Source organism: Monodon monoceros, unplaced genomic scaffold (genome assembly GCF_005190385.1).
Source record: "Monodon monoceros isolate NGI ecotype Baffin Bay Population unplaced genomic scaffold, NGI_Narwhal_1 Super_Scaffold_22, whole genome shotgun sequence".
Classification (NCBI taxonomy): domain Eukaryota; kingdom Metazoa; phylum Chordata; class Mammalia; order Artiodactyla; family Monodontidae; genus Monodon; species Monodon monoceros.
Genome location: NW_021703779.1, coordinates 15,633,031 through 15,777,209, shown reverse-complemented (window position 1 = coordinate 15,777,209; position 144,179 = coordinate 15,633,031). Strand labels below are relative to the sequence as shown.

The window sequence follows — 144,179 nt, the reverse complement described above, 5'->3', positions numbered from 1 at the left end:
CACGGGCTTTCCCTAGTTGCGGAGAGCGGGGGCTACTCTTCGTTGTGGTGCGCGGGCTTCTCACTGTGGTGGCTTCTCTTGTTGTGGAGCACGGGCTCTAGGCGCGCGGGCTTCAGTAGTTGTGGCACACGGGCTCAGTAGTTGTGGCTTGTGGGCTCTAGAGCGCAGGCTCAGTAGGTGTGGCGCACGGGCTTAGTTGCTCCATTGCATGCGGTATCTTCCCGGACCAGGGCTCAAACCTGTGTGCCCTGTATTGGCAGGTGGATTCTTAACCACTGCCAGGGAAGTCCCTAACCTTTGCTTTTCGTTGCTTTTGTTATTGTAATCATACATAATGGCCTGCCTCTGGGAACCCTGCCCACCTGTGAGTGGCTGCAAGAAAAAAAGAAACTAACACATCCCCTCATCAAGGCTGGTGATTCCAGGAGATGTTTTGCAAGACTGATGGACCTTTTCCTTTACTTCCTCACTGCCTCTCCCTCTCTGATTCTATAAAAGAAACTGGCATCCAGACCTAGATAAGACGGTTTTTCAGAGACACTAGTCTGTCATCTTCTCAGTCGGCCGGCTTTCCGAATAAAGTCGTATTCCTTGCCTCATCACCTCGTCTCCGATTCATTGACCTGTCGTGCGGCGAGCAGAGTGAGCTTGGACCCGGTAACACATCCAATCATTATAGTAGCAACTCCTGCTTTTCACCTTCTCCTTCACTGCATTATGCACTTTTCTCCCAGGGAAAAGTGGCCACTAGGACTTCCTCTCTCCCCACTTTAGCTACTCTGGGCTGCTCTAGGACAGCTGGAGGATCCAGGACTCTATGTCCACCTTGCCCCTTGCAGTCCCTGTAAATGAAAGCTGGTGGGGAGCCCTGGGAGTTTTAATTCTTTTCTTGCAAAAACAAACAAACAAACTTATCATTTCTGGAGAAAAAAAAATCTTCTTCATAGTATAAATTTGGATAGACAGCATAGGAAAAAAATATGGAGGCACTTGAAAACTTTCGTACTTGATCTGTAAGAAACGAGGAGCAATTAAATGCTTTTAGCGTGATGACAGTGGTGTTTTAGAAAGATAAGTCTAACAAGAATTAAAGGAGAAGAAGGTGGAATCAGGTAAGCTATCTATCTAGCAGGCTATTTTCGTAGAGACTTCGTTCATTCGTTCATTTGACCGCCACTTATCGAGTTGTTATTATTCCCCAGGCTTTGCACCAGATGCTGAGGATACAGTTGAAGCAAGACTGACTCTGCCTTAGTGAAGTTTATAGTAATTAAGTGAGAACTGACAATCCAGCATAGTAAGTGCTAAATAGAGGATACTCTGAAAACACAACAAAGACAAGTAGAAAAAGCAACATTTAAGCTGACATCTGAAGGATGAGTCAGGAGTGACTCCACCGAAGGATGAGGCGAAGTGGCGGGAAGAACCATCCAGGCAGATTGAAAAGCACATTCAAAGGCTCAGAGGTGAGGGAAGAGAGCTTCTTTGAGGAACTGGAAGAAGTTCGGTATGTCTAGAGCCTCTGAGTTGGAGGGTAGGGAAGAGGAGGGGGAAATGGGGAAACATGAGATTGGAGAGAGAGAATGAAGCCTTGAAGGGCTTTCCAAGCCTGTTAAGAGGTTCAGGATTTCTCTAGGGAGCAACAGGCAGCTACTTAAGCAGAGCAGGGACATGATTACTTTTGCACTGTAGAAATTCATTCTGGTTGTCATATGGAAAATGGATCACAGGGGAGGAAACCGGAAGTTGAGAGACCAGCTGGGAGGTTGCTGCCCTAGGCCAGGAGCAAGACAACCATGGCCTAGATTAGGGCAGTGGCAGATGGCTGTGGAATGGACCCAAAACCCTTTTCAAAGAGGGATCTTCAAGACATCCCTTTGTACAGTTTCTCTAAAAAAATAATTTTAGTTTTTCAAATTGCATACGTAGAATTGTGGGCTTTGATACATCTCTCACTTGGCCATGGTGGGATGGCCTAACCACTGGACACTATTAACAGGCACCACCATACATTCAACGGCAGCTGCTAGAATGAATGGCTTAGGGCCACAGAGAATATAACCAATTCCTATAGGTAGTCGTGCAAAATTAAATCGATTTTGTGATGCCAAATGTCTTTCTCGGTTCTCCAACTGAATTCTTAGTTTCTAGAAGGCAAGGCTTGTGGTATGAGATGACCCTGGAGAGGAAGGAAGGGGTCAGCTCCTAGGGCCTTGTAAAACCCAGTAAGCACTTTTGTCTTTATCTGAAGAACAGTGGGAAACCATGGAGGGATTCTAGGTAGGGAGTTGACAGAATCAGACATGCCTTTTTTTTTCACATTAAAAAAAACTTTTTAAACTTAAAAATTCCACTTACTCAAAGGTATAGAGAATAAGTATAAGAAACCGGCAGAAAACCATCCCTCCAGTTTTAACAGCTATTAACATTTACCACACTTGATTCATCTATCCCTTTTTTCCTTCTCTCTCTCCTTTTAGTTTTCATTTTCTTTTTGTTGCTTAGTTTTAATTTCATAATCATAAAGTGAACTTTGCAATCCAGTTAAACTTGGAGGGGGATAAGGAAAATATGGAACCGAAAGAACTGCAGTGAGAGTGTTACCGAGCCCAGGTCCGGCTGCTCGCCGCTTGAAAGCCAATTCTCAAGAGACAAGTGTTGGTAGGAAAGGAAAGGTTGCTTTATTTCGGAGTCTGGCAACCGGGGGTGGGGGGGCGGGGGGGTGCACACCTGTCCAAAGGCCGACTGCCCCCCTGACAATCAGGGGACAAGAGCTTTTATAGACAGAGAGAGGGGGCTACCTGCAGAAAAAATACAGTCAGCTCTGACAGTCATCTTGAAACTGGTCGTCAGTGGTCTGACCAGCATCATCTCGATTGTTTTAGGTACAGTGTTGTAGTTTATCTTACGACAGGGCCGAAAGTAAGCTCATCACACAAGATGAGTTGTGCCGAAGCACAGCAGTAGAGGGCTGCCGCTCGCTCAGGCAAAACAGCGCCGTCTGTCCTGCTGTGGTAGCTTTTATTAAAGCATTATCTAGGTTTACACTTTAAGACTTGTTTTCTTAACATTTCAGAAATGCCAAAGCAGCAACTATGTTTTTATTAATTATACAAGCAATAATTGGCTTTCTTGAAAACATGCCGTGCTTCGTCCTTGAGCGCAAAAGCAGCACAAAGTTCCCACCATTATTCTGATTATACTGAAGTAGCACAAGGACATTTCCTTGTGTTCCCACCATTCTGATTATACTGAGGACATCTCATGGATCAGTGCCCAAAGCACTCAATGCTTCTTTGCAGGCCCCCGGTTTGCTGGGGGGGTTGCTCAAAGCAATCAGGACTGTTTGCAGCTCTGGCTTATTCGCCAGCCCCCAGTTTGCTGGGGGGGGAGGGGCTCATGGGTCACGTCTCCTTTCCATGTCCTCAGTTATTCCACTACAGTACAGTTAATCTTCAGTTCCAGGATCGGTTTGTTTCCATTTCTTTGAGGCCAGTAAGAATTGTGGCAGCTTATGTCATGGCTACAGCCTGCTCATCATGTAGGTAACTTCTTCCACCTGGTGGGGGTCTCAGTATCTATAAGGCAGCCCACAGGATACCGCTCAGAACATGATCTATAGCCCTTAAGGAGGAACTAAAGGTCCTTGACGTTGCTTAATGACTAAACTATTATTATTTGGTCTCCTTTGACTGTTTTCCTTTGTTTCTGCATTTTCTCACTTCTCTGATGAAACTTATTCTTTGGCTAAAGTTTTTCACAGACAAAAGGCAGGCTGAGGACATGGAGGGGGGGCGGCAAGGACCATAGGGTCCTGCTCCTTTTCAAGAGCACAAAGATTATAGGATATTTTGAGCAGATGAGGTTGAAGGGGTGCTCTCCTGAGCTACAGAAGGAATGGTCTGGTGGTTAAGATAAAACACAAGTCAAATTTATTAGATTTGTCCACAGTCAGCGATGGTGATCTTCTTGCTGGTCTTGCAATTTCTGGACCCAGAGCACTCCATGGCTTCCACAATATTCATGTACTCCTTCACCTTGCCAAAGACCACATGTTTGCCATCCAAGCACTCAGTCTTGGCAGTGCAGATGAAAAACTGGGAACCATTTGTGTTGGGGCCAGCATTTGCCATGGACAAGATGCCAGGACTCGTATGCTTCAGGAGGAAATTCTCATCATCAAATTTCTCCCCATAGATGGACTTGCCACCAGTGCCATTATGGCATCTGAAGTCACCACCCTGGCACATAAATCCCGGAATTATTCTGTGAAAACAGGAACCTTTATAACCAAACCCTTTCTCCTCAGTGCTCAGAGCATGGAAGTTCTCTTCTGTCTTTGGAAATTTGTCTGCAAACAGCTCCAAGGAGATGCGGCCCAAGGGCTTGCCATCGATGGCGATGTTGAAGAACACGGTGGGGTTGACCATGACTGGGGGGGCAGGAGGCTCAGGGGCAGCAGTGTCTGCAAGGTGTCTCTCTCTCTCACTTTTTAAAATGGAAATATTTAAAAATAAATCCCATACGTTATGACATTTTACCTCTAAAAACTTCAGTGTGCATATCTAATAAATAAGAACAATTTCTCGGGACCTCCCTGGTGGCACAGTGGTTAAGACTCCACCTGCCAATGCAGGGAACATGGGTTCAAGCTCTGGTCCGGGAAGATCCCACAGGCCGCGGAGCAGCTAAGCCCGTGCGCCACAACTACTGAGCCTGCGCTCTAGAGCCTGTGAGCCACAACTACTGAAGCCCGCACACCTCGAGCCCGTGCTCCGCAACGAGAAGCCACCGCAGTGAGAAGCCCACACACCGCAACAAAGAGTAGCCCCCGTTCGCCGCAACTAGAGAAAGGCCGCACGCAGCAACGGAGACCCAACACAGCCAAAAATAAGTAAATAAATAAAAGGAAACTGTCAAACTGTTTGCCAAAGTCATACATCTCCATCATTTGTATATAAGAATTTTTCAAAAAATAAACCACAATTTCTCAAGTGACCACAATACCATTATCACATCTAATAAAATTAACAATAATTCCTTAACATCATCTAATACCTACTCTATATTCCCCAATAGTCTAAAAAAAAATGCCTTTTGTTACTGTTGGTTTTTTGGAATTAGGATCTAAATAAGGTCCACACATTGTGTTCATTAGGCCTTTTATTATTTTTTTAAATTTATCTAATTTATTATTTTATTTTATTTATTTATTTTGGCTGCGCTGGGTCTCCGTTGCTGTGCGTGGGCTTTTCTCTGGTTGCTGCGAGCGGGGGCTACTCTTCGTTGCGGTTCGTGGGCTTCTCATTGAGGTGGCTTCCCTTATTGAGGAGCACAGGCCCTAGGCACGCGGGCTTCAGTGATTGTGGCACGTGGGCTTCAGTAGTTGTGGCTCACGGGCTCTAGAGCGCAGGTTCAGTAGTTGTGGTGCATGGGCTTAGTTGCTCTACGGCATGTGGGATTTCCCGGACCAGGGCTCAAACCCGTGTCCCCTGCGCTGGCAGGTGGATTCTTAACCACTGCACCACCAGGGAAGCCCTATTAAGCCTTTTAAATCTCTTTTACTTTACAACAGTCTTCGCTCCCTCTTTTTGTTTCATGCCTTGACTTTTGGAGGAAACCAGGTGAGTTGTCTCATGGAATATTTAACCCTCTGAATTAGTCTGGTTACTTCCTCATTATGTGTTTAATTTGTTCCTCTATCCCTCATATTTCCTCTAAAGTAGAAGTTAGATCTAAAGGCTCGATTGGATTAAGGCTCAATGGTTTAGAGAACACAGCATTTCATAGGCAATTCTATGTACTTCATCTTGATCACATCAAGATGCATAAAATGTATGTCATCCCTCTTTTAGACTGAACACTGGGTTCAGGTGATGACAGTCTGATCCATCCATTGTAAAGATGCTTGTCCTTTACAGTGAGTGATCAATGACGTGATACTTTGGTCTCCTGATATCGTCTAGTTCCACGGCCGCCTTTCCTGTAATGGTTTTATCACCCCTTGATGATTATTATCTGTATCAGTTATTTCATTAGGCGTGTCAAAAGTGGAGATTTTATAATTCTGTCATGCCTCTTGTGCTTATTAGCTGTAATTCTTCTGTGGGGAACTTTTTTCCATCAATTAGGACTATTTGGCAATCCTAAAACAGGGTTATTATTCTTAATAAAGACTAATCCTTTCCCCTTCATTACCAGTTTTCAAAGCAAGGTGTTGATGACCAAGCTACTTCCAATGGCAACTAGTAAGTCTATTTGTTTGTTTTGGCTTTCTCTTTTCATATTATCAATTCGAGCTCATGGATTTTATACACTCAATGTGTTTTAATCCATTCTATCATTATGTTTTATGCCCAAATTGTCTCCTTTTAGGCCAATGGGGACCACTTAAGGTGGTTCCTGCTTCTTTTTTTTTTTTTCTTCCTGTTTCCTTCTGACAGACTTCTTAGTCTTTGATAGCTTCCTTGCTACCTGGCAGGAAAAGGGTTATCTCATGCATTTCATGCCACTGACCTGGAATCAGCCATTTCTCCATGGAGTCCTGGTTCCTTTTAATGGAGAGTGGCATTTAAAGACCAGAGTCTGAGTGGTAAGAGTAGATTTGCTTTTGAGTAGATCACTTAGACTACATTGAGAAGAACAGGAATCTAGGAGGACAGAGTGGATATATGGGGACCAGCTAGGAAGCTATTGCAGTAGCCAAGGTCAGATGGCTTGGATGAGGGAGGTAGTGCTGGAGATAGGGTGAAGTGGATGGACTTAAAAACTATTAAGGAGGTGCAATTGACAAGGCTTAGTGAAGGATTGGAAATGGTGGATGACAGAGAGGGAGACACCAAGGTTGACTCGTAGCTTTCTGGTTGATTGATTTCTGGGAATCAATTGATAGACTTGATACTCAGAGCACTGGTAGGATCAATTGATTCTTTCAACTCCAATTGAAAAAATAAAAATGGTAGATTGATATTTTCATGGAGAAAAAAGAATGTTGGAGAAGACCCGGTATGTGTGGGAAGATCATAAATTCAGTTTAAGGCCTGATGAGTTTGAAGAGCCTTTGAGTCATGCAAGAGATGTCAAGTAGAAGGTGAGTACAGGTGTCTGGCACTCACAAGAGAGGCCTGGAATGAGCATAAAAATGTGTGTGTAAGTCATCTATGCATAAGTGGTAATCTTTTTTCTTAAACTCTGGTTCTTTATATATTATGGAAATTAATTATGTGACTGTAATTTGTGTTACAAATATTTTGTACTAGTCTACAGTCTGTCTTTAAACCTTTAGTGTCTTTTAAAATGGGACAGAACGTTTAGTTATTACTTAGTCAAAATTATGAATATTTCCCTTGATGGTTTGTGAACTCTTTTCTTCCTCAGGATGAACAACTCTGCATCAGGTTTACAAACATGTTCCCATATGTATACCTTTACTATTTTCAGAGATTTTTATTTTTACAGTTACACCCTCAATCCATCTGGAATTCCTTTTTGTTTATCGTGTGGAGTAGGAGTCCTTTTTTCCCCCAATGGATAGCTAATCATTTCAACACTTCTGACCAGGCTGTCCTTTGAAATACCACCTTTATCGTATGCTAACTTTTCACATATATGAGTCTATTTCCAAACTCCTTATCCTGTTTCATTGATTTGGTTTCTTCATCAGTACCTTGTTGTAGAGAACATTTTGATATCTGGTGAAGTGTTATCTCTAGTTGGGTATTATTAAATTCTAGTTCTGAGATTTAACCCTCTTCTTTTGTTAAAGAATCCGCAAGGTCCGTTCTCTGCTTGCATTTGTCATTACAAAATCTCATTGTACACATTATAGTTCCCAGGTTTACTGGAAATTTTCCTTTATATTTTAGGTTGAGAAAGGATTATAATCTTAGCATCAGTCTTTCTTAAATCACACCACACTGGTGTATCCTGGGATACTTTCTGTCAGCCAACCCTCCGCATGGGGTCTAGATTCTGGTGAATTTCTAATAGTATTCATTTCTTTTTGATCTTGGGTCTATGTTTAGGAGTCTTTCTATGTTAATTTTGATTGCTCTCTAGCCATCCATTAAGTACCTCCTTTAGACTAGGAAACTGAGTTATCTCAGCCTTTTCGTATTTAATTGAATGCCATCAAATGTTAGCTTTGCTTTTATTCTGACAGGTGGGCAAACTCTTACCATTATTAGAATTTAAGCAGCAAAAGAGCACAGAGGAGAATGTCTAACTTTTCAGCAACTTTTAGGTTGCTTTTAGAAAAATGTTTTTCACTGCTCCCAGACCATTAAGAAAGTTTTTGTGTGAGTGAAAGTTTTGTGTGAAGCTAACTTTGTAGCTAGGAAAGGAGGGGTGGCTTGATTGCTATGGCTTGCCTAATGCATATTTTTTAACTAGAGAAATGAAATATAACATCTTTTAACTTGAAAAGAAAAAGAGCATGACATTAATCTGATCAAGATGTGACTAGTAAACGTTTTCACTGTTCATCAAAATCCTTATCATTTAAACTATTATAAGGATTTTTTTAATGTGAAAAATACAACACAAATTAGTTATACAAATAGCCTTTGTCAGAAGGCCTTCCAGCCTGGAGTCTGCCACATGTACAGAATTTTGAAACCGATTAGACTTAAGTCCTTTTACAAAAAGAGCTTAAAAAAAAAAAACACTCATCTACATCCTGATGAGACAGGTCATTTGCGTGTTCGCTGAGTGTCTCATAAAGCCCCAAACTCACCTTGCCCACCCTTACAAAACTCTATGATATATTTGTACATTTTCCCCCTCAGTCCTTTATAGGGGCTATAGCGACTTCTTTGTCTCTTGCCCGAAATTTTCTCTCCTGAAAACTCCAGTTCATCTATCAAGATCCAGTTCAAATGTCACCTCCTCTGAGAAGCCTACTTTTATTTTCCCAGGCAGAATTAGTCACTTTTCTCATAGTAGACCTTCCTTACTTCTGTAGGTATCAGTTTACTTGTTTACCGGCCTTTCAAAACTCAGAGTTCCTCAGCACCAAACAATATTCCATGGTAGTTGTGCTCAATAAATGGAATGAATGAAGGAATAGTAAAAGCTGAGGCTTTCTTATCTTTCTCTTCTTGATATTCCAGTCCTTATTCTTTTCCTTAATATGCTCTCAGAATTTTTTCAATAATAATAATAATGTCTTGTTTTTTATAGTGTTTTATATTTTCTCAAGTAGTGTCATCTGTTTCTTTTCAGCCTTTCAACTATCTTTGGATGGGTAGGTGGATCCCCCCCACCTCATTTTTATCGATGAGGAAACCGAGACCCAGAAATGCCAATGCCGTATGACTGCCCAATTAGTAAGAGAATCAGAAATGGATCCTGGGTTTTCTGATAACTAGTCTAATGTTTTTTTCCATGATATGACACTTTTTCTACAATATCTTCTATTCTCCAGAGATTTAGTTGAGTTAAACTACAAAAACATGCAAGGCAAATAGCATTTTAATGTGAAACTTTGAAAACTTTCCTTTAAATAGGGAAAAAGACAAAAATGATTATTCTTACCACTTCTAATTCATCATTCTTGAATGTCTTAAATATTGCACAATTTAAAATTTATTAAAAGAATAGTTTAAAAAGCAGAGTCTACTCTTAAATCTCTAACTTTGTATTTTCTTTAGTTCCTGCTCTGAGCAATAGTATTTGTTTTGATCTGAAAAAGAACCCACAAATCTTGATTTTTTTTTTACTGGTACTCTACATAAATAAATTACACTGGCATGCTTCATACATTTTTGGATGAACTATGTCTCTTTATAACATCCACATGAAAAGTTTTCTGAATTACATAAAGAGAGAAAGCAGTACCAAAATATGTTCTTGATTATTAGCCATTTCTTGAACTGGTGCAAGCAAATGCATGAATGTTCCAAAATTATTCAGCTATTGATTTGGAACTTGGCAAATATTGTTCCACATAATTGGTGTTCCCAGAATTTCTTCCTTTGTTCCTCTTTTCTTCTTCAAATATGTGTTCTCCTTGGATGATCCCAGCTCTTCCTATGGCTTCACCTTCGAGGTGCCAGCTTACAACTGCCAACAGTTTAACTCTATCTGTGATCAGAGCTCTTCACTAAGAATTCTCTCAAGCTACTTGATACTTCTTCCTTGATATCTCAGTTAAACTGAACATGGACTTATTATTCTCTCCACTTCTGGCATTTTGTCTCCTCCCTCCCACCCCCTCCACAAATCCTGTAGGACCCTCTTCTCTATTCCCAGGACCACTTCTGTGTCTCTGGCCTAGTCTGTCCCAAGAGTGTCTTATCTGATCCTTTGGTCCTCTGCCTTTCCCTACTCTATCCCCTTCTTCACACTGCTGTTAAATTTTCCCTCCCCAAACCAAATCTGACAGTACAATTTCTTTGCTTAAAATTCTTCCCTGAAGAAGAGATAAATCTCCCATGCAGAAAAATTGCAAATAATTTATGTAGATACTCCACCCTCAAGAAGGTGGAGCTTGACACACACACACACACACACACACACACACACACACACCCCTCTTGAGAGCAGGCTGCACTAAATTACTTCTCTCCAAAGAGTATGGTATGGAAATTGTGGGGGATCAGGGGTGAGAGGAATAACTTTATAGTGGAGAAACCTGGTAAACACTATTCAGCCAGTTGATCAAGGTCAACAACACCAGTGATAAGCCATGTTGATAGTATGTTCCCTTAATATAATGTGATAATAATGACATTTTACCTCTGTGTTCTTCTTGACAGAAATGCATAACCCTATGTAATCATGAGAAAAGCACAAGACAAATTCCAGTGGAGGGACATTCTACAAAATACCTGACCAGTCCTCCTCAAAACTGTCAAGGTCATCAAAACCACAAAAAGTCTGAGAAACTGTCATAGAGAAGAGGAGCCTAAGGAGACATGATGACTAAATGTGATATGGTCGCCTGGATGGGATTTTGGAACAGAAAAAAGACATTAAGTAAAAACTAAGGAAATCTGAATAAACCATGGGTTGTAGTTTATAATAATAATGCATCAGTATTGGTTCATTAGTTGTGACAAATGTACCTTACCAATGTAAGTTGTTAACAATAGGGAAAACTGGGTATGTGGTATATGAGAACTTTCTGTACTATCTTCACAACTTTTATGGAGATCTGAAACTATACTAAAATTAAAAATGTATTTAAATTTTTTAAAAAGGAAAAAAATGCTCTCCTGGCTACCTGTTACCTATAGGATTAATCCAAATCCAATATCATTAACATTAGAAAACCCTTCACAATCTGGCTCCATCTACCACTTCAGACAAATTTTCTGCCACTTCTTACATATCCAGTGCTTCACTCTCAATTAACTTTTCACTGTTCTTCAAATGTACCAGGTTTCAGCATATTTTGTTGGGTCAATGGTTAGGTCTGCATACAAAGTCCTATTTAACCCAAATACACATGACGTGTTGGTTGCACTCATTCTAAAAGACATTAGGTATTCTAAGCTTCTTAAAAAAGAAAAGTAAGCTGCCTTCTCTAGTACCTTGCCCATCACCCAGACAACCTCCTACACAATGTCTTCTACCTCTACCACTATAGGACATTGGTCTTTCAAAGAACTCCAATAAGATTAGGGCAAAATATTAATAAAGAGAAAAAACCAGTTTTGATCTCGATTTTGTAAGTTTTGCAGTATAATTTCAATTTTGTAAAAACACACGAAGCAAAAAAAGGGTATTTATGCCCAGGAAAAGAGAAGAACAGGAAGGAAATCCATTAAAAAATAAACTATTTGTATTCCCAAGTGGTGGATTACAGACAATGTTTCTTGCTTTTTTGTGCTTTCTCTTTTAAAATTATGAAATATAATATACATATAAAATGTATGACAAACACATGTATTTTAAACCCAAAACCAAATACGGGGTAACTGTCACCCATGTCAATAAAATAGAACCTGACAGACGTTCTCCACATGCAACCTACTTGACCATGACCCCCAACCTCCCCAGAGGTAACTCCTAGCTCCTGAAAATCATGTCCTTGTTTTTCAAGTTTCTTTGTTTTGTTTTACCCCCAGGTATGCATCCTGGATTGAGTATTGTCTGAATGGAATCATACCATTTGGGTTATCTTTCTCTCTCTCTTCTTCTTTTATTTTTTAAAAATATTTATTTATTTATTTGGCTGTGCTGGGTTTTAGTTGTGGCATGTGGGATCTTTAGTGGTGGCATGCAAACTCTTAGTTGTGACATGTGTGATCTAGTTCCCTGACCAGGGATCGAACCTGGGCCCCCTGCATTGAGAGCACGGAGTCTTAGCCACTGGACCACCAGTGAAGTCCCACTTCTTTTTTTTAACATTATGTTTTTGAGGCTTCATCCACATCCCAGTGTGTAGCTGTGTATTTTCGTTGCTATTGAGTATTTATTCCATTGAATGATTATACCACAATATATATTTCTATTTTACTATAGATGGACTTGGGTTTTCATTTTGGGGGCTATTACAAATCATGTTGCCATGAACATTCTTAACAGTTTATTTGTCTATGATGTGCATGCACAAGTTCTTCTGGGGTATATACATAGAAGTAGAACTGCTGGGCCATAGGCTATGTTTATCTTCCACTTTATTAGATAATGCCAAACTGTTCTCTAAAGCATTTGTACTAATTTATACTCCCACCAGTGGGTGTATGAGAGTTCCTATGCTCCACTTTATTCTCAAAACCTGATAAGGTCAGTCTTTTTTTTAAAAACACCTTTTTATTGATGTATAATTGACATTCTTTTAAAAGACTGCAAATTAACATTTTTGCCAACCTGGTGGGTTTGTAGTGGTATCCCACTGTGGCTTTAATTTACATTTCCCTGCTTGCCAATGAGGTTAATGGAGTTTTGTCAGGCTTTGATTGGTGGCCAAAGATTCCTACTTGCGATTTCAAGCTTATCCTGTTTCTTGTCTAACTTCCCTTATTCCCACATCTAAGTTTAGATGAATGCCAGTGTCTCAGTTACTAATTTATTGACTGTTGGCTCCAAACCCAACCTTCTTTTTCCTACTTTGTACAATAGTACCAGAGCTGGTCTCTGCAAACCCTATTTTCTCCTTTGGCAGCTGGTTCCATGTTAGGCTCTGCCAATAGGGGGCGCCAGAGGACTTTTCTGCTTCCGGTTTGCTTATTTGTTTCTTCCCACTGCTGTGAGCAAGTGGTCGCTGTGGTGTTCTCTCGGCAGGGCGCTGCTCTTACAGTTCTGCCTAGCCGCCTCCAGTGGGTTTCTTCCTCCTTCTGGTGGATTGATGTGTTCCTGCAGCCGTCGCACTATCACCTAGAGGTTTGAATCTCAGCTCTGGGGGAGTGGGAGTGGAGGGGGGTGAATATCCTCGAATTTTCTAAGTTCCTTCTTTGTTTACTTTTCCCTCAGCCCTGGAAGTGGTAGCCTCTTTCCGCAGTGTTATTTCTTTCTTTCTTTCTTTTTTAAATTTTATTTTATTTATTTATTTTTGGCTGCGTTGGGTCTTCGTTGCTGTGCGCGGGCTTTCTCTAATTGCGGCGAGCGGGGGCTACTCGTTGTTGCAGTGCGTGAGCTTCGCATTGCGGTGGCTTCTCTTGTTGCGGAGCACGGGCTCTAGGTGCGCAGTCTTCAGCAGTTGTGGCTCACAGGCTCTAGAGCTCAGGCTCAGTAGTTCTGGTGCATGGGCTTAGTTGTTCTGCAGCATGTGGGATCTTCCCGGACCAGGGCTCGAACCCCTGTCGCCTGCATTGGCAGGCAGATTCTTAACCACTGCGCCACCAGGGAATCCCCGCAGTGTTATTTCTGTTACACCTTTCAGTTCTCTATATTTCAGTAGTTAACCACCCTTTGCCAAGTTAACAATTCTTTATATTCAGTTTTCCCTGTTCAAATCGCTGGTGTGGTTCCCGTTTCCTGACTGGACCCTGATTCTGATTTTGATCCCACCTTTCTCTATATCCCATCTAGTAGCTGCAGGTTAGGGGCAGTTCCCCAGTTCTTGCATGGACCCCAGGCTAATGAAAAGATATCATACTGTAAAAGTTACTAGAACCAAAAATGAGGGGCGGAGGCCAAGGTAGAATTGAATGATAAGGTGTGGAGCCCCTAGTAGGGGACTGAGATGTTAAGCAAGTTTCCAGAACAGGACCTAGGGTGCAGTGACAAAGTGAGAACCAAATAATGCGAAAAGGCAGATGAATGCCTATGTCCAGCCTTGCAGGTGACTGGAGACTGTTAAATGCTTCCTGCCTTAGGTCACATTCATCCTGGGATCTGGATCAGTGTTGATTTTATAGCTGTGTCCAAGACTTGACACATTACCTTCTCCCTTGTAATTATTTCTGCTGTATGTGTGTCATCTCCTCCACTGGTCTGCATGTTCCTGAGGCAGGGCTTCTTTGGTTCACATTATATCTCCCATTGTACCTAATTCAGTGCATTGAATATAGTGAAAGTATATTTGTAAATATTTGTTGAGTGAAGAAAGGAATAGGCCTGGTCTCGAGTGAAGAAATAGGGACTGGGGTGTGGTTGTTGGGGATGGAGAAGGAGCTGTGCATTCAAAAAGCATAGACCAGGCTTCCCTGGTGGCGCAGTAGTTGAGAGTCCGCCTGCCGATGCAGGGGACACGGGTTCGTGCCCCGGTCCGGGAAGATCCCACGTACCGTGGAGCGGCTGGGCCCGTGAGCCATGGCCGCTGAGCCTGCGCGTCCGGAGCCTGTGCTCCGCAACGGGAGAGGCCACAACAGTGAGAGGCCCGCGTACCGCAAAAAAAAAAAAGCATAGACCTGCACAGGCAATGAGATGCGATGAGAAGCCGGGATCAGTGAAGTGTGAGAGAGATGCTAGGCTGGAGAAGGGTAAGCTGGGTTGAGGGGATGGAAACCCTATCTGTCAAAGTTGGGAGAGGAAAGTTGTGGGAGGTCCCCTGGGTAGCTATTTGTATGAAGGAGATTATATATGTAGAGGATTTATATGTATATATATATATAGAGAGAGAGAGAGACAGACAGACAGACAGACAGAGATAGAGAGGTCAGAGCGTGGCTGAAAGCGGAAACTTACTAAATATGTAAATTAGGAGATAACTATATGCACAGCAGAGTGGTTATTTACCTTACAGAAAGATTTGTTATAGGGTTGCTCATAAAAACAAAAATAGCAACAAAAGACAAGGTCCAGTAAGACATTTGGAATTTGATTCCGTTCCACTGGCAAAAAAAAATGTTGTGTACAGTTTTTCAGAAATACATGCACAGGTTCAAGTGAGTGTGTGCTTTCTTATTTTTCTATTTTCTTTAATTATGAAATATTTTATATGTGACATGTTTTTAATGGACCTTAGATACACAGATTTGCATTAATTTTTTTTTAATTTGGATTAATTTTAATCCTTGGTTCAGGACTACTCTCATCATTATTCCATTCATGACACTTTCTAACTACTATGTCTATCTGTCTATCCATCCATCTATCTAATAAAATTTACAATTAAGTAAGCAGCAGTGAACCTACCATCTAATATGAAAGCTAGGACTTGTACAACAACGTACATCCAGCTATGTGGTCTTCAGCTGTTTCATCACTCTGCTCCTCCTGAGCTGAGCTAAGCATCTGAATCCTTTGTTAGTCATTCTCTTGCTTTCCTTTCATTTTTTAAAAATTTTTATTGGACTATAGTTGATTTACAGTGTTGTGTTAGTTTCCGGTGTACAGCAAAGTGAATCAGTTATACATATACATGTATCCACTCTTTTTTTTTTTTTTTTTTAGATTCTTTTCCCATATAGGCCATTACGGAGTATTGAGTAGAGTTCCCTGTGCTATACAGCAGGTTCTTATTACTTATGTATTTAATATATGGTAGTGTGTATATGTCAATTTATCCCTGCCCCCCCTTACCCCCTGGTAACCATAAGTTTGTTTTCTACATCCATAACTCTACTTCTGTTTTGTAAATAAGTTCATTTTTACCCTTTTTTAAAAATTCCACATATAAACGATTATCATATGCTATTTGTCTTTCTGTGTCTGACTTACTTCACTCAGTATGATAATCTCTAGGTCCATCCATGTTGCTGCAAATGGCATTATTTTGTTCTTTTTTTATGGCTGAGTGATAGTCCATGGTATATATATGTGCCACATCTTCTTTATCCATTCCTCTGTCGATGGACATTTAGGTTGCTTCCATGTCCTGGCTACTGTAATTACTGCTACATTGAACACTGGGGTGCATGTATTGTTTCGGATTATGGTTTTCTCAGGGTATATGCCCACTAGTGGGATTGCTGGGTCATATGGTAGTTCTATTTTTAGTTTTTTAAGGAACCTCCATACTGTTCTCCATAGTGGCTGTACCAATTTACATTCCCACCAACAGTGTAGGAGTGTTCCCTTTTCTCCACACCCTCTCCAGCATTGATTTATTTTTTTAAATAATTTTATTTATTTGTTTATTTATTTATGGCTGCGTTGGGTCTTCATTGCTGTGTGTGGGCTTTCTCTAGTTGCGGTGAGTGGGGGCTAGTTTTCCTTGTGGTGTGCGGGCTTCTCACTGCAGTGGCTTCTCGTGTTGTGGAGCACGGGCTGTAGGCGTGCAGGCTTCAGTAGTTGTGGCGCACAGGCTTAGTTGCTCCACTGCATGTGGGATCTTCCTGGACCAGGGCTCGAACCCGTGACTCTTGCATTGGCAGGCGGATTCTTAACCACTGCACCACCAGGGAAGTCCCCAACATTTATTGTTTGTAGGTTTTTTGATGATGGCCATTCTGACCAGTGTGAGGTGATACCTCACTGTAGTTTTGATTTGCATTTCTCTAATAACTAGTGATGTTGAGCATCTTTTCATGTGCTTTTTGGCCATCTGTATATCTTCTTTGGAGAAATGTCTATTTAGATCTTCCTCTTGCTTTCCTTGATCTCATCTATATTCAGACCTAAAAGTCCATTTTTAATTTTAGTTGTTTTTAACTTTTAAAAAGGGTATCAAGTTGTATGACATATTTGCACTTACTCTTTTCACTTAACATTATGTTGCTAAGATTTGTCCTTGTTGGTATGTGTTGCTATAGCTTACTCATTTTGACTGGCTATAATATTCTATTGTATGAATATATTACAGTTGATCAATCCAGTCTTCTATTGATGCATATTTGAGTTATTTTCAGATTTTCGCTATAGTGAACAATGCTACTATGATCATATACGTCTCCAAGTATACATGTGTAAGAGTTTCTCTGGGATAAATTTAGGAATAGAATTACTGTATCATAGAGCATGTGATTGTTCAACTTCATGATATAAGGTGAAACTATCTTCTATAATGATTATATCAATATACACACCTAACAGCAACAATTCTTTTGAAATATATCATTCTCAACACTTGATATTGTTAGACTTTAAAATTTTTGCCAATTAATACGTGGAAAATAGTATCTTATTTTGGTCTTGATTTGAATTTCCCTGATCATTAATGATATTTAACAGCTTTTCACATGCTAATTGGTCATATGTGTTTTGTCTTCTGTGAAATGTATGTTCTTGCCTATCTTAGTCCTTTTGGGCTGCTATAACAGATACCATGGACCGGGTGGCTTATAAACAACAGAAATTTATTTCTCACTGATCTGGAGGCTAGGAAGTACAAGATCAAAGCACTGGCCAATTTGGTGTCTGGTGAGAACCCACTTCCACATTCATACATGATCATCTTCTTGTTGTGTCCTCGCATGGGAGCCCTCTGGGGTATCTTTTATAAAGGCACTAACCTCATTTATGAGGGCTCCACCCTCATGACCTAATCACCTCCTAAAAGCTCCACCTCCCAATACCGTCACATTGAGGGTTAGGATTTCAACATATGGATTTTGGGGGGACACAAACGTTCAGTCCATAACAATGCCTTTTGCCCATTTTTCTATTTGATTGCTTGTGCTTTTCTTATTTATTTGTAGGAGTTCTTTATATATTCTAGTTGTGTGGATTGAAAATATCTTCTCCTAGTTTGTAATTTGGAAGGAGGACTATATCTGGGTTTGATGGTCTATTCTAGGACCATATAGTTGTCCTAATTACTATAGCTTCATAATTAGTTCTGAGATCTGGGGGACCAGGCCTGTTCTACTGTAGAAGTATTCTGGCTATTTTTGGTCCTTTCCCTTTAAAGCTATAAAGCTGTCGTTCTCTTCTGGAAGAGATTTTATCACCCCCGCCCCCACCCCTGCCACCGCATTGGCAATGTCTGTAGTCTTTTTTTTTTTTTTTTTGCGGTACGCGGGCCCCTCACTGTTGTGGCCTCTCCCATTGCGGAGCACAGGCTCCGGACGCGCAGGCTCAGCGGCCATGGCTCACGGGCCTAGCTGCTCCATGGCATGTGGGATCTTCCCGGACCGGGGCACGAACCCGTGTCCCCTGCATCGGCAGGTGGACTCTCAACCACTGCGCCACCAGGGAAGCCCGTGTAGTCATTTTTGATTGTCACAACTTGCAATGGGGTAGCGGGTAGGTTTCTACTAGTATATAGTAAGTAGAGGCCAGGGATACTACAAAACATCCTACAATGCACACAGGACAACTTCCCAGGACAAAAGTTATTCAGCCCCAAATGTCAACACTGTCAAGGGTGAGAAAGCTTGATAGAAAGTTTATAATCAGCTTATTGGAATTCTTGAAAAAAACCCATTGGAATTTTGACTGGAATTGCACTGAATCTACAGATTAATCTGGAGAAAACTGATTGACTATATGAATCATTTCTAATGTTGTTGTTGTTGTTTTAAGAACCAAGTTTCAGCTTTGCTAGTCTCTATTCTTTGTTTTTCATTTCATTGATATTCTCACTTGTTTTTTTCTTTCCTTCTACTTTCCTTGGGTTTATTCTTTCTTTTTTTTTTAACTTCTTAAGTTGGACAGTTAACTAATTAATTTTAAGTCTTTCTTATTTTCTACTCTAGGCATCTAGGGCTATAAAAGTTAAGTTATAAAGCATAATAATAAAATTAATATCTTAGAAACAACAAACTTTTGTTTTCTGACTCTGGACACTTCCCTATCATGTTTTGACACTTCTCTTTTTGTTACCCACTCATATCTTTAGGACTGTTAGTTCTTCATGGGTGGGTAGTCTTTTTTCTGGGACTTTCTTATCTGCTGCTGTTGCTATTAAAATACTGTGGCTTTGTTTTATCTGGGTCTCATTATCGGTTAATATGAGTCAACAAGTGTATATTTTGTGGTAGGAGTCATAGGCTCCAAAAATTAGAAAATCTTATTTTTATCCTCGAGCTAGTCATTTTATTTAGAAAGCCAAGACATAAAAAAATAGATAAAACATAACAAAACCAAAAAAGTACCATATAGAATTCTGATTATATAACATAGAAATTGGCAAAGTAGCCAAAACTTTATATCAGTGCTTCCTGTTTTAGCTCGTGGAATACACAACAAGCTCTTTAGCTGTGTTTCTAAACTGCATAGACTGTTAAATTTACTTTTTTAAAATTAATTAATTGATTAGTTTTTTTGGGGCTGTGTTAGGTCTTCGTTGCTGCACGTGGTCTTTCTCTAGTTGTGGCTAGCAGGGGCTTCTCATTACAGTAGCTTCTCTTGTTGCAGAGCAAGGGCTCTAGAGCACATGGGCTTGAGTAGTTGTGGCACATGGGCTTAGTTGCTCCGCGGTATGTGGGATCTTCCTGGACCAGGGCTCGAACCCGTGTCCCCTGTATTGGCAGGTGGATTCTTAACCACTGCACCACCAGGGAAGTCCCTAGATTTACTTTTAATGTCATTTCATTTTTCATCTATTTAAAAATCTAATACCCAATTTTAAGACCGGAAGTAGTTTTGAGATCTAATAATTTATAGCGGTGGTTCTTAACCTGGGCTGCCCATCAGAATCCTGGGGAGTTCTGAAGAAATATCAGTGCCCAATTCCAGAGTAATAAGAATTACTTAGAGTGCTTATTAAACATACAGATTCCCAAGCACCTGTTCTGAAGAGTCAAATTTAGTAGATCTAGAGCAAGGCCCTGGACCCTGAGTGATTCATGAGTGCACTAGGTGATTCTCATGACCAAGCCAGGTCTGGGAAACACTGATTTAGATCAATGCTCCTCAAACTATGTACACAAATCGCCTGGGCGACTTGTTAAAAATGAAGATTCTTGGGACTTCCCTGGTGGTCCAGTGGTTGACTCTGCACTCCCAGGACTTCCCTGGTGGCGCAGTGGTTAAGAATCCACCTGCCAATGCAGGGGACAAGGGTTCGATCCCTGGTCCAGGAAGATCCCACATGCTGCGGAGCAACTAAGCCAGTGTGCCACAACTACGGAGCCTGAGCTCTAGAGCCCTCGAGCCACAACTACTGAGCCCACGTGCCGCAACTACTGAAGCCTGCGCGCCTAGAGCCCGTGCTCGGCAACAAAAGAAGCCACCACAATGAGAAGCCCACGCAGCGCAACGAAGAGTAGCCCCCGCTCACCACAACTAGAGAAAGCCTGTGCGCAGCAATGAAGACCCAACGCAACCAAAAATAAATAAATAAAATTAATTAATTAAAAAAATGGAGATTCTGATTCAGTGCATTTGGTGTGGGGCATGGATTCTGTCTTTTCAACAAGTTCTCAGAATTCCCTGGCTGTCCAGTGGTTAAGACTCCACGCTTCCATTGCAGGGGGCGCTGGTTTGATCCCTGGTTGAGGAACTAAGATCCCACATGCTGCTCGGTGCAGCCAAAAAATTAAAAAAAAGAAAAAGACAAACAAGCTCTCACATGCTGAAGCTGCTGGCCCACCTTTTGAGTAATAAGGATTTAGAACAACTCAGTTCAATAGATTTTCTTTGAGATGGAAATGTTCTGCACTATCCAGTATGACATCCGCTAGCCACATGTAGTTATACAGCACTTGAAAGGAGGCTAGTGTGACTGAGGGACTGAATTTTTAATTTTATTTCATTTTAATTAGTTTAATTCAAAATAGCTACACGTGATTTGAAAAAGGATACATGTATATGTATAACTGAATCACTTTGCAGTACACCTGAAACTAACACAACATTGTTAATCGACTATGTTCCAATATAAATTAAAAATTTTTTAAAATAGCTACATGTGGCTAGTGACTACCATATTGGAAACCAGATTTAGAACAAACGTCCTTCAGGATAACTTGCAGAAAGAACTCTAGAATCATTTCAGTTTAGTAAGTTATACTGGTGTGTCAAACCTTTGATTTAGAAATCAGCGTTCTCATGTGGTCAAAACTGCGGGTGTATATTATTTTTGGAAGCCTCAATAGAATCATGTTCTCTTTAAGTATGCTTTCTAGGAAATTATTATTTATGTCATCCTCTGCAATTTGGCTACTAAAGTTTGTTTCTCATTTACAAAGTTTTCCAAAGTCACTAATATTTGAGAAAGGGAATTAGGATAACTCATTTATTGAAATATTTGTTGTTGAAAAATATCCCCTTAAAATAATCCTGAATGTCCAATTCAGAAATAGTAAAACATATTTGGGACTGTTGGCAACTCTATTTACCAAGGATTTAAAATACTTAAGGTTGTTCACACCAAAAAACATTTGCAGTCATTTCCTTAGAGAGACGGCCAAAAAGCTGGCCCATCCTGCACTGCCAAAACGTTTTATGAAAGTTTTGAGCTTGCCTGTTATTTGTGGAAACTTGCTAGCAAATGGGTAGACGACAAGGACCTGATTGTTCATGATACTAAACCTTTAACGTGTTGTGTCGTGCTTTGGAAGTTCGTGGACTTAGGCCTGGTATTTTTTTCCCCCTTTCCTAGCCGACACTATATAATAAAAAAGGTTTGCACACTGTGGGTTTACACAAAGCAACCCACAAAACCACAACTTTCCATCTTCTTTTCTCAAGCACCTGGGTTGAGGTCCCCAGCACTAGAGGGGAGAAGAGAGGCCATTGAGAGTGCTATGCTGTTAGAGGTCTGCAGGACCCTGGGCTTTAAACCATGTGGTTGACTGGCTCCCTCCCTCCAGATGCCTAGAGGCATGGTTTGGAAAGACAACTTGCTGGGAATGTGTGAAGGAGAGTTTGGTGGAAATTTCCAAAAGCTAGGAGCTAAGGAACTTCTTTAAGAAAAGGAGGAAAATATTCTCTGAGTGAATTTCATGTTGGCTTGTCTGATTTCACTGTGTCCTATATTCAAAGTTTACAGGATTTTGTATGAAGGGTTATTTTTATTCATTTACATAAACACAGGTAAGAGTCCATTTGCTTAACAAGTGAATAAATACCTGTTGGTGCCTATAATTGGTGTGTTAACTTCACTGATAGCTCTTAACATTAAGATCCTTCTTTACTTGTCTGCAGATTGTATGCATCTAGCACATGATCTGCATGTAGTAGGCTCAGTAAATACTTCCTTCCTGAATGAGGACTGAATGTCCCCAGGGTATCCTGCAGATGGATTACAATGCCAGATACTGGCTTTAGACCAGCCTGAGAGGGGCTTATGGCCGGCTGGTGGGGTTGTTTTCCATTCACTTTAGAGTCTGGTGCACTTTAAATCAGTCCCAGTCCCAGAAAGGAGCAGAGCCAAATTTAACCCACGTCCCCTGACTCCCCATGCTTTCTCTAATACCCTCATGATAGACCCTGTTTGGAAATCATGTACCTTTGGAATAGAGATACTGCTATAAAACCTGTCTAGAATGTTTGAATTGTGGTTATGTCTTTCTGAATTCAAGCCTTTGAATGCCCAAGTGTCCATAGTATTGCTTTTTATTCTTTCCATCAGTTTGCTCATTAACTCAACATTGCTGTTGCTATTGTTCTCCATTTTTAAAAATCCTTCCTAAATCTTGATGAGAGATTGTGTGGATTCCAAAACATTCTTTTTTTTTTTTTTTTTTTTTTTTTTTTTTGCGGTATGCGGGCCTCTCACTGTTGTGGCCTCTCCCGTTGCGGAGCACAGGCTCCGGACGCGCAGGCTCAGCGGCCATGGCTCCCGGGCCCAGCCGCTCCGTGGCATGTGGGATCTTCCCGGACCAGGGCACGAACCCGTGTCCCCTGCATTGGCAGGCGGACTCTCAACCACTGCGCCACCAGGAAAGCCCCCCAAAGCATTCTTAACTTACCCTGTTATTTCAAAGGAATAAATTTATATATTCTTAAAGGGTAAGCCTTTGTTTTTGAGTTTCTGTAATGTGTTTTGGGGAGCTAGGATTTTTCTTTCTTTTTTTTTTAGTAAGTTTATTTATTTATTTATTTTTGGCTGCATTGGGTCTTCATTGCTGCGTGCAGGCTTTCCCTAGTTGTGGCGAGCAGGGGCCACTCTTCGTTGCAGTGCGTGGGCCTCTCATTGCGGTGGCTTCTCTTGTTGCGGAACACGGGCTCTAGGAGCACTGGCTTCAGTAGTTGTGGCGCGCGGGCTTAGTTGCTCCGCGGCATGTGGAATCCTCCCGGACCAGGGCTCGAACCCGTGTCCCCTGCATTGGCAGGCGGATTCTCAACCACTGCGCTATCAGGGAGGTACCCAGAATTTTTCAACTATCAAATTGCAAGGGGAAAAAAAATAGAGAGATGGAGAAGCGACCTATAGATGAAAAGGGACTCCAAAGTCTTACCATCCAAACTTGTGGATCTTACTTGCATCCTTTTTTTTTTTTTTTCTAAAGCTGTGGAAGAAGTATGATACTTTATGGGATAGTTGGAAATTTGAACAGGGAGTGGATATTTGATGATATTAAGAAACTATTTCTAATTGCTTAGCTCATTGCGTTATTGTGGTAGACAGGATAATGCCTTTCTCCAAAGATGTCCACATCCTAATCCCTGGAGCCTGTGAATGTGTGGCAAAAGGGACTTTGCAGATGTGGTTAAGTTAATGATCTTGTATGGGGAAATTATTTTGGATTATCCGGTGTGCCCAGTGTAATCACAGGGTCCTTATGAAGGAAAGAGGCAGGGCAGGAGAGTCAGAGTCAGAGGAGATGTGACAATGGAAGCAAAGGTCAGAGTGAGAGAGATTTGAAGATGTTGTACTGCTGGCTTTGAAGATGGAGGAAGCAGCTGTAAACCGAAGAATGCAGGTGGTGTCTAGAAGCTGGAAAAGGCAAGGAAACTGATAGTCCTATAGGGCTTCCAAAAGAAACACAGCCCTGCTTACTCATTTTGGACTTAGACCTCCGGAACTGTAAGATAACAAACTTCTGTTGTTTTAAGTTGCTAAGTTTGTGGTAATTTGTTATAGCTGCAATAGAATACTGATGCAGTTATGTTATACAAAGAGTCATCTTTTAGAGATATATAATGAAATGTTTACAAAATAAATATGATGTCTAGAATTTGTTTCAAAATAATAGAGGATGGGGGAGATCGGAGAGGGGTGTGGATGAGGTAGGATTGGCCATAATCATTGGGGCTGAGTGATGGGTGCATAGGGTCCATTACACTATTCTACTTTTGTGTATTTTAAAAATTAAACACATTCACATACACAAGAAAAAAAGTAGTTAAGTGTAAGTGTTATGACCTAAAAGACTTCCAAAGACCTAGGCTGGTGTAATCCAAGCTGGACTTACCTAGGGATGGTAACATAGCCAGAGTAAAAGTATTATCAGGATGGGAAGTGAAAGGGGCCATTCAAGCTGGTGCTGGGACAGGAGGCTGGCCCAGAAAAACAGGGGCTGGAAGGGAAAGAATGGTGGGAGGCCCCAGGGAAGTGGAAGAGTTAAATCCCCAGACATCCATATGCACAAAGGAACAGAAATGCAATTAATTGAACCAGTCAAGGAACAAAGAACATTCCATGCTTCACAGGGCAAAAAATGATACGTGCTATCTCTTAGGCTTCCAGTCACCTTGGCCTTTGAAGGTAGGCAGGTGACCACTTCTATTCACCACGTTCCTGCTTCTCTTGAACCCAGACTCTCCTAATTATACTCTTCCTTTTGTCAGATGCCATTGCCTGCTTTTCCACTATTGCTTATGTTAGTTTGCCTTTCTACTTTTTCAATCAAACTCTCTTGGTAGTTGGCTTTATTTTTTGCTTGTTTGTTTTTGGCCAGGAAGAAGTAAATAGCAAACGAAACCCAGCTGCCCAAATCTATGGACTACATGGAATCCAAAGGGCCTCTAAGTGTTTGTCTTCCCAACCACTGTGTTGGTTTACAAATCTGTATTTAGACCAGAGGACCCAAAATGGAAGAAGGGTCAATAGTTTACCTACAGAGTACCCATTGCAGGTATGAAGTGAAATCTGCCCTTGACTTTGAATAAAGCAAAGCTTTCACTATCAAGATAACTAAAGTTTAACATAATTGGAGGCCAAACTACTGCCTTAAGTAAAGAGAATTCATCATAAGAAGGAGAAGGAGAAAATAATTGGAAGACAAATTACAATAGCTTTAATAAAAAAGAACAGCTTGTGGGAAAGAGGGGGACAGCGAAGTTGTCTGCAACACTTGCTAAGAATGAGGGTGATGTTTCAACAATACAGATGAATCTTGGGGACAAAACGTTAAGTCAAGAAACTGATCTATAATGATAGTGTAGTGTAACTGAGCAGGCCTTCCTGGGACAGGCCTTCCCCCATGTCCTCTGCTTTAGCTCCTCTCTGAAGTACCTAGATAATAGTAGTTGATGCAAATTTCCTGAGTTGTTTCGCAGATGTGAAGACCTCCCCCGCCCCCATCAAATGGAAGAACTACTTGTTGACCATGGGCACAGAGCCCCAGGCCTCCTAGAGCCTAAGGACTGATAATGTGAACCCCTGTGACAAGACCCTGCTGCCTCACCATCAGCCAATCAGGGAATTGTGCACAAGCTGATCACGTACCCTGTGACCCCCGCCCCACCCTCTTCTGGCCTTGAAAAATGCTTTGCCGAAACCCTACGGGGAGCTCGAGGCTTTTCAGGGCATGAGCCACCGTGTCTCCTTGCATTGCCTGGCAATAAACCTTTCTGTTTCTCTGCTCCAAACTCTGACGTTTCAGTTTGTTTGCCCTCACTGTGCGTCGGGCACACGAACTTGCCTTAACAATGGAAGTCAGAATAATGGTTACTTGGAGGCAAGGAAGGGGATATTCTTTTTTTTTTTTTGGAAGGGGATATTCTTGACTGGAAGGAGTCATAAGATTTTATGGCATGCTGGAAATCCCTATACCTTGATGTCAGTGTGAGTACATCGGTGCATACACATGTAAAAATTAATCAAGTTGTACATTTATGATATGTGTACTTTATTGAATGTAGCTTAAAGCTCAATTGAAAAAAAGCCAAGAAGGAGAGCACACTTGTTGAAGTGGCCTTGTAAGGTGGTCAGTCTGGCTTGCTGGCCGCCTGCTCTGTTGCTCTGGTCCTCATCCTCCTCCCTGTGACCATAAAAGCCTAATTGCTCTGACAGTTCCCAGCCTCTGCCCACTCCAGCGCATGCTCTCCGGGGCTGCTGCTGGATGGCCAGTGACGTCCTGCCAGCGCATGCCCATCTCGGCTGCTCTCACAGAGGTCAGGCTTCCATTAGGAGAGGGGAGCAGAGCCCTCAGCACTGTGGCAACAGCTAGAGGGGTTGCAGGGATCTGCAACTCTCTTTCGACAACTACCCTGCTTAATAACCTTCAATAGCTCCCCATCCACCCACTGCATAAGGTTCAAACACCTTAGCATGGCACTCAAAGTCATCTCTAAATTGACCCCTTCTTATTTTGTTCAGCCCAATGAACCTTTTGAACCTTTCCCTCTTCAAAGACGATGCAGTGACTTTTCATTACTTTGCACATATGTTGTTCCCTATGATCTTGTTTGCCTGTTTGGCAAACTCTGTATTCTTCCCCTCTAAGTTCAAATGTCATCTCTTTTACCCTCTTAAGAAATAGGGGGAACACATGGAGTACTATTTGGCAATAAAAAGGAATGAAGTATTGATGTGCAGTAGATGAAACTCAAAATAATTTTACTCAGCGAAAGAAGTTAGAATCATATAGTATGTGCTTTTTTTGTCTATGCAAAATTGTTGAAAATTAACTTATAATGATAGAAAGCAGATAAATGGCTACAGGAACAACTTGTTAGTGGTAAAGGGAGGGAATGGCAATGGTGGATGGTAAGAGAGGCAGAAGAAAGGGATTACCAAAAGAAGGGAGGGGTGACAGATGTGTTATCTTGATTGTGGCAATGTTTTCATAGTAGCAAACATACCAAAACTTATCAAATTGTATCCTTTATATATGTGCAGTTTGTATGTTAATTGTACCTCAACAAAACTTGAAACAATAACAATAACTCTGCTTAACTATTAAAAAAAAAAAAAGAAATAGGGGGGACTTTCCTGGTGGTTCAGTGGTAAAGAATCTGCCTTCCAATGCAGGGGAAGCGGGTTCGATCCTTGGTCGGAGAACTAAGATCCCACATGTTGCGGGGCAACTAAGCCCGCGCACCACAACTGGAGAGAAGCTTGTGCGTCACAACTATAGAAGCCCGCATGCCGCAACAAAAGATCCTGCATGCCGCAATTAAGACCTGACGCAGCCAAAAAAAAAAAAAAAAAAAGAAATAGGCATATGGGGAACTAGTAATTGTGGAATGTTTATTATCAATAAACAGACAGCATTTAGGTGCTTTCCACACATTATCTTCTTTAACCTTCACTCTAAGACAATATCTCCAAGTTGTTTTATCCACAGTATTATAGTGACTTGTTTACAATATAACAGGCTGTAAAATCCTTAGGTGCTATAGACACAGTGCCTCGGGTTCATAAGTTCTCAAAAGGCTTACAGAAATATCTGAAACCCCTACCCTATCCTCTCAATTGCTCTGCTCGAAATATGAGAATAAAACCATTTCAATAATGGTCCAAGCGGGAACAGAAGGTACAGTCATATATGATTTTGAAGAGCATTGAATGAATTATTTAAAGAAGTGTGGGTAGGTTTAGGGGAACTAACAAGGGATGCTGAGGTTGCCCAGGGATTAGTAAAAACTGGAAGCTGGAAGCTGTACCTGCTCCTCCCCTTCCTGAGGACCCAGTGAGAACCAGCGCAGAAAGGGGAGCCACTGCCACTGCCAGACGGCGGTCCCAGGCAGGAAGGGAGTGGGGAAGAACTCCTCCCCGCCTCCGCCACCCGCTTCAGTCACACTTGCCATTGGCCAGACCAGCTGACAAGAGCTAGCACTACTGAAGTAACTCCCCAGGGACAAAGAAGGGTGAAAATGCATGGGGGGGTGATGGCTCAAATGGAGAATAACCAGCACAAAAAGTGTAAAATCAGAACGAATAAATGTTTTAATTAAATGTCCAAAGGACATTATGTCAGTTGGTCAGCTGCAATTCCATTCATCTAGTTATACAGGATTATATGGTACATCAAAAAATGTTCTTTTGAAGACGTTGAAACAACCCCCCCCCCCCCCCCCCCCCGCCACTTTTTCTGGACTCTGGGTGTAAACTGGAGTGTTCAGTTTGTCATATTCATTTTGGTATCCCCACCTCCATAAAACAAGCACTCAATAAATGTTTGGTTTTTGAATGAAGGACAGAGTGAATGTAATAATGGCCAAGTGTAGTGTATAATGTTTATTGAGGTTATGCCACTTTTCACAACATATAAAATATTTGACATGGCCAAAGTCAGCTTAGATCTCATACGTTTTGTTGGTAAAAGATGAATTTATGTTTTTTTAAAAAGTGTGCAGATCCATTAAGGGAAGACCATGTGGTTTTCTGATAGATTTGAGTAGCACTTTCTCATCTGTGGAGTGTGGCAGATAAGTGAGGCATGGAAAGATTCTAAAGAAATCTAGTTAGTGGATGATAGACTAGGAACTCAAGACAAGGGCTCAGACCTCCTGATGCAATTCTGTCCTTTGACAAGACATAGCCTTTCTGTTAGACTGGCTTCTCTCTCTTCATGTCACAGACTTCACCTCTTGATATTTTTCCAAGGAAGTTACTATTTTGAAGTTAGAAAAAGAGGTTTATTTTAACCACCAATAACAATTCTAAAAACAATTTATATCTTACTGATATGTGCTCTTAAATTTATTTATTTATTCATTTATTTATTTATGGCTGTGTTGGGTCTTCGTTGCTGCACGTGGGCTTTCTCTAGTTGCAGCAAGCAGGGGCTACTCTTTGTTGTGGTGCGCGGGCTTCTCATTGTGGTGGCTTCTGGTTTTCTTTTTTGAATTTTTGAATTTTTATTTCTTATACAGCAGGTTCTTATTAGTTATCCATTTTATACATATTAGTGTATATATGTCAATCCCAATCTCACAGTTCATCGCACCACCCCCCTCCCCCCGATGCCGGGCCACTTTCTCCCCTTGGTGTCCATACGTTTGTTCTCTACATCTGTGTCTCTATTTCTGCCCTACAATCTGGTTCATTTGTACCATTTTTCTAGGTTCCACATATATGCGTTAATATACGATACTTGTTTTTCTCTTTCTGACTTACTTCACTCTGTATGACAGTCTCTAGATCCATCCACGTCTCTACAAATGGCCCAATTTCGTTCCTTTTTATGGCTGAGTAATATTCCATTGTATATATGTACCACATCTTCTTATCCATTTGTCTGTTGATGGGCATTTAGGTTGCTTCCGTGACCTGGCTATTGTAAATAGTGCTGTAATGAACATTGGGGTGCATGTGTCTTTTTGAATTACGGTTTTCTCTGCGTATATGCCCAGTAGTGGGATTGCTGGGTCATATGGTAATTCTATTTTTAGTTTTTTAAGGAACCTCCATACTGTTCTCCATAGTGGCTATATCAATTTACATTCTAACCAACAGTGCAATAGGGTTCCCTATTCTCTACACCCTCTCCAGCATTTGTTGTTTGTAGATTTTCTGATGATGCCCATTCTAACTGGTGTGAGGTGCGGTGGCTTCTCTTGTTACAGGGCACGGCCTCTAGGTGCACGGGCTTCAGTAGTTGCAGCACGCAGGCTCAGTAGTTGTGGCACGCAGGGTCAGTAGTTGCGGCATGTAAGCTCTAGATCACAGGCTCAGTAGTTGTGGCTCACAGGCTTAGTTGCTCCACAGCATGTGGGATCTTCCCGGACCAGGGCTTGAACCCGTGTCCCCTGCATTGGCAGGCAGATTCCCAACCACTGTGCCACCAGGGAAGCCCAGTCTCCTCATTTTCATGTTATCTAGGCAAAGTTAATTAAACATCATAATAGTAGGAATTCATTCATCCATTCATCTATTCACTCATTCAACTTGGTATTTACCAGGTTCCTACTGTGTGCAAGATGCTTCCATGTAATGTAAAAGAAACAGTGATGTTTCAAACTATGCTAACATCATTAAAAAGCAGTCTTGAGTTTATTTTGGCAAAGGGGGAAAAAGCAAGGTATAAGTAAATAAAAGAATTTTTATTGAATGTTTATATACATAATCTACGATGAAAGCATATGATTGATGACAAAGATGGAAGGGATAGTTAGGAGAGTTTCAAGTATATGTTCAGAAGCTGATTCTGCCACTTATTTGCTGTGTAATATTCAATTTCCTCGTCTGTAAAATGGGAATAAGGGTACCTACCTCATAAGAACTCTGTGAAAGAACATTATGAATATTGAAAATTATGTAACTAAAGAGGCTAGCATGATTCTCAGCACATGGTAGGTGCTCAATAGATGGTAGCTCTTATCATTATCAATAACTCATATTTAATATAACAAGGAGACACTTCTATAAATGCTTAGGTGAACAGAGTCATTGAGAAGATGTTCTAATATAGATAATGTGAATTACATTTTTAGAATAAGGGCTTCAGTAATTTCATGGGAAATATGGGAAAGAAATATGGGAAGTAGACAAGGCATCCCTGAGACAGGCAATTTACAATCAGAGTAGTATTTCTACAACTTAAGAAAAGGTCCGTACATGTAAAAGAGGCATAAATGATAACTCATATCTTTCATAGAATGTAGAGATGACTTTCAAATATTTCCATTGCAACCAGATTAGAAAGACAATGGCCAGTAATTAAAAATTTGACCCCCCCCCACTGTAGCCCATACTAAGGGTTTGCTAAGATTAAACTTAAACCTGTTTAATTTCTTTCTGTTAAAGGTACCTTTCTGGCTCTTAAAAACATTTTCGAACCTTCATCTTAGACCATTTCAACATTCCCTCCTATGTGATATATGTTATACAGAGATGGACCAAATCTCTCTTTAATATTTGCACATCAATGGGCTAGTTTTTCTATTGTTGCCTTCAAGTTTTCTTGAATTTTGCATTAACATTTACTTATTCATTTTTTTTAACATCTTTATTGGGGTATAATTGCTTTACAATGGTGTGTTAGTTTCTGCTTTATAACAAAGTGAATCAGTTATACATATACATATGTTCCCATATCTCTTCCCTCTTGCGTCTCCCTCCCTCCCACCCTCCCTATCCCACCCCTCCAGGCGGTCACAAAGCACCGAGCTGATCTCCCTGTGCCATGCGGCTGCTTCCCACTAGCTATCTACCTTACGTTTGTTAGTGTGTATATGTCCATGACTCTCTTTCGCCCTGTCACAGCTCACCCTTCCCCCTCCCCATATCCTCAAGTCCATTCTCCAGTAGGTCTGTGTCTTTATTCCTGTCTTACCCCTGGGTTCTTCATGACATTTTTTTTCTTCTTAAATTCCATATATATGTGTTAGCATACGGTATTTGTCTTTTTCTTTCTGACTTACTTCACTCTGTATGACAGACTCTAGGTCTATCCACCTCATTACAAATAGCTCAATTTCGTTTCTTTTTATGGCTGAGTAATATTCCATTGTATATATGTGCCACATCTTCTTTATCCATTCATCCGATGATGGGCACTTAGGTTGTTTCCATCTCCGGGCTATTGTAAATAGAGCTGCAATGAACATTTTGGTACATGACTCTTCTTGGATTTTGGTTTTCTCAGGGTATATGCCCAGTAGTGGGATTGCTGGGTCATATGGTAGTTCTATTTGTAGTTTTTTAAGGAACCTCCATACTGTTCTCCATAGTGGCTGAACCAATTCACATTCCCACCAGCAGTGCAAGAGTGTTCCCTTTTCTCCACACCCTCTCCAGCATTTATTGTTTCTAGATTTTTTGTTGATGGCCATTCTGACTGGTGTGAGATGATATCTCATTGTAGTTTTGATTTGCATTTCTCTAATGATTAATGATGTTGAGCATTCTTTCATGTGTTTGTTGGCAGTCTGTATATCTTCTTTGGAGAAATGTCTATTTAGGTCTTCCGCCCATTTTTGGATTGGGTTGTTTGTTTTTTTGATATTGAGCTGCATGAGCTGCTTGTAAAATCTGGAGATTAATCCTTTGTCAGTTGCTTCATTTGCAAATATTTTCTCCCATTATGAGGGTTGTCTTTTGGTCTTGTTTATGGTTTCCTTTGCTGTGCAAAAGCTTTGAAGTTTCATTAGGTCCCATTTGTTTATTTTTGTTTTTATTTCCATCTCTCTAGGAGGTGGGTCAGAAAGGATCTTGCTGTGATTTATGTCATAGAGTGTTCTGCCTATGTTTTCCTCTAAGAGTTTGATAGTTTCTGGCCTTACATTTAGGTCTTTAATCCATTTTGAGCTTATTTTTGTGTATGGTGTTAGGGAGTGATCTAATCTCATACTTTTACATGTATCTGTCCAGTTTTCCCAGCACCACTTATTGAAGAGGCTGTCCTTTCTTCACTGTACATTCCTGCCACCTTTATCAAAGATAAGGTGATCATATGTGCGTGGGTTTATCTCTGGGCTTTCTATCCCGTTCCATTGATCTATCTTTCTGTTTTTGTGCCAGTACCATACTGTCTTGATTACTGTAGCTTTGTAGTATAGTCTGAAGTCAGGGAGCCTGATTCCTCCAGCTCCTTTTTTCGTTCTCAAGATTGCTTTGGGGCTTCCCTGGTGGCGCAGTGGTTGAGAATCTGCCTGCTGATGCAGGGGACACGGGTTCGAGCCCTGGTCTGGGAGGATCCCACATGCCGCGGAGCAACTGGGCCCGTGGGCCACAACTGCTGAGCCTGCGCATCTGGAGCCTGTGCTCCTCAACAGGAGAGGTCGCGACAGTGAGAGGCCTGCGCACCGCGATGAAGAGTGGCCCCCGCTCACCGCAATTGGAGAAAGCCCTCGCACAGAAACGAAGACCCAACACAGCCAAAAATAAATAAATAAATTTATATATATAAAAAAAAAAGATTGCTTTGGCTATTCTGGGTCTTTTGTGTTTCCATACAAATTGTGAAATTTTTTGTTCTAGTTCTGTGAAAAATGCCAGTGGTAGTTTGATAGGGATTGCATTGAATCTATAGATTGCTTTGGGTAGTATAGCCATTTTCACAATGTTGATTCTTCCAATCCAAGAACATGGTATATCTCTCCATCTATTTGTATCATCTTTAATTTCTTTCATCAGTGTCTTATAATTTTCTGCATACAGGTCTTTTGTCTCCTTAGGTAAGTTTATTCCTAGATATTTTATTCTTTTTGTTGCAATGGTAAATGGGAGTGTTTTCTTGATTTCCTACTTATTTATTTTTAAAGGATGCAAGAACAACTAGAGCAATTTGATCTTGTGCCATTCGCCAGTGTTCAGATACAATAGAAAATACTTTAATTTGGCCCTTGTTTAGCATTGCAAAAGTTGTGCCGTATGAAAATAATTTTATTCTGCATTGTAGAAAATGGCTATATTCCGCGGTTTTTTTTTAAATTTTAGGTTCTGATTTCCGAGTTATGATTTAAAAAATACTCATGTCCTATATACTAAGTTAAGCAGATCACGGATGCAAAACCTCCATCCGACTTTTGAAAAGAGTTGTAGAGAGAGAGAAGGCCTGCCAATGGTTTACTTTTGGCTAACACAGCATGTTGTATTATTTTTCAAACAAAAGTTTTAAATCTGCCTATACCCAACCTAACAATGAAGAATGGGATGTTTTTCTCTGGATTTCTGTTTGCCACATTTTGTGCGGAGAGATTTCTTTTGGAGCTATTTTTACGCCCTCCCCCTCCCCCCTGGTGCGACCTCCACCTGCGCAACCGCTCGGTCCGGGGCGAGGGGAATAGGGCAGAGGAGACCCCAAAATGCACTCTCGAAGACGCTCCCGAGCACGCTCCCGAGCACCCTGAAACCTGTGAGCAAATTATTTTACTCTCCAGGTTAATCTAGTTCCCGTTATCTCAAACCAGGGTTTAGAGGAACAACTAAATCCGGAATGTGGAGCTGGAGGGGAATGCGTGGCAAAAACCCACGGGAAAAAGAGAAAAGCTGTTTCAAGAACTATGCTGCAACCCGCGAAGGAATGGCTTTTCTCAAGCTGCTCTAACGAGTTGCTTTTTCCTTGCTCATCGAACTTGCTTGAGTTCTTAGGGAAGCGCCTGCCTTTTCGGTGCGTGGCGAGGGTGGGCGGTGGCCGAGAGTTGAAGTCGATGGCCAAGGGGAGCGAGTTCCCCTTGGATGAAACTTGACGCGGACCCTGGGTTCCCAACTGGGGGCCCACCACGGTCTTGGGTGCATGGGCTGCGACTGGCTTTTTTTTTTTTTTTTTTGGCGGGAGGGCAGATTGGGGCGGGGGGAGGATGAGGGAGAACTGCCTAGGGCTTTCCCCGAGCCGCAGAGTCTCATCGCTTGCCACCGCCCGCGCGGGCTTCCGGCTGAGCCCCGGGCTCGAGCTCCGCACGCGGCCGAGGTCAGAGGGCAAGCTTGCGGCAACCCCGGGGCACGCGGGCAGCGGGGCGGGGGGCGGGGCAGCGGTGGCGGTTGCGGGGCATGCGCGGCTCCGCGCGCGGCTTCTCAAACATGGCGGCGGCGGTGTGAAGACCTGTACCGGCTCGCTGGACCAGTGTGACAGAATTTCCCTCTTTTCGCCGACGAGACTGGAGGTGCGTGGCGACTCCAGGCCCCGTGAGTACCGGAGAGGCGCAGCTGTGGCGTCTGGGCTCTGGCCGTTGCCCGCGGGCGGGTGGGAGTCCTCGGCGGCGCGTCTCCCTCGCGGAACGCCCCCTCACCGCCCCGCGGGGTCCGGCCCGAGCTCGGCCCCGCACTTCGGTCACCCACTCTCGGTGGCCTCACCCTCGAGGCCAGAGCTCCCGTGCCCCTCGGCGGCCTTACCCCCAAGGCCGGGGCTCCCCTGCCCCATGTAGCGCTCTCCGCGACGCCCCTCACTCACCCGGGGCCCGGTCGCCGGACACCGGCCCATCCCGCCCGCGGCGTTCGGGTGCCGGGCCTCTCTTCCCCAGTCGTCCCCTTACCCGAATCTCGGACAGCACTCTCCAGAGCATCCTCCGGCCGTGGATGGGGCCGGGCTGGGGTCCCGGGACAGCGCGGGTAGGCGGCGGGGCTGAGGAGTAGGAATGACTTTGCGTGGTCTGGGCTGAAACTCGCCCGGGAACCTTCCGGGGACTTGTGAGATAACTTTTGGAGTTTGGAGGTAAAACGTCAGTGCGGAAGGATGCGCCTGTGTCCAAGCGCGGGCTCGGGTCCCGGTGCCAGGTGTCCGTTGGACCCGCGGCCCGGGGCTCCAGGCGGTTGGGTGGGGGGCAGCGCCGGTGGCTCGCCCTCGGGGGAGAAGCGGGGCGGGAAGGCGTGGCCCGCCCTGGGGGTGGGGTGCGGGTGGCAGTGGGGGCCGGAGAGCCGGGCTCCAGCTCTCCCCAGGAGCGGAGAGGCGGCCGCCGTGCACTCGCGGCATGAGTGGGCCAAAGGACCACTGTTGCCTTTACTTTGAGATACCGTTCTCGCTTTTTCCATCTGGATATTGGTTGTGCTACACCCTAGTGTGAATCGCCAGGGGAAGAGCGAGTAGACGAATTTAATAGATTTTGCGTCTTGAGGTTATACGTTGCTTTGAGGGCTGAGCTGAAAATTCGCGCCGCCTTCCCCTCGCCCCCCCCCCCCCAAATGTTAGGGCAGCACAGGTACTTAGTTACAGGTTCCCGTTTAAGGTCTTGATTTTTTTAAAAAAAGGTTTTAATACGTTTGTCGTTCATTATAAAGTGTGATTACAATTTGGTGTTAGCCTCTTTGAAGAATTAGAAGATTAACATTTATGACGTACCTATAAGGTGATTTTAGGACAGACATCTCTAAAAGTGAATGGGTCGGTTTGGAGGGGAAAACTGAGGCAGGGAAAGTGAATACTTCTTTCTGATCATATGATTTGCGAAATTATTGGAGATGGTTTTCTTCCCGAAAACAACTGCAGATGCTGCTGCATTTTTAATGCTCCCAGAGCTATTCATATTTCTAGTTTGGGGAAAGAGTATTATAAGATGTATAACATTTATGGAGTACAACTTCCTATGACAAGCAGTTGTATTATAATAATAGTTAATAGACTCATATTTAATTTTTCTCAGTAACACTGCTTGGAAATGTTCTTCAGTAATGACAGTTCTGCCTTTCTTGCCATTCTTTTTTTAAATTACGCGTTAAATAATGTATTTCCAAGGATGAACGTTCTTTCATTATGTTTGTGGTTTTGTATATTTAATGGCAGGAATGTGAAAATAGCTTTTGGAATTGAGTCCAGTTGGGATTTTGAGAAAAGTTTGAGTGCTCACCTGATGCCTTGTATTTGTTTGGCTATGTCTTTATCCATATTCTTCAAAACAGTCGGATAGAATTTTTTATTTTTAATTTATTTTATTTATATATTTTTGGCCGCGTTGGGTCTTCGTTGCTGCGCACAGGCTTTCTCTATTTGCAGCGAGTGGGGGCTACTCTTCGTTGAGGTGCGCGGGCTTCTCATTGCGGTGGCTTCTCGTTGCGGAGCACGGGCTCTAGGCGCGCTGGCTTCAGGAGTTGTGGCTCGCGGGCTTCAGTAGTTGTGGCTCGCCGGCTCTAGAGCGCAGGCTCAGTAGTTGAGGCACACGGGCTTAGTTGCTCCACGGCATGCGGGATCTTCCCGGCCTAGGGCTCGAACCCGTGTCCCCTGCATTGGCAGGCGGATTCTTAACCACTGCACCACCAGGGAAGCCCCTGGAGTCAGTCTTCAAGAGGTGGTGTTTCTCATGAGGCAGTTGGTCAGTCTTTTTGATTTATGCTTCAGTCAACACATTTTTATTAACTGTCTGTGCTGCCTGTAGTATGGGGTTCAGTTCAACCTACTGCTATGTGTGCTGGTTTCTGGGGTGTTTAAGGCTTCCCATTAGTAGTTTATTCCTGAAAATTTCAAGGTTATAGTTAAGAAAATCAATACAAATGTAGAACAAGTAGTCCTCTTATTTCAATGGCAAATTCAGGGAGTCAATGTTTTGGTCATAATTCTCTAAACAAAATTTGAGTGGAACTGTGAATTATTTCTGACTTACGTGATATTAACTTTGTGCCTTTTTATGATTATGTTGATATAAAGATATATTTTTATGAGAGATTGTTTTCTGGGTCAAACAGGTAACATACTGGTTAGGCTTGAGAGAGAAAATGAATTACTGGTATAAATTGAAATCAGTATGGGCTCTGGATAGTGAGTTTTTAATGCTAAGTAACTTTACTTCTATGACCAAGAAGTTTAGACTGTAACAAGATATGAACTGATAATTTAGAGCACTTTCTGTTTTCAGAACGTTTCAGAAATCTCTCTGAGCTAAAAAATAACAAGGGTTATGATGGTCAGCTTTAAGCCAGATGTGACTCTCATTTTCTTTTGGGTTTGTTCCTTTTTAGCTGCCTGCCTGTTCCTCCCAGATGCTTCCTATCGCCCCTCTTCCTGCCCCTGTTCCCTTTGCTGTTGGTGTCTGTTTCCGCATCAGTGAAATGGTCAGGGTAATCCTGCACTCTCTCACTGAGAAATAATTGATGATAGTAAAGTGCCTTGAGAAGGCTGAGTAAATGCCAAATTTTTTGAATGAAAATGATGTAGCCCCTTTTTCCACTTAAGGAAGATCCAAATCCCAATTTTAGTTTGAGCTCTTGCAGGGTGGGGAGAGAGGGAGGGAGGAGGAAAACTTCACTTGAATATTTTACTGCCCCTCTTTTTGGGTTAATAGAAATGACTGTTGGAACTTTGGTAACTGGAACACTGGAGGATGCAAAGGATCCTCTGCTATTTGAGTTATTAGTCACCTCTAGTTTTTTTTTTTTTTTTTTGCCAGGTTACTCTGTTGCTTTTTTTCCCTTTAGGCCAGGGCAATTTTCATTCCAGTTGTGAATGGAAATCTGAGGTCATGTTCTCTATTAGGTCACCTCCCTGGGAGTCTCATTGTCTCCTCCTAGTAATATTCCTGGTTTTTAGGATGTATAAGATATGAACAAAGTGAACTCTGCTAGCCATCAACGTTAGAGCCATGAGGCTATGGTATGAATATTGGTCTGCCATTGCCAGATATTTTGTACTTTGGAGTGAGCAAATCAAGTGCCCCTAAGAATTTAAGGAACATTATTAGTGTCTGAAAATTACTATATAATATCTTAGAATTTGAAGTGATTGATGCTTTCAGGAACCAAAGATGTGGAAATTTTGAAAATGGCAAATGTTGGTCATTTTGAAAGGAAAAGTTTACCCTTCCTTGGCTTGGAGTCTTTTTTTGTTTTTGGCTGTGTTGGGTCTTAGTTGCTGCGCGCGGGCTTTCTCTAGTTGCTGAGGGCTTCTCATTGCGGTGGCTTCTCTTGTTGTGGAGCATGAGCTGTAGGGCGCGCGGGCTCCAGTAGTTGTGGGGCGTGGGCTCAGTAGTTGTGGCTCATGGGCTTGGTTGCTCCGCGGCATGTGGGATCTTCCCGGACCAGGGCTCGAACCCGTGTCCCCTGCATTGGCAGGCAGATTCTTAACCACTGCGCCACCAGGTAAGTCCCGTCTTGGAGTCTTAATCTTTATAATCCTTTCGTCTTGGGGAAATAAATAAGAGAAACCACTGCTCTTAGATTAAAATAGGTTGGTATAATTTAGTGACAAGTTTTCCAGGCTCTAACTCATTTGAGCTTTGGTTACTCTAAGAGTAGAAATGACTTTACTGTAGCGATAACGTCTCATTTTTTAAAAGATAGCAGAGGTGACCATTCTTTTTTTTTTTTTTTTTTGCGGTACGCGGGTCTCTCACTGCTGTGGCCTCTCCTGTTGCGGAGCACAGGCTCCGGACGCGCAGGCTCAGCGGCCATGGCTCACGGGCGTAGCCGCTCCGTGGCATGTGGGATCTTCCCGGACCGGAGCACGAACCCGTGTCCCCTGCATCGGCAGGCGGACTCTCAACCACTGCGCCACCAGGGAAGCACGAGGTGACCATTCTTAAAGCATGATAACTTTAGAAAATTTCAGAAACCACCTAAGATTTGAAATATGCATGTGTTGTTTGGTTTTCATGAGTAAGGCGTTTTTGCTTATTTTGTCTTTATGTTGTCTAATAAGTAAACCTTGGCTACCTTAGAAATAATAATACTTGTGATTTTTATGCTAAATGATTTCTACTAAACATATATTCCTAAACCTTTCTCTTACTTTCATTTTTTAGGCATGTGATGGAAAGGTTTTAGCTTAAGAAATGAGAATATCTTACTGTGTTAACAGTGAAAGATTTGAGGCTCCTATAAGCAGTTTTATATGATGGTGCTGTTCAACTGAATTTCATACTCGTCTGACATAGATAAGGTGAATTCATTATTTAACCAAGGAGTTAAAAAAAAAAAGATAAGCTTTGTATGAGTAATGAGCTGGTAAACATTTGAAGGTAGAGAGCATTTGACTACCTACTACTTGTGACCTGTGTTTATGGCTGTGGCTCTGCCCCTTCCTAAGTTTATAGGAGCAAATTGTTGTAAGAGCGGAAAGGGAGTACCCACCTTTTGTGGTAACATGCCATTGTAAACTTCTGGAGGGACAGATATATTGCAATTTTAGGGCATATCTTGAGGATGCTTTTCTTTTCTCAGGGGAAAGGTGGTGGAACTCTCTTCGCCTTTTGGGTTTAGAATACATATTTGATTTTTCTCGACCTCTGTTTCTCATAAGGATTAACTGGTGTTGAATTCCAGACAGACAGCTCCGTTTGCTTGGTATGTACCTTGTAACCTTGACATAGTCTTTTAAGCAAATGTATTGACAAACTTCTTTTAGTTTTAAATTAAGCAGTGAATTAATCACATGCTTATTTTCTGCAGTTCTCTTGCCTCTCTGAATACAGTTGTAAACTTGTGCCCTTTGCTGTGAAACTGCCTTTTTTTTTCTTTTGAAAGATGTTAAGTATTATTTGGAGTGTTTTCCAGTATACTGTAAAGTTATTTGAAAAGTAATGTTCATTATTCTCTTTATTTTTTATTAATTTGGTATAGTTTCATAAATCTGTTCAAATGAACTACATTGTCTTTGATGGTTACTAAAAGAATTAAACTATAGTACTCAATAATTTAAATACCTTTGTATATTGCTTGACTTTAGATTAGAAACTCTGATTTGAGATTTTTTTGTGCTGAGGTTTTGAGAGGTTGTAGAAATGTTTAAATGGGTAATTTACTGACACCTGCCTCATGTTTTAAGCATTGTCAGGGATGTTTAGTTTTCTGGTCACTTCAGATTGTGGTTTATTGCATGCTTTTCTGTAATCTGTTGTCTAGCAGGGATTGTTGTTGTCATCATTTCCATTATTTCTTGTAGGGCCAGTGTTAGAAACTATAAATCTAGACTGCTGTGATAATAGGAGCAGGCTGTAACCTGACCCAGTTCTTTTGTCAAAATGTCGCACTCGAGAGCTGCCTGTGGTAAATTGACATGCCCTGCTATTAACTTCAGTCCTCTGCAAATGTCGGTGGGCAACAGGTCTTTGGGCAATTAGCCTGTGGCCGTGCTTTAAAACCTTAGGAATTTACAATTATAAACTGGGATTTTGGCAACCCTTGACTTTTTTCATTTATCTGTTTTCTGAATGACTCACTTCTTAACTAAATGCATAGCATTCACATATATTGTTTTAAAATTGTAAGGGATTAATTATTTAACTTGGAGACTATAATTTATTTATTTGGCTGCTTTGGGTCTTCATTGCTGTGCGCAGGGTTTCTCTGGTTGCGGCGAGCAGGGGCTACTCTTTGTTGAGGTGCGCGGGCTTCTTATTGCAGTGGCTTCTCGCTGCAGAGCACGGGCTATAGGCGCGTGGGCTTCAGTAGTTGTGGCACGCGGGCTCAGTAGTTGTGGCATGCGGGCTCTAGAGTGCAGGCTCAGTAGTTGTGGTGCATGGGCTTAGTTGCTCCGCGGCATGTGGGATCTTTGTGGGCCAGGGCTCGAACCCGTGTCCCCTGCATTGGCAGGCGGATTCTTAACCACTGAGCCACCAGGGGAGCCCTGGAGACTATAATTTGTTAGATAAATTAAAATTTTTTTAAAATAGTTGTTTTCTTCTTGGGTTTGCTTTAACACAGAAAAAGATTAATTTCTAAGTCGTTGGGGGTAGACTTTACTAAAGCATAAGTAAAGTTGCTCCTCCAGAAGGCTTGATTTGATACATCCTCACTACTAAAAATGTTCATTCTTTTTAAAAAATATTTATATTTATTTATTTGGCTGCACTGGGTCTTAGTTGCGGTGTGCGGGATCTTTTAGTTGCAGCATGTAGGATCTAGTTCCCTGACCAGGGATTGAACCTCGGTCTCCTGCATTAGGAGCACAGAGTCTTAACCACTGGACCACCAGGGAAGTCCCTAAAAATGTTCATTCTTAATATTGACTACTCACAGTTGAGAGATGGGATCTTATTTTTAAAAGTAATTACAACATTAGAATTTAGATTTTTTCTGATTATATTTATAAATATATCAGAAAATGGGGAAATTTGAATACTAAGTAAATAGAGTAGATGCTTGTGAAATCTTAAAATGATGAATCATGTCCAATTCAACAAGTTATGTATAGCTGTGCAATGGATATCCGACAGTTGTCCCTCTGTATCTGTGGGGTATTGGTTCCAGGACCCCCTCGGATACCAAAACCTGTGGGTGCTCAAGTCCCTTATATAAAATGGCTTAGCACAATCGGCCCTCTGTATCCGTGGGTTCTACATCCCTGGATACTGAGAGCCAACTGTATACACTTCTGTAAACCTGTTAAGATAATCATCTTACCAGGATCAAATTTTTAGTTAGAAGAGCCAGCTTCTCTTTGTCAAAGGAAAACATATAGCTATAATATATTTCAATTAAGTCAAGTGCTTTTGCATTTAGGTATGAATGTGAAGTACTTCTTGAAATGAAAGTAATAAACTATTTTCAAGTCAAAATGAAAAACTTAAAGGTGTTATTTTATGCAGTTAATTTAGACTTCTCTATCATTTTCTTGCATATTGACTGAGCAATAAAGAAGAACTTTTTTGTTTGTTTTTCAAATTTGAAAACAGTGTCTTTATAACAAGATACACTAAAAAAGAAAAAAAGTTCTACCTGTGCTATTTCATCAGTAGTTTGTGGTGAATTATGTGTGTGTGTATAACTTCAGTCACTTCTTTCAACCTTTTCTTTAAAACTACCAGCAGACATATATGTAAACCTCTTTTAGCCTTGAAACTTCTTATACTATTGATTATGCTCACGGGGATATAATGAAATATTTTTGCAGTTAAATTATTTTGTGTGTAGGGACTGTGTCTTTTCCTTTTTTTGTGAATATTGGTTTAAAACGCATATTTTAGTTCAAACTGCTATGTAGTTGCAATTTATAAACTGAACTCTGGTACAGAATAGTATATCTAGTTCTTCTCCCTGGAAAAATGCCTGTAATAATAACACATTTGTACTGGGGCCTGTCTTTTTGAGACTTCGAACATCCTAGAAATCAAATTCAGAGTAAGAAAAATGAAGGTGTATTAGATGTTGGGAAGGAGGGAGATGTGGGGAGTGGGGGACTATCTCATATCTCACAGAACTTTCTCCTTGGCCCACCGATCAAGATTTGTGGGTAAACTAAGACAGCAGAGTAGACATTGCAGAAAAGAATGGAGAACAATGACAGCCAAAAGAAAACCTCACCAAAATTATTTTAAAAAACCACAATGTTCTGGGACTATATGGTTTAGGTATAAGTATACTGTAGCACAACAGATTTACTCATTTTGCAAATATTTTGGGGGCCCTACTATGTGATAGACATGGTGGATAGACACTGCAGAATACGAAGGTGAACCAGACATGATACTGCCCCCAAAAGCTTATCTAGTAGGGGAGATAAGGCATGCACACAAACACAACAGAAGCAATTTTAGCATAATGGCTTAGCATTCATGAAGCTAGGTTTAAATCTAGCTGGGTAATAATTGTACAGGTCTTTGAGCTTCAACATCTTTAACTTTCAAATGGCCATTAATAACAGTATTAACCCTACAGGCTTGTAATAGGCTTTAGATAAGAAAAATGACTATAAAGGCCCTAGTTGGGTGCCAGACATTTAGCAAGAGGTCAGTAAGTGACAGCTCTTAGTATTATTACCACTGCCAGCACCACCATCAGTAGACCCCAGGGACCATAATCTTTATTTTCTCCTGCCTTCAAGGATCCATTCTGTGCAGGGTGCATGGTGTGTATGTCTCCTTACTTCTCCCTTTCAAAGCGTGAACAGTGTATTGTATCCCTGTCTTTTGGTGTCTGACAAACTTAGGTTTGAATCATTTTTCTTTCACTGCCAGCTTTCCGAGCTTCTAGAATCAACAGAACTTGGTAACTGATAAGATATTGGGCAAAGGAGGAGGGGACTCAAAGATGACTTCTAATTCAGAAAAATTGGGAGTTTGTGATGTCTAGAATAGGAAGCAGAGGAAGAGGAGCTCATTTTGGAGGACAAAAGAGTTTGGTTTTTTTGTTTTTCTGTTTTCTGGCCGTGCTACTCGGCTTGTGGGATCTTAGTTCCCCAACCAGGGATTGAATCCAGGCCCCCTGCGGTGGAAGCGTGGAGTCCTAACCACTGGACCACCACGTAATTCCCGAGTTTGATTTTTAAAAATATGTAGTATTTGAGGAGTTGTGAGGCATTCAGACTGATGTTCATTTGGCTAGAGTAGAAATTTTGGAGAGAGATTGGGACTAGAGGTGCTGATATAGGAGTTATGCACATAGGGATGTTGCATGAACCGTGGAATAGAATGAGATTCTAGACTCTAAAAATTTGTAGAATATAGAGGAAGAGACTGAGTGACTACAGAAGATCAATGGCTGGGACAGAAGGAGGAAGTAGACACAAAGAGATAGAGGTAGGACCACTAGGTCCTACCTACATATGAGGCTCAGAGAGGAGCGGTGTCTAAGATGAGAGTTGACGGATCTATCACAGAGAGTTCCTGAAATGTCAAGGGGAAGTAGGATTGAAACACTGTAATTGGGTTTGTTGTCTGGAGGGTAATTGGGGCCTTGGAAAGCAGTTATAGAAGTGGGGAGGTAGAGGCCAGATTGCAGGAAGTGAGGTAGCCCAGCAACTCTTTGTGTTATGGGTGTTATCATTATATTTATTACCAAAAACCCTGGTTATCAGGAAACGGTTAGTCTGGTAAATGTATAATATAGTTGAGAATTTTTCTACACCGATAAAAAATTCAGTGTTGTCTCAATTTAAGGTCACTTTACTCTTTCAAAAAATGTGGATTTTAATGTCTGTCAAATGGGAGGTTGAGTGAACAAGTGAATAATGAATGCTTAAATTTGGACTTTATTCTCACCTATGGGACTTCTGTCTGGCACATATGGCAGCAAACCTTGCTGTTGGTGAGGGAACAAATTTATTTTTTTTGGTTTAGCATCTGTATTTTGTTTATTTTTATATTCTCTCAGGTTTAGATTCTGTAATTCCATCCATTTTATAACATCTGACTAATGGCCTAAAGTCGAAAAGGGCCCTGGGAAATTTCTTGCTAGTTCCTGTCCTTGTCAAAATGTTGCCCCTTATTGACTCTTCAGGTAGTGGTCTCTAATTAGAGACTCAAGGTGTATTACCTCATCTTCAAAACAAAACACAATGGAAAGGCAAAAAGAAAAAAAAAGCAAACAAATAATGGAAGAGCCCTGTAATCTTAGAATTATGGACCCATTAACTTGCTAAATAGTCCTTTAAAACTGTCCTTCTCAAAAAAAAAATTGTAGAATTTTCTCCAGAATCAGATAAGAGCAATAGGAGTTTTAGGTTTAATAATTTCACTTTAATCAGTGTTTTACATTGTTTAATCATACTGAGAAAATGTTTTAAAACAATGCAAGACTTTCAAAGCATTTGTTGATCTATTATCAGCCCTTAATTCTGTTATAAGATACAATCTGCAAAACAAATGGTTTTGTAAAAGACCCCAGTGTATCTATCCTTGTTCAAAGTCTGCTGGATACAACTACTAGGTTTAGTGTAACTGTGGTCTTGTGGTAAAGGAAATAAATGTCAATGTCAGACGCTATAACCTACTACATTTTTGGGCTTATACTTGAATTTTTGGATTTATTTTTAAAAATATTTTTGAGCACAGTGGATGTGCCAAGAGCTGTTATGTGATTCAAACACACAGTACCAGGTAATCTTTATTATTATTATTTTAAAATATTTATTTATTTATTTGGCTGCGTCAGGTCTTCGTTCCGGCATGTGGGATCTTCGTTGCGGTGTGCCGGGATCTAGTTTCCTGATCTAACCCGGGCTGCCTGCGTTGGGAGCGTGGAGTTTTAACTGCTGGACCACCAGGGAAGTCCCTGGATTTTTCTTTTTTTTAATGCAGTGAAGTTGCTCCTTATATACATTTAGTGAAACAGCTTCTCTTAGTGCTGGCAAAAATAAAACAAAGCTTTTAATTTTTCTCTCCCATGTAACATGGAGAACTACTTTGGGGGTCTTATTTGAGTTTTTCTTGAAGTGCTGAGGCAGTTCAAAGTATATTGAGAGCAAAGCTAAGCTTTTCTGTAGTTTCTTCTGCAGACCACCATTGTGGAAATGAGGTACGTCTTTATTTCTAAAAGAAGGTCAGGCTCCTAATATTTTCCAGAAAGGTAATAGCTGTGCTGTCTGTGTATGTGGTATGTAAGTCTTAACTCCACAGTATATCTTTATGTGAGGCATTCTGAGGATTCAGCTATGAATTGATGCTATCCAGGTTTACCAACAGATCATGGTGTAGTCCCTTAACTCCTATAATCTCTGTCCTTCTACTGCGACTGAAGGACATAGGTGAATTACATTGTAATGCTGGGGCATTATAACAGGGACAATGCAACTTTTATTTTTTCTCAAATTATAGTCAAAGATACTTCCTATTAAATTAGCCAGTATTCCTTTACATCATAATCTGTACAAATTTCTCCTAGTATTCATAGGAAAATGTCTATCTTTCCCATTCAATTTGTATGTGCCTTTTTTTTTTTTTTTTTTTTGGCTGCATTGGGTCTTCGTTGCTGTGCGTGGGCTTTCTCTAGTTGCAGCGAGCAGAGGCTACTCTTCGTTGCGGTGTGCGGGCTTCTCATTGCGGTGGCTTTTCTTGTTGTGGATTGTGGGCTCTAGGCACGTGGGCTTCAGTAGTTGTGGCTCGTGGGCGTAGTTGCTCTGTGGCATGTGGGATCTCCCCGGACCAGGGCTCGAACCCGTGTCCCCTGCATTAGCAGGCGGATTCTCAACCACTGTACCACCAGGGAAGCCCACAAAGGCCATTTTAGTTCACAAAGAACCTAAAGCTATTTCCAGTACTCACCAACCCTAAAGGAAATAATATATTCATGAATAATTATACCTCAGAGTCATCCAACATGGGGTGACATAAGGTTTTTTTTGGCTTTAGCTAGAATATACAGGCTTTCTGATAATGCTGGTTGGGAGATGATGGCTGCTTTCTTTAGTAATTATATGTCTGGGCATTTTATATATATATATATATATATATATATATTACTGCTTAATTTAAGAGTGCCTTAAAGTTAGCATTTGTTTCTTTAAACAACACCTTTTTAGTTTATACTTTGGAAGAGAATAAGTAATGCTCAGGAATCAAAGTAGGAATGTAGTTCCACTTTACAATGTAATTAATGTTGTGTTAATGCTAAAACTCACTCACCTTGGGGTGTTGGGATGGGATAGAAAACAGTCTGAGCTTCCAGTTGTTCAGGGTACTATGCTAGATGCTGTACCTATACTATCTCGTTTAATTTCATGACTACATTTAATTTCATGACCACACTATGAAGTGTAGATGGTATTAGCCTTAATTTACACATGGGAAAACCCAAGACTCAGGGAGATGAAGTAATTTGTAATGGCTTTAAGCACTAGAAATAATATTTCTGTGTAATTGTTATGGCTGCCAGTAACCATCACAGTAACCATATAATTTGTTAAAACTTATGTGATAAGCCAGGATTGCATATACAGAGCTTCTTAATAATATAACAACATTTAGGGATTATTTTTAAAAAACTGTCAGGGTACATTCCCCCCACAAATGAAAATAACTTTCTCTGATTATTTAATATATACCATTGTAAAGAATTCAAATCATACATAAAAATATAAGGAAGAAAATAAAGGTCACCTGAAATCTCACCACCCTGTGATGCAGAAAAGGAGGATCACCAAAATATTTTTGCATTACTTTATGCAAGCTTGTGCAAAATTTTATACAAATAGAATTATATCACACAAAATATATTTATAATGCCCTCTCCCACACACACCCCATCATCTTTACCCTCCCAGGTAAGCCTTATTAACAGCCTAGTATATGTCCTATGTTTCTCTCCATGCTTAAATAATCTTTTACTCATATAATCCTATAGAGACCTAGATATACATTTAGAGTGAGATTTTAGTAACTAACAGAACCTTTGAGTACTTTTTTTAAGTGCAAGGCTTTGTGCTAGCTGTGGGAGAGCTACAAGGAAGAGTAATTCTCAATCACTTTACAGTCTGTGAGGAGAGGTGAGCAGGTAAACAACTCGTATTATATAAGACTTGCTTCCATATCTGCTCCACAGCCTGGGAGCCCTGCCGGGGAGCTCCCAGAGGGCAGAGGCCTTGTCTTGTTGATTCTTATGGGCATAAACCCTTGACACATGGGATTATGCCCACATGTCTGTAAATAAATGTCTGTAACTAAAAGTCATGTGTTCAAGTAAAACAAAAAAGATTATTCTCTTTGCAGGTTTAAATGGATTAGCTTTTGTAGTTTTGAGAGCCCAGTAGAGAGACAGTTGGTATATTTACTTTGTTCCTTTGGAATGGAATTACCCATTTTCCCATCAGAGAGTTTGGGCATTTTTCTAACAAGGAGGATGCTGTAATATTTTGCTGTACAGTTTTGTCTGTATAGTGCATGACACTTTGAAGTTTAAGATAGTTTAAGTAGTGATACTTTTTAAGACAGAACTCTATTTGCTCAAAAGTAAGTTTAAGCATTCACTTTGGTTGTACATTTGGTACATAAATTGAATGAGAATTTACACATTTGCATAGGCCAAATATAGAACTTGGATAGTAGGAATATTGGAGAGAGTAGGAAATAAAATAAGCCTCCAGTGAAGTTTATGAATTTCAAAATATTTGAAAAGAAATAGTTTTATTAAAGGTTGGTGAATATTCACTCAGGTGTTCAGTTTGAATCTACCTGTGCGTAGTGCTGTTCTAGGTGGTGTGGAATATATATAAAGGAAATAAAACAGGGCAGGATCATATTCTCTTAAAGGGAAAACTATTTCATTTTACATTGGAATGATTGGTGCGGTGGAACATGGAAGCTACATGGCTCAAGAGGGAAGACAGTAAAGGCTGTTTATAGTGAAGAAGAGTGTTTAGGGCAAATGATTTTGACTTTATCGTGACCCTGCAAGAACCCTTAAATTACCACAGTGGACACAAGCTCACTTTTGATGATGTCTTCCTAAAACCTCTCTGCACTGTAACACCATAATGACTGAAAGGGAAGGCTTATTGAATCACTGACTCATTTCCTAAAGAGTTTGGGTTCTTTTTTTATGTTGAAGTCTTTTTTTTGACATGACTTCGGACTTCATAAGAGTATATGTCTGCTCAGTGGTGCTGAATGACTATGATAATTGAAAAGGAAACGTTTCCAGACTCTGAAAGAGTTGATTTTATCTAATATGGCTAATCTCAAACTAAAGGGGTCTGGAATTCTTTCTGTTTTTATCTAGGGATAAGTAGAATATTTTATTCTTTGGTCTGTGGTTCTACCTCTAAAGGAAGTGCTTTGGATTCCAAAACATTGGTTTTGAAGTTAAGAATATTTGCTTTGCATTTAACTCTAAGAAGGTTCTATTTTAATAGGAATACTTATTTTACATTACCATCAACAATGAATGAGAGTTCCAGTTCCTCATCTTCACCAACATTTGGTAGTGTTAGTCTTTTTAATTTTAGCCATTTATGTGGTGGTATATCATTGTGGCTTTAATTTGTGCTTCCCAGAATACTAACGATGTTGAACATCTTTTCACATGCTAGTTGGCCGTTTATGTATCTTTTTTATCGAAGTGATTGTCCAAATCTTTTGCCAATTATGTTTTTATTGGGCTCTGTTTGCCTTTTTAAAATTGAGTTGTCAGAGTAGTTTGTATATTCTGGGTACAGATCTCTTATCAGATATGTGTTTTGCAGATATTTTCTCCAATCCTGTAGCTTATCCTTTTATTTTCTTAACAGTGTCATTTGAAGAGCAGTTGTTAGTTCTGAAGTCCAATTTATCAATTTTTTGTTTTATGTGTTGTGCTTTTTTGTGTCATATCTAAGAAATCATTGCCTAACTCAAAGTCACAAGATCTCTATGTTTTCCTCTAGAAACTTTATAGTTTTAGGCTTTACATTTACATTTATGATCTATCTCAAGGTAGCAGTTTTTGTCTGTTGTGAGGTAAGTGTTTTTCTTCTTTTTTTTAAATTGAAGTATAGTTGATTTACAATGCTGTGCCAATCTCTGCTGTACAGCAAAGTAACTCAGTTATACACATACACATTCTTTTTTTAATATTCTTTTCCATTATGGTTTTTTTTAAAGATTTTTTTGATGTGGACCATTTTTGTTTGTTTATTTAAATTTATTTGGCTGCAGCAGGTCTTAGTTGCGGTGCTCAGGCTTCTCTAGTTGCGGCGTGCAGGCTTAAGTTGCCCCACGGCATGTGGATCTTAGTTCCCCAACCAGGGATCAAACCCTCTTCCCCTGCATTGGAAGGCGGATTCTTAACCACTGGACCACCAGGGAAGTCCGTCCATTATGGTTTACCACAGGATATTGAATATAGTTCCCGTGCTATACAGTAGGACCCTGTTGTTTATCTATCCTATATAAGTAGTTTACATCTGCTAATCCCACACTCCCAGTGTGGCATTTTTTTTTCTTTATTGTTTTGGCCGCATCGGGTCTTAGATGCGGCATGTGGGATCTTCGTTGAGGCATGCGGGGTCTTTTGTTGTGGCATGTAGGCACTTTGTTGCAGTGCGTGGACTTCTCTCTGGTTGTGGCGTGCAGGTTTTCTCTCTCTAGTTGTGGCGCGTGGGCTCTGTAGTTTGTGGCATGCAGGCTCTCTCGTTGAGGTGGGTGAGCTCAGTAGTTATGGCCACGAGCTTAGTTGCCCCACAGCATGTGGGATCTTAGTTCCCTGACCAGGGATCGAACCCACGTTCCTTGCATTGGAAGGTGGATTCTTTACCACTAGACCACCAGGGAAGTCCCCAGCATTTGTTATTTGAAGACTTTTTAATGATGGGCATTCTTTTTTTTCCCCACCCAGCTTTATTGAGGTATAATTGACTAATAAAATTGTAGTATATTTGAAGTGCACAAAGTAATAATTTGATATTCATATATAGTGTGAAAGGATTTCCACAATCAAGTTAATTAACATATCCATCACCTCACATATTTCCTTTTTTTTTTTTTTTTTTAAGATTTCACATGTAAATAATACCATGTAGTATTTGTCTTTGGCTCATTTCATTTAGTATAATGCTCTCCAGGTTCATTTGTATTGTCACAAATGGCAAGGTTTCCTTCTTTTATAAGGTTAAATAATATTCCATTGGACATATACACACCACATTTTCTTTATCTGTTTATCTGTCGATGGACACTTAGGTGTTTCGATACCCTCACTATTGCAGATAATGCTGCAGTGAACATGGGAGTACAGTTATTTCCTTGAGATGATTTCATTTCCAGTGATGGCCATTCTGACCGGTGTGAGGTGGTACCTCATTGTAGGTTTTTTTTTTTTTTTTTGTATGTAGATATGTTCTAGCACCATTTGTTGAAAAAATAAGCAAAAAACCAAAACCATCCTTTGTCCACTGAATTACCTTGGCGCTTTGTTGAAAATCTATTGACCGTATATAGGTGGACCTTTCAGGACTCTGTTCTGTTCCATTGACCTGTATGTCTGCTCTGATGCCAATACTACTCCATCTTGATTAAACAGTACCTTTGGATAAACAGAAAATTTAATCATGGTTAAATCCAGTTTCTCTTGTGATTAGTGCATTTTTATCCCTATCCAAGAAATCTTCCAACTTGTGAACATGATACATGGATTTCTTTATTTAGGTCTTCAGGAAAAGTGTATAAAAAAGAATGTATATATGTGTATAGAGTCACTTTGCTGTAGAGCAGAAACTAACACAACATTGTAAATCAACTATACTTCAATTTAAAAAAAGATAAAAAAGATTTGGTTTTAATTATTTCTAAACATATATTTTCACCTTCTAGGATTTACAAAATCACTTACTCAACTAATGGGAGGAATGGATACCAGTTGAGATTCAGAACTCAGTTATGAGTTAGAGATTTTAGAGAAGGACATGGGAACCTGGGTATATCTTCTATGTGTGACCCATCCCTGAGTTTTTTTGAACTGAATCCCTTTGTGTAGTAATGGGACTTAACTTTAATGTAATTCACAGCTTTTTACTTTCTGACTAGAGTTGGTTAAGTGCCTTTGTTCCCTACCTGGATTACAGCTCGTCTCCCTTTACTTTCTGCTTCGATTCAGCACTCTCTATGTATTTCACTTTTTCTTTTGCTGCTAGGCTATAGTCCTTAATTGACAGCATCTTCCCAGTGGTATCAAATAGCCAATCCATTTAATTATTTCAGTCTGACTTTCAGAGGAGAAGTCTGGGAAGGAAAGGTAATGCTTTGCAAGTCATCTGTGTATGGGTGGCTCCTGAGAGACTATAGAGGGAGATGAGAGCCCAGAAGGAACCTGAGCAACTCCAGCATTTCATAATCAAGTAGAGGAGGCAGGCTCTTCTTTAGTGTCCACTCATTTTGTACCTTCAGCCTGAAATTCCTCTCTCATTCTTCTCTGTTCATTGAAATGCTCACCTTTAAAGTACCAGTTTACCTACCATTTCCTCTGAGAAGGCTTCTTATATATTCCCAGTTCACAGTACCTCCTAACTTCCCAAAGAGCCTGTATTTTATCCTGCTTTGTTAGATAATTATTTATTTATCTGATCTGATAATTAAATCTGATCTTTTTTTCTGAGTTTGTTTCTTTGTTTTTAAAGTGTAATTGACCTACAACACTATGTTAGTTCCTGTTACACAACATAGTGATTTCATATTTCTGTACATTTCAAAATGATTACCACGATAAGTCTAGTCACAATTATGATCTGTTACCATACAAAGATATTACATAATTATTGACAGTATTCCGCACACTGTACATTTCATGCCTCTGACTCATTTTTTGCAGCTGAGTTTGAGCCTCTTAATCTCCCTCACCTTTCTTTCTTCCTCCCAACCCCTTCCCCTGTGGCAACCCCATTTGTTTTCTGTATCTATGACTGTTTTTGTTTTGTTATGTTTGTTCATTTGTTTTGTTTTTTTAGATTCCACGTATAAGAAATCATACAGTATTTGTCTTTGTCTGACTTACTTCACTTAGCATAATACCCTCTAGGTCCATCCATGTTGTTTGCAAATGGCAGGATTTTATTTTATTTTTTATGGCTGAGTAATACTTCATTGTGTATATATATCACATCTTCTTTATCCATTCATCTGTTTATGGACGCTTGGGTTGCTTCCATATCTTGGCTGTTGTAAATAATGCTGCAGTGAACGTAGGGGTGCATATATATTTTTGATTAGTGTTTTTGTTTTCTTTAGATAAATACCCAGGAGTGGGGTTGCTGGATCATACAGTAGTTATATTTTTAATTTTTTGAGGAGTTTCCATACTGTTTTCCATAGTGGCTGCACCAATTTGCATTCTCAACAACAGTGCACGAGGGCTCCCTTTTCTCCACACCCTCACCAACACTTGTTATTTGTTGTCTTTTTTTTTTTTTTTTGCGGTATGTGGGCCTCTCACTGTTGTGGCTTCTCCTGTTGCGGAACACAGGCTCCAGACACGCAGGCTCAGCGGCCATGGCTCACGGGCCCAACCGCTCCGCGGCATGTGGGATCTTCCCGGACCGGGGCACGAACCCGTGTCCCCTGCATCGGCAGGCGGACTCTCAACCACTGCGCCACCAGGGAAGCCCTATTTGTTGTCTTTTGATAATAGCCATTCTGACAGGTGTGAGGTGGTATGTCATTGAAGTTTTGATTTGCATTTCCCTGATGACTAGTGTTGAACATCTTTTCATGTGCCTATTGGCCATTTGTATATCTTCTTTGGAAAAGTGTCTGTTCACATTCTCTGCCCATTTTTTAATCGGGTTGTTTGTTTTTTTGATGTTGAGTTGTATGAGATATTTGTATATTTTGGATATCAACCCCTTATTGGATATATTATTTGCAAATATCTTTCACCATTCAGTAGGTCGCTATTTCATTTTGTTGATAGTTTCCTTCGCTGTGCAAAAGCTTTTTAGTTTGATGTAGTCCCATTATAGCTGATTTGTAATAATACCACCATTCAGAAATGTATTATGTTAAAAGGAGGTAGTAATTGATTTTTCACCTTGTAGGAAAGAACACCAGAGAGGGATACCATGGGGCGAACAGTGAATGAAGGTAAGATTTACTTGTCTAAAGATGATAAATATTTTCATTTATTCATTGGGAATGAGTATCTTTTGGTAGATTGAATGTTTGGGGGAAAAAAAGCCTTTTTAAAAGTAAAGTTATAGAAGACGTTAGGTGCTTAGAATTGGAATTTTAGAACTGAATAGCTATTAAAGGTAATCTTGTCTTCCCTTCTTAGTTTTATAAATGAGAAAGCTGACACTGAGGGAGTTGAAGTGAACAGCTCATATAACAATCTGTGACAGCCAAGATCACAGTCCAGATTTTCTTACTCTAATATGGGTGATTTAAAAAATGCTTCATCCTGTCCTGCTCTAGTGAGAAGTTTGCTCACTGTCCCATGAATATGCCACACTCATTTGCACTCTCTGTTTTGAGTTGTGTTTTCTTTCCCGTTAATACATTCTTCATACCTTTGTTGTTCTAAATCCTGTTCTTCCTTCAAGACCCAGTTTAAGTCTTCTGTCTCTCATGACTTTTCCTCTGGCTGCATGCTGAATGTTGTGCTCTGCTATTTCCATTTTTGTCAAGTGTATTAGTTTAGTATAGTCTCTGTACCTAGATTCTTAGCTTCCCTAGAGCAGGAACCAGGCCTTTATAATTTCACTTTCTTTCCTATTAGAAAATCTTACTGTAGAACTATTTAGTAAATATAAATGTGTACTGTCTTCATACTAGCCAAATTATTTAAATAGAGAGCAGCCCATACATCCCTGTCGAGTGTTCACGTATCTTGAAGAGTCACTCAGTCATAACCAGAAAGTAGATCTGTTACCTTAAATGGTACACCTGGCATCATTCATACATTCTTTTTTAAGAAGCTTGTCACTTGACAACTCAAGCATCAGTAAGGGTAAAACAGCAATAGATGGAAACACATCCGCATCAGCAGGCGGACTCTCAACCACTGGGCCACCAGGAAAGCCCCCCTTTTGTTTTAAATTCTCAAAAGCATGTGCTTTATTTCTGAGGCACATTAATCTGAACATTGTAAGGATCAGCTCAGCTCATTTTGGCTCGTTCGTTCATTCATTTAACAAATGCTCAAGGGTGTTCTGTATGCCAGGTCCTTTTCTAGGCACTGAGGATACAGCAGTGAACAAAGGAGACAAAGTAAAATTTAAAAATTCCTGATCTTTTGGAGCTTACATTTGAGTGAAGTGAGACATACAATCAACAAATAAGCAAATTATAAGGTACATTATGGGCTTCCCTGGTGGCTCAGTGGTTGGGAGTCCGCCTGCCAATGCAGGGGACACGGGTTCGAGCCCAGCTCTGGGAAGATCTCACATGCCGTGGAGCGGCAAAGCCCGTGTGCCACAGCTGCTGAGCCTGTGCTCTAGAGCCCTCCAGCCACAACTGCTGAGCGCACGTGCCACAACTACTGAGGCCCACACGCCTAGGGCCCATGCTCCACAGCAGGGGAGGCCCGCGCACTGCAACGAGGAGTGGCCGCTGCTCGCCACAACTGGAGAGAAGCCTGCACGCAGCAACAAAAGACCCAACTCAGCCAAAAATAAAAATAGATAGATAAATAAATAAATAAAATTTTAAAAAAAGGTACATTATATATTGGAAAGTGAAGTCCTATGCAGAAAATGAGGATATTAATTATAAAATTAAAACTGGCTTCTATTAGAAAATAGTTTTAGTTTATGGTTTTTATAAGTACTCTTTCAAACTGTTTCTCTGGCCTTCTGTTATTTCTCACTATTTTCTTTCTTTTTTTTTTAAGAGTCAATGGATGCAAAGAAGGAGAATCAAGAGAAAGCTCCTCAGTCAGGCACATCTTCTGTGCAAGATGGTAGGTTTTAAATTAGTTCAGTACAACATATTTTTCTTCCTCACTCAGTGTTGATATAAACTCTTTTCTTACTGCTTTTGGTATAATCTCTGTATAGTAAGGTCCTGTAAATATAAAATCTAAGCAATAGGAAAGGTCAAAAAGATAGTGTTTAATTTTGGAAATTTTACTTTGGTTTCACGTAGAGAGGGATTAAGTTAAAAGATAACCCTGTATTTCAGTGCAAATGTTGCCAAATTAAAGATATATAGTTATTAATTACCATGAATTACCGATTTAAAATAATTTGATTATTAATAAAAACTCTTCTAACACTAGAGTCAATGTGAAAGTCCTTTTTTGATGGTCAAAAGACAGTCCAGTGGATTAAAGCTTAGGCATTGAGGGGGTCTGACAGACCTGTTCTAGAATCTTGGCCTCATTCTTTACTGGCCTTGTGACCTTGGGCAAATTACTCAACATTCTTAGTCTCCTTTTTCTCCTGTGTAGCACAGGGATAATACTACTTACCTCGTGGAACTATTAGAATTAAAGAAAATGAGTGTAAAGCACCTAATATAATGCCTAGGCTTATAGTAAATGTTCAGTAAATGTTAACTTTATTTATGAAGTCTGAGTTATTCATGTTTTAAGTTTTTTTATTGTGAACAGCATGTATATAGCACTACATCAGAGACTCAGGAGATAGGATCTGACTCATTGCACCTGCTCTTAAGGAAAATGAGAAAATAAGTCATACATAGACAAAAGGCTGAATTTAAAAAATACTACAGCAAACTTACTGTGTTTACCAGAGATTTCCAGGCAAACCTCTTGCCCCTTGTCTTTCTGTTGTACCTGCCCTGCCAGCCCTACTCTTGGAGTAAGTAGTTCACCCATGACTTTCTGTTCCTATAGGAAGATTGCCTATAGAGGTAATCCCCATGGAGTCATTCTTTCTCACTGTAGCTGTGTCCTCAGTGTTTCCTTAGCTCTCTTTCTCATTGGCCTTGTTTTGTTCCTCAGGTCTTCCTTCCAACCCCCAAAACCCTCCAAAGGAAATGGAGGCCATTAGGTTAGAATGTTCTTCCTTATCCCTACAAATTCCTTTCCATTTTTTTAATATAACAGTTTTATTGAGATATAATCCGTATATCATACAATCCACCCATTTCAAATATACAATTCAGTCCTTCTCAGTAGTACATTCTCAGAGTTGTGTAACCATCACCGTAATCAATTTTAGAACATTTTCATCACCCTAAAAAGAAATCCTGTACCCAATTAACAGCCACTCCCCATTTCCTCCCAGTGCCTCTCCCTAGGCAACCACTTATCTATTTTCTGTCTATAGATTTTCCTATTCTGGAAATTTCATGAAAATAAATTTGAAAAAATATATTCTTAAAGGTTGAAACTAGTTAACTTTTCAAAATTCTCAAACTCTGTTTGAGAAATTCTGATTAAAAATGGTATTACTTAATCAAATTGACAGACATCTGCAGATATTTCTCAGGGCTCTCACTCTAACATCTTATTTTAGAAATCAGTGAGTGACTGCTGGAAGGTAAGCTCCAAGAGAGCCAGGATTTTTGTCTGTTTTATTAACTGCTGCATCTGCAGTACCTAGTACAGTGCCTGACACATACTGGTGACCTTCTATGGGAATCCATTGATGAATAAGACAGACATGATTCTTGCTGTCTTTGGGCTTAAGTAGACATTAAACAAATGCCCAGTTACAGTTGTGATAAATGCTATGAGGTATTGGGTGCTGATCGTTCAGCTGAGAAGCTTCAAGCTCTAGATATTTTGCCCATTTTCTTTACATAGCCTCTGAACCCAAACCCAGCACTGGTAGAAGACATTATGATTCTGATTTACTCTGGAGAAGACTGGGGGGCCTCATAGATTATGTTCAGTTTGCTGAAAGGTGTTTGGGTTAATGTATGGACTAGAATAGAGTACAAATCAAACAAGAAGGACCATAAACATGTGCAGATAACAGATCACAAAGTTATGTATGTACATCTGTCTCATGAACAGGCCTATGAGTTCCCAGGGCTCCTTTCTGAGAGAGGGTAAACCCCCCCCCCCCACCCAAATCTGTCAGTGAGGATAAGATGCAGAGGCAGACGGGAACTTCATGCTTGTCTGTGACTTTGAGTGTTTTGGCTCCTGGTCAGCAATTCCAGCTGTGTTATTGTAGATGTATCAAATCTAAATTAGTAAAGCCTTTTGCTATGTGTGTTTCCCCCATGTTATCGGCAGACTCTCATCATATGGGCAACCAAGCTGAACGGTCCTGTGGACTAAAAATTTTTGCCTTATGAATAAAGAAAAAAATTAAGGCTCCAAAGGTTAAATTAACTAGCAGTGCAATAGAAAATAATTGTATTATGGAGCACTGGTATAAAGGATTTGCTAGTTCAAATTATATCCCATTAAGACACAAATGGTAATAGAATATTTTAAAAATTGTGTTGGATAAAGTATTTTCCAATGTCATTGAAAATTTTACAAATGTAACTGGTTTGTGGAAGAGTCTTAATTAAGTTCTTTGAGGTATAATTGTGAAATGGTTTTGATTTCTCAGTCATTATTTTCAACTTATACTCCTTTCTTCCTGGTATGGTGGCTCCTTAATGACATCCTAGTCAGATTTTTTTCCCCCATTCATGTTTTGTTTTGTTCTTCTTTTGTAATGCTCTCCAAGGTCATATGGTGGTAGAGCTTCAGTTAGAACCTTGGGTCTCTTGATTGTCAGGTTAGTGCTTAGGAGGTCACTGAAATAACCTGGTCAGTTAAATTTTGGAACCACAGATCTCAGTTTTCACTTTTAATAAAGCTATCCAGTATTCTTAAGTTTAGGCACAACTATGACATTTAGTTTTAGAATAATAACATAAACCATTTATTGAGTTACTTGCATGTGTACTACTTCACTTAGTTCTCAAAATACCTTATACCATATGTATTACTTTCCTCATTTTATAGATGAAGGAACTGAGGCTGAGAAAGTGAAATGACTTGCTCAGGGTCACATAGCTAGTAAGAGGCAGAGTCCGACTGAAAGGCGGCAGGTTCAGCTCCAGAGCTTGTGTTCTTGACATTCTGCTGCATACCTTTCAGCGCTGTGGTAGTGCTTGCTTTACATTATCTGGAAGAAGAATTAAACCCAGTATTTTTTTTTTTAGTGGAAAAACCTCTAAAAGGGTATACAGTGTTACATATGACATGCTTAATACCATATATAATATGTGTACATACACATATAAATGCATACTTTCAGGTAACAGTGGTATTCTGAAGCTGGCTCACATCAGCTTGGGAGAGCCAGTGGTACACATTTCTTCCCAACTTTGTGGTTGGTGACTTTACCTTGGCACCTTGCAATCAATCAGCCATGGTGGTAGTATTTACACCACAGAAATCTGCAAACACTACCAGTCAGGCTTTTTGTTTGTTTGTATTTTATGGAAAGTTGGCTGTTAAACATTTATTAGCAGTGTGTAAGTGGAACTGTTATATCCTTTGAAGGATATATAAGAGGCTAGTAACACAGATTCCCCTAGGGAGGGAACTGTCAAACCCAATATTTTTATAGTGAGGAAATTAGACAAGAGTATAGAAAAAACCTCATGGTTGATGAGAATTAAACTTTGTATGAATTAATAGTACCTTTAATACTGCTATCAAGTCTTTCAGTGTCTTGGCAGTGTGACTGGCACAGTGAATTGAAGTGTCCAGGCAAAGTATACTGCTTTCTGACCTTCTCTTCTAGCATTATAATATATCATGAAGACTGAGTGAGAGAAAGGACAGCAAGAGTTTGTAGAAAATATAGATAATTACAACAATGCATATCAGTCATTGCACTGACGACTGGTTTCTGCTTTGTTCTGCTGCCATATTCTTAACACCCTGGATGGGGATCTAATAGTCAATTGAGAAACAATGCTGGTTCTCAAGAGTTTTTCTTTCCATAAAGTATTGCTTTATTTCCGCTATACCACACATCTAAACACCTTTAGATCCCTGTGAAAAACAAAGAAGCGCCTTCACAGTAATGGGATGAAATGGTAAAAACACGTCTTGAGTAAATTTATATTTGAGACATATGAGTAGAATTTGCTATTACTCTATAAAAAGTCCTTTAGTTATTTCTAGAGTTCACATTTTCGGAATCACTGTGCTGCAGTCTTCATTTCATCAAGATGATCTGGATTGTAATTTATATCAGAGCTGTTATTAGGAAGTTGTCTTATTTTTTATTTCCATGCTGGTAGTCAAATGTAGATCAGGAAATTTGAATCTGTTCTTTAAGAAGTATTTCTTTGAAGAGATATGGAACTAAAACCCATTTTATTCCTGAAAGTTAGTATACATATTATATGTATTAATGGGAATTCCCTGCTGGTCCAGTGGTTAAGACTTGGCACGTTCACTGCTGTGGGCCCAGGTTCGATTCCTGGTCGGGGAACTAAGATCCCACAAGCTGCATGGCATGGCCAAAAAAAGGAAACAACAGAACTATTTTTGCGTGTTTTTTTCCAGATGATTTTAACTGGGAAAATTACTTGAAAGAAACTGGATCTTTAAGTGCTCCTTCAGAGTGTTTCAGACAGGTATGCCAAAATTCTGTAGATGTCATGTTGTATATATTGATGTAAACTATTAACTTGTTGAAGGGTGCCTGTGTGATTGTTAGGTTCTAGTAGTGTGAGGAGATAGTGGGATTGTGGTAGTGCTGCTTAAGAACCAGATGGTCTCTTTGCATCCATTCATTAAGAATTTACTTTATGTCAGATCTGGAGAGAAAGACAGACATGTAAATAATTAATTATGAAAAGTGTGATAACTATACTGGGAGGGCTTACAGAAGAGGTGGCTATCTGAGGTGATTGGGATGAGGGGAGGGATATTCCAGGCAGAGAGAACATCCAAAGCAAAGGCACGTGGGTGTAAAAGAACCTGAGTGTTAAGGGATGGTATGGAGTGGCTGAAGCACAAAGTGGGTAGCAGTGATAGTATGGGAATGAGATTAAGGTGCGGTGGCTTTTAACCTTTACTGAGGATTTGGACTTTATGTTAGGCGGTGGTGAGCTGCCGTTTGGCTTATTTTAAGGGGGATGGCCTAATCATATTCTTATTTTAGAAAGCCACTCAGGATGCATTTTTGAGGCTGTATTTGGGTTGCCTGGAAGTGGGCAGATTAGCAAGACCAGCAGTGGGCAGCCAAGTCAGGCTGCATGTCAAGCCAAGGAGAGGGTTTGGAGAAGATCTTTTTCTTAACCCTTATAGCTCTTACTTTTGTTCACCAACTGCTGTGACTGTTACTTAAAACGTACTTAAAAATCAAACTGACCATTTGATTTTCTTATAGTTGATGCGTTTTAACAAAATTTTATTTATATGTGTGTATATATATAGTCCCAGATTCCACCAGCTAATGACTTCAAAGTTGGTATGAAATTGGAAGCCCATGACCCTCGCAATATGATTTCAATATGTATCGCCACAGTCGTTGGAATTACTGGTGCCAGGCTACGTTTAAGACTGGATGGTAGTGACAACAGAAATGATTTTTGGCGGCTTGTTGATTCTCCGGACATACAGCCTGTTGGGACATGTGAAAAGGAGGGGGACTTACTTCGGCCTCCACTGGGTAAGGATAAACAGTTCTTAAAATAACATATTTTTCTTAATGTAATATTCAATAGAAGTAATTTTAACTGGCCTTTTAAAAATCTCTTTTTCTGGGCATTCTTACAAATAGATAGTCAGGTGGTTACTGTGGAGAATGTATGAGAAAGTAACTCAGTACCATATGTTACAGAGTTTCACCTAAGTACATATTTGGCATTTGTGTGCTAAAGGTTCCCCACTCCAGAGCAAGACTCATTCTGCCTTAAAACTTGAAATGTCAAAAGCAGCTCTACTGGATTACACATGCAGATTCAGAAACCCTTCTGGGGGAGAAGTTTGTAGCATTTGATATGAGTCACTTCCTCCCTCAATATTGTCTAATGAGCCATTCATCATTTTTGGTATGGGGATGAGCACAGCAGAAGGGTATGATTTTACATCAGGACTCCAGTTTCAGACTTGGAAATTTCATTACACCTATGTGGGAAGAAGTCATGGTGAGAGGGGTAGGAGTCAGTACCTATAGATCTTTGAAAAGGAGGAGATGGATGGAACTCTTCAGCAAAGATTTTTAATACAAAGCTCTCAATTTTGACCAGGTTTTTAAAAGGTAAGAAGTGTGTGACACTAATTTTGTGCAAAAATTTTCTCTTTTAATAAGAGTACCATGGTATTCTGTAGAATATAAGGATTTAGTTTATTACTTCTACATTCTGAGTGAATGGTGGGTATTGGCTTTTGTTTCTTTACAATGCTAAAAATGAAAATTCTCTATTATAAAGCACAGTGAGAGAATGGATTTTTTTTGTCTCCTACTAGTGAAAAATTCCCTGAGAACCAAAAATGTAAGATAATAATAACTACTCTTTTAGCAATATCTTTTTATACTGTCCTTGCTGTAATTGTTACTTATTCCTAATTTGGTTTAAAATATTTGAAAAAACTAATCAGAGATGTGTTATTCCAAGAAGATGGTTTAGGGTATATGTGTTTTATGCTTTTCCCCTTTTCTTTCTTCATATCATTCACACTTTTCGTTGTTTATTTTTATAGTATTTCTTAAATCATACAGAATTCTGTAAGAGACATAATATAAACCTGAGACTTAGTTCTTCCCTGTTTGGATTTTATTTCTCTGTTTACAATATGATACTATGTGTTTGTATTTTGTTTAAAGGAAACATAGCTATTGTGATTGTCAGCATTTCAAACACATAACCAAGTTTATAATCATTCTTTTTTCAAATTACTTTTAGAGTTTAATTAAAAATATGAAATAGCAGTACATGCTGATGAGTGTGTTTTTTGACAGCACATAATAAAAAAATACAGTTTTTGCCAATTTGCTCATCAGGCGCTTTTGAATAGTTTCCATTTAAATATAACACAACTTATTTCATTTTCCTTTTTAAAAGGTTTATTTATTTAAACCTTAAAGCTTATTATTTAAAAGTGTTTTTTTTGTGTTTTTTTTGGCTGCGTTGGGTCTTTGTTGCTGCGCACAGGCTTTCTCTAGTTGTGGCGAGCGGGGGCTACTCTTCGTTGTGGTGCATGGGCTTCTCATTGCAGTGGCATCTCTTGTTGTGGAGCATGGGCCCTAGGCACCCAGGCTTCAGTAGTTGCAGCACACAGGCTCAGTAGTTGTGGCACACAGGCCCTAGAGTGCGTGGGCTCAGTAGTTGCGGCGCATGGGCTCTAGGGCGCGCGGGCTTCCGTAGTTGTGGCGTGTGGGCTCAGTAGTTGTGGCACACAGGCTTAGTTGCTCTGTGACATGTGGAATCTTCCTGGACCAGGGATCGAACCCATGTCCTCTGCATTGGCAGGTGCCTTCTTCACCACTGCGCCACCAGGGAAGTCCCTAAAAGGTTTTTTTTAAAGTTTCAACACACATGGAGAAAAGTGTACAGCTTATAAATGAACACACTTGTATAACCAACACCCAAATCAAGAAATAGAACATTGTCAGCACCCTAGAAGCCCCATTCCTGCTGATCCCCAGTCATATCCTCCTCCTTCCCAAAGGTAACTACTGTCCAGACTTCCTAATATCATGGATTAGTTTTATCTATGTTTGAATTTTTAACGTGCACTTTGATCTTTTTTGACCTTTTAATCTATGTTTGACTTTAGGCAATTAAAGAACTAAGAAAAATGCTAAATTAAAAAAGAAAATCGTGGTACATCATGTAATAGGATAAGATGGGGGTTAAGAGAAAGGCATAAGGACCAGAGAATGATTCTTATGTACTATTCTAACCACAGTGTGGAGAATCCATGCTGTGGATAACTATTTATTAGATATCACTAATAATACTGATTTATTTTAAGAGAGTGTGTAACAACCCTCCCCCATTTTTCCCTAGCAACAATTATTTTCCTAGTCAGATTAAGGGTGTTTTGGTACATGATTATTATAGGATGACTTTCTGTCTGAACTTCCTTGCGTATTTTATCCTATTGATGGACCCATTGCCAATGTGATTCATGTGCCTCCCTATCTTAATGCATGTATTCATCAGGGATGCATGCCAAGTTCTCACCAATTCTGGCATCAAGGGAGGCAAGTGTTGCATGTAACAGATTGCCCCCAGAAAATACTAAAACTAGCAGACCGCTGCTCCCTGCTGCACATGCCAGATGCTGTGATATTCACCATTAATTGATGAGATCTCTAGAGAAGACACCTGTTGAGTCTATTTTGATAGTATCTGATAAAAGTTCTAAGATAAGATCATTTAGTGTGAGCAAAGTTTACTAAAGTGAGAGCTGTCTTTTTTCCCAGTATAATGTATGAAAAATTTCAAACCTACAAAAAAGGTGAAAGAATTTTGTAGTGAACCCCCACATACCCACTACCTAGGTTCTACCGGTTATCATTTTACTATACTTGCTTTATCACTTATCTGTCCATCTGTCCTCCTGTCAATTCATCAGTCCATCATATTTTTAAATGCACTTCAGGATAAGTTATTGACATCAGTGCATTTCTCCTAAATACGTTCGCATGCGTATCATTAACTAGAGTTCACTGTTTATTTACATGTTTTTTCCTTTTGAGGCGAAATTTACGTATGGTGAAATGCACCATCATAAGTGTACATTTGCTGAGTTTGACAGAAAACTGTCTTTCGGAAAGGAAATAAGGCAGGGGCTCTGAGGAAAAAGAGGGACTGGAAGTCTTTTGCGGCCTTTTTACCCTGCGTGTGTGATTGTTGGTGGGGAATGGAAGCTCTCCTGGGCTCTGGCTTGGATTTCTCCTAGTATTATGGCCCATTCCCAACATATATGTGTATGTTGGTGAACCCTAGCTAGTGGCTTCTTTAAGATGAGAATTTCTACCCCCACTGTAGCATTCTTGTTTAATAGTACAGTGGATACAGTAGCACTGATTGGAGGGTACACCAGCTCCTTTTGCCCATTTCCTGAGTTCGTCAATAAGAAAGTCATTCTCTGGAGGAGAATGGTAAATGAAACATTTTTTTTAATACCACCTTGCTGTAATATCACAGGGAGGCTTTTTAAAATTGATTTCTGCTTTATTTTATAAAATAGGGTACCAGATGAACACATCATCTTGGCCAATGTTCCTCTTGCGAACACTGAGTGGATCTGAAATGGCACCTGCAACATTCTTTAAGAAGGTGAGAAAGATGTTATGAAAAGCTTCCATCAACTGGGCTGTGGTTTTATTGTTTCAGTGGGTGCTTAAATGCTTTGTCTTCTCTGATATGGAAAGCAAAAATGGTTTTAAAATTACTTGATTGGCAAGTGTATTAGTCTGCTCGGGCTGCTGTAGTAAAGTACCACAGACTGGGTGGCTTATATAACTGAAATTCATTTTTTCACATTTCTGGAGGCAAGAAGTCCAAGATCAAAGTGTCATCAGGGTTGGTTTCTGGTGAGGCCTCTCTTCTCAGCTTATAGTCTTTTCGCTCTGTCCTCACACAGCCTCTTCTCTGTGCGTGCGTGGAAGAGAGGGATCTCTGGTTTCCCTTTCTCTAGAAAAGACACTAGTCCTATGGGCTTAGGGCCCCACCGTTAGGACCTCACTTAACCTTTATTACCTCCTTAAATGTCCTGTTTCTAAATATAGTCACATTGGGAGTTAGGGCTTCAAATTATGAATTTTTGGAAGATGTAACTCAGTCCATAACAGTGGCTTGAACAGAAATTTATTTTCTCACAGCTCTGGAGGCTAGAAGTTGAGATCAAGGTGTCAGCAGGCTTGGTTTCTTTTGAGGCCCCTCTCCTTGGTTTATAGATAGTCGTCTTCTCCTCTTTGGGAGGAAAAGATACATGAGCTACGTATCTGCATCCTAACTTCCTCCTCTTATGAGGACATTGGTCATATTGGATTAGGGCCTACCATAATGGCCTTATTTTAACTTAATTATCTCTTTAAAGACCCTATCTCCAAATGCAATCACATTCTGAGGTACTGGGGTTAGGACTTAAACATATGAATTTTGGTTGGGTGGGGGGTGAGACACAGAAACACAATTCAGCCCGTAACAGCAAGTCATAAAAAAGGCTCAGTTTTAATCATCCAGTAGTCAAAATGAATTAGTACCTTCCTTCTTGACCTCAGATACAAAAAGGGGTACTCTACCGGAAGCAAATGTTTGTTATTATTTTTTATGTACCTTCAGAAGTGAAGCTTCGCCTCAGTTTGCTATGTTAGTGGTGTCTTTGATATTGGAGAAAATGATGGGACAAAAAACCACTTGAAAGTTACTTGGAGAGATTTGGTTGCAGAAGTAAAAGAATGTTATAAACAGTCATCAGAAAGAATTTGTTACAAGGAAATACTTGTTATATAACAAAGAGGGAAAATTCCAAAAATAGTTTATGCTCTTGAGAAAATGTTGAAAGAGTACACTGTGTTAAGAAACAATGAATGAAAGCCAAGTTTTAGTTAAATTACGGGTCAAAATATTTCTTTCTCACTGTCTGTCCTCATTGTTTTCTCAGTCACTTAAATTTTATTACAGCCATTCATATCAGGAATGGTAAACATTGATTGTACGTTTTAAAAACTTTTCAAGAAGATTAAAGATATAAAGATGTGCAGTGTCAATTGACATGATTCCTGCATTGCAAAGAAAAAATCTTGGAGTATAGGTTTGAGCAGCATGAATGCTGTAAGTGGGCTTGCCCTACCAGCAAGGGGCACAGGTGAATGCAATCCCTTTGGGCATTGTGTAAAGCATATATGAGGATAGCTAACAACAAAAGAGATGTTTAGTAGTAGTCTTTATTAAATACTTACTAGCTTAGGCTGTGGCTTTAGAAAAGCCACTGGATCTATTTTACTTATTAAGTTGCTTTATCAGCTAGTCACATGCCGCATGTCACATTATGTTTTTCATTTTTAATATTATAAAAGTAATTTACCTTTGTGTGGGGGGAAAAATCAAACTATATACTTAACTAAAGTGAAAAATGAGTGTCCATTTATCCCGTCCATTCCTCCGTTCTACTGTTCTCTCCAAAATGTTCTTCTTGACCTTTATCTGTGCATTCAGAAACATATATGGGCTTTTATTTCTTAAACATAAATTGGAATATATTTTGTGATTTAGTTTTTCCCCTAAAATATGGATTTTTTTGAAATTTCCGTTTCGTTTCATATATATTTTAGGTTGTATTGTACTGTTCTGTGGTATGGATTACCGTAAGTGATTTAATCTCTCCCTAAGGATTGATGTTTAGGTTGTCTCCATATTCTTGTTTAAATCATCTACAGTGGACATTCTTATAGAATGTTCTATAGTTCATATAGAACTTTTTATATAAGTGTGAATGCCTACATTCTTAGAAGTAGAATTCCTGGTTCAAAGGGAATGTATGCTTTAAGTGTTGAAATATACTGTTAAATTGCACCTTAAAAGGGTGTTCCAAACTATGCTCCAGTATTAGTGTATAGATATATTCATATTCCCACACCTTTACTAGCAATGAATATTATCTATCTTTTAAAATTTTGTAAATCTTTTTTTGGAGGTGGGAATGGTAATGGTATCCCATTGTAATTTGCCTTGGGAATGGTAATGGTATCCCATTGTAGTTTGCCTTGAAGTGATTACCAGTGAAATTGAACTTTTAAAATGTGTTTAATGGCCTTTTATTTTTCTGTGAATCGCCTGATTATAGCCTTTGCCTTTTTTCTACTGGATTTCTTTTCTTACTCTTACTGATTTGTGGGGTGCTCTTTTCAGCCAAGCTTGGAACTTGGCCAGGAGCCATCTTAAATCCTCACTCCTCCTTGACCCTGGCCTCTGGATAGCCAATTAATTAGGAAGGCCCACCTACTTAGCTTGCTAATTATTTCTTTGTTGTGTCTCTTCTTTCTAACCTTAATACCACTGCCCCTTGTGCAGGCTTTCCTCTTGCCTAGACTGTTCAACTAGCCTTATAACTGCCTATAATTGTCACCCTTAAACACAACTGCTAGAAATATCTGATACAGAAGCCATATCACATCATTCCATACTTTAAACTCCTTTGAAGTTCCCATTTGCATTCAGGATGAAGTATAAGTTTGTTAATATGGCCTTTAAGGTGCTCTGTGATCTCTCTGGTTTACAGTTGCCACTTCTTGCTTTGGATTTTATGTTCTGAATTGCTTATAATAGCCTGTCCGTACAATATTCCTTTTTTTAGGCTGATTATCTCTGGTTAATTCCTATTTTTATTTTAAGATTCATTTCAGGCATTAAATCCTCCAGGATACCTTCCCTATTTTTGCCTCTGTATTCTTATACTTCTGTAGCGCCTTGTGCATATGTCAGTCTTTTTTTAAAATAAATAAATTTATTTATTTATTTATTTATTTTTGGCTGTGTTGGGCCTTCATTGCTGCATGCGGGCCTTTCTCTAGTTGCGTCGAGCAGAGGCTATTCTTCATTGCGGTGCGCGGGCTTCTCATGGCGGTGGCTTCTCTTGTTGTGGAGCACGGGCTCTAGGCGCGCGGGCTTCAGTAGTTGTGGCTCGCGGGCTCTAGAGTGCAGGCTCAGTAGTTGTGGCGCATGGGCTTAGTTGCTCCACGGAATGTGGAGTCTTCCTGGACCAGGGCTTGAACCTGTGTCCCCTGCATTGGCAGGCGGATTCTTAACCACTGCGCCACCAGGAAAGTCCCCCATATCTCAGTCTTTGTGGTTATTGGATTATATTATTATTTTCACTGTCTCTTGGTTCCTAGACTGTGAGTTCGTTTTGAAAAGTTAACATGGCTTTGTATTTGCAGTGCCTATCATACGTCCTGGTACGTACTTGTTTGTTCGATGAATAAAGAAAGGATGGGGGAGTACAGGAAGATGAATACATAGAGAGGGAGAAGATAGGTTTAGTTTTCGACATGTTGAAGTGCCTCTGGGAAGTTTGAGGAGGAATGACTACCACCAGACATTAGACATAAAGTATTTAGAACCTAGAAATAAGGTTTGGCTTGGGTACGTGGATTTGGGAGTTTTCAGCTTAAATGGTAGGGGTGGAAGCCTTGAGCATGAATGAGCTAGTCCAAAGAGAATATATAGAAGGAGAAGAGAAGAGTGTCAAGTTTAGAACCTTGAGAAATACCCACTCACCTTCATGATGTATAAGTACCCATATCAGGTACTTAGTAGAGGTCAGTTAAAAGGAAAGCTGATTCTTGACTATTTGGTAGATAGGAAGTTCATCAGTTACATTAGCAAGAACTGAAGACCAGCTGAAAAGTGTCCCCAGATAGAGTTAAATTTGTAATTGTGGGGGCAGAATATTGATAGAGTTCATTCCTGATGGCCTCGATTTACTGTGAAATAGGAAACTGACAAAGGCTGGAGGGAAGGATTCATACATTGATTGAAAGTCTACTATATTCCAACACCAAGGCAGAGAGCTTACTCTGTGGTTTAGGAGAAAGTCAGTTAACAAATAAAGTAATGAATGTATAGTGAGGAAACATTATTGGTCTTAAGGCAAATGATAAAAGTTTGGAATAGGTGCCATGTGGGATGGGAGAGGGATCGACCTAGGGACATATGACAGTATTTTGGAGGGTTCACCTGAGGATGAAGACTAAATATGTGTAGCACTACATGTAATAAGCATGTGGGACTTTTCTCCAGCAGTGCTTGGAAACTGAGAATAAATAGTAAAGTGGATGGTGATATTGAACTAAGGTTTGGAGGTAACAGAACAAGGACAAGGGGATAAGTTGGTTTGGGGTGCTGAGAAGAAAGTGGTGATATGATGCACTGTAACCTGGACGTGAACGGGTGTGATGGAATGTTAGAGTGTTTGGTCCTCTTCTCTTCTTTTTTTTTTTAAAATTTATTTATTTATTTATTTGGCTGTGCCGGGTCCTAGCTGCAGCACATGGGACCTTTGTTGCTGTGTGCAGGATCTTCATTACGGCATGCGGACTCTTAGTTGCAGCATGCATATGGGATCTAGCTCCCTGACCGGGGATCGAACCTGGGCCCCCTACATTGGGAGCGCGGAGTCTCAACCCCTGGACACCACCAAGGAAGTCCTCTCTTCTCTTCTTTATACAGTGGTTCTCAACAGGGGACGTTTTGGGTTATCACAACTGTGTGTGTATGTGGGTGCTACTTATACCTAGTGAGTAAAGATCAGGGATGCTACTAAACATCCTACACTGCACAGAACAGCCCCTACAACAGAATGTTCTGGTCCCAAATGACAGTAGTGTCATGTTCGAGAAACTCTGATCTGTATTAATTCCTTGGTGATCTCATCTAATTCCTGGCTTTAAATACAGTTTGTATGCAGGTGACTTTCAAATTTATATTTCCGCTCCAGATGTTTTGCTCCCAACTCAGACTTGTATATCCAGCCTACCTACTCAGTATCCCTACTTGGATGTCTAACAGACATGTCAAACTGCTCCACCTGCCGCCTTTCCCATATCAGGGAGTAGCAACTATCCTTCCATTTGCTTCTGCCAAAAACCTTGGTGATTATTTCTGTCACATACTACATCCAGTCCATATGGAAACCCTATTTGCTCTACCTTCAAAATATATTTGAAATTCAACCAGTTCTTGCCATCTCCGTTGCTATAAGGCTGGAACAAGCTGCCTTTAGCTCTCACTTGGATTACTGTGGTAACCTCTTCATAGATCTCTTTATTTATAACCTTACAGTCTGTAGTCAACACAGCAAGCAAAGTATTCCGTTTAAAACATAAGTGAGGGGCTTCCCTGGTGGCGCAGTAGTTGAGGGTCCGCCTGCCGATGCAGGGGACACAGGTTCGTGTACCGGTCCGGGAAGATCCCACATGCCGCGGAGCGGCTGGGCCTGTGAGCCATGGCCGCTGAGCCTGCGCGTCTGGAGCCTGTGCTCCACAGCGGGAGAGGCCACAACAGTGAGAGGCATGCATACCGCAAAAAAAAAAAAAAAAAAAGTGAGATTATATCACTTCTCTGCTCAAAACCACCCAGGGGGCTCCCTGTTTTACTCAGAGTAAAAGCCAGAGTTCTTACAGTGGCCTCCACAGCTCTACATGATACGACCCCTCACTTTCTCTCTGACCTCGTTTCCTACTGCCCTCCCACTTGCATACTGCATTTTAGCCACACTCTGCTTCCTTGTTCTTCGAATATTTCAGACACATCTCCTGTTTTAGGGCCTTGGCTCTGCTTAGAGCACTCTTTCTCTAGATAACTGCATGGTTAATAATCACCTCCTTCAGGCTTCTGTTCACATGTCACCTTCCAGATGAGGCTTGTCCTGATTACCTTGTTTACAGTTGCACAACCCCTCCCCTACATTGCTCTCTGGATCTCCCTTTACTCTGCTCTTCTCTCTGTCTCTGTCTCTCTCTCTGTCTCTGTCTCTCTCTCTCTGTCTCTCTCTCTCTGTTTTTGCAAAGCACTTATCATATATAACATAGAATATATTTTACTTATTATGTTCCTCATCTTTCTCTTTACTAGCATGTGAGCACTGCAAGGTGAGATTTTTATTTTGCTAGCTAATACACATCAAGAGCCTTCAGTAGTGTCTGGCATTTAGTAGGCACTCAGTAAATATTTGTAAATGAATAAATGAAGGTTAAAGGACTACAGTTCTTGATGAGGTCAAAGAAGTAATTGATTAAAAGTAAGGAAGTAGAAATTAAGGATAGGAGTTTGTGATCACAGGTAGACTCTAGGAATGTAGCTGTAAACAAAGCTATAAAAAACTCCAGGCTTTATGGAGCTTACCTTCTAGCTTGATAAATTTATAGTAAGCCATAATAAATACATGTGTATTATGTTTGATAGTTGTATATGCTAAGGAGAAGGGAGGGTGACATTTTAGATAGGTTGGCCAGGAAGGTCTTGCTCAGAAGTTGCCATATGAGTGAAGATGTGGAGAAAGGGAGAGAATGAACCTTGAGACTACAAGGGTAAAAATATTCCAGGCAAAAGGGTAATGTAGGTAATGCTGAGACTGGCTTCAGTCACAGGGATATGTGAAAAAGTAGCCTGTAAGGAGAACCATATTGTAGGTAAGCAAGGAGGGAGGTTAAAAGGCCATTCTTTGCTAGCCACCTTCTAGAACAGAATCATTTTCTTACAGTAAAAGAGAATGATCCCTTGTTTATTTTAGCTATTGCTTTCGCAAATTATATCTTTGTGTTTAGGAAGTCATTCAAGAATGGATGATGACAAACTATATATATTTTAATTAATTAATTAATTAATTTTGGGGGCTGCATTGGGTCTTTGTTGCTGCGTGGGCTTTCTTTAGTTGCGGTGAGTGGGGCTACTCTTTGTTGTGGTGCACGGGCTTCTCACTGCGGTGGCTTCTCTTGTTGCAGAGCACGGGCTCTAGGCGTGTGGGCTCTAGAGCGCAGGCTCAGTAGTTGTGGCTCACCAGCTTGGTTGCTCCGCGGCATGTGGGATCTTCCCGGACCAGGGCTCGAACCTGTGTCCCCTGCATTGGCAGGCGGATTCTTAACCACTGCACCACCAGGGAAGCCCACGAACTGTATTCTTTAAAAACATATTTTAGGGCTCGAGCCCTGGTCCGGGAAGATCCAGCATGCCGCTGAGCAACTAAGCCTGTGAGCCACAACTACTGAGCCTGCGTGCCTAGAGCCCATGCTCTGCAACAAGAGAAGCCACCGGAATGAGAAGCCCGCGCACCGCAACGAAGAGTAGCCCCTGCCCGCCGCAACTAGAGAAAAACCGCGCACAACAACGAAGACCCAATGCAGCTAAAAATAAATAAATAAGTAAATAAATTTATTTAAAAAAAACAACACATTTTAAAGCAACTTTGTATCATTACCTTTTGTGGACAGCAGAGGGAACCATTTTGCCAGTTACCTAAATCTGGAAGGAGGTTGTTTTGAGATAAAGTCCTTTCATTTACTGTGTTATTAAAACAGTAGTTCCTTTGATTTTTTTAAAAGAAAAATTTGTTTTCTCCTAGAGCTTTATTAATATTTATTTGTATGGCTGTACTTATGTAAGAAAATTTGATAGAATTTTCATGAAATTTAGAAGAATTAATAAACAGCATGAAAATCTTTAGAGAATAAATTGCATTTTGTCTGTAATCATTTTCTGGTTTTTGTTACTTGCCAGCCAATAGTGACATTGATAACATACTGTCATATTGGGATTTCTTTTTAGGTTATACATTTGAATTTTAAAATTAGTTCTGTTTCTCTTGTCATGACTGTCTTAAATCTGTTTTGTAGCAGGAAATGTATATTGCCATTTGATCTAGTTTACTTTGCTATGGAAAGACTTACTCTTACTCTGTTGAATGACAGTGTAAGGCCCTGTGATCCTTATATGTGTCTTGAATGTTTTTTGCATTCTGTGAATGTCTAGCACAAATATATCAACCTCCATGGTTATACTTTGTAAAATCTGCCCCCCCTTCTTTCCATGTGTAATAACTGATAACGGACCTTTGGCCCTTTCATGAAGTGTCAGTATGTGACTCTGCTTCTTACTTACCAGCTATTTATCAAATACTTTGATCCTTGATCAATCTAACTTTTGCCCTGCTGACTTTCCGGGTGGGTTTTTTTTTTTTTTTTTTTGCGGTACGTGGGCCTCTCACTGTTGTGGCCTCTCCCGTTGCGGAGCACAGGCTCCAGACGCGCAGGCTCAGCGGCCATGGCTCACGGGCCCAGCCGCTCCGCGGCAGGTGGGATCTTCCCGGACTGGGGCACGAACCCGTGTCCCCTGCATCGTCAGGGGGACTCTCAACCACTGCGCCACCAGGGAAGCCCTTCAGGGTGGTTTTAAGAATCATATTAAGAATATGTAATTAAAAGGACTTTGAAGGCTAAGAATTAAGGAATTTTCAGATTGCAAGGCTAAAGGAAACAGAGAAAGCATGGGATGTTGAGATGGGTTTAAAGGAGGCTTCTTTTTTTTTTTTAACATCTTCATTGGAGTATAATTGCTTTACAGTAAAGGAGGCATTTTTAAAAGGAACCAATCTACCAGATAGGTTTTTAAAATTATATCTTGGTGAAAGAGTTAGTTGAGAGCTCATTTACTGTTCTCCAGGTGATTCCTTGGTTCATTCATTTAAAAAATGCTTACTGTTGGGTACTGTGCTGGAAATAACAATATGTAAAAGATGTGGTACTTGATTTTAAGAATCCCTTTGTCTCATAGAGGAGTGAGCACATTTTATTTTTTAAGTTTTTGGCCACACCCCACGGCATGTGGTATCTTAGCTCCCCAACCAGGGATTGAACCCACACCTCCTGCATTGGAAGGCAGAGTCTCAACCGCTGGACCGCTGGGGAAGTCCCAGAGGAGTGAACACATTTTTAACAATAGTTTCACAGTTGAAGGCAAGAGCACCTCTTTGGTGGGCCTTGGAGTGGGCAGGCATTGGTCAGGGAAGGCTTAAAGAGACCAGGAGAATTGGGCTTCAAAGTGTGGATGAGTTGGAGTTGGCCCAGCAGATGATGGGGTGTAGGGTGTTTCACAAAGTTGGCTATTTAAGTTTAAAATCTAGCTCTGATACTTATGGTATAGTCTTAGGCCACTGTGCATCAGTTTTGTCTGTAAAATGGGTATAATAATTGCACTGACTTCATAGGATTGTTGTGAGAATTAAATGAATATGTGGAAAATATTTAAACTGTGCCTGGCGTATACTAAACAATTGAAGGTTACCTTTTTTATGTATATATAATAAGCACTCCTTAAGGTTAACTTATTTATTTATTTATTTATTTATTTATGGCTGCGTTGGGTCTTCGTTGCTGGGCGTAAGCTTTCTCTAGTTGTGGTGAGCAGGGGCTACTCTTTGTTGCGGTGCACAGGCTTCTCACTGCGGTGGCTTCTCTTGTGGCTCTCGGGCTCTAGAGTGCGGGCTTCAGTAGTTGTGGTGCGTGGGCTTAGTTGCTCCGTGGCATGTAGGATCTTCCCGGACCAGGGCTCGAACCCATGTCCCCTGCATTGGCAGGCGGATTCTTAACCACTGCACCACCAGGGAAGTCCCCTGAAGGTTTAACTTTCAATATCGTTATTCTAAAGATCTAGGGGGTGGAATTGGCAGGTTGTGGTCTTTGATTGTGTTAGGGGGAAAGGATGCATCTAGGGTAGTGGTTCTCAGCCTTGGATCTGGGCAATTAAAACATGCCCTGGGCCCCACCTAGACTGATTTAATCAGTAGCGCTGGCAGTGTGGCTCCAGGTGATTCTAATGTTCAGTCAGGCTGAGAACCACAGGTCTAGGACCATTTCCACGTTTCTGGCTTGGGTGATTGGATTGCTGATGGTGCCATTTACTAGGATAAAAAGCAAATTGAAAAAAAAAAAGATGTTGCTTTTAACATAGCACTTGGTCTTTCTAAGAATCCTGTTAGCATTTGCATGCTTTAACTTTCTGTAACTAAGGAGTACTTTTATTTAACATTTATTTATTTATTTGGCAGCTGTCAGGTCTTAGTTGTGTCACGTGGGATCTTTCATTGCGGCATGCGGGCTCTTCCTTGTGGCGTGTGGGCTTGTCTCTAATTGTGGCACGTGGACTGTAGAGCAGGGCAAGCCCCGCGGCATGTGGGGTCTTAGTGCCCTGACCAGCGATCGAACCCGTGTCCCTTGCATTGGAAGGTGGATTCTTAACCACTGGACCACCAGGGAAGTCCTTAAGGAATACTTTAAAATATTTGTTTCTGGATTGCTTATCATAAATGACCCCAGACTTGTGTGACTTTCATGTTCTTGTATCTGCATTTTATACTTTGAGGGTTTTTTTGGATATTACCTGCTGCTGTTCCTTCTCTTTGGACTTACTATCTTTCAAAATACCCTATAATTTTTATATTTTTAGGTTTGTTTGACTCTCTTTTAAAATTTCTTGTTATTGCTTCCTCCCCTTCATCCTATCTGGCTCCCCTACCCCTGCTACCACCACTACTAGAATATAAGCTCCACCAGAACAGGGATCTTGATATTTTTGTTCACTTACGAATGCTAAATTCCTGGTACATAGTATATAATACATACTTCTTGAGTGAATGAATGAATGAATGACTATCAGGCTGGTTTTGTTTTCTTCTAGGTTCTTGGCTCTGCTCCAGAGTAAGTGAGATATTGTAGAGCAGAGTTTCAGAGGAATCTGTGAGAACTGTTTCTTCCTGTATTTAACTGATAAACATGAAGCTTAATTTTTGGTTGCTGAAGGTTGTAAGAATACAGTTGAGCAAATGCTTCTTAGTACATTTTAACAATGAAAACTTTTTTTTAATGTTTTGGTAGGAACCACCAAAGCCACCTCTAAATAATTTTAAAGTGGGAATGAAACTTGAAGCTATAGACAGAAAGAACCCTTATCTGATCTGCCCTGCAACTATTGGAAATGTTAAAGGAGATGAAGTTTATATCACATTCGATGGCTGGAGTGGAGCTTTTGATTATTGGTGCAAGTATGATTGTCGAGATATTTTCCCAGTTGGGTGGTGTCGCCTGACAGGAGATGTATTACAACCACCAGGAACTTATGGTAAGATAATAACTAACTAATACATGTTCTTTTATTTTCTTGAAGTTAGATCTAACTGCTCTTGGCATTGGGGGTAGGATTTCATGTCCAACTGAGGAGCACCAGGCAGAACAGCAAGGGTACTGTCCAGGTTAGAGAACTGGAGGTAAAAGTTTACAATTAGAATTTTTGAGGGCCAACACAACATCGTGGTCTGAATTGACAGTCCACACTGGGGAATATGGACAAAGCTACAAGTCACACTTAGACTATTGAAGCCTTGCTGCTAGAAACATTTTGGGGTGCTCAGGTACCTTTATAGTTGATATTCTATTTAAAATTGCATGTGGCATTCCATTGTTTGTATCTTGAAGATAGTTTTTTAAAGGTTGGGCATAACAAGTGTTATATACATGTTTTACATGATTTTGGTTGTTTTTTCAAGTTAAATTGATACTTTGATAGTGTTAAGTAAAATCTACATGTCCGTAAAAATTTTTGACTGTGGAAGCCATCATAGATCAGTATGTTATTTCCGTCATGTGTTTATCAGTTGTAATGCTGCGCTTCCTAAGTTGAATATAGTGTCACCTAGTCTAGATATTTTCTTTCAAAGAAAAGTCATCAAAATATTGAAGCTTCTTGCTTGACTCTTCCAAGGACGTAGACACGCCTAACCTGGTCTTCTGTGATGGAATAACTGCTGAGATGTAAGTGGAGTCTAAGCACAGAACCCAATCATTTGGCCTAAGTTAAATGTAAACTTATAAGTGGAATCAAATGTAAACATACTTAAAATTTACCCCACTAAATTTATTTATTTACACCAGAAAAAAAAGATGGGTGTAGCAAATGAGTAGGTAGTGTGGTGGAGGAGGGCAGTGGCTAGGTATGAGCACATAGCCGTATTATTCTTGTAACTGCTATTAGAATCTTCTGTAATTTGGAACTTTTAACACATCCCATTATACTACAATACTACATACCATGATGATCTTTTTGTTAGGTACCTCTTTGGTTCCCTGCTCCCATAATTTTAGGAAAGAGATGTTAATGGTTGATTTTTGTAAAATTTAGTGTGATACAGATTTATGTGCATATGATACTAAAATAAGGCATGGGAATCCCCTCCCGGTCCAGTGATTAGGACTCCATGTTTCCACAGCAGGGGGCATGGGTTCAATCCCTGGTCAGGGAACTAAGATCCCACAATCCCTGTTGTGTGGCCAATAAATAAATAAATAAAGTAAGGCATAGTCTCTGCCCTCAAGAAGTTTACCTTCTAGTGGGAGAGGGATGAATGGAGGGATAGACTTTAAAAAAAAATACAGTACAGAATTAGCAGTGTAAAACTAGAGATGTATGCTAGATATGAAGGTGCCCAAAAGACCTCCGGTCTGTTTAGGCTGGCAGAAAGGTGGTTGGGTAAAGGAAAGCTTCACAAAAAGACACATGATGTGAGTATTAAGAGAGGAGAAGGAGTTTGCCAGGCAGAATGGAGATAAAGGTAGGGTGGACACATCACAAAGGTGTGAAATTGCACAGTGTGTTCTGAAAACTGGTGAGTTCAATTTGGGACATGGTAACTTTGGAATGTGTAGCCCAGAATGATATTGTCCTTGAGTATCTGGTCTCCCTATATTTTTCCTTAGTAACGCAGTTTGGCTTCCTGACATAAAGACTAGATTTCCAGCCTTTTTAGCAGTTAGTTACAGCTGTGAGACTTAAGTCCTTGTCAGTGGGATAAAAGCACAGGTAGTGTATTACAGAGAAGTGAATGTACCATTCTCTCTTCCTTCTTCTTGCTTCTGTCCTGCTGCTAGGAATGTGGTTGTTTTGGATGGAGCTCTATCTTGGATTATGAAATGGGGACCACATTCTAGGCATTTCGAAGTGGAAAGCAGAAAGGAGCCAGAGTCTCTGAGAACTTTGTGGAGCAGAATTTTTATACTAGCCTATTCCAGACTATTATTTGAGAGAGAAAAATTTCTGTGTTATATAAAACACTGTTTTAGGCTTTTCTGTTACTGTTAGCTGAATTTAATCCTAACTGATTCAGGGTAATTTAGGACATCTAGGTAGACATGTCCATTGGATGGATGTACATGCAGGTATGAAGCCTAAAAGAGTTAGGTCTTGGTTGACAAAGCAGGTTTGAGAATCATCACGTTCATTCAAATAAATACGCTTTGTGTCAGGTGGGATTATAGGTGCTGGCGGGGGGGTTGGTGTGGAGGTGGGCAGCTTACACATCCTGTTGATAGCAGTGGGTGTGATTTTATTTATACATGTGTAACAGGTGGAGGCGGATCAACCACAGAACCTTGTGCGTCAACATTTAAAACAATAATTCTCACACTGGAACCACCTGGGAGAGCTTGTTAAAAGGCTGATATCCTGATGCTCACATCTAGGGGTTCTGAATCAGTAGGTCCGCAGTGGGGCTCAGGTGTTTCCACTGTACATGGTTTGAACCTTGAGAAACACAAGAATAAGAGATGGGTAGGGCTTCCCTGGTGGCGCAGTGGTTGAGAGTCCGCCTGCCGATGCAGGGGACACGGGTTCGTGCCCCGGTCTGGGAAGATCCCACATGCCGTGGAGCGGCTGGGCCCGTGAGCCATGGCTGCTGGGCCTGCTGCGCCTGGAGCCTGTGCTCTGCAGCGGGAGAGGCCACAACAGTGAGAGGCCCGCATACCGCAAAAAAAGTAAAATAAAAAGATGGGTAGATGATAGAATTCAATTTAGGACACTGAGAAAAAGTATATAAATGTAGGAAAAGCACTAGGTTGATTCCCCCAACAACAGGAGAGGAAAGATTTTAAGCAAATAAGTATTCAGCACTATCAAATGCAGCATAAAACTCAAGAGAGAGAGCTCATTAGTGGTCTATAAATAAGTAAAAGCATGGTTGCTAGACTTCTTTGAAAAACCAGATTTAGAAAGTTGAGGAGTAAATAGGAGATGCAAAGTGTTTTTAAAAAAGTGACTTCAGGGCTTCCCTGGTGGCGCAGTGGTTGAGAGTCCACCTGCCGATGCAGGGGACACGGGTTTGTGCCCCGGTCCGGGAAGATCCCACGTGCCGCCGAGCGGCTTGGCCCGTGAGCCATGGCCGCTGAGCCTGCGCGTCCGGAGCCTGTGCTCCGCAACGGGAGAGGCCACAACAGTGAGAGGTCTGCGTACCGCAAAAAAAAAAAAAAAAAAAAGTGACTTCAATACTTTCTGAAATATGCCTCCTCTGTCCTTTACCCCACTAGACAGTTCACCAGTTAATGTGAAATTTAGAACCTTTACCTCAATTTATATTCCTTTACCCTCTACCATTTATAGTTGTCTTAAATATTTCCTCTATATTCATTGAGAGTGGCATTATATAGTGTGATAATTTTGGCTTCAATCATAAAGCATAATTTAGAAAACTCAAGAAGAGAAGGAAAATCTATTGTATTTATGCACAGTTTTGTCCTTTCAGTTGTTCGTTCTTCTTTCCTGGTTTTCAAAGATTTCTCCTTTTATCATTTTTTTTTTTTCTGTTTAGAGAACTTCTTTTAGTCATTCTTTTAGGGTAAGTTGGCTGGCAACAAATTTTTAGTTTTCCTTCATCTAAGAATGTCTTTATTTCCCCTTCATTCTTGAAAGGTGGTTGCTGGATATAGAATTCCAGGTTGGCAGTTGTTTTCTTTCAGCACTTTAAAAATGTTGTGCAACTTCCTTCTGGCTTCCATGGTTTCTGATGAGAAGTTTGCTTTTATTCGAATTGTTTTTCCCCTATAGGTTCCATTATGATTATGGGTCTGTTTTTCCTTGTAGTTCTTCTAGTATTTACATTATGCTCTGTTTTCTGGCTCCATTATCAGGTGTGTACAAACTTGAATTCTCTCATAACTTTCTGGTCCATTGAACCTTGTAGTAATCCTCTTTGTTTTTTTAGCTTAAAAGTCTGCTTTTATCTTGTATTAATGTAGCTATACCAGCTTTTTGTTGTTGTTATACCAGCTTTTATTTGGTTGGTGTTCTTATTCTCTCTTTCTCTTTCTAATGTTCAGCCTTTATCTATCCTAATCTAAAGAGATGTGTTTCTTGCAAATAGTCGGATTTTTATTTTTTTGCCAGTCAGCCAGTCTGACTGGAGCTTTTAATCTGTTTCTGTTTATTGTAATCACAGATATATCGGGTTTTCAGTATGCCATCTTATTTTGTGCTTTTTATTTGTCTTGCCTTTTCTATGTTTTGTTTTCCTTTCTTATCCTTTTTTGGATTATTTTTTCTTATTCCATTTGTTCTCCTCTTGTTGGGAAGTTATACACTGTATTTTCCGTTCTTTTAATGCTCTACGAATTTTAACATGCTTTCTTCAAGGAAGTCTGAAATTAATATCTTTCTTCTGCACTAAGACAATAAAAGGAACTTAGAATACTCTACCTATTTACTCCCTTCAAATTCATGTTATTACTGTTGTATATTTTAATTATATATTTTTGTAATCTTATAAACTATTACTATTATTGTTTAAGTAATCAATATTTGTTGATATTCACCAACATATTCAACATGTTCTTTGCTCTTTATTCCTCCTTAGTAGGAATCCTCCTTAATCCCTTTCATCTGGGATTAATTTTCTGCTGCCTGAGATAGATCCTTGAGAATTTCCTTTAGTGAATGTCTGCTAGTGGCATGCTTTCTCAGTTTATGTTCATCTGAATATGTCATTATTTCACCTCCTTCCTTGAAAGACATTTTTTCTGGGTGTAGAATTCTAAGTTGACAGCTGTTTTCTTTCCGCACATTGAAGGTATCATTATTTTGCCTTTTGATTTTCATTGCTGTTGACAGTTCAGCTGTCATTCTATTTTTCCTCTGACTGTAATGTCATTTTTTTTCTCTAGCTACTTTAATATTTTCATGTCATCTTTGATGTTTTTTATTTTCACTCTGATAATTCTAGGTGTGGGTTTTGTTGAATCTTGGCAAAACCACACAGATACAAATGATAAGTTGTTTACTTTCATTTTGAAAAATTTTAAATGTTGGATATTATAATTTAACTGTTTTATCATTATTAAGGATTTCAAATGCCACAAGTAATTTGACATTGTGAAGCATTTTTTATGACTACTTTTTTTTCATTTTGTTTTTGTACTTTAAAAAAATTGAAGTACAGTTGATATACAATACTGTGTTAGTTTTGGGTGTACAGCAAAGTGATTCAGTTATATATATATATTTTTTCAGATTGTTTTCCATTATAGGTTATTAAAAGATATTGAATATAGTTCCATGTGCTATACAATAAATCTTTGTTGCTTATCTGTTTTATATATAATAGTTTGTATCTCTTAATCCTATACTCCTAATTTATCCCTCCCCCCTTTTCCCCTTTAGTAACCATAAGTTTTCTATGTCTGTGAGTCTGTATTCTGTTTTGTATATAGATGCATTTGTATTATTTTTTAGATTCCACATATAAGGGATAGCATACAATTTTTGTCTTTCTCTGTCTGACTTAACTTAGTATGATAATCTCTAGGTCCATCCATGTTGCTGCAAATGGCAGTATTTCATTCTTTTTAATGGCAGAGTAATATTATATATATATATATATATATATATATGCCACATCTTCTTAAGCCAGTTGTCTGTTGGTGGGCACTTGGATTGTTTCCATGTCTTGGCTATTGTAAATAGTGCTGCCATTGGGGTGCATGTATCTTTTCGAATTAAGAGTTTTCATCTTTTCCAGATATATGCCCAGGAGTGGGATTGCTGGATCATATGGTAGCTCTATTTTTAGTTTTTAAAGGAACCTCCATACTATTTTCCATAGTGGCTGCACTAATCTACATTCCCACCAACAGTGTAAGAGGGTTCTTTTTTCTCCACACCCTCTTCAGCATTTATTATTTGTAGACTTTTAAAAATAGATTTTAAAATTAATTAAGTTTTGCCTGTGTTGGGTCTTCGTTGCTGCTCACGGGCTTTCTCTAGTTGCGGCACGTGGGGGCTACTCTTCATTGCGGTGCGTGGGCTTCTCTTGTTGCAGAGCACGGGCTCTAGAGCACGTGGGCTTCAGTAGTTGTGGCAAGTGGGCTCAGTAGTTGTGGCTCACGGGCTCTAGAGCACAGGCTCAGTAGTTGTGGCGCAGGGGTTTACTTGCTCCACAGCATGTGGCAGCCTCCTGGACGTGGGAGACCAGGGATCGAACCCGTGTTCCCTCCATTGGCAGGCGGATTCTTAACCAGCTGCGCCACTAGGGAAGTCCCTATAGACTTTTTGATGATAGCCATTCTGACTGGTGTGAGACAATACCTCATTGTGGTTTTGATTTTCATTTCATTAATAATTAGCAGTGTTCAGCATCTTTTCGTATGCCTGTTGGCCATCTGTATGTCTTCTTTGGAGAAATGTCTATTTAAGTCTTCCGCCCATTTTTTGATTGGGTTGTTTGTTTTTTTGATGTTCAGTGCATGAGTTCTTTGTTTTGGATCTTAACCCCTTGTCGGTGGCATCATTTGCAAATATTTTCTCCCATTTTGTAGGTTGTCTTTTTGTTTTGTTGATGGTTACATTTGCTGTGCAAAAGCTTTTAAGTTTGATTAGGTCCCATTTGTTTATTTTTCTTTTATTTCTTTTGCTTTGGGAGACTGATCTGAGAAAATATTGCTGCAATTAATGTCAGAGAATGTTTGCCCATCTTCTGTTGTAGGAGTTTTGTGGTGTCATGTCTTATATTTAGGTCTTTAAACCATTTTGAGTTTATTTTTGTATATGGTTTGAGGGAGTGTTCTAATTTCATTGAGTTACATGTAGATGTCCAGCTTTCCCAGCACCACTTGTTGAAGAGACTTTTCTCCATTGTATGTTCTTGCCTCCTTTGTCATAGATTAATTGACCGTAGGTGTGTAGGTTTATTTCTGGGCTCTCTATTCTGTTCCATTGGTGTGTGTCTGTTTTTGTGCCCTGCCATTGCTGTTTTGGTTACCTTAGCTTTGTAGTATCATTTATGACTACTTTTTGAATACAAATAAATCAACCCATGACAAGGTAGAATCTGGAAACAGCAGAGTAGAAACAAAGATGTGCCCACTGGTGCCACATTCTGATTTGTAAAGATTCACAGAAGTCCCCAGAAGAACCTTAGGATTCTGGGAAAAGTATGGTTAAAGATTGTTAGTTGATACTTAATGTTGCATATATGATTCATTTTGATTTTTTTTCAAGCATTGCTTATTAATTGCAGAGAGATTAATAGGGTTAGTACTGTACTTGCTTACACTAGGTGAAATACTCTTTTTGAGTAGAGAAAACATTTACTTTAGCCAATATATCATTCATTAAATGGCAGCTATAATATATAAGTATCATTTCTTAGATATAATGTGATATATTCTTGAAAGCCAAATATTTTAAATTATTTTTTATTAGTTTTAAATCATTTTACTCTAATAGGAAAAGTAATGTTCAAAGGAAAAAGTTGAGAAAAGCGTGCAGAGATAACCATGGCAAACAGTTTTATCTATATTTGGGTTCATAGTGCCTTTTTTTCTTTTTGTTTTACACATGCACCTTAAGAACACGCACATAGCCAAATCAGTAGAAAAATGTTAAGTTATGGTGTATTTATTCTTTAAAATCATATAGAACAGTTTAGAAGAATGAAAGTGTTCCTGTACTAAGAAAGAAAACTCTCCAAGATGTATTAATTGAAAAAAACAACCCCCCCATACATACAATATAATACCATTAAGTTAAGAGAAAACAAGTAGTTATGTATTTCTATATTTAACTGTAGGTATATGTATATAAATACACAGAAAAGATCTGAAAGGCTATACAGTATATCAAATCTGTGTCATAGTGATAATTTCTGAAAAGGGGTATAGGGTGGTAAAGGAAGTGGTAATGGGGACTTTTGCTTTTATCTGTGGCCTTTTTTTTTAAACAAGAATGTATTGGTATGTTACATTTGTATCTTTAATTAACAGTTTCAGTTTGAAGACAGATTATCCTTCATATTCCACTTTCTTGCCTACTTTTTCATGCTGTCTTGTGACTGTATTCCTATGTGAAATATATCCCTACAAATTCAATTTTGTTTTTTTACTCCATCATATGACTATACCATAATTTATTTAACCAAATATCTATTTTGTTTGGCATTTAGAATGTTTCAACATTTATGTTATTAAACTAGATGATATGAAGAATATATCTTTGCATACCTTTCTAATTATCTACATAGAATAAGTTTGCTGAGTCAGAGGCTACGTTTCTAAGGCTGACAAATTGTCATTCAGAAAGCTATACTCACTTCCACTCCCCCTCAGTGGTGGGTGAAAATGTTTTTTTCCTTCTCTGGTCAACTTTGGGCATTATCTTCTTATTTTTGCTAATTTAAAAAATGTTATTTTAAAATTTTTCATTTCTTAGATTACTAATGAGGTTGAATCTTTTTCTTTCCATGTATTTTGGCCATTAATATTCCTTTATCATTTTCCTAATTGTCTTCTCCCATTTTTTTCTTAGAGTGTTCCTTTCATTGTTGATTTGTTTGAGTGCTTCATTTATTGCACATATCAACCCTTTGTCATAAAAGTAAAAACCTTTTCTTGGTCATTTGCTTTTTAATGTTATTTATGGCCTTTTAAGAAAATGTACAGAAATATTAAATTTTTTGACTTGAATATTAAATAATTCAGGGGCCTTAGAATTAAATAATTTCAAAAGGCACAAATAATATTAAATCAATTGAATTTTATGAATTAAAAAAATCTATTGTTTTCATTTGTTTTGAGTATTTCTTGAACACATTGGAAATGTTTGTTTTTTGACCTTTGTTTAATTGCTTTTCCAATTTTTTTTTTTTTAGACTGCAGCACATAAAACCTTTTCAAATAATTAATGACTAAAGACAATTCACTAGCATAGTTTCTTAAAGAAATGTAGTGAGGCTTCCATGAGTGCTACTTTATTTGACTTTACATTAAAAACCTTATTTAAGCTTTACTGGTTTTCCTTTCAAGAATAGTAATAAGGTTTAATTTACTTTAAAACTTTTCCTAACAGTTTTTCTGCTGGTGTTAACACTTCTATAATCAGAAAGAGCTAAGTTCTTATCAGGCCTATCATTGGTATAAAAATCCACTGAGAAACATACCTTCAATAGAAAATAAAGCAAGCTGAGTGGCTTTTTTTCCTCGTTTATTTAGATTTTCCTTTCTTGGCTCTTGTTAATGACTCTACAGTCTTTCAAAGCTCTTTACTTCTGGTTGGTGCTGTCACAGCTCATCAGATTTATTCTAGAGACCTGCACAGGGTGTCTGGTGAGAAAGAGGAAAGAACTATGTATGCTGCTGTGTCCTTGGCAACTTAAGGCTGAGTCAAGTAAACTAAAACAAAGTTCATTGTAGATTTTTTTCTTGCAAAATTTATTTGATCTTGCTGTTCTCTGTTTCGATTTTTCCCCCTCCCTTTGTATCTCATACTTAGTTCTCTAAATAAATGATAGAAATTTAGGAATGCCCAGTAAACTATTGGTTAACTATTGGTTTCTTCTCATATTGCCCTTCCTTTGTCTCTGGCATATACAGTCATAGGGATTTATAGCCAGTCATTTCATTAAAGTCCACATGTTTAATACATGAAGGACAAGACTTGGAATCCAGCAACTTAGCATCAGAACTGGGACACCTGTTATTTTAAAGGCTATGTATGATTTTTTAAAAAAACTTTTCTTTTCCCTGTCTTTATTTGGGAAAGTTTGTAAACAAATAGGTTACTATTTTGTTTTATAAACACGATAAATGTAGGTTTTTAGTCTTCTGAGAAATTGGGGAAATTCAGAAGCAGAGGATTCTTTTTAAAAATTTGACCCAATGTTAATTTTTTTCTAATATTGTGGGATATTCAAAGGTTTTTGTTTTGTTTTATAAATATAGCTATATTATAAACCATTCTACCTGGCTTTAAAGGTACTTAAATACTTTTAAAGTTAACTATATAAATTAAACTTTAAATTTATATAATTTCTGAAACATTAATGAATTAGTTTTAATGTAGTTTCAGATTTATGCATCATTGATTACAAATTAATGACCCATACTAGTGTGAAGTGTCATCTTGTAGTCTAATTCTTTAAGCATTTGTGACCATACAAACCAAGAAAGAGGGCAGCAAGCTTCCAGATGCTTAGAGTATAAAGTTGCAGGATCCCAAGGGTATAGAGGAATTCCTCTGGTCCAAAGGGAAATGCAGAGGAGGGGAAAACCTAGAATCAGAAAGGTGTAGCCAAGCATTCCTGTCTAGTGGCACCATATCCTGGCAGTGATCATTTTAACTCTTCTCTTGATAAAAATCCTTCAATTTATTTGGGTCCCCCACCCCCTGCCTCTCATGGAAACAGCTTTAATTTCCAGGTGGAACTCAATGGTAACATGACATTTCCTTCACAACTTTGTAAAACATTTCTGATTATGAATAATTGATAGAACTGGCATATTAGATTTTCTTTGTTGGTAATTCAGACATAAATTGTATGAATAGGAACTTTCTTCTTAAGATTAAAGTGAAAAATAGATTTTAAATATAATTATCCTGGGCACTGTTAGCTGCTTCTTTGAATGGTGGTTTATTTTACATCGTGTGTGCGCGCACAAGTGTATGGTTTAGCTTCTAATTAAAATTTTAAGGGAGTGGGTTTTAAAATCTAAACTTTTGATCTTTAAAAAAAATGTAATTAGTCATTTTATATTGTAGTCTTATTTTCTCCTATGTAACATTTTCCTTTGGAACTATTTAAAAGTTAGTCTTTTTAAAGTTTTATTGAAGTATAGTTGATTTATAATGTGTTAATTTCTGCTATACAGCAAAGTGGCTCAGTTATACATATATATATTCTTTTTCAGAGTTAGTCTTTTGAGAAATATTTCAAAGTTTCCATGTGCAAACAAGAAATAGCTCTGCTCCTCACCGTCATCTCATTCACATTTTTTTAAAAAACAAAACCAGAAATTATGGTTGCTTTTGCTCTTTGTTTGGGTAACCAGAGGAGTATGTGGTTTCTATAACTTGTGCTTCACCTCTTTCTAAATTTTAAAATTAAGATTTTATAGTTTTTCGGACATATCTTTACCAAATTTTTCCCTCTTTTTATATGACTGTGTGTGTTCAGTAAACACCACATAAAGCAGCACTTTTCCTCTCTCTGTGTTATAGTGGGTCAGAAGTAGCAGAGGTACGTAAAATTAAGGCTGTAAAAAGTTAAAGGTGTCCCATCCGAAAGGTTCTGAATAAAAATTCGAGTATTTGTTTAGATTTTTGCCCTTAATGTAGCTCAAAATAAAATACAGACTAATAATGCTTAGTATATTTAGTACTTTTCCTGTTTGGTATAAAAGAAATAGGTAGAAATGCTATCAACCCAAATTATTCACTCAAAAGCCAAGACATTTTCAACAGCTGATATTTTCTTTTTCAAACGTACAGCTTGGAACAAATGTTTTGCTTGTGCAAATGAGACAGCTATTATGATGCAAAGAAGTATCTTGAAGAAAAAAACAAATGTCCTTTTTCTGTTTTCAGCTAAATACTGCAGTAATTGCAAGCAGAGCCTGAAGCTTCTTTCTTGTTTCGGTTCTGTGATATATTTTAACAAGTTCTCTTGAGACTATTAAAGTGTCTTGGTTTTTAGGACATGTGGTCCAGCGGGAATAACTTTGTCTACATACGCAGTGAGTTGGCAGTTAGATTTTTGCATGTCTTCTCATTTGTTTCCAGATTCTCTGACCCAGGGTAACCTTTGGTTCTTTTCTGAAGGCAGGAGTGAAGGAAGTTTGAGCAGGTGACTGATGATCACTGTCTATACAGCCCACAGACAATATGCGAATTACTTTAGCAGCCCTCTTAATCCCCCCCTCCCCCCCGCAACCAACAAATGCAAATAGCTTCATCCCATTTGCTAGAAATTCAGGCTTGCTCCGGCAACATGGGCTTTGTTGTTAACTCGCTTTCTCCAGAAAGGCAGTTTTATTCCTGGTAGGAGAAAGGCTATCAAATGGAACCTAAATCACCCTTGTGGTAAATACAGCAACAGTTTGGTTCTCTGGAATATTTCTAAAGGTAGGAATTACCCCAAAAGTTTCTTTCTATTGCAGTTGAAGTTTGGTTAAAGAAATTCATTGTCTGCTTTGTTAGCTTTTGTATATTAAATATCCCAGTCATTTCTGTTATCTAAAAAAAAAATCCTCTATTTTGTTCTAAATATTACGTGCTGAAATTGTTGGCACTATTATTTGATGAGTCACTTCTAAAAACTGTTTTACAGTACAAGGGAAAAGTCAGATTTTGGTTATTTCCACCATAAAAATGGTTTAAAATAAGAAAGGACCAACCCTATTGTAAGTCAAACTTGATCACTTAGATCTCCAGTTTGTAATCAAACGTTGCCAAATGTTTTTCTATAGCTTTGAGGAATACAACATGATTTTTCACTGGTATTACGTGAGACTTATTAAAAGGACTTTTATGATATAGAAATGTGGATAACATATTTTACTAATTATTGTGTCAATACATTTAATGTGCTTTGTGGAAATTATAGTGGTGACTGCTATATTTTTTTTTAGGAGCATAATGGAAGTCACTCTATAGAAGTCATTCCATAAGAAAAAAGACGTTATGGTTTAAAAATTGAGTGACTTTTAAAAGCTCAGTCTTGATAAACCATAATGGAATAGAATATGAAAAAGAATACATATATATATAACTGAATCACTTTGCTGTATACCTGAAACTAACACAACATCGTAAATCAACTATACTTCAATAAAATAAAGAAAAAAGAAAAGCTAGTCTTGTTAGGTGAATTGTGAATTGACCTGAAACAACTGAAGTTGCTTCTTTTTGTGTGAACTTTCTTCTCAAAATATTAAAGATTTTGGAAACTGTCATCTTCTTTAGTAATGTCATTTTAACCAAAATCTTGGTTTCTCATGAACTGAGCCAGATATGAGTAGTAATTGTGAAATAAAATGATCTTCACGGGAAGCACCCCCAGTGAAGCTGACAGGAGTGGTTTACAAAGCATCTATGATCCGAAAGTAGAAAACAAGTATATTTTTAAAACAACACTCTTAAAGCCCTTCTAAATTCTAATTGTAATTTGTAGCTTGTTCTTGCATTTTTATGATTTCCTTTCTAGACTAAATACATATGAGAAATAATTATGCAACAGGGTAGAAAAATAATGCAAATTCTACTAAATTAGATTCCCCCCCCCCCCCCCGTACACGGGCCTCTCACTGTTGTGGCCTCTCCTGTTGCGGAGCGCAGGCTCTGCGGCCGTGGCTCACGGGCCCAGCCGCTCCACGGCATGTGGGATCTTCCCGGACCGGGGCACAAACCTGTGTCCCCTGCATCGGCAGGTGGACTCTCAACCGCTGCGCCACCAGGGAAGCCCCGATTTTCTTGTTTTAATTTTGTATGTATGCCAAGGGTAAAAGGCCTTGTCACTTAGGTATGGAGATAAATAACTGGACTTTGTAATTTGTTTAAGTTAGAGAGCTATCCTTTCAATTTTGTTTGGAAAAATTTTCCCAGTAACATTTTTACAAGTTTTAAATCACCTTAAGATAGAATATTCTATGCAGGTTAACATATGTTTTATAAGGTATATGTATGAAGAATTTCTTCTCTCTTCTTTAATCTGTTTACCTTAGATCTCCAAGCCCTGTTTTGAAACGGGGGAAGGAGTGACTCAAAGCCGCAGATCCTTTCAGTATATTTGGTTTTGGTTTACTTGTCCAGACATAATTTTTGAAGGCTACTGGAAGAGACATAGCAGCACTTCCCAAATGGAGACGCTCTATCAGACCCCAAAAGCAAGTTCTTTTAAATGAGATCTTTATTTTTCCGAGTGAATGATTTATTTCTTTTTATGTGAAAGTTACCTTCTATTATATGTTTAAGGTGTTTTTAATACTGTAAAACTGTGGTTCTTGGTGTTGAGAGAAACCTACATGGTTCATGAAGGAGAATCAGGAGGGGCAGTGGAGGAGCTAAGGGTTTGTTCACACTACTGGACTCTCACCACGCCAACCAAACCACCTCTGCTTGGTCAATGAGCAGGGAACTGGGCAGAGCCCTCAGGTCAGAATAGATAACTGGCTGCAAGGCCCAACAAGGGTTAAATTTGAAAAGACAGGTTCTGTCTCCATAAAAGCCAGGATAACTACCACTAAAAATTAGAGATCTTGTTTTCCTTTGTAACTTTTTTTCCCTTGTAGTGTTGAGTGGTAAAACAAATAAACCTTTTAAAGTGAACAAGGGGTGAGGGTCAAAAAAGGACTTCTGTGTTTGTTTTGGGCAAGTAAGAGATAGAGTAAAAAAGTGGTATGGTAGAGAAGTCTTTAAGTAATGATAAAAGGAAGAATGACAAGCAGAGACCTGTGGGAGGCAGGATTGAGGTGTGGGAAGGTATCTGACCAGGACAGAGAGTGCCCCTGCTACTATGAATGGTAGGCCCCATATGTCTCTGATGGTCAACTGCTTGGGCAGTAGAGATGCTTTTATGATTATGTTCTGCTGAGTAAGCTTCTCTGAAAGATTTCTGCCTTGGTAATGAGGGGATCTGCTCTTTAATTCTGAACCTGCTGGAGACTGAGCTATAGATTCTAAAGGTCTCTATAGGTATGCAGTGAACCTGTGTAGGTTTTTCTAATGTTATTTTTAGTGAATACGTATATGCTAGTCTAAAAGTTGTATGGCTTTTTATCAAAACAGAATATTATAATGCTTATGTTGAATAATTGTTTTCTCTAGAGACATCTAAATATTTAGAGTGACTGGTTATATTCTTATTCAAAAAGTGGCTAGGTTGTTTATCTTTGTTGGGGCATTTTATATTTTTAATGACAAAAATTAGTATTTATTGTAGAACATTTAGAAAACAAAGATAAGTGATGAGTAAAATCTAAAAATTGTTTATATTCCTGCCATCTGGATATAATCACTGATAATATTTTTGGTGTATAAACATTAGGAAACTTTAATTAAAAAATCAGTAATGTTCATTGCCAAGAGTCATTGAGACCAACTGAGGACAGCATATGTTGTATTCTGTTCCATGTATACAGAATTGTATTGGTTTGGTCCCATCTACTTAAGTAGTCTTACTCTGTTATTCTAGTAATTAATAGATAAATATAAAATGTGTTATGATTGTAAATATTTGAATTAGAGAAAATCCACAAGAAAATTTAAAGAGTAAAGAAAGACTATCAGAAGATGCTCCAATATTTGATGCAGTTTTTTTCCTTAAGGGTTTATATTCAGCCAAGAGAATTGAAAAAACTGAAGCACCTAAAACACTGGATTATTAAGGGCATGTTGATAGTTCGTTTTCAGTATTACTTTAAATATTTTTCTTTGTTGTTTACATGTAAGCTTCCTCAGATTTGAACCTGAAAAAATGTTTAAGCCAACCACTTAATTCTGCATTTTGTTCATTAAGTTTATAGAAAATATTTTAATTAAAAGACCGTGTCTTTTCATTTTTTCCCTCACTAATTAAAAATAGTACCCGGTTTAAGGAGAGAGCGCGGGCTTTGGGGTGAGATAGACCTGAATTTGAATCCCATTTCTACCACTTCTAGACTAGATGTGTGATACTGGATTGGATGTTACTTACCTCGCTGAGCCTCTATTTCTTTATATGTAAAATCGAGAGAATAATACTTGCTTTACAAAGTTGTAAACACAAATTTTAATAATATATGTGAAGTCTCTGGCTCATTTGAAGTATACAAATTTCTCTTCCCTTTTCTCCCCCAGTGTGTTTTTTTAAATGAAGTGAAATTCACATAATATAAAATTAACCATTTAAAAATGCACAAATTCAGAAACACTTATTAGTACATTCACAATGTTGTGCAACTACCACCTTTGTCTAGTTCCAGAACATTTTCATCACCCTAGAAGGAAACCCCGTACCTATCAAGCAGTTGCTCCCCACTCCCTCTTCCCCCTTGCCCCTGGTTATCGCCAATCTCTATTCTGTTCCTATAGATTTACCTGTTCCAGATATTTCATGTAAATAGGATCATATAGTATGTGATTTTGTGTCTGGCTTCTTTCATTTAGCATAATGTCTTCAAAGTTCATCCATGTCATAGCATGTATCGGTTATTCCTTTTCATGGCTGAATAGTATTCCATTGTATGTATATACCACACATTTGTTTACCCATTTATCTATTGATGGACATTTGGGCTGTTTCCGCCTTTTGGCTACTTTTAATAGTGCTGCTATGAACATGCCCATACATGTACTTGTTTGAGTCCTTGTTTAACTTTTTCTTGGACCACCAGACTGTTTTCCACAGAGCTGCACAACTTCACATTCCCACCAGCAGTGTATGAGGGTTTCAATTTCTCCATATCCTTGCCAACACTTGTTATTTTCCTTTTTTTAAAATTATAGCCATCTTAGTGGGTGTGAAGTGGTACCTCACTGTGGTTTTGATTTGCAGTCCTTCCTTCATTTTTGAATGGAATGTATTCTAGAAGTTGATTTTTAAGTTGGTTGATTAGTATTTGAAGCGTATTTTTCCAAGAAATCTGTAATGTTGTGATCAAGCTGTGGTCATCTATTTAATGCATAAACTACCTGAATTGTCTATAATAATATAAGATCAGAGACAAAACTTGAATATTAAACATTTATTCATTTAACAAGCATTTATTGGATGCCCATTATGTGGCAGATGTTGGAGATATAACCAGATGTTGGAGATATAACAGTGGAACCCTAGACCAGATGTTGGAGATATAACAATGGAACTTACATGGTTCCTTCCCCTAAAGGAGCTCACAGTGTGTCTAGACAGATAGATGTGTAAGTAAAGATAAGATGCTGTAAGATCTGTGCCAGTAGAGATAAATGCCGTATGTGTGGTATATGACCATTAAGATCCTACAGTTTGCCTCGGAGCTTAGTGCTAGAGTTTTACAGAGCTGGTAATTGAGCAGAATTTCAAATAATGCATGGTAGTTTAGCTAGTGACAAGGGAGGGAAGACTTTTCTTGGGTCAGCCTCTGCAAAGGCAGTAAAGGTCAGAATGTTTGGGGATCTGAAGCAGATGATTATGGCTGAATCTATAATGATAGATGGGGAAGAGATGAGATGAGGCTGTGAAGATATCTGGAGGGCCTTGGATACCAGGCCAAGGAGTTCAGATTTTAGCATATGGGTAATGTGGCATCACTGAAGATGTTTAAGTGGGAAAGTGACATACAGTTTCTATTTTAGAAAGGTCATGCTGATGTACTATAGAGTGTGTATTGGAAAGGGCAGCCAGGAGTGCCAATTAAGAAGCTAGTATTGTAGCTTACGTGAGAAGTCATGAGGTCTTGGACCAAGTCATTGACAGGCATAAAGAAGAACACAACTAGGAAGTACTTAAAGGAGGTAGGCTTGGTTAGACATGTGAAGGGAGGAAGAGTACAAAGATGACTTCAAGATTTCTGACTTCTGGTAATTTGGTGAAAAAAAGGTAATGGCATTCATCAAGATAGAGCATATAGGATAAGCGTGATGATTCTCCTTTTGGACATGTTGAGTTTGAGATGCCTATTTAGATTATCTGTTAGCTATTGAAAACACAGCTCTGGAACTTGAGACAGGCCTGTTGGGGATGTGGTGGGGGGAGGTAGGCACGTGAATGCTTGAATGAGCAAGAGAACTATTTGGGAATCATTATTATGTGTAGGCAGTAGCTGAAATCAAGGGTGTGAACCAAAGTGCTCAAAACTGAGATGAGGGTAGGGAGAAGATAGCTAATCCTGGGGGACACCACAGGAAAAGTGACAGAGGTACAAGGAGAGCAAGGAGGGAGTGGCCATGTGAAATCCAAGAAAGAATTTTAAAAAGAAGTGTTTAGTGCTTGCTGGAAGTCAAATAAGATCAGGAAGAAGCATCATTGTCAGTGGCTGTTAGGAGGTTATGGGTGATGTAAGCACACAGATTCCCTAAAAAGAGGTGCCTGAAGTGTGCTTGCGGAGGGTTGAAAAATGAGAAAATGACAATAATAGTGACCATGAGCTAGTCTTTCAGGAAGTTTGGTTATAAAAGAAGTGAAGGTATTAGCTGTAGATAATGTAGATAAATAGGAGTTCCTTCTTTGGAGGAAACTTCTTTCTTCCATTTGTTAGGCATTGACAGCAATGTTTCCCCATTACCCAATCCATTGATGGAAGAAGGCAAGGAGCACCCTTAGAATCTGGGAAGGGAGAGTGAGAATAGAGACAGGGATGGTGATGGTGTTGATAATAACAGCTAACATTTATTGAGTGTATACCATGTGCCACGTACAGATTTCAGTTAATTTGCCCAAGCTATTATTTCTCATAGATATTATGTGGTAAAACTGGACTTTGAATGTAATTAATCTGGAGCCAGTGTCTCTGTACTAGATAGTAAGAAGCAGGGGAGAGAATAGGTGTAAAGAGTGGCTCGTACCAGAGTTCCATGTCCATCTGATCTCTACCCTGCTTCTTCCGAGAAAATTCATAGTCCTCAGCTAGTTCCTGCCTTCCAAAACGCCCGCTGTGATAAGTGTCAGGAACATGCTTCCTTGTTTCCTTTTCCACTAGTAACTACCCCTTGTGGTTTCCTTCAAGAGTTTTTCTTAGCTTATTTGAGGTTTTCTAAAAGGATTTTTTATTACAAAAAATAAGGAAATAAGTGCATTTAAAAGACTGTCAGTATGCTTATGAAAAGGTGAAGTCACTCTTATGTGACAATAATAGTCCTTCAAAAAAAAAGTATTCAAAAAGCTAGTTTCCGAGGTAAAGCAAACTCTGTCCGTTATGAATGTTTGATTCCTAAAGCAAGGTTTCTGGGATAGGATTGTGGCTTCTCTGGTACAGGTGTGGGGAGAGGTGAGAAGAAATAGGGTAGTGTCTGAAGATACCAGTCCAGGAGGCCAGTGCTATGGCGTGGGATGGCAGCAGGAATGAAGGAATGAAGTTCATAGGGTTTACACTTGATTCTGCCTCCCCTTGGCTTTTATTGTTGCCCGTGACCCATCAGTTTGTGGCAACATGGGCTCTGTGGAACAGGGAGCAAAGTTCCAGGTAGGGGCATTGGGTACCTTGACTGAGTTTCTATGAATACCAGGCCTCCAGGTTGGATAGTTTAGGTGTAACCATCTCTGTTGATATCTCCATGTTTTTCATAATTGAGGCTTGTGTTGCTTCTTTGGTTTTATAGTTACCAGTATGAAAGATCCTTAGAATAATGACAGTTTCATTGTACATGCATTTTTAAAATAAGGAAGATGACTTGCAAAGAATTCCTCAGTCTGAAAAAGTTTCCAAAGTCAAATGTTTACAGTAACAGATTTTTTTACTCAATTTTGTTTTTTCTAAACCATATTTTACTTTTCTATTTTTGGCTATCATATTTTGATTTTGTCTATTTCTAGCCTCAGATTCAAGGCATCTGTTTTTACAGTAGTTTCTGCCCTTGTTGTCGTATGGTTATATATATAGCATTCAATCTGTTTGAGGAGAAGGAAATCATAAATCTGTCTTCTTAAGGAGATAGGAATTTTTTATATATATATATATATATATGTATATATATATATATATACACACACACACACACACACAAATATACATATAAAATATGAACTGTATGACTGGGACCATATTTATTTCTTCTGGATTTCCTAAATTGCCTTGATTGGTAAAAAGAACACACTAGGTATTAAGTAAATGGTGGATGGAAAAATCTGGAGAACAGTAAGTAGCCATACCTCTATCATGTCTTTTTAGATCAAAAGCAAGATACATATTAATTTATATCTCTAATCCATTTTAGTTCCTCTTCAAGTCAGCCATGTGTAAGCCAAACCAGCACATGTATAACAGTAACTGGAAATAGGGGTTGCTGTTCATTTCTAAGTGTATTTCCTTTTCTATGGTAATTGTATGTGCTACTCTCTTTTCATAGCTCAGGAGAATGCAAGCAGTATCTTTCAATAATAAAGCATCTTCATGTGTCAACAGAAACATACATTTAATGAGTACTGTTTGGCAATAAATATTAAATAAGGTTAAATCTCCAGGCATGAAAAGTTTTACCAGCATGTTTTTGTCTGTACTTGTTAATGTTTTCTCCTTATAAGTATGCCTCCACATCTGATTTAAAAAAAACTCAAGACTTCCTCTGTCAGAGAGCACATAGCAACTAGTGAATTATCATAGGAGTTCACAGGGTTGTCTTTTGGGCCTTCTTCTTCTTCTTTTTTTAAAACACATGCACTTTGACTCAGGGGAGTGAATTTAATAGGCTTTTTTGTTAGAGGACAGAAAGCAAGGTGGCATATTAGAAAAAGCATGCACTTAGGAGATAAAAGTCTCTTAGCCAAATGGGTGATCTTGGCAAAGTTACCTAATCGCACAGAGCCTAAGTTTCCTCAGGTATAAAGTGGGGAATAATACCTACCTCACAGGACATTTGGGAGGATTACATGCAATAACAGATGTTGAAGCACTTAGCATGTAACGGGTAGCCAGTACATGTTGGCGTCTACCTCCTTTCTTTCTTCAGTTCCCCCTGTTCCAGGCTTCTAGGCCTACTCTTGACTTTATTTCCTGCCTTCTGATTGTTTCCCAAGATTTATTCATTTCTTTTGCGTTTTCATAATTGAGTAACTTCATATCCCCTGGACATTTTTCTTACCCAAACATTGTCTGTTCTACCTGAAGATAAACTGAGGAACCAGGTTATCTTTTGTGTTAGGTATTCACATAAAACTTTTATTAAAGATGATTAGCACATCCTTCTGTATATTTTACATACTTTTTTCAAAGAGGTTTTTACTCACTTTGTTACCACTATGAACACATGGTTGTAGTGCTATATATAATTTTCACCTTATCTTTTAAACAAATCTATTTTCTTTTTCAGTAGTTTAATTAATACTGAATAGAGTTTTAGCATGGTGTGTATATGTTATATGATTGCTCTTTGGAGGAGAGATAAAAATACATGTATAATGTATATAGTTTAATTTTGCTGTTCAGTGTATTGAATGTTTACTCATTCTTCTTTAAAGTAGTTTAAAAAGTATTTTGTTCTAGGTGCTGGGGATATGGCAGTGGATCAAATTGAGTCTTTGCCGTTGAAAAGCTTGCTTTCTAAAGTGAAAAATTTTTAATTTTTTATAATGCATTTTTCTTACTTTGGTCATACATATATATATACCATGCATCAAGGAGTTTTATTGTAATAGAATATTATATTTGGGGGGAATATTTGAAGCTATGGCTCAAATATTTTGTGTCCCAAGATTTATTAATATCAAATGTCAAATTTTTTAGATCAAATAGTGATTTCATTACATTTGCCATGTTCCACAAAGTAATATTTTATTACAATTCTTTATATAAAATATACTTGTTTTGGAGGTCTAACATTGGCTTGCAGGTTGAAAATATTTTTCATTCATTTAGTAAATATTTTTTGAGGACCTCCTATACGCCTAGGTTCTGTCTTAAACTAACCTAGTACAGGAATTTAAACTCAGGTCCAGAGCGCAATCTATTTCCTTTTCTTCATGCCATATATTAAAAGGTGGGGACAAGAGAATGAGGATTTATTTGGATTTAGTTACTGGGAAGGGGTCATTACCTTGGAAAGAATTCTTTTTAAATGGTTGGGGGAAGAAAAGCTTATTATAGGAGACTAAGGAAGCCCAGAATAATAAGGAAACTGAAGTATGAAGTATAGGCGATTCTTCTTTGTATCTTGGTAGTGAGTAGAAGGAAGATTCATGCAAGGGCTTGAAAGTACCAAAAACTGGGGAAGGTGACTTCAAAATAAGGGATATATGAGGGTTGTAAGAGAGAGCAAGGAGTTGGGGATCAAGTGATTAAATACCATGAAGCGAGGAGATAATTGAAACTGTAATGTTCCAGAGGAACCAGAGAAGATAGTTATTAGGACAAAAGTGAAAGGGGATTTGGCTTAGAAGAGTAGGGAGAAAACTTCATTTGATATAACAGGAAGAGATGAGAATGAATGAAAATAAAAGTATTTTAAGATGGAGGAATGGGATGGTTATGATCACTCCCAAAAGATAGCCTTTAATCTTCTCATAAAGTACGGTAGGGTCATTTGCTGAATGGAATAGGGTGAGAGGGAGAGGGGAGCTTAAAAAGGGGAAAATGTTCTGCCATTGAAACATACTTGGAAATCAGTGAGTTGAAGCAGTGACACCCCAGTTGAGGTTAGCATGAATGTTACAGTGATCTACAGTATCCCAATGTTCTGTAGCAGGAGTTGGCAAACTACAACCTGAGGGCCACATTTAGCCCTTGTAGCCTGTGAGCTAGGAATAGTTTTTATATTCATAAAGGGTTTAAAAAAGAAAGACGAAGATTGTATGACAGAGAGCATATGTGACCTTCAAAGCCTAAAATATTTACTCTCTGGTCCCTTAAGGAGAGAACTGACCCTTGCTCAGGACCAGAGAGAGCAAATGATAGTGTGACTCAGTGGTTGGAGCTGACATGTTGGACATGATCGAAGATCAGGGGGTGATAACGTAAGGGATACTAGTTATGAGGGTTTTGGTGGAGGTGGACAGTTGGGTGCAGGTTGATAAGGGGGTAAAGTAAAGCCAGAAGAAAGCTAACAGATTGGATGAAAATGGAGAGGGCTTGTGGCTAGATCTCACAATGAGAATGAAAAGCATGATCAGTTGGTATAAAGCAAAGATGACAGGTAAGGAAGTTGGAGGTGGAGAAGGGAAGCACAGTTGGTTATCTTGGAGGTAGAAGAGCTTCACAAATTGTCTATTGATGAGATCGGGATGATGGAGCATCAGAAGTATGATATTTAAATTCCTGAAGATGATAACAGGGAGACTCTGTAAGAAGAAATAATGTGAATTAGGTTACTAGAGTTATTTGAAGAAAGTGGAAGTGGGTATGGAGTATGAGGTAGATGATGGTAAAGAGTTAAACAAAGGCTGGTGTAAGTAGGTAAATTACTATAAATAAGGGGAGGGGGAAAGTGATGGTGGCAGTTAAGTGGTCTTCCATTTGCCCTGGCAGCTGTTCCATTCTCTTGACTAGGTAATTGATAGAGGTAGATAAAAAGGCTGCAGGGAAGATGTGGGAGGTCATAGGAGGTCACATTTACACATAGTCTTTGAGGATGGGAGAAGCAAGGTGGTAGATTCATTTCAAGTTGTAAAATGAAGCCCTCAAAATAAAAGTAGTTGATTTTTTTTTTGCACAGATGTATAAATGTGTTACTTATACAGCTCTTCCTGTAAAGACTTTTTGACGTTAGTACTATTTACTATGTAAAGTTCATTTTTTTGTACTAATGAAATTATTAAGGGATTAATACTAAAAATATCTCTCTTAACTATGAATATATACAAGAGTAACCTGGCAGGTAATCTTCATTTGGAATATTAAAACTGTCTTGATTGGGCTACAAATAACTAATAGATACAAATCACTTGGGCATGATAGTGGTCCTTCCATGACAATGTTAATGTAGAGTCTATATTATAGCTTATGAAGCTTTACTATTAAACATACATATAGGAACATAATGTATTTTAGCCACTAAAAATCTAGTTAGGGGGATTCCCCTGGCGTTTAAAAGATGAAGCAGGAGCCGTTGGTAGCTGCTTTGTTATGTTTTTCTATATTGGTGGGCAAAATGATTCCTGTATTTATGGCATAATTTTCTGAAGGAAAAACTCTTTTCTGTGCCAAGGACTAAAAATATGAGAAGCAGACAAAAGGTAAATTGACAGAAATTTTCACTGTGCTAATTAAGTGGGAAGTTACTGGTTCTTATTATAAAAGCCTCTTTATTTTTTCTGGAGAATCAGACTATTTCCTGATAATCTGAAATCTTAAATACCAAAAACGTCATTTTAAATGGTACCTTTATTTTAAGTGGTTTTCAATGAATGACCTTTGGAATATTTTTAAAGATTGAGTTAAATTTCTTTTGAATCATAAGAAGAAAATACCTTAATTATGTCATTTATTTTAATTGTATTTTTGTGTTGTGTGTTTTTTCCGTCAGTTCCTGTTACAAAGAATATAGCAAAAACACAGCCTTCTCCTTCCAAAGCAACCCAGCGTTCAATGCAGTCTCTACAGAAAACTGCTGTAATATTGCCAACACAGCAGATCAGGAAATCAGGTCGGACTAAACCACCTGCACATACTTCAGTCCCCAAGAAGGGGAGTTCTGTTAAAAATATCACACCAAGGAAAAAAGGCCCAAACTCAGGAAGAAAGGTTAGTTGTATCTCCTACTAATTTGCATTACAGGTCTCTGTAGTGCCTTATTATTAAACACACAGTTTAGGACTTACTAAGAGTGTTATGATTCCTTTTAGGAATGTACCAAGAGTATATAAGGCTTTTTACAAGGTGGAGCGGGGAGGGGAACGGAAGGATTGGGAGTTTGGGACTAGCAGATGTAAACTATATATAGGATGGATAAACAACAAGGACCTACTATATAGCACAGGGAGCTATATTTAATATCCTGTGATAAACCATAATGGAAAGAAATATGAAAAAGGATATATAGCTGAGTCACTTTGCTATACAGCAGAAATTAAACACAACATTGTCAATCAACTATACCTAATTAAAATTAAAAAATAAGTATGTAAGGCTTTTTAAGGCCTGTGTAACAATCAAGATTGTTATTTCTTTTCTTGGATAAATTTAAAACTGAATAGTGTTCGACCTCTTCAAAACCACATTGAAAATACTGCATGGGTGTATTTATGTTCGAGCCAGTTTATTTAAAACTCAGTATACTTTAAAAATCAATGTGAAGTGAATTTTACTGTACATAGATTATACCTCAGTAAAATGGGGGTGAGGGAGAAATCAGTGTGATAAATTCAGTGATGCTAAAGTCACATCCTACCTAACTGACTCTCCCCCAAAGAAAACAACTCTAAAACCTGGAAGTAATAGAAAAAGCAGCTACCTGAAGACACTGGAGAATGAATGGAAGCAGACAGACTGTGGTTGGGGGGAATACACATAGGAGGAGGGGTGTTATACGAAATGCTATATTCAGCAAACATACTCTTCAAGAATGAAGAACTAAGGACATTTTCAGGTAAAAGCATACAAAAAATTCATCACTGGCAGACAAACACTATAAGAAATGCTGAAGGAAGTTATCTCTAGGTAAAAATACTAATGACTTTCTTTTTTCCTCTTAATTTCCTTATAAAAATAGGACTATTTAAAGCAATAATTATAATACAGTCTTGTGGGGTTTATAACATACATAGATATAATACATAAAAAATTATAGTATAAAGGCTTAGGGGTTGGGGATATGGATTTGTAGCATTGCAAGGTTTCAACATTTTCTGTTAAGTAGTACAATATTAACTTTGTGTGGATTGTACATTGAAACTCCCAGAGCATATTTTAAAAATACAAATGCAAAGAAATATAGCTAAAAAGCCAATAGGAAAATTAAAATAGAATTCTAAGGACTATTCAGGTAATCAACAACAACAAAAAAGAGGAAAGTAAGACAGAGGAACAAAACACAGAGGAAACAAACAGAAAACAAATAATAAACGGTAGACCCAGACCCAAACTTATTAATAATTACTTTAAAAATTAGTAAACTAAACTTTTCAATTAGAAGACAGAGATTATCAAAATGGATTTTTAAAAAGATCCAAATACATCCTGTCTACAAGAAATACACTCTAAATATAAAGACATAGAATCTCTCTAGATCTGTTAGAACTGAGTTAAATTTCAGCAGTATTACCTTAAACATTTCTGAGTTCAGCCACCTGATATCAATATATATAACGTTTCTATTTTGTTACAACTAATGTTTGCAGTATGGAGCAAAATGACAATACCATTTTGATTTTAAAAACTTACATTGGTATTTTATTTTAAAAGGCATTCAAAATTTATAAAATAAAAATCAAAAGTCAGGGCTTCCTTGGTGGCGCAGTGGTGGCCTGCCGATGCAGGGGACACGGGTTCATGCCCCGGTCCGGGAAGATCCCACATGCTGCGGAGCGGCTGGGCCCGTGAGCCATGGCCACTGAGCCTGTGGGTCTGGAGCCTGTGCTCCGCGACGGGAGAGGCCACAACAGTGAGAGGCCCGCGTACTGCAGAAAAGAAAAAAAAGAAATCAAAAGTCAATAAAACTGAATATTTTTCAAATATAAAATCATAAATATTGAAAAAATCAAATAAGCAGATTATTCTAATGTAAATTCTTAGCAGATGAAATTTTTTAAATTAAAAATAAATTATAAGAGGACTTCCCTGGTGGCACAGTGGTTAAGTCTCCACACTCCCAGTGCAGGGGGCCTGGGTTCAATCCCTGGTCAGGGAACTAGATCCCACACGCATGCCGCAACTAAGAGTTCGCATGCCACAACTAAGGAGCCCTCGAGCCGCAACTAAAGGAGTCCACCTGCTGCAACTAAGGAGCTGGAAAGCCACAACTAAGGAGCCCTCCTGCCACAACTAAGACCCAGTGCAACCAAATAAATAAATAAATATTTAAAAAAAATAAATTGTATAAACTTAAGGAAAGTTAATGAAATTTAAAGGCAAATCATTTATTTTAAATGCATTTTAAAAATTAAAATGTATCAAGGGTGTCATTGATGCATATATTTAGTACATATTTTCCAGTTGCTGAAAAAAGTCTTTGTGATTAGCTGGTATATGGTCAAGATATAACTCCCAAAAGTTTCTCTTCATTCTTTCACTTTCAAATAATTCCAGTGCTGGTTTGACAATTTTGAAGAGATCTTTTTGAAAATATTGTTGTATGGCGGTGAGGAGGGGCAAGGGAAAGATAATGTAATTTTTTTGATAATAAACTTTTTTGTTGCAAAGGAAGCATTTCAATCCACCTTCATCTTTTTTAGCTTCATTATTTCATCATAAAAAGATGAAGATTCAACTCTTTGAACTAGAGTAAGAATTGTTCTTGCTGTACTCTCCTTTGTCAATTATTTTCTTCCCTTCCTTAAGCATTCTAGAAGTATGGAAGTGTGGAAGCACATTTTCCAAATACATGTATTCAATTTACATTGTTAGTGCAAACACACTATTTTGGTATGTCTTAAGTCAAAGGATTTAGATTTTAGATTTTTAAAATACTGAAAGAACGAGAATATATTGACACAATAATTGTAATTTAGTGTTTTCAAAATAACTTACTAAGATACTGTGAACCCAAATGACAGTCACTAATTTAAACAAATAAAGAAAAATCCAACAACACTGTTTGTGTTTTTCTCCTTTTTCCCTGCCTTTTAAATATCTTCTATTATTACCTTTTCTAGGCACAAGATCCCCTTCTCTGATACTGAAGAGTTGTGTTAGAAGATAGCTCCTAGAAAACCCCAAGAGTTGATATAAAATAAACAAAACGCTAGTGATGTTAATAATACCCATACAATAGGCATAATTTTGTATGGACTTACATACAATAGGCATAATTTTGTATGGACTTTAGCAAGCCACTGACAATTTTGTCATAATTATTGTATGTAATATGGAGAATTGCAGGCTAGATATGGTAAAAACCTAGATGAGTGACTGCTTTCTGAAGACAAACTTTGTCCTCTGCCTTGTTGAGGTCCCCCACCCTCATCTGATGAATTGCTGGATTAGATTTCCAAACTACTTCAGCAGTGTAAAAAACTTACTGGGAACCTCAAAAATAAAACAAGTTTTACAGAGTGAATTATTTTGGCTAAAGTGTGACTAGTTGGAACAGGGGGTAGCATTGGGAATCCCAGCCTCTTGGTCTCTTCCTCTCCTACCTGACCAGCTTATGGGCCCCTCTTAGGAGCACAGTTTGAAAAGTACTGCAGTTTGTGACACAGGGATTTCCAACCCAGAGGACTTCAGACAACTGATCATTTGTGAACCAGTGATGCCAATAATTTTATGACCTCCTTATCTAGGAATATTTTTTTTTTAATAGGAAAAACGTATTCCTGTTGTATGTTCCACATCTTCAGCTTCTGTCAGTATGCTGGCCAGAGGACGTGGTGGTGTTTTATATGATAAGGATGCTGTTCCTGGGTCATCTAAAATAGTGATGTCTACAGGTAAATTAATATTTTTAAAAGAGTGTAAAATTAGTTATCTTTTGTTGTATTATTTTCAGTGTCTTCGAAGTCCTGGAAATAAAATAAGAGGGAAAAAAGATGATAGTAAACATTTCTTTTAGCATTTTTCATATTAAAATATTTTGAAATTCTGATTGTTCATTTTGATGTCAAGGAAAAACAGTCTGTTTAAATACATAAGTCACTTGAAAATTCAACACCCTTAAGATATCCCTCTTGGTAAGATTTATAAAATTTACATTATTGTCAAATCTATTCTTGTTTTCCCATTATCTCATTTCACAATTTGTCTTTTTTGTCTTGTATGTATTTTTAAGGTACCTCAAACCTTATTTTAATGCCTTATAAAATTTTCACAGATCTTTGCCTGTCAGGGGGCATGATGACTTTAAATTGTTTTTTGCTATGTGAAGAGTGTGAAATGACAGACACCCAAACTAATCAGTCCCTTTTATTTGTCATTTCCTGCAAATTTCCTTATTCCTTTCCTGTTTCTTAAAGCAAGTTTTTTTGCTCCCTCTCCTAGATCCTTAATTATCTCTCTTACATTCTTCTGTTCCTTGGACTTTTCCCCTCAATTTTTCTTTTCTTATTAAAAAGAAATTATAATTTAATTTTTTGAAATAGAAATCACTTTAAAAATGATTATTGTAACATACCCTCCCCCTTTTTTTTGGCTGTGTTGGGTCTTTGTTGTTGCGCATGGGTTTTCTCTAGTTTTGGCGAGAGGGGGCTACTCTTTGTTGTGGTGCACAGGCTTCTCGTTGCAGTGGTTTCTTCTGTTGTTGTGGAGCACGGGCTCTAGAGTGGAGGCTCAGTAGTTGTGGTGCACGGGCTTAGTTGCTTCGTGGCATGTGGGATCTTCCCAGACCAGGGCTTGAACCCGTGTCCCCTGCATTGGCAGGTGGATTCTTAACCACTGCGCCACCGGGGAAGCCCGTTACATACCTCATTTTGTCTCTTTATTATTTCTGATTTTTAGTCCATTAGGAGGGGAGCCTAGCTAAATGAGTATAAACATTGAAATCCTTGTTTAGCTCACTTGTGCTCAGTAGAACTTTGTCCATGCCATCAGCACCTCAGGTTAAGTTTTTAATAGGTGTTTCATTTCTGTGACAGAGTCCATCCTTCCTCTGGCTATTGCCACAAAGCTTAAGTATCATATATTTCAGCATAGTGAAAGTGAGATTAATGTTTTGGTTTTTTTTTTTTTGCGGTACGCGGGCCTCTCACTGTTGTGGCCTCTCCCGTTGCGGAGTACAGGCTCTGGACGCGCAGGCTCAGCGGCCATGACTCATGGGCGTAGCCGCTCCGCGGCATGTGGGATCTTCCCGGACCGGGGCACGAACCCGTGTCCCTTGCATTAGCAGGCGGACTCTCAACCACTGCGCCACCAGGGAAGCCCTTAATGGGTTTTTATTGTACTAAATATAGACTGTATACATGAAAATTTTGCAATAAATTGAGTAGTGGATAAAAATAATGTGCCTCTTGATTTAGGGGGACAATATATTTTCTGTTTGTTAATGATCATATTACGTTGTGTGTTAATTTGTATTTGTTGATTCTCAGTGAAGAAAAATTACAGAAACTTGACTGTGATTATAGATTATTTGTTTCTAAATTCTAAATGCTTTTATTATACGAAGGAAAGCATTTATTTTTAAAATTTTCTTCCATGAACCTCGGCATGTATATAAAGAACATTTTTATTTTCTTAAAAATTAATGAAAAGGGCTTCCCTGGTGGCGCAGTGGTTGAGAGTCCGCCTGCCGATGCAGGCGGACACGGGTTCGTGCCCTGGTCCGGGAAGATTCCACATGCCGCGGAGCGGCTAGGCCCATGGGCCATGGCCGCCAAGCCTGTGCGTCCGGAGCCTGTGCTCTGCAACGGGAGAGGCCACAACAGTGAGAGGCGTGTGTACCGCAAAAAAAAAAAAAAAAAAAAATTAAAAAAACTTCTCTAGGTCATTAGAACTTACTGTGACACATATCTGAAATGATTTGGTTACTTTAGAAAATACTATATAATGAGAGTGCAATATTGTTGATTTAAAATAAATTCAGTCCAAAAGGAGTGTGCTAATATGACCAGTTTTGAAAGAAAATTCTTATACTGTGATTACTGTTAAAAAGTGAAAATATTCTTGACTTTAAGCCATTTTATATAATCTGAGAATGTGTGAAGAATTGTTTTATGATGTTACTAAAACTTGTATTGTTTTCATTATAATCAGTTTGGGCAGAATTCTAGACAATTGAATAAGCATTTGGATTATTTATTTCTAGATTTCATATATTTACAAAATGTGAAAATATATTTACATACATATTTTTAGGTAGCAGAAATGATCACCGATAGTAACTATGTTTAGGTTATCTTTGAGTGAAGCGTGGCTAATGGGATATATAGTGATTGATTATGTTCCTTCTAACCAATCTCATTGTTTGTTATATCTATATACACATTTTTAATCAAGTCTGTGTCTATGTAAACAAATATGGAAGCTCTGGCCCTTACCTGGATCAGAATAAAATCCAGCAGCTGCCCGATCACTTTGGCCCAGGCCCTGTCAATGTGGTGCTCCGGCGGACGGTGCAGGCCTGTGTGGATTGTGCCATTCAAAGTAAGACTGTTTTTGGATTCCTTAAGCCAGATGATCGTGGAGGAGAAGTGATAACCGGTATGCTCATCTAATCCTTTATGAACTTTTATTCCCTAATTTGTTTTTAGGTTTCAAGAAGGCAAGGATTTTATAATACATAGATTATTTTATAAATTTATATTCTGTTAACTATAATATTTGAATACTATATTAATGTAATAGAATATGTATAATAATTATATGTTTATAGACTTAACCCTGGTTTGGAAAGTTTAACTTTCAAAATAGACAAATAACGTCAGAGTAATACTGTATATTGAGGTAAGAGGTACAGATTTTTCTTTTTACCTGCTATATTAAGCTCACTATAGATAAAGTGAGCTTAATATATTTTAATTTTTTTAGAAAACAGACTAATCTGTAAGAATCTCTAAGTAAAAAATGTGATTCAAGAAGTGAGTAAGAGGTAAGATACACATGGCTTTCATGATTGTATGATCAAATACTGCATTTGTACCCATGGAATGTTTGGAAGAGCAGAAACTATTGTACATCAGTGGGTTTCTGTTGTTGTTGTTTACTTTATGAATATTTTTAAATGAGAATGCTTTTATTAGTTCAGACTATTGTGTTTGAATGAGAGGAACTTTTATAATTTAAGATTATTCCTTTATAAATTACAAAAACCACACGTTAGATTTATAATACATTTCCTAAATTGATGACTTTCATTTTTGTTGATGTGGTTCTCATCTTTCTGTGATGTAACTCTGACATCTTTTCTTCCCTATAATAGCCTCCTTTGATGGGGAAACTCATTCCATCCAGCTCCCTCCAGTGAACAGTGCATCATTTGCTCTTCGCTTTCTTGAGAAATTGTGCCACAGCCTGCAGTGTGATAACCTTTTGAGTAGCCAGCCTTTTAGCTCTTATAGAGGTAATGGTCATAGTCCTGCAGAGCATGATCAAAATAATTCAGGTAAGAGAAAATGTAAAATTTTATACTGTGCTTCTATTTTATATTAGATTCTACATTAACTTGAGAATCTTACATAATTCAGTTTTTCCTGTGTCTTCCTCAAAGTAAACCTTTTAGCCACAGTGAACTAATTAGACATGTATAATATATAGTTTTTGTTCATTCAAAGTGGAAAAGTAATTTCTTATTGTACTCATAATTAACTTGAGAATCAAAACCTGAAAGGTGTATCATTGTGGGATCTTTTTGTTTTTTAAAATTTATTTATTTATTTATGGCGGCGTTGGATCCTCGTTGCTACGCATGGGCTTTCCCTAGTTGTGGGGAGCGGGGGCTACTCTTCATTGTGGTGCATGGGCTTCTCACTGCGGTGGCTTCTCTTGTTGCGGAGCACGGGCTCTAGACATGCAGGCTTCAGTAGTTGTGGCTTGCGGGCTCCAGAGCGCAGGCTCAGTAGTTGTGGTGCACGGGCTTAGTTTTTCTGTGGCATGTGGGATCTTCCTGGACCAGGACTCGAGCCCGTGTCCCGTGCGTTGGCAGGCAGATTCTTAACCACTGCGCCACCAGGGGAGCCCCCCCAGTCCTCTTTTAAGTACTGTCTGTATGGTATATTTTTTCCCATCCTTGTACTTTCAACCTATTTGTGTGTTTGAATTTAAAGTGTAGTAAGTTTGTAATACAACTTTAAAAAAAAATCCATTCTGCCAATCTGAATTTTTACTGGAGTGTTTATTTCATGTACATTTAATTTAATTACTGATAAGGTAGGATTTACATCTACCATTCTGTATGTCTCTCTTTTTTTTCGGGGGGGGTAGTCTTTTCCTCCATTACTGCCTTCTTTTGTTTTAAGTAGATGTCTTCTTGTGTACCATTTTATTTTCCTTGTTCTTTTTACTTTTTTTTGAGTTATTTTCTTAGTTGCCTTGGGGATTACAATTAACATCTTAATTTAAAACAGTCTAGTTTGGGTTAATACCAACTTAATTTTAATATTATGCCAAAACTTTGCTCCAGCATAGCTTTGTTTTCTGCCCACTTCTTTGTGCTATTATTGTCATACAAATTATATTTTATACATTATAAGCTCCCAAATACAGTTTTATAATTATTGCTTTTTTTAAAAAAATTTTATTTATTTTAGTTATTTATTATTTTTGGCTGCATCAGGTCTTTGTTGCTGCGTGTGGGCTTTCTCTAGTTGTGGCGAGCAGGGGCTATTCTTAGTTGTGGTGCACGGACTTCTCATTGCAGTGTCTTCTCTTGTTGCGGAGCACGGGCTCTAGGCGCGTGGCCATCAGTAGTTGTGGCTTGCGGGCTCCAGTAGTTGTGGCTTGCGAGCTCTAGAGCACAGGCTCAGTAGTTGTGCCTTGCGGGCTCTGGAGCACAGGCTCAGTAGTTGTGGCGCACAGGCTTAGCTGCTCTGGGGCATGTGGGATCTTCCTGAACCAGGGCTTGAACCTGTGTCCCCTGCATTGGCAGGTGGATTCTTAACCACTGCGCCACCAGGGAAGTCCTATAATTATTGCTTTATGTAGTTGTCTTTTAAATGAGAAAGGAGAAGAAAAGAGTTATAAACACAAATATATTTACTGGTACTGTTTTTTTTTTAATGTGGATTTAAGTTATTCTCTATTTTCATTTCAACTTGAAGGAGTCTCTCTAGTATCTCTTATAGGGTAGCTCTCTACAAGTGAGGAATTCTCTCAGTTTTTCTTTATGGAGAATTTCCTATTTTCTCCTTCAGTTTTTAAAGTTTAGTTTTGCTAGATATAGAATTCTTGGTTGACCGTCTTTTTGTTTCAGTGCTTTGAATATGTCATCCCACTTCCTTCTAGCCTCTGTAGTTTCTGATGAGAAGTCAGTTGCTAATCTTATTGAGGATCCTTTGTATGTGATGATTTGCTTTTCTCTTGCTGATTTCAAGATTCTCTTTGTCTTTTGCTTTTGGTGGTTTGACTGTTTTTTCTAGGTGTGGATATCTTTGCATTTATCATAATTGGAGATTCTTGTGCTTTTTGGATTATGCAGGTTAATGGTTTGCATTAAAGTTGGGAAGCTTTTAGACATTATTTCTTCAAATAGTCTTTTTGCTCCTTACTCTCTCTGTCCTCTCCTTCCAGGACTCTCCCATTATGTTTATTGTGGCATGCTTGATGGTGTCCCACAGGTCTCTGAAGTCTGTTCATTTTTTCTCTCTCTCTCTCTTTTTTTTTTTCTGTTCCTCAGACTATATAATCTCAATTGACCTCTTAAAAAATTTGGTGATTCTTTCTTCTGCTAATTCACATCTGCTGTTGAGCCCCTCTAGGGTTTTGTTTTGTTTTTTAAATTTCATTTATTATACTTTTCAAGTCGTGAATTTCTATTTGGTTCTTTTTATAATTTTTATCGCTTTATCGATAGTGTGAGACATTGTTCTTATACTTTCCTTTAGTTCTTTAGACATGATTTTTTTTTAAGTTCTTTAAACGTGTATAAAATAACTGACTTGATATCTTTGCTTAGTAAGTCCAGTGTCTGGGCTTCCTCAGAGGCAGTTTCTGTTGACTTTTTTTCCCCCTGTGTATGGGTCATACTTTCCTCTTCCTTGCATGTCTCCTAATTTTTTAATTGAAATTTAAAAGTAGTATAATGCAGCAACTCTGAAAATTAGGTTCCCTCCCCCTTCCTAGGCTCTGTTGTTGTTGCTGGTGCTGTTTGGATTTTTAGTGACTCTCCTGGACTAATTTAATGACTTTTCCAGGTCTAATTTTGTTATATGTGGCTACTGAAGTCTGTTCACTTAGGTTAGTGGTCAGCTAATGATTGGACAGGGATTTTCTTAAGCGCCTGGAACCAGTATGTCTCCCAGCCTTTGCCAAGGGGTTCTTAGTGTGTGTTGGGACTTACCTTGAACATTTCAGGAGGCAGTTTACAAATCTGCTTTGTGCAGAGCTTCAAGGTCAGCAAAACAATGAAAGATTAGGGCCTTCTAAAGTCTTCCTGAGCATTCATATAACCATGTACATACATATGGCCTTCTAGAGTCCCAGGAATATCTCAGTGCTTTTCAGAGTCCCCTAATGGACATCTCATTCTCCAGTTTTTCCTTTTAAGCTTCTTGGTCAGCGTCTTGTCAGCCCCAACTGGTAATACTACCTCTGGAAGCTGCAATGTTAAACAATTACCATTGTTGTGGGTTTTTTGGTTTGGTTTTGGTTTGGTTTTTGACCAGTGCTTTGGATAGGGCTGTTCACACAGAGCAGGCTCTGATTTAGGTCAAATAAAACAAGCCCAGAGATCAGAGGTTTTCAGTGAGCTGCAAGATTGATCAAATAGTGACACTTCTCTGTGGGTGGAGCTTTTGGAGAGTTCCAAATCCTTTGTGCCCCCTTCAGTGCTAGGCTGGCTGCTGGCTTTCACAGCTACTGTAGTTGCGAAGCTGTTGGTTTGCAAGGCTGCTGCAAAACTGGGGTGAATGGGATTATATCAGGGAAGGTAAAATGCCACAGAATTTGTTGTTTTCTGAGATTCAGCCATTTTTCTTGAATAAAATGCTTTTTGGGTTGTTGTAATCCTTTAGTTAACATCCACAATTTTGAAAAAGTTAATTTTGCCAGCGCTGTCATTATTTTTATGAAGGAGTGGATTTTCTGAAGTCCTTAATCAGTCATCCTGGAAGTGCTTCCCTATGATGACTTCTGAAGTACTTTGTAAATTATCTGGCCTTTTCTAGTTATCTCTGCAGGAACAGTTTCATGCCTGAGCTCACTACGATACCCAGAAGCAGAAGTCAAGAATCAGTTTTATGTTTGTATCAACCTCAGATAGTAGACCATATACCAGCTTCATAAACTTTTCATAAAGAATGTATTATAATATTACAAGTAAAAGATAAGTAAAGACTTTTTCTGATCTTCCTGTGATTCTGAGGTAAATATCTATAGAAAACTATAGAAACTGTATATTTTAGTACTCCAATTTTCTGTATCATTAAATGGGTATGAAAAAAGTCAATTATTTCTCTTCATAGAATTTAACTGTCCTAATTGTAGAAATATCTCTCATTCACTGAAGTATGTTTTGCCTGTTAGTTTTATAGTTGATGATTAAAAATAAAATCAAATGGTGAGAGCTCTCTTAGACTCATTAGTAATCAGTCAGTAAATGGATGGCTAAAGATTGCTCATCAGACGATTTTGAGAGGCATGCCTGGCCCCCAGCCATTTTGAACTAGATGAAGTTTGACTTTGGTACTTTCTCATTGCAGTCTTTCTTCTCTCTGGAGGTCTGTTATCCTACTTTATAGATTTCTATTGCACTTTGTTTTTCCTTTTAGTTGGAGATTAAATCAAAATATTGATCGATAATGTAGTGTAACGTAGTCTAATGTAGTGTAATAGTGTAATTAATAAATTGAAATGTCTTTATTTTCAGGATTATGCCTTAAAGTGTGGTCCTTTAGGAAGAAATGCATTTGGTTGAATGATAAGTAACCAGTAGGATTGTTGTAAGTGTACCCCTAGGCCAGGATTGTTGCCTATAAAATGGAGTGTTCATTGTACCCTATCTTCTCTTTAACTTCTCTGAATTCTTAACTTTTGCTCATGGGAGCAATTTTCCCAGGTCTTTTTAGACACATTACAATTGGTTGCCTAACTGTTGGCCTGAGAGAGTTAGAAAGATGTGATGGCCCTAGAATAAATGAAGCCTAGACACAGTGCCTTTAACCCTTGAATATAATACCACTGAAATATTTAATAGGATGCAATGAACACATGTTGTTCATAAATAATTGATAAATTATTGATGAAGTTATAGTAGGCAAATGATTTGGAAACAAAAGTGTTTTATGCTGATGATATGAAAACGCTTGAGTATATTAATTAGTTATAACAGATATTTCTTTTTTTGAAAACAGTAAAAGAAGATACAACAGAAAAGAAAAGCACCAAACGACCTTCTCAGGAACCTCTGCCTTATGTTGCTCCTCTCTCTCCTAAGCTCCCCAAAACAGAAGTGCATGCCTCTGAAGGTAAATAGTATTTACATGTTGCAAGACTGGGGAGAAAAGTCACTCTTCTATCACTTATATGCTCTTGAGTGTTGATGCTGGATGTAGGGGAGTATATTCCCCCAAATCAGTTTGGCAGTTAGGCTACTACTTTGGCAGCTTTGTTGAGCACTTCATGCCCTTCAGAAGTGCACAGTTGTCATTTCTTCTTAGATTAAAGAAAAACAGTTATAGCCATATTTTCCATTCAGCTTTGTATTGCTAAAAGCTGATAGAAAGAGGAATAGAAAAACCTAGTACATTTCTCCAGTGAAAGTTTTAAGTGCCCAAGGAGTAAGCAAATGTTAGAAACCAACTCTGTGATCATATTGTAACAAAGAGTTGTGAAGAACTGCATTCCTAAAAATAAATGCTTTAGTGAGGTGTTCATAGTCTTGGTGGCAAGACTGGCAAGGGTTAGTTGCCATGAGAAAAATAGGTGATATCATTAGAATCAATTTGAATTTCAGGACAGTGTCCATTACTATAAACACCAAGAAGGGGATGGCCATGTGCTTTGTGTTAGAGGTTTGTGGTTCAGTATAGTATGGCTTAAGTGAACTGTTGTTGGCAGTTAGGGGATTTTTGACCTTTTAATAGTATTTGAGCTGTAAGTCTGTTGAAGATAATTGCCTTTGTCTTTTTTCTTATTGCCTTTGTCTTTTTTTTTCTTGTAGAAGAAGTATTATCTTCTGAGGGGAATGGCATTCCCAAAGGGGAAATGCTTTCTGAAGAGTCCAAAAACCCACCACTAAATCCAGCAAGTTCTTTGAATCCTGCCAGCACAAGTCCTATAAGCACTCATACTCCGGTCTCCAGTAGTGTTTCTCAAAGTGTGCCATGCACCTCGAGTTCAACACTGGTAGGGACCGAATCACCTCCCAAGAGCAGTCACCATGAAGTTACATTCCAGATGCAGAGGAAAAGTGAAGGTATATTAAAAAACAGTGATTCTCAGCCAGTGTGTTTGTCTTTCCCCTTAAGGTTTCCATGCCCCACAACATCCCCTGAGAGTTTATCGCATTGGAGAAAGTGCCAAAAGTGAGGAGGTCGAGTCCTCCCCTTCACATCATTTTCAGGGCCAAGCTGCTACACATGCTCTAATCCTCATGGCATTACAGAACTATTTCTGGGAATCTGGATCACCAACCATGTTTCTGATGGAGACTTCTCAGTTTAGTGCTTTTCTATCCATTGTAATTTATCATTTCCTTGGGTACTGCCTGGACTCACAACCCTCACATGACTCTGAGGCCTGGAAGGATGCACTCCCTCTCTTCTTTCTGACGTACTCTCTTCCTTGTCCCTATTGAGACCTTTCCTGGCCCCAGCCTGTGTGTGGTTCCCAGATCTGGGCTCTGGCATTCTGTTGCTGCAGGCGTTTCCCCATTTTCCACACTCCCAGTCATTCCCTCAGACCCCGCAGGAGAACATGATATGTATAAACAGGACAGCATCCTACTCTTCATTTGGAAAGAGCCAGAGCAGCCTTCCATGTGCAAAGATAGCTACTATCCTGTACCCTTTTAAGGGTTAAGGGTGCTGTGGTGAGAGGAATAAGTGTTTTGTCTTTTGTCACCAGATAGGCATCTAGGCAAGGTTGAGGAGTAAAGGAAGTAGGAATCAACTAACTCCCCTGCCTTTCATAATGGATATTATCTATGGGCAACTGCACTGTACACATGCTGTGATACATTTAATATCATCACCCCCATCTCCTACTCTGTGTAGATTGTCTCTGGTTTTGGAGTGATTTTTGTAGAGAGACTGAAGATAGATGTTCATTTTATAAAGGGTACGTACCCTGAATTTTTAGATACTTTCACAATATATGAGTTCATGAAGACAGGCCTTCTGATCTCCTAGTGTATATAAGACAGAGCCATTAAGGAGAAGAGCATGACTGGACTTTGATTATTTTTCACATAATTATTTATTTCATGTAATTATTTGAATAACACTAATGTTCATAACTTTCTCTGATTATTTTGAAGATGTGGGCCCAGTTAAATTATTTTCCATGATAGATTAGAAATAGATGAGCTCACAGTTTTATTTTTTAAATTTTTTATTTTTTAAAATTTTTAAATAAATTTATTTTATTCATTTTATTTTTAGCTGTGTTGGGTCTTCGTTGCTGCACGCGGGCTTTCTCTGGTTGTGGCGAGCGGGGGCTACTCTTTGTTGCAGTGCGCGGGCTTCTCATTGCAGTGGCTTCTCTTGTTGCGGAGCATGGGCTCTAGGCATGTAAGCTCAGTAGTTGTGGCTCGCGGGCTCTAGAGCGCAGGCTCAGTAGTTGTGGTGCAAGAGCTTAGCTGCTCCGGGGCATGTGGGATCTTCCTGGACCAGGGCTCAAACCCATGTCCCCTGCATTGACAGGCGGATTCTTAACCACTGCGCCACCAGGGAAGCCCCTGTTTTATTTTTAATATAAAATTATAATTTTATACCGGAAGTTATATCTTTACATATAGTTTATTTGTAGTAATCCGTAAAAGTAGTTATATGTTATTCAAAACATAACTATACCAGATTCTGATGACAGAAACCAAAAATCCCACACAAATATAAGTTAATTTAGAGGTATGGTTAGCCTTGCCAGTAATTTTTTTTTTTTTTTTTTTTTTGCGGTACGCGGGCCTCTCACTGTTGTGGCCTCTCCCGTTGCGGAGCACAGGCTCCGGACGCGCAGGCTCAGCGGCCATGGCTCACGGGCCCTGCCGCTCCGCGGCATGTGGGATCTTCCCGGACCGGGATACGAACTCGTGTCCCCTGCATCGGCAGGCGGGCTGTCAACCACTGTGCCACCAGGGAAGCCCCACCAGTAATTTTTTAAGTATTAAATTGAGTCTGTTTTGAGTTAAAGGAGAAGACTTTTCTGTCTGGATTGTTAGAATGCCTTAGGCATGGCATGGTCTATACCATCATCGTTTTTACTTGGGTTGATACAGCCCAGCAGCGTTTCTTGGTAGACCAACATTTTTATCTCTGACAAGTAGAAAGTAGGATAGATTTTACTAAAGAGTTTTTATTTCATATCAAAGTTACGCTATTTAAAAAGAAAATAAATAAGATTTACCATTGTGAGTTCTTTTATCTTCTGTTTTTCTTTGCCCTTTCCCTGGGTGAGTACTCCAAATACTCATAAAATGGCCGGAGCCCAGAGGATAGGAAAGAAAAGGTGCACTTTTGGCTAATTCACACATACAAAAATATTAAATTTGTATTGACGGTCCTTGTTTAGAGAAACAAATCCTCCTAGCAAATTACAAAACCCACTTCTCTTATGATACACTAACTTTAGAGAGTCAAGCACTCTGGTTGAGTAAATGAATGCGTGTCTGGACACAAAGAAATTTCAATACAGTGTAGTGAACGGCATAGATATAACTTTTTGAGGTATGAGCACTTAAATTGTTTCATGTCTTAGTTACTTCTTTTTTAAACATATAAACCTTCAACCAAAATATCTGTTACTATGCAGTGAAACTTGAAAGAGGCATTCAGTATAATGTTAAAGTTACTTCTGACCTAGCTAAGTACAAAATAATCTTGTTTTCTTCAAAATTCAGATAAGCATGTAAGGCTTGAGAAACAGGAATTTAAAGAATAAAGTGATGCTAAGAACCATCCATATTGAATACATTAAAGTGAATAAATTTAAGCAATTATCAAACTGTAAATTCTGGGGATTTCCACTGCAATTAGCTAGTAAAATAAACCTAATCTGGAGATATCAAGAGGAGAAAGACTGAGAGAAATTCTTTGAAATATTTAAAGTAAGAAAGCAATAAGTTAGCTTAGATTAGCCTAATTTAACCCAAGTAACAGATCTTTTGCTGTATTTTCCCGTGGCCAAAGTGGCCTCGGATTGCTCAGTCTCTTTTATGATCTTTGGAACTGTAAGGTGTCTTCCGAAGCTGCTTTTGTTGTTTGGGGGAGGTCAGGTGGGACATTCTTGAGTAGCCATCCTCAGGTCATCTTTGTCTAGGCTTTCCCTGGATTTTACCTTGGAGTCCTGGGTCCATGCCGGGGTACTTCACACAAGGTTCCAGGAATGAGACAATTACTCCCTACCTAACATCTCTTCTTTCAGGATAATGATCAGGTCAAGTATGATTTGTCTTTTTTCCCCCCCATTGAAGCTCCAAGTTATATAGCTGTACCTGACCCCAGTGTCCTGAAACAAGGCTTCTCTAAGGACCCTTCAACCTGGTCTGTGGATGAAGTGATACAGTTTATGAAACATAAAGATCCTCAGATATCAGGCCCCCTCGTCGACCTCTTCATGCAACATGTAATGTATCTTTTGATCCGGTTTTCCTGCCGTAATGACTTTGAATGACCTCTGTGCAGGCCCTTCAGTTGGATACTGATTAGTGTGGATGGTGGGGGAACCCTATCAACTGATTATTCCATATGCGAGAAAGTTTACTTTGCCCAAAGTTAAAGCCTTAAAGGGTGGAGGCTGGATCTGTGCTTTAAATGGGTACCCGGGTACCTAAAATACTACAAGTCTTCAAGTTCTCAAGAGAAGATGATTCGGCATGGCCACTCTCAGGTTTCTTCTCCTTTCTAACAACAGCTACAAGGATCCTCCTCCCCACCTGCTCCCTGCTCAGCCCGAGGACCGTGAGTAGGAGGGGTGACCACAGCTGTGACAGGGTGTCCTCCTTGTTATGATGCCTGATGAATCCAGTAACTGTAGAAGATTAAGTGCAGCTTTATTTTAAATAGGAACTCATGAAAACCAAATAATATGCTTCCACGACATAAATTGCTTAATTAAGGAAATAAAGAATTTTAGGAGGATGCCTTGTGTCTGTTAAATAATGTTTATAGTCTTTTCTAACAAATTCATGACTAAATATCTATGTATCCTTTTTGACGTTGTAAGAAAATCAGTAATAAGTTTTCGTATCTAATTAGCTTCACACAACTAACTGAATAGCTTTCAACATAATGACAACACTGTATAGCACATTTACAGTTTGCGTTAATACTGATATACTCATATTCCCAGCCTTTCTAAGAAAGTTAATGACTGTCTGAAATTCATTTCTACAGTTCACAGTTTTCTACCCTTTGTCATAAATACGTGGTATTTTATTCAACATGTAGTATTTAAAATCAGAGTTTGATGCTAAGGCCATTTTTCAAAGATACTGGGTTAAATTTCCTTTTTCTTAAAATTTGAAGTGAATTTAGACATTTTCAAATGATGCTTTCACATATAAGTTATGTTTTTAATAGTTTTCAGGAAATAAATGCATATTCAGAGAATATATGTTGAGAATGTACAGCTGCTCCCTGTTTTACATGTTCTTATATGTACGTAACGTGACAAAACATGAAATCAGTATTAGTAATTATAATTTCTTTCTCTCTGTAGGAGATTGATGGGAAGGCTCTGCTACTACTCAAAAGTGATGTGATGATGAAGTATATGGGGCTGAAGTTGGGGCCAGCCTTAAAGTTATGTTATTATATTGAAAAACTTAAAGAAGGAAAATATAATTGAAAAAAAATGTGTAAGTTTAGACATAATTTTCAATTGTCTTGATAACTTTTTAATTTAAAAGTATTTTTATTCTCGTAGCAGTTTTTGTTCTGTAGACAGTTCCTCTAAAACTACGTTATATCCAGAATTGCAGAACTACATTACAAGTCCAGTCTACTTCTTTAAAACACATTAACATGTTAGTATTAGCATATTCAACTTGGCAGTCCTTTATGTCTTTTTATTATTTTACACTTTACAGTTTATTATTTAATTGTACAGTTTACAAATATACTTAATGCAGGAAACAGAGAAACACCATTTGATTTTGATTAATGTTTATATATAAAACCAAAACAGCTACATCCCAAAGGGGGGAAAGTATCAGGGACTGACAGGCTCTCTAGTGAAATCCATGAGAAATTTTCCTTAGAAAAGAATTTAAAGATGCAACTGTAGATATCATCTCTTTTTCAAATATTTTATGTCTGTTAACTGCAATGTTCTGTTTGTGTTCTCCCAATTTCCGGAAAGGGAATAGCCATATAAATTATTTTCCTTTCGTTATTATTTCTCTGTATGTTGTGTTTGTTCATATTTAAAGAAAAAAAACAAGCTTATAAACTTTCATAAAGTGTTCTTATCGGTTTTTGATAAATTTCAAACAACTGTAAGATAGAATGGTTGTTTTATGCAGGAGATATTATACTACAAGGGTGGTTTGGATGGAGTCTGATTAAAATTTTTCAGTGAAATACCCATTATTTCAAAACTTTACATATTTTCTCTAAGCTTAGACATTTAACTAGGCATTCATTTCTCATATCTCTATATGAGGACACCTGTGCCCAAATTTTTAAAATATATATATTTTATTGTCTGTTTATTCTTCATACAGATACTATACCATATTTATATATTATTCTATACCTGTAGGTATTCAAACAAATAAATCTGTTGTTTTTGAATTTAATATGGCACTTTGCACTGCCACAGAGGTAATGGTGAACTGTTTATATAGTTGGATGTTTTTATTCTGAAAAATATACGTGCATCATTTGCTATCACTAGTACCTCTCAGCTTAGTCTTCAGGGGATAAGAAACAATCCATAGATTGGTTTCCATACAGGGAAGTTCTCTGTCCTATGCAATGTTGCTAGTTAATTTGCTTAGTTCTGAGCCATTTATTCGGCTAAATTTTGGAAGATGCATTAATTCAGCCTTATCATTTTGGGCTTTATTTTTAAAGTTAGAACTTTCAAGGGGAAATGGTGCTATATGTTTATTGTTAATTACTTTGTATAAGTTTGGTGTAATGTTAATAAGCTATGAGAATCTGTGCTAAAAGTATTAGCCATTTGTTATAAATGCCAATAAAATGTACACCAGGGGCAAGAATGTACATTTTCTTTTTTAGAAAACCAAATGTACTTTATATGAGAATGCTTCTATTTAAAGGGTGGTTTCATCTATGTTATTCATTTTGTGTTATAAGACAAAATTCTAATTTAAACTTGGTCTTCTCTCAAATTGTTTGTGTGAAGATGCTGTGCCCAGTTAAACAGTCCTCAGGTGTTTGTATAAATACTGTTTTACAGTTTTCAGATTTTAAAATATAATAAAGTTTAATAACCACAGCCATTAATGTCAAAGCCTCAGATTTGATTTTACTTGCTTTCACCACATTATATTAATGTATGAATCAGCTATAGTTGAAAAAGCAGCACTCTAGTAAGTTTGTGGCTTTATATGTCCAAATACTTGGTTTTAACACTTGCCATTCCTAGGAGCAAAGGGCTGATCTTTTGCAGGGGCCTTAAATGAGACCCCAGGGAAGCAGTAAGAAGTTAAATCAATGAGTTTTATCTGTACTCAAGTTAGTTGGCAGTGATGCAAGTGTGCTAGAAAATGCCAGTGCCCCCATATATCTCATCCCACCTGAGTTCATGTATCTGGCTGGCAATTCTGGCTGCTCTTTTACCACTGGGGGCCAGAAGCCATACTGCTACTCAGCCGTCAGCTCTCCCAGCTTACCTGGTGGAAAAGCCCTAGAGGCTCAGGGTTGTGGTTGAATCACCTTCAAGATCCGACCCCTCAGCCCACCCGCACCAGGAGCTGCTGCCTTGGAACCCAGAAACTGTTACTGCTGTTAATTGGAGACAACCGGGCCCTGACTGAGGCTCCAGGGATGATGATCTCAAGTAACTGGAATGGAGGTGTCGATTTTCACTATCTGGTTTGTAAATTTCTGTCCAGAGACTGTCATGCCGTGTTAGCGCGGGTTACCTGTGAACTTAATTATCTTTGCTCTAGTTTTCCCCCCTCAGTCCATTCTTCAACTTTCTGTAGGCAGCAGGATTCTGCAACTTGAGCTCTAAAGCCCTCTGGGTACATTGAGCATGTGCTTTTCTGTCTTCTGTCTACGTGATTTCTAATTGTTGGAGAGTCTTATGGTACATGGTTCAGAATAGAATTTCCCAGACTTTTAAATTGGTACTCCCTCTGTAAACATGAAAAAAGCCATGCCTTTCTGTAATATTAGAAATTAAAAATTAAACATCATGACTAGCAACAGTGATTCTGGGAGGAAAAGTGCTGCTTTTTCAAGCTACATAAGGGACTGTACTCACAGTTGGTTGAGTGAATGAAGTATGTTTAAATTTCTGGGGCTGTTTCTACAGTGTGATGCGAGGACTTGCTTATATTTTTAAGTGCTCTGACGTTGATCCAGGGAATGGAGAGAGCTCTTAGGGAGGACATGTAAGCCAGGGCCCACCTTCAGAACGCATGGTGGATAGTTTGTGTCTGATCCCTCCTGACGTTTCCCCTGTTTTGTCCAGCATTTTGATGAAATTGAACCTTGAAAGCAGCTCTCCACAATGATCGCATACTAAGACCAAGCTTGCCCACTCTCCCTGCTGTACAAGAGGCAACAGCAAAAAGACTTTATTGTATCATTCAGTCTTTGACATAAGGAAGCAAAATTAAAGGGCAGATACTGGTATAATTAAAAAGGCATTATTGATAGACATTAGATTCAAAGAGAAAATTCACTGTTAAGAATCCATGGAGCTTTCACAAAATTGAGTACATACTAAGCTACATAGAACACTCTGAATCACAGGAAACAAAGTTAGTACAGGCTACAGTCTGGGACATAAAATTCAGAAGTTAATGAGATACTTCTGAAATGCTAACAAGAAAAACAATAAGCACCCCTACCTTTGTAGCCACAGCTTCTTTCCTGAACTTTCTCCTTGAGTTCTAGGCCTGGGTATGTCACTGTCTACTGATGTCTCCACCTGCAAGCCCACAGCATCTCCTCCTCATCACACCTGAATCTTTCCCCACCTTCCTTTGCTGATGTGCCCCTCTCCAGTCCCTGCCTTAACAGCGCCTCACCCACTGATGCATCCGGGCACCTGACAGAGTGCCTGCCAGTGTTGGCCTCAACTCCTCATCATCCACAGCCCACCACAGCCCTGACGTCACCTGGTCCCAGGCATCCTACCTCTCACAGCTCTCTCTCGTCTGGGCCCCCCAGTCTGTTGTTTCCCGAGTTTGCTGCCAGATGCCACTTCAGAAATGCTAAGTTTCTTTCCTATGAGCACTTCCAGGGCTGATACTTTTATTTATTATTGTATTCCCAGAATTTAGCATACTATCTCCTACATAATAGATACTTAGATGTTGGTTGACGGAAAAAAACACAAAAGCAAATTTTCTTCTTAAAAACACGGCCGTTTCCAGTACCTCTCCCAGTTTACAAGAAAATCATTTTTATTGATGCTTGTACTTCATTAATGCAGTGCGGCTCCCCGCCACCACCATGGAGCAGCTCAGATGTGTCTGAACAGTAATGGGAGATGGCCGATCCAGAGGACTCTCAGGGCAAAGGCAGTTAGGCCCAGAGATTTTGGGCTTGTTGTAGGAGAACTGAAAAAAATCCCTCATCTTTATGAATATACTGAAAGATTTGTCAGAGACACAAACGAAGTGCTTTCAATAAATCTGTTGGTGTTTTGCATGCGCGCGCGCGCGTGTGTGCGTTTGTTTAGCTAGGATTTGAAGATGTAACTGTGAGCTGTAAACCCTTAAGTTTAACAAAGCTGTCCCATGTCCTACTGACAATTTATATCTTATGTCTGCAAACCAGTTGCTGGGTGGTTCCATTTTGATTGAGCCAGGCTAATACTTTTCTCTCCTATTTAGGAGCCACCTTTTGCATGCTTTGGAGTTGGAATTTAAAAATATAAATATAGAAGGTCAAAGTTGTGCTCGCTGTTGATAGCTCCTGTAAAACACCTGACTCAATGAGCAAATATTAGCTCTATCAGCTACTTTTAAAAAAAGCTTCATTGTAGTACATTTCAAGTACATGTGAAAATAAGGATAGTGAAGGGACACCACCCAGCTCCAATAATTATCAGCTCATAACCCATCTTGTTTCATCCACACTCCCACTCACATCTCCCATTTCCACGTTGTTTTGAAGCAAATCTGATAGATCATTTAATGTATAAATAGGTCAGTATGTATATCTAAAAGATAAACTTTTAAAAAAGTGACCATACCATTATCATACTTTAAAAATTAATAATTCATTTCTAACACCATGCTGTAATGAGAGGAACCAGGGCTCCTTGGAGAAATGACCGATTCTAGCACTGGGACGGGGAATATACAAGTTGAGCCTGGAGCATCTTGTAAGTGTCGAAGGATGTGCTCCAAGAAAGCACAACAATGAGGAATGTCAAAGGGACACAGGAGCGAACTGAAAGAGCTTCCAGTGGCCAGGAAGTCTGGAATGGTTTGAGCAACAAAATAAAGCAGTATTGGATTATAATCCAAAGTATAACAAATATCCCTGAGTCCATACTGCTGTAAATCAACAATTGAATCAGTAGATAGGGGAGAAGAGAGAAATCTGTGCAGAAGAATCCCAAATTACGTAGACACTCACCCTCAAGGAGGTGGAGCATTACTCCCCACTCCTTAAGTGTGTGCTGTGCAGAGAAGTATGTGCTTCCTTCCAAAGAGGGCAGTATGGAAAGGGGGGGAAAGAGGAACTCTCCAGGGGAGAGACCTGACAAACACCCTCAGCCAGGTGGTCAAGGTCAACATCAACAGCGAGAAGTCCTGTTCATAGTATGTACCCTTGATATGATAGCATGAGAATGGCCCCTTATCGCTGAGGTTTTCCTCCCCAAAACCCATGACACCAGTTTCATCACGAAGAAAATCATCAGACAAATCCCAATTGGGGAACATTCTGCAACATACCTAACCAGTCCTCCTCCAAACTGTCTAGGTCATCAAAAACAAGGAAAGTCTGAGAATCTGTCACAGTCTAGAGGAGCCCAAGGAGACATGATGAGTAAACATGGGATCCTGGAACAGAGAAAGTGAAAAGGAAATGTGAATACAGTGTAGGCTTTAGTTAATAATAATGTACAAATATTGATTCATTAGTTGTGGTAAATGTACCACAATATAAAATAGTAATAATGTATGAAAATGGGTGTGGGTACTGTCTCCACTATCTTAATAACTTTTCTGTAAATTAAAACTGTTCTAAAATTAAAAGTTTATTAAAAAAATTAGCAATTCCCTTCTATCATCCTACATTCATACAGTATTCAAATTCCTAATCATCCCCAATATTTCTTTTTTACCATCTGATATCTCCCTGTAATTGTCTGTTAGAACGCTGTCGAATAGAAATGTAATGCCAGAAGATGGTTGTTGGAGACATTAGTCTGCCATCTTCTCAGTCTGCTGGCTTTCCAAATAAAGTCGTATTCCTTGCCTCAAAAAAAAAGAAAAAAGAAATGTAATGCCAGCAGCATATGTAATTTTAAATTTCCCAATACCCACATAAAATGTAGAAATAATCAGGTAAAATCAATTTAATAGTTTATTTAATCTATGCAAACTATGATCATTTCAACAAGTAATTAATATGAAATTATTAAAGAGATAGTTTACATTCTTTTTGTTTGTGTGCCATCTTTAAAGCCAGATGTGTATTTTGCACTCAGAGCACATCTCATTTCACCCTGGCCCCATTCACGTGCTCAATAGCCAAGTGTGGCCACAGTATTGAAAGATCAAATGTGGGTCTCTAAGTGCCGTCCTGGACCAGTAGCATCAGCTCCACCTGGGAACTTGTTAGAAAGAAACATCAGACATGCTGAATCAGAAACTAGGCGTGGAACCCTGCAATCTGTGTTTTAACAAGCCCTCCAGGTAGTTCTGGTACACGCAAGTTTGAGAAGCGTTGCTGGGTATTAGAAGACAATTTAAATGCTGGTCTGACGCAACCAATGAGTTACTAGAAATAAAAGGATATGTTTCTATCTTCTAGGGCAAGAGCCACATGGAATTTAGAGACAGGATGTTTGTTTGTTTGCTTTTCTTAAAAGTGTATTCTTTTTATGGGGAATTAATAGCTGCCAACAATATCTAATACTATTTATAATGGCAATTTTTAGCTAAGAAGTTCTCCTTCGCTTTGAAATTTTAACTGAATTTTGGTTGAACCTTAAGAAATGTTAACCATAAATGTGTAATAACTGCCCTACTACAAAATTTACAAGTCACATTTCCAATGTTCCTCTTGCCATGATGAAAATTACTGAAGGTCTTCCTTTATCATCAAAGCTCAAAGACATTTATGCCATGGCATATGGTAAGTAGATTTGAAAACTGTCATCACTTACTAAGTTACACAAGATTCCTGTTCAAGCTGATAGACGAAACATAAACTAGATTTAAAGTACTGTATTAAAAACAAAAACAGAGTTTGCATTTTGGAGTAACTAAAATGTAGAGATCTAACACAAAAAAAGTGAAAAACACATATAAGATTACCATTATGTAATTGTTCTGTTTAGCTCTTTTTACTCTAAGCATATAGTCTTATTTAGAGAATGACTGTTAGCTGGTCAAATTTATGCTTAAGACATCCATACTTAATCAGAGGTTTCAGAGACGATAACACCAATCAAGTATTCTGAATTCTTTTATGTTAAATAGGAACATCTTCTCAATCGTACTCTTAAGTCACATCTCATTTATCTTCCTCCTTAAGAACTGCATAGGCTTGTTTTAAATAGTTTAAACACCTGTAATAAACTACAGTTTGCTAAGAATAGAGGTACTCTGGTTAATGCTCAAAATAGTGTGACCAGAGGAAAAGCAGGCATTATTAAATATGAATGCAGTCCTTACCAACACAAATTGGACCTTTTTTTTTTAATAAAAAAGCTAGTCCAAAAAGAAGTCTTACTCTGTAAAGGTTTATCGTTTCCAAATCACAGTGAAAGGAACTTGAGTAATTTACCAATTTTGTTTTCTACTATGTGCCTTAAAGATACCTCACTAAAAACTGGTATCTGACACAACAGAATGACATACGCAGAATGTAATATTGTAGTGACAGTACTGAGGTTGACTGTTACAGACATATTGAAAGTCTGAGTATTAAATGGTTACATCCTAATTATATAGAACATTGGTCCAATAACAAAAATAGAGAACAGCCGCTGGAACTTTATCTCATTCAATGTTCAGAGATAACAGGGTTAACCATTCTTTTCATTATCTTCAGCAGATAAGTCCTTTTTTTAATATTTAAATCTGATGGTAACTGAATTCTGGCATTTTTCCAAGCTCCTTTACGAAGAGGATGCTGAAGGCCATCATAGTACAGCATGCTGCTACATAAGGACTCTTCCGTTCACCAATTCTAGCACACTTCCAAAATATACCCAAGAATCCAGCTTTATTTCTGTCCAGGAGGCTGGGTGCCAAGGATCGGATATAAGCACAGGTACATAGAAGCAGCAAGATTACAGTCAACAGACTCTGAAAAATTGAAAATGGCAAACATAGGCCGGCGAAGCCCCAGCCACATCCAGAGAGGATGTTTTTTAATGGAGGAAGTAGGGTTTGGTGGGGATGGGAGAGGGCTTTGTAATCATGAAGAGAAAGAACGTGAAAGAGAAAGGAAGAGGGAGCTACACGGGGAGTGGCATAGTTAGAGGAAGATCCATTCGCCCCTGGCCTTTTGCCTGTAGGAGCATGAGGAAAAGCTGGTTAGCCCAGAGCTGCGGAGCAGCTTGCACGACCCTTTGGGGAGCTGCATGGAAGCCAGGTCCTTCTGTGGGAGAAGTCTTCTCAGGATGTGGATTTTCCATCCTCTGCTGCCCCTGTTCCAAGAATGATTAAAAAAAAAAATCCCTGGAGGGATGGGCGTTGCAAGGAAAGGAAAGCACAGAGGAGTAAAAATGCCTCCTCCTCTCTCCTTCAGTTATTGCATTAGTTAGGATATCGGTTTGGGTACTTTAACAGAGAGACTCCAAATCTCAGGACTTTCAAAAAGATACAAACATACTCCTGTCTTGTTTCATGTTGGTAGTAGGAGGTGTTCCACATATTATCAGGGATCCACACTCTCATCTTGTTCTGCTTTCCTCAGCATGTGGCTTCCATCTCCTGGCCCAGTATGGTTGTTCTAACTCTTGCCATCACATCCATGTTCACATTCAGCCACTCCTAGGCTCTGGGGAGTCTTTTAACTAGGCGGCTGCATGCCCAGTCAAAAGGCTCTTAATCTAAGAAAAGGAGAACTGATTTTGTAGACAACCAGCATTCTTGGTCTCACACACATATTTGATCATCATGCATGTAAAGATGATAGTTGAAGCTTAAGGCATGGGATGAAAAGTATAAGGTAGAGAACGTGACAAGGACACGTTATATCAGTGGCTTCATAGCATGAGAGGCTGGGAGTGGGCAGACGTGAGGGCTGAGAGCTGTGAAGGACAGGGGAATTTTAGAGGAGTTAGGAGCAGTTTATGATTTGTGGCCCCTTCAATGAATATGTAAAAACAAGTAAATATTAGAATTTGTTTTCAATTATCTTTGGTTACTGACCTGTTTCTTTGAAAGCCTTCCCAGGTTAGACTGGACATAATTTTTCATTTCAAAGTTAGAATGGGAACTGTAGAGTAACAGCAAGCGAATCTCAGGGGCATTCTGATATTTCAGGAGTGACTCTAGCAGAAGTGTGAGTGGGGTACAGAAGGGATGAGAAATGCCTCAGAATCACACTGTCACATCTTTCCTCCAGCAACTGGAGTAATTGGGTAGCCAAAGACAATCAAAGGTACCTAAAGGGGTGAAGTAAGCCTTTGGCCAGGGGTGGTTGTTTTCCTTTGGGGTAGGTTGGCTGTGCTCTGGCATTCCAGACAGGGAAAAGGGCCTAGGGGTTTCTGGTGTGTAGACAGAGAGCTTGCCCTCAGACACAAGGAGCCCTTCTCTTGATACAGACACGAAGGAAGGGGAGGGGTGGTGTCTGGAGGAGAACTGGCCCAGAGGGAGAGCTAGGGGCGGGAGGAGTGGCTGGGGTGGAATGTACGTGTGAGGACCTCAGGCTCAGAAAAAGGAGGAGGGCTTGAGCTGCTCCCGGTGGGATTCTAGAGACCAGTAAAAATGGAGACTATTAGAAATTGCCATTGGGCCGGCTAGGGGGAGGGTCCAGTTGTCGTCAGCCTCTCTTTGCTGTGGTGTGGGATAGTTCATGGAGCTTGAAGAGATGGTTCAGAGGCTTATGAAGCAATCCTCACAGCCTGCAGTGTAATGGGGCAGCAGCCAGTGAGGGCTCAGCCCTGGGAAGCCACGAGAGTCCAGGATGGGGCTGCCCCTCAGGGAAAGGTCAATACACGTACTCCTGTGCATGTTATAAAATAGTACAAGATCTGAAACTTAACAGAAGAGGATTACATTAAATAGCAGATAATCTTCTATAGTGTTCCCCTGAGCCCCAGTGGAGAATCTCCAGTGCTCCATTGTGGGGAGCCCTGATGCGGGGGTCTCTGCAGGCCACTGGGTGTGCTGGGGCCTAACATCCTCAGGGCAGGCTCCTCCTGACTTTACCCTGTCCACAAAGGACCCCTTGGTGTTTTCCTGGTCTCTGCTTTTGAAGCACTATCTTGGTCCCAAAGCATCAGTTTCTTTCCAGATATGTTACAGAGAGGTCAGAGAGAGAAAGATGTACCCAAGGGACTCAGGGTTAGATCCCCCTCCTCTGCTGATTTCTGTCTGTGGGACTTTGCTAAACTCTCAGAGGCGAGGATCACTACTTCCTTCCAGGGGTGTGAGAAGTCAGGGAGTTGGAGGATGGGAAGCAGCTTGACACAATGGGTGTAGGAACTGTCCCTTTATTCCAGCATCGCCTCTCCCTCCACTGCTGCTCCCTCTTCCATATCCTGTTCACAGCTCACTCCTGATATACTGGAGCCCCAGGAAAGCAGCCACGTGGCCTTGATATTAAAGAAGATTTTAATTCATTCTTAAAATGAATTTCAACATGGGTTCTGGAGAGCTGAACGAGCCTTGGAACAGGAAGGCCCTTGGGTCAGCTTTGGATGGCTCTCAAGGGCTGTGCTTTGGAAGTTATTCATTATAAACTGGGGGGTGGCGTGGGGTCACACAAGCAGACCTGGATTCTGGATGGATCATTCTGGCAGCTATCGGGGGCAGGGAGGAGAGCTCTCAGCAAAGGGAACTGATCGTCCACGGTGCGCCTTGTCATCCCATCCACGTATTGTCCTTGGGGGCGACTCCAGCGATTTCATTCCACCTTTTCTGAGCTCTTCTCAGAGGCGTAGGCGTCCCTTTGAGGGCGGCCCGAGTTGTTTGTTGGGTTCAGCACAGCCCGCAGACGGTCCAGCACAACCACCTTTTCCTTTCAAATGATACTAGCCGTTACTTTCCAGATCGCCCGAGGTCTGGGAAGGCCAGCTTGTAGCAGGGGTCTTAGGTGAGCTTTTGGGCCGGGGAAGAACACAGGAAGGCAACCAGAAGCCTCGACCGCCGGCCAGCTGGGTTCCACGCTGCCGACCCGGACGCACCGCCCTCAGGAGCAGAAAGTTCCGGGCCCGACAGGGAGGGTGGCGGGCGCTGCGGCCGTTTCTTGGCACGAAAGTGTGATGGGGTGTGGACGGGCCTCCCCACCCCACCCAGGCGCCCAGGAGCCACGCACTGCGGCCAGGAAGCCACGTGGGGCTCGAGTCGCCGCCAGAAAGAAGGCACGTGAGGAGAGGTCCCGAGTCCTGTGCCACCACCTGGGGCGGGGGGGTGGGGGCGCCGCACTGCTGCCCGGAGCCGGGGTCCCAGGCCCAGGCTCAGCCTGGGAGGCGCACGAGCTGTTGTCACACTTTCCTCGCCCGACGCCACCACCTCTTTGTAGGTCACACAGTAGTGGAGAGGGGTTGGCTCTTATTTACCCCTGTGTCCTCCCTCGAGAGTCTTTCCTATTCTCAGCCCCCATCGTAGCCCCATCTTCCCCCCAATCTCTCTCACGCACATCCCCCCCGACGTGCACGTATACGCATGCGCGCACACACACACATCTCGGCGTTAATGACCCAATGGGATGCAGTTTCACAACCGCTGGGACGCAGGCTGTGCTCTGTGCCTCTCCTGGGCCTTTCCCTGTCTCTACAAAGAGAATGTAAGTTGGTCAAACTTGTTCCTGTGTTGTTGCCACCCCTCCCCTGCCCCCCACACTGGGAAGTGTTCTTAAGGCCTTGGATCCAACAGCCCTGTCGTGGCCCCGTGGGGTGGGAGTTGGGAGGGGGCAGCAAGGGCGCAGGGACAGAGGTCTTGGTCAAGTGTGAGGTTCCACACCTGGGCTATGCAGCCCCCAGCGTTTCAGGTTGATTGGCAGCCTTCAGTACTGCCTTGTGAAATCCATCCCCGGGTTGCGTTGGTTTTTGTTGTTGTTGTTTTTTGCTGGATCAATAATTTTAAAATTTATTTATTTAAAATTGAATAATTTGAATTGAATATAATCAATTATTTCATTTTGGGTTTTTGGTTTTTTAATTTTTTAATTTTAATTTTTTATTGAGGTATAGTTGATGTACAATATTATGTAAGTTACAGGTGTACAATATAGTGATGCCCAATTTTTAAAGGTTACCCTCCATGTATAGTTATTGCAAAATATTGGTTATATTCCTTGTGTTGTACAACATATCCTTGTAGCTTATTTTATACATAATAGTTTGTACCCATTAATTCCCTGCTCTTCTATTGCCCCTCCATCCTTCCCTCTCTCCACTGGTAACCACTAGTTTGTTCTCTATTTCTGTGAGTCTGCTTCTTTTTTGTTATATTCACTAGTTTGTTGTATTTTTAGATTCCACATATAAGTGACATCGTACAGTATTTGTCTCTCTCTGTCTGACTTATTTCACTTAGCATAATACCCTCCAAGTCCATCTATATTGTTCCAAATGGCAAAATTTCATTCTTTCTTATGGCTGAAGAGTATTCATCTATATCTGTCTATCTATCTATCTATCTATCTCTCTATCTATCTATATCCCACATCTTCTTTATCCATTCATGCATCGATGGACACTTAGGTTGCTTCCATATCTTGGCAATTGTAAATAATGCTGCTATGAACATTGGGGTGCATGTATCTTTTCGAATTAGTGTTTTTGTTTCTTTCGGGTATATACCCAGGAGTGGAATTGCTGGGTCATATGGTGGTTCTATTTCTAGTTTTTTAAGAAACCTCCATACTGTTTTCCACAGTGGCTGCACCAATTTACATTCCCACCAACAGTGTTCGAGGGTTCTCTTTTCTCCACATTCTTGCCAACGTTTGTTATTTGTGTTCTTTTTGATGATAGCTGTTCTGACAGGTGTGAGGTGATATCTCATTGTGGTTTTGATTTGCATTTCCCTGATGCTTCGTCATGTTGAGCATCTTTTCATGTGCCTGGTTGGTCATCAGGGTTGCAGTAGTTTATTTATTTATTTAGGCTGCACTGGGTCTTAGTTGCAGCACGTGGGATCTTCATTGTGGCAAGTTTAGTAGCGGCATTGGAACTCTTAGTTGCGGCACGCACGTGGGATCTAGCTCCCAGACCAGGTATCGAACCATCCATCAAAACTCCATCCAGCCAACTCCATCAAAACTACTGCAACCTGGTGACTTCACTGGTGGTCCAGTGGGTATGACTCCACACTCCCAATGCAGGGGGCCCAGGTTCAATCCCTGGTCTGGGAATTAGATCCCACATGCATGCTGCAGCTAAGATTTTGCGTGCTGCAACTAAGAAGTCCGCATGCCGCAACTAAAGATCCCGCATGCCGCAATGAAGATGCTGTGTGCCGCAACTAAGACCTGGCACAGCCAAAATAAAAGAAAGAAAGAGAAAGAAAGAAAGAAAGAAAGAAAGACATCCTCTTCTGTAGGGACGGTGGCTCAGCTCATACCTAAGCCTAGGTTGATGGCACTACCAGCGTCTCCTCCCACTTCTCCCATATCTGCAAGGTCTCCTGGGCACTATGTTCCACCCTACTCATTCAGGCTGATGCAGCTTAGGTAGACTAGGAGAAGAAAGCTAGCCTTAGGAGAGAACCACAGTTAAGAAAGCATTTCCACCTTCCATTCTGTGCCCCTTCATGGAGAAGAGGGGTCAAGTGAAAGAAGGGAGAGGTCTGACTAGAAATGAAAGTGAAGGGGTCGTCGAGCATCTGCTGGATGTTCAGTTACATTCCAGGAACAGACATTGGGTACACTGGGTGAGTGGATCAGTCTGTGTGTACGATGAAGAGAAAAACGCCACACAATAATTGGAACAGAGAAAGTTTAACACAAAGACGTATTAAGTATAACAGCGGATTGGAGTAATGAGGGATTGGCTAGTAAGAAAAAAAGAAAACTCTAAAGAATATGGGAATAACAGCTGTGAGGAACAGTTACTACCTCTAGGGCTGATAGTGGGCCCAAGAGGGCACAACTATGACTGAATGATACAAATCACTGTGCTGCTGTACTGGTGGAACTTGCTGTAAATCGACCCTCTGGAAATTGCCGGCAATATGCCCTGTAGGATAAAACTTGTTCCCTCTACAATCTTTCTCCAGCACCTCCTACTGAAAGAAGCTTAAACTGTGCTACTGGCAAAGGGAAAAATTAAGGGTCCATATCCATTTCCACAGAGCAGGCTAAAGGGTGAATGTGAAGTGGAAAGGGAGTACCAGTGTCAAAAGTTCAGAAAAAAGAAAAGTGAAACCGATGAATCAGTGAGGCAGTAATTGGTAGAAAATTTATTTTGCACACACCAAAAGAACAGTTTGCAAACCAGGCGCACTGAAACTAAAACATGGAATGAGACTCAGAAGTATATTGTTATAAAGCAGCTTATATAGTGTGGATGCAGTGATTTTCTTCACAGTGATTGGTTATAATATTAGAATTTTCTTAAATGAAAGGGAATTGGTTAGTGGTCACCTCATCAGTTTTGGGGAATAACTTAAGTTTCACCTGTGATTTTCAGAGGCATAAGCAAGAAGTGACCCAGGTTAAGTTAGCCTCACTTACTTTGCAAAATAAACTAAATTAAATTTTGCTTGTGTGACTAAACTGGTTTTGTATGCTCAGGGAATTTTCAAGACTGGTTTCTGTTTGTGTTTGATTTTAACACCAGCATAGTGCATCCTTTCTATTACTCAGCTTCCCTGTGCACCCTCTTACACATATTTACACTCCCATACCCCAGTGAAGCAACTCTACATTTCTACCCAAGGAGTGGGTAGAAACTTACGAGTGAAGAAACTCTCTCTCACTTTTCCCCCCAAGTGAGGAGATGCACAGTGCCAAGAGTCACTGTATGACTGCCACAGTGAAACGGAACCAAAATTCCAGGCACTGTGGTGGGTGCTCTATATTTTATAATATTTAATTCTTAGAACCTTGTGAAGAAAGTGCCATTTAAATATAAATAAGATGTGGTGCTTCTCTCCAGGAACTTAGGCGAGAAGACTGTCTACAAAGATTTCTAATAACAGGCAAAGTGACTTAAGTGCTAAAAGGAGGTGACGGGAACCCACTGTGGAATCCTAGAGAAGGAGCTACTCATTCCTTACCAGGGGGCTGTAGGAAAGTGTCTTGGTGTAGGTTTTATTAGAACAGATGTCCTACTGGAACAGGCTTCAAGGGATGTGAGAAAGTTCCGGAAGCAATTGAGCAGGAGGTAGAATAACAGGGGATGTGAGCATGTGCTATGGGGTGGGGGTAATACGTGTGTTCAAATGATAACTCTGCCACTAGTCTTGTGGCTTTGAGCAAGTTAATGAAACTATCTAAGCCTCAGTTTTCTCATCTTTAATATGGGACAGTAATACTGACTTCTTACAGTGGAGAGTGGCAAATACAGAGTGGTGCAGCTGAAGGGCAGGGTGGCACAGATTTAGTGGGCCTCATTAAGGGCACATTTCGAAAGTTGGATTATTCCGGATTTGTTCCCAAAGCTGGTGTTGGATATGAGCACAAACCCCGGAAAACCTTAGACAAAGTCTGAACTCAAATCTCTTATATTCTACACTTTTTCTATGATGTGTTGTATGTGAAGAACATTTTGTAAGGGGTGGAATTACCCTGGTGGCTACCAGTTCATATTGCTTTTTGTATGTGTGGAAAAAAGTACAGTTAAAAACATCTGCATATAGGTATAAAGTGAAGGAGGCAAGGCGCCACACTTTCCGTCGCGCATTCGGCCCCCCCTCCCTTGCAGGCGACTGCACACGCCCCGCGCTACTGCGCAGCCGCAGAAACCTGGGAGGGTTTTGCGCCTTCTGTTAGCGCCTCAGTCCGTTAACAGTCTGTCTTCCGGTGTGCACAGTCGCGACCCGGATGCAGTGCAGACGCCGAGCCTGAGGCAGTCAGAGCTGGGCTCCCTGCCTCACGATGTCTGAGGAAAAGGGTAAGGGGCCCTCCCCGAAGCTTTCCCAATAGTTTCTGCCTCTCTTCACCCCGCCCGGGGAAAGGCTCTAACAGGTTTTGACCCCAGCCCACCTAGAGGGCTGCACTGGTGACCGTGGGACTGGCTGTTAATTGGCCACAGCGCGTCAGGTGGTGGCCTCTCGGCTGCGGTCCCAGCTTGGTCAGGGCGCGCGTGGGAACCCGGGTGTTGCGGGCAGAGTCTAGCCCTGGGTCCAGGGCGTCCCTGAGGCTCAAGGCATCCCAGGAACTCAGGGTGTACCCGAGGTTCATGGCGTTCCAGAGGCTGAATCTAGTCCTGGGGCTTTTGGGGTCAAGGGTTCATGGTGTCCCAGGGACTGAAAGCTCTGGGACTTTCGAGGTCCCAGGGTTCATAGCTTCCAGGGGCTGGTGGTGATTTGGGGCTTGTGTGGTCCCAGGGTTCATGGCATCCCCGAGGCTTGAGGTAATCTGGGGCTTCTGGGGTCCCCGGGGTTCGTGGCGTCCCTGAGACCTGAGGTGATTTGGGGCTTCAGGGGTCCTGGGATTCATGGTCTCCAGGGGCTTGAGGTAATCTGGGGCTTCTGGGGTCCCCGGGGTTCCTGGTGTCCCTGAGGCTTGAGGCGACTTGGAGCTTCCGGGTCCCAGGGTTCGTGGCATCCCAGGCGCACGAGGGGCTCTGGGGCTTCCGGGATCCCACGGTTCATGGCGTCCCAGGGGCTTGAGAGGATCTTGGGGCTCGAGGTGTCTGCAGAGTTCACGGTGTCCTGAGGGAGGGATCCTGGGGCTTTCAGGTCTCCAGGGTTCATGGCGTCCCTGGGACTTGAGGTGACCCATAGCTGGCTCCGCCCCCGGGGTTCTCGTGGCGCCAGCATGTGGTGAGGCCCGGCCTCGTTTCCTGCATGAGGGCGGTGTTTCCTTACAGGACCTCTAGCGGCCATAGAACAGCCGTCCTCACGCGAGAGGGTGGGCCACCGCGGTTGTTTCCTGCGCCCTCCAGAGGGCGGCGTGCCACGCTTTAGCTGCAGAGCAGTTCTGCGCAGCAGCGGTTTTTCCTTTGAACTTTTTTTCAAGGCCTCATGCGCATGCACCGCAAGCAGCTGCTGAGCACTGCTTGTTGCTCCAGGAAAGCGATTTGGCTTAGCGGCTGGGACACTCTTTGGAGGAGAGGATTTGCTTTGCTGAAAGAGTGAGTCTGCCTTTGGCAACCTCAAATTGCAGCAGCGCTGCGGGGGGTGGGGTGTGTTTCCCACCGTCTCTCCCAGGATGCCAGAACGTGTGAGCTTTTGAGATTTGGCTACTTATTTTTTAAGTACTTGGTGCTGACTTTCTGGGACAAGTTGATCCATTATCCTTTCTCTTTCCCTGTCGGAGGAGGTAGGGGTCCAGGAAGGACCAAGACTCTCCGACGTTATATAGAATTTTTTTTTAAATGTTAACAACTTTATTTTTATTTCTTTTTGGGTTTGCTTTTCATTGAGATAACATTGGTTTATAAGATTATACGTTTCATGTGTACAACATTATATTTCTACTTCTGTGTACCCTACAGCATGCTCACCACTAAAATTTTATATAGAATTTTGAGTTTAAAGAATTGATAAACTAGCGAGTTGATTCATTATATATAACATCTTTTGAGATTGAGACGTTGATTTTGAGGCTTAGATCGTAACTGCGTTTGACCAAAGACAGATTGGGCAGCCTCGTTGTTTTATAGTAAATATGCAAATGAGGAGAAAGAAAATAAAGATGTGTGTGTGGAGAACTTCCCGCGCATAGAGCCTGTTTGCTTCAAGAGGGCAGATGCGGGAGTCAGAACACTGCAAAATGTGAGGACCGCTGTAAAGCAGGGGAGTGCTTCGGTGCAAGCTCCAGGACCCATCCCGCCGGCAGTATGGTTGAGCATGGTAGTTCGGTAGAAAAGATCCTAATTTAGTCTGCTGGGGAAAGCTTCCCTCCCTCTTCTACCCGGTTCTCCCCGAATTAGGACTGCTCTGGGGTTTTATGACACGAAGTGGTCAACTGGTTCAATGTTTACAAGTAGAGATTTTACAAGCAACTTTTCTACGCACTGTTTTTATAAAGCAGGGCATGGGCTCGATTCAGTTTCAAGCCTGCCTGCAGCAAGTGCTGGGCAATGGGACACATTTTGGTGGTATTATCCCCCAACGGGCCGACTTTGTAGTCTCTAAAGTTTGACTAGGAGAGTAGAAGGGCTGGTTTTTAGAGTCCTGGGCAGAAGATTTAGAAAGTGATTGTTCAGTGTACTGACGCACAGTTTTGCTAAAAACATCGGAATGATCTGGCCATTGTAATCTGCCCTGTTTTGCTGTGTATATTCTTTGCACTAGTTGTCATGTGAAACGCAGGTTTCAGCCCTCACCATTGTGAACTAATGCCTTATCTGGGAAGTTCATGGCAACTTAGTTCCTTGCACCTTGGGACCATAATCTTCAAAAAACTTCTAAATATTATAATGTCTTAAAAACTGCCTCTGAAGGCTATGCATATACCTAAAGGAATTAATTAGAATTTTGCCAATTAACTGAGAAATCTTAGTGCAGTTGTCAGTAGCTTTACTCATACTAGTTTGAAAGATCAGTTGATATACAAAAACTTGTCTTAAAAATAAAATTTCAGTTGCCTTTGTTATTTTCTTTTGATTATAAAGTCTAAGCTTTATTGTAGAGAATCTTAACAAATACAGGGAAGTCTAATGAAGATAATTTTGCCACCCAGAGATAGTGACACAGAGATAACCATTGGTATGTTTCCTTCTGCTCTCAAAGTTAAGATTATGCTGTATTTTTCTGCTTTGAATCTTACCCCCGTTTAAGAAGCAAGCATTTCACAAGCATTTCTAATATTAATAAATGTTCTTTGGGAATGTGCTTCTCATTGGCAATATACCATTCCATCATATGAAAATACCATAATTTATTTAACCAGTTTCCTTTTGTTTGGATAACTAGGTAGTTTCTAATGTTCTATTTTTTTCCCATGAAGACTATTAAGTCTTGGTACTTAATAGTTGGGACTCTCCAAACTCAACCCCAAAGTTTTATGGATGAGAAAACAGAGGCAAAAGAGTAGATGTATCTGGCCCAAAGTTAATACCCCTGGATAGCTAGAGAGCCTGAATTGGAGCCTACACCATGTGATTCCTAATTTAGTACCATTTTCACACCACCTTATACTAGCTAGTTACTTTATTCTGATACTTTGGTCTATTGCAAATAAATGTACTGAATCCAAGATATGCAATGTAAATGTGATCTACAAGTTAATACTTCAAGCTTAAACATGTTCTTTTTCAGATCAACTTTAAGAAATAAAAAAACCCATTTAGAGACCATACATTTGGCATATTGTGCTATTTTTCATATTCATTAAAATGGTTTACCAAGTTGATATTTCACATCTAGTTTACCTGTAGTCATCTATTTCACATTTTGTGAGATTCAATTTGAATTTAATTTGTTTGATAACAACATTTACTTTTGTACATTATTTCTGCATTATTTATTATCATAAGGATTGATAATTGATTTTTATTTTTTTATTTTTAAATGTCACCTTTAAAAAATTTATTTATTTATTTATTTTTGGCTACATTGGGTCTTCGTTGCTGCGCGAGGGCTTTCTCTAGTTGCAGCGAGCGGGGGCTACTCTTCCTTGTGGTGTGCAGTCTTCTCATTGCGGTGGCTTCTCTTGTTGTGGAGCATGGATTCTAGGTGTGTGGGCTCCAGTAGTTGTAGCACGCGGGCTTAGCAGTTGTGGCTCTTGGGCTCTAGAGTGCAGGCTCAGTAGTTGTGGCACACGGGCTTAGTTGCTCCGCGGCATGTGGGATATTCCCGGACCAGGGCTCGAACCCGTGTCCCCTTCATTGGCAGGCGGATTCTTAACCACTACACCACCAGGGAAGCACGATATTGATTTTTAAAGAACAAGTTTTGGAATTCATGGTCACCACAAAGTGTAATACTAGTTGTATCCTTTAAAAGTTAAAAGCGTATCATTGAACACATAGTACATGGGCCAGGTGGTCCAGTTTCTTTTCTTCTTTTGAATTTTATTTTATTTATTTTTTTAAACAGCAGGTTCTTATTAGTTATCCATTTGATACATATTAGTGGATATATATGACAATCCCAATCTCCCAATTCATCACACCACCACCCCCCCGTCCCTGGCCACTTTCCCCCCTTGGTGTCCATATGTTTGTTCTGTACATCTGTGTCCCAATTTCTGCCCTGCAAACCGGTTCATCTGTAGGTTCCACATATATGCATTAATATACGTTATTTGTTTTTCTCTTTCTGACTTACTTCACTCTGTATGACAGTCTCTAGATCCATCCACGCCTCTACAAATGACCCAATTTTGTTCCTTTTTAAGGCTGAGTAATATTCCATTGTATATATGTACCACAATTTCTTTATCCATTCATCTGTCGATGGGCATTTAGGTTGCTTCTATGTCCTGGCTATTGTAAATAGTGCTGCAGTGAACTTTGCGGTGCATGTGGCTTTTTGAATTATGGTTTTCTCTGGGTATATGCCCAGTAGTGGGATTGCTGGGTCATATGGTAGTTCTAGTTTTAGTTTTTTAAAGAACCTCCATACTGTTCTCCATAGTGGCTGTATCAATTTACACTCTCACCAACAGTGCAAGAGGGTTCCCTTTTCTCCACACCCTCTCCAGCATTTGTTGTTTGTAGATTTTCTGATGCTGCCCATTCTAACTGGTGTGATGTGATACCTCATTGTAGTTTTGATTTGCATTTCTCTAATAATTAGTGATGTTGAGCAGCTTTTCATGTGCTTCTTGGCCATCTGTATGTCTTCTTTGGAGAAATGTCTATTTAGGTCTTCTGCCCATTTTTGGATTGGATTGTTATTTTAATATTGAGCTGCATGAGCTGTTTATATATTTTGGAGATTAATCCTTTGTCCGTTGATTCATTTGCAAATATTTTCTCCCATTCTGAGGGTTATCTTTTCATCTTGTTCGTAGTTTCCTTTGCTTTGCAAAAGCTTTGAAGGTTCATTAGGTCCCATTTGTTAATTTTTGTTTTTATTTCCATTACTCTAGGAGGTGGATCAAAAAAGATCTTGCTGTGATTTATGTCAAAGAGTGTTCTTCCTATGTTTTCCTCTAAGAGTTTTATAGTGTCTGGTCGTACATTTAGGTCTCGAATCCATTTTAAGTTTATTTTTGTATATGGTGTTAGGGAGTGTTCTAATTTCATTCCTTTACATGTAGCTCTCCAGTTTTCCCAGCACCACTTATTGAAGAGACTGTCTTTTCTCCATTGTATATCCTTGCCTCCTTTGTCATAGATTAGTTGACTATAGGTGCGTGGGTTTATCTCTGGGCTTTCTATCCTGTTCCATTGATCTATATTTCTGATTTTGTGCCAGTACCATGTTGTCTTGACTACTGTACCTTTGTAGTATAGTCTGAAGTCAGGCAGTCTGATTCCTGCAGCTCTGTTTTTTTTTCCTTCAAGACCGCTTTGGCTATTCGGGGTCTTTTGTGTCTCCATACAAATTTTAAGATTTTTTGTTCTAGTTCTGTAAAAAATGCCATTGGTAATTTGATAGGTATTGCATTGAATCTGTAGGTAGCTTTGGGTACTATAGTCATTTTCACAATATTGATTCTTCCAATCCAAGAACATGGTATATCTCTCCATCTGTTGGTATCATCTTTAATTTCTTTCAGCAGTGTGTTATAGTTTTCTGCATACAGGTCTTTTGTCTCCCTAGGTAGGTTTATTCCTTGGTATTTTATTCTTCTTGTTGCAGTGGTAAATGGGAGTGTTTCCTTAATTTCTCTTTCAGATTTTTCATCATTAGCATATAGGAATGCAAGAGATTTCTGTGCATTAATTTTGTATCCTGCAGCTTTACCAAATTCATTGATTAGCTCTAGTAGTTTTCCGGTGGCATCTTTAGGATTCTCTATGTATAGTATCATGTCATCTGCAAACAGTGACAATTTTACTTCTTTTCCAATTTGTATTCCTTTTATTTATTTTTCTTCTCTGATTGCCATGGCTAGGACTTCCAGAACTATGTTGAATAATAGTTGTGTGAGTGGACATCCTTGTCTTGTTCCTGGTCTTAGAGGAAGTGCTTTCAGTTTTTCACCATTGAGAATGATGTTTGCTGTGGGTTTGTCACATATGACCTTTATTATGTTGAGGTAGGTTCCCTCTATGCTCACTTTCTGGAGGGCTTTTATCATAAATGCGTGTTGAATTTTGTCAAAAGCTTTTTCTGCATCTATTGAGATGATCATATGGTTTTCCTCTTTCAATTTGTTAAAATGGTGTATCACATTGATTGATTTGCACATATTGAAGAATCCTTGCATCCATGTAAATCCCACTTGATCATGGTGTATGATCCTTTTAATGTGTTGTTGGATTCTGTTTGCTAGTATTTTGTTGAGGATTTTTGCATCTATATTCATCAGTGATATTGGTCTGTAATTTTCTTTTTTTGTAGTATCTTTGTCTGGTTGTGGTGTCAGGGTGATCATGGCCTCATAGAATGAGTTTGGGAGTGTTCCTTCCTCTGCAATTTTTTGGAAGAGTTTTGAGAAGGATGGGTGCTAGCTCTTCTCTAAATGTTTGATAGAATTCACCTGTGAAGGCCTCTGGTCCTGGACTTTTGTTTGTTGGAAGATTTTTAATCACAGTTTCAATTTCATTACTTGTGATTGGTCTGTTCATATTTTCTATTTCTTCCTGGTTCAGTCTTGGAAGGTTATACCTTTCTAAGAATTTCTCCATGTCTTCCAGGTTGTCCATTTTATTGGCATAGAGTTGCTTGTAGTAGTCTCTTAGGATGCTTTGTATTTCTGCGGTGTCTGTTGTAACTTCTCCTTTTTCATTTTTAATTTTATTGATCTGAGTCCTGTTTCTCTTTTTTTTTTTCTTGCGCTACGCGGGCCTCTCACTGTTGTGGCCTCTCCCGTTGCAGAGCACAGCCTCCGGACGCGCAGGCTTAGCGGCCATGGCTCGTGGGCCTAGCCACTCCGTGGCATATGGGATCTTCCTGGACTGGGGCACGAACCCGTGTCCCCTGCATTGGCAGGCAGACTCTCAACCACTGCGCCACCAGGGAAGCCCCCTCTCCCTCTTTTTTTCTTGATGAGTCTGGCTAATGGTTTATCAATTTTGTTTATCTTCTCAAAGAACCAGCTTTTAGTATTATTGATTTTTGCTATTGTCTTCTTTGTTTCTATTTCATTTATTTCTGCTCTGATTTTTTTGCTTTCTTTCCTTCTACTAACTTTGGGTTTTGTTTGTTCTTCTTTCTCTAGTTCCTTTAGATGTAAGGTTCGATTGTTTATTTGAGATGTTTGTTGTTTCTTGAGGTAGGATTGTATTGCTATAAACTTCCCTCTTAGAACTGCTTTTGCTGCATCCCATAGGTTTTGGACTGTCGTGTTTTCATTGTCATTTGTCTCTAGGTGGTTTTTGATTTCCTCTTTGATTTCTTCAGTGATCTCTTCGTTATTTAGTAACATATTGTTTAACCTCCATGTGTTTGTGTTTTTTGAGATTTTTTTCCCTGTAATTGATTTCTAATCTCATAGCGTTGTGGTCAGAAAAGATGCTTGATATGATTTCAATTTTCTTAAATTTACTGAGGCTTGATTTGTGACCCACAATATGATCTATCCTAGAGAATGTTCCTTGTGCACTTGTGAAGAAATTGTAATCTGCTGTTTTTGGATGGAATGGCCTATAAATATCAATTAAATCTATCTGGTATTGTGTCACTTAAAGCTTCTGTTTCCTTATTAATTTTCTCTTTGGATGATCTGTCCATTGATGTCAGTGAGGTGTTAAAGTCCCCCATTATTATTGTGTTACTGTTGATTTCCTCTTTTACAGCTGTTAGCAGTTACCTTATGTATTGAGGTGCTCCTATGTTGGGTGCATATATAGTTTTAATTGTTATATCTTCTTCTTGGATTGATCCCTTGGTCATGATGTAGTGTCCTTCCTTGTCTCTTGTAACATTCTTTATTTTAAAGTCAGTTTTATCTGATATGAGTATTGCTACTCCAGCTTTCTTTTGATTTCCATTTGCATGGAACATCTTTTTCCATCCCCTTCATTTTCAGTCTGTATGTGTCCCTAGGTCTGAAGTGGGTCTCTTGTAGACAGCATATATATGGGTCTTGTTTTTGTATCCATTCAGCAAGCCTGTGTCTTTTGGCTGGAGCATTGAATCCATTCACGTTTAAGGTAATTGTCGATATGTATGTTCCTATTACCATTTTCTTAAGGTTTTGGGTTTGTTTTTGTAGGTCCTTTTCTTCTGTTGTGTTTCCCACTTAGAGAAGTTCCTTTAGCATTTGTTGTAGAGCTGTTTTGGTGGTACTGAATTCTCTTAGCTTTTGCTTGTCTGTAAAGCTTTTGATTTCTCCATCGAATCTGAATGAGATCCTTGCTGGGTAGAGTAATCTGGGTTGTAGGTTCTTCCCTTTCATCACTTTAAATACGTCATGCCACTCCCTTCTGGCTTGTAGAGCTACTGCTGAGAAATCAGCTGTTAACCTTATGGGAGTTCCCTTGTACGTTATTTGTCATTTTTCCCTTGCTACTTTCAATAATTTTTCTTTGTCTTTAATTTTTGCCAATTTGATTACTATGTGTCTCGGTGTGTTTCTCCTTGGGTTTATCCTGTATGGGACTCTCTGCACTTCCTGGACTTGGGTGGCTATTTCCTTTCCCATGTTAGGGAAGTCTTCGACTATAATCTCTTCAAATATTTTCTCGGGTTCTTTCTCTCTCTCTTCTCCTTCTGGGACCCCTCTCATGCGAATGTTGTTGCGTTTAATGTTGTCCCAGAGGACTCTTAGGCTGTCTTCATTTCTTTTCATTCTTTTTTCTTTATTCTGTTCCACAGCAGTAAATTCCACCATTCTGTCTTCCGGGTCAGTTATCCATTCTTCTGCCTCAGTTATTCTGCTATTGATTCCTTGTAGTGTTTTTTTTCATTCATTTATTGTACTGTTCATCTCTGTTTGTTTGTTCTTTAATTCTTCTAGGTCTTTGTTAAACATTTCTTACATCTTCTCGATCTTTGCCTGCATTCGTTTTCTGCGGTCCTGGATCATCTTCACTATCATTATTCTGAATTCTTTTTCTGGAAGGTTGCCTCTCTCCACTTCATTTAGTTGTTTTTCTGGGGTTTTGTCTTGTTCCTTCATCTGGTACATAGCCCCCTGCCTTTTCATCTTTCTGTGGTCCAGTTCCTTAAAGGAGAAGAAATTTATTGCTCTATAGAATTGGAAGTCCTAGAAATAATACTATTTGTGTGTGTGTACATACACATATATCTCAAAGCTTCATACTAAGCAGTTGATTTCTTAGCTAACTTGAAATTAGAGATATGAAAATACTTCATGTAATTTTTTTCAGCTAAAATGTTTTTTAAACACTCTGTAACTTTATAAGGTAGCTTCCTCTAGAAACTTTTAATTTAATGTGGTATCTAATCTACCCTTTCTCTTTGCTTCTTCTTAGCTTATATTACTATAGCTCTTGAAGAGGACAGTGATGCCAGTGATGATGCTGATCTTGTGATGGTAGAAGATTCTGATACAGAGGTTACTGAGAACATAGTTTCCAGTGATGAAGTGTTGACTATACAACCAGATTTTGAAGGCGACAATGATACCTCTGAGGAACCATCCCAATTGTCATATGGTAATTTTGTTAAATTTCCTCCTGTGTGAAATTTTGCTC

The 144,179-nt window shown here is 39.6% G+C and overlaps 2 protein-coding genes and 1 pseudogene across 5 annotated transcripts in view; 2 read left to right on the top strand and 1 right to left on the bottom strand.

Annotated features, from left to right (window-relative positions):
• Positions 1-3,935: 3,935 nt before the first annotated feature.
• On the bottom strand, positions 3,936-4,430 carry LOC114906150 (annotated as a pseudogene).
• Positions 4,431-34,809: 30,379 nt separating this feature from the next.
• Positions 34,810-120,246, top strand: SCML2 (Scm polycomb group protein like 2). Of its 4 annotated transcripts, none has more exons than XM_029241424.1 (15): positions 34,810-34,878; positions 53,850-53,895; positions 55,643-55,711; positions 60,248-60,318; positions 61,124-61,358; positions 64,892-64,980; positions 76,074-76,317; positions 100,411-100,628; positions 104,344-104,470; positions 106,971-107,174; positions 107,893-108,033; positions 112,979-113,092; positions 113,788-114,042; positions 117,256-117,407; positions 118,503-120,246. In XM_029241424.1, exons 2-15 carry the CDS (start codon positions 53,874-53,876, stop codon positions 118,629-118,631), a joined length of 2,070 nt encoding a protein of 689 aa, XP_029097257.1. In that variant the 5' UTR covers positions 34,810-34,878; positions 53,850-53,873; the 3' UTR covers positions 118,632-120,246. The 4 variants fall into 4 exon arrangements, with proteins under 4 accessions (XP_029097257.1, XP_029097255.1, XP_029097258.1 ...); XM_029241422.1 differs by having other exon boundaries at positions 107,893-108,075; XM_029241423.1 differs by having other exon boundaries at positions 34,816-34,900; positions 107,893-108,075.
• A 16,052-nt stretch (positions 120,247-136,298) lies between these two features.
• Positions 136,299-144,179, top strand: part of BEND2 (BEN domain containing 2) — a 54,584-nt gene continuing 46,703 nt past the window's right edge. Inside the window, exons 1-2 of the mRNA XM_029241250.1 lie at positions 136,299-136,311; positions 143,958-144,140. Of these exons, the coding sequence (XP_029097083.1) occupies positions 136,299-136,311; positions 143,958-144,140 (196 nt within the window). The remainder of the gene's footprint in view (positions 136,312-143,957; positions 144,141-144,179) is intronic.

Coding starts and splice junctions, on each gene's coding strand:
- SCML2 (XM_029241422.1), top strand. CDS start 53,874: ATGGGGCGAACAGTGAATGAAG. Junction 55,712..60,247: donor CACATCTTCTGTGCAAGATG/GTAGGTTTTAAA, acceptor GTTTTTTTCCAG/ATGATTTTAACTGGGAAAAT. Junction 114,043..117,255: donor GATGCAGAGGAAAAGTGAAG/GTATATTAAAAA, acceptor CCCCCATTGAAG/CTCCAAGTTATATAGCTGTA.